The 102,016-nt window shown below is 43.0% G+C and overlaps 2 protein-coding genes and 1 long non-coding RNA gene across 4 annotated transcripts; 2 read left to right on the forward strand and 1 right to left on the reverse strand.

Annotated features, from left to right (window-relative positions):
* Nucleotides 1–3,177: 3,177 nt before the first annotated feature.
* Nucleotides 3,178–26,185, forward strand: LOC115462384 (anterior gradient protein 2 homolog). Of its 2 annotated transcripts, none has more exons than XM_030192393.1 (8): nt 3,178–3,262; nt 10,313–10,444; nt 10,799–10,862; nt 11,309–11,361; nt 14,427–14,500; nt 16,927–16,990; nt 18,360–18,443; nt 25,788–26,185. In XM_030192393.1, exons 2-8 carry the CDS (start codon nt 10,321–10,323, stop codon nt 25,835–25,837), a joined length of 513 nt encoding a protein of 170 aa, XP_030048253.1. In that variant the 5' UTR covers nt 3,178–3,262; nt 10,313–10,320; the 3' UTR covers nt 25,838–26,185. The 2 variants fall into 2 exon arrangements, with proteins under 2 accessions (XP_030048253.1, XP_030048252.1); XM_030192392.1 differs by lacking the exon at nt 3,178–3,262 and adding an exon at nt 3,294–3,394.
* Nucleotides 26,186–26,201: 16 nt separating this feature from the next.
* LOC115462386 lies at nt 26,202–26,527 on the forward strand. Its single transcript, XR_003940837.1, has 2 exons — nt 26,202–26,319; nt 26,416–26,527. It is a non-coding gene; the product is annotated as an uncharacterized LOC115462386 (long non-coding RNA).
* A 437-nt stretch (nt 26,528–26,964) lies between these two features.
* On the reverse strand, nt 26,965–99,348 carry LOC115461981 (taste receptor type 1 member 2-like). The gene is made up of 6 exons (XM_030192030.1): nt 98,943–99,348; nt 98,497–98,641; nt 88,601–88,892; nt 61,635–62,450; nt 43,013–43,136; nt 26,965–27,884 (listed from the first exon to the last, which is right to left on the reverse strand). Exons 1-6 carry the CDS (start codon nt 99,346–99,348, stop codon nt 26,965–26,967), a joined length of 2,703 nt encoding a protein of 900 aa, XP_030047890.1.
* Nucleotides 99,349–102,016: the final 2,668 nt, after the last annotated feature.

Consider the following 102,016-nt stretch of genomic DNA (forward strand, 5'->3'; position numbering starts at 1 on the left):
CCCATCCAATCTCAGCTCAGGTCCACCCGGTTTAAGTGCTGAAAAGTACATGCAGCCATAGCCTTTCTGGGTGCCGTCATGGCGGCAACCTGCTCAGCTACCTCCCACCTGCTTTTTGGCAGTCTTGGGTGGCACTGGCAGCTCTTCTGACTTCTGGTCCTGAGTCAGCCAGTGCTGCCCTGCCATCCCGCGCCACTCTCACTTCTTGTGCTAAAGTCTCAGCTGCTGCGCATGTGCCGCTTTGTTGGTATGTAAGAAGTAAGCAAGCTCAGTTGCACGTGCCACGCTGCGTGGTTTGCTCCCCGCAGTGCACATGAACAATGGCGTCGCACGCAGTGCCACATGAGAAAGGCTGCTTGGCTGGCCCGGCTGTGTCACAGGCATGGCTTCTCCACAGTACAGTCAACACTATGCCTGCCTGCCGGCTGGGTCTTAGTCTTGGTGTTGGTTCTCAAATCGATCACAATCATCATCACAGCAGCAGTAGAACTCCTCCGTGGCCCCACACAAAACAGGTACAGGAGCCAGGGTGCTCTGCACCACGTGTAACTGCAAGCAGCTGCCCAGCTGGTAACACATATTTAAAAATTGTTTTTTAACTTGTCATGTAATTTTGTACTTAAAATGCTGGCTGGTGATGGTGGGCTTCTGGGTGGAGTAAGCGCTTCACTGCCTAAGGCAAAAAAGGTACATTTAAATTTTAATGATTAAATATACCTTTTTTTGCCCTAGGCAGTGAAGAGCCCAAGCCGGGTCAAGTTTGATATGGCATAATGTAGCTATATTTTAAAATATTGTTTTTTTTCCCCATTAAGTATGTGTGTGGTTTATGTTGATGCAGGGCAGCTGTTGGGCAGACTGCTTAGAAATCCATCATCAAGTGCATTGTAAGGCATTATTTTGTAGTATCCCAAGAAACACTACTCATACATAGTGCCCACCCATATTAGCTCTGGGCCCACCCAAAATGTCAGGTCTGGCTACCCTACTGATTCCACAAAGTGGGGCCAACAACCCAGGCTTCTAATTCCCTCCACTCCCCAGCAAGCTTCAATGCACCTTGTTCTAGCTAATTCCCCTCCCATACAGACTTGCAAGCCCACCATTCGATGCTTCCTTTTTCTCGCTTTCTTCTGCAGGTGAGATTTCTTTTCATTGGCAGTCTTAACTCATCTCTCAATTTATGACTCCCTGTTTCCCACAGGCTTGGATCATTTTCCTTTTCTGTTCTCCCTGGCCCATCCCTGTTTTCTTTTTAAAAATTATTTATTTATATTATTTCAAAATATATTGCAAGTTAACCACTTGTTACAGCAAATTGGAGAACTATAAATCAATTAGGTAATACATCAAGAAAACTAAACTATGCTTCTTAGACCACAAAGGGGGGTAGTCTGTACAAGACCAGGAGGTCTATAAAATAGGAACATAATAATGAAAGGGCCATTAACGTAAAATAACCCCATCTACGTAATTCTTTTCTCTGAAATCTAACTAGGCGGCACAGTCACAATGTTCTTTAAATCTAAAAAGGCCCTCAACAGCTCTGGTTGAAAATAGACATACTTAACACCTAAATATTTTGTCAAGCATTTGCAAGGGTAGGCTAATAAGAAGGAAGCTCCCAAAGCTAACACCTCTTGTCTTAATGCCAAAAAGACTTTCCTACATTTTTGCGTCTGCTTTGTAACATCCAGATAAACTCAGACTGTTTTGCCACAGAAAAGGGCTAGAGAATTATGAAAATACAATTTCATAATAGCACTGTAATCTTGTTCAAAACCACATGATGCTATTAGTATTGCTCTCTCAGAGTTCTCATTTAAAGATGTTTCCAAAATAGCAGATATATTTAATTCTCCTTGTTCTATTCCTTGAACCCAAGTTTCCGGGCTGCCCCCTGATAATTTCACTGAAGGTATATAATACATTCCCACTGCAAAATTGCTTTCCTTATTATCTTTAATGGACCTAAACAATCCGAATGAACTGAATAATTCAGAGCTGGAAGACACACTAAATTGTTCAGGGTGAATGGCCTGAAGAACTGAGCTTTTAAGTATAATACAGGAGTTAGCCTTTTATGTATAATGTGAAACTGTACCTTTTCTGCTATCATCTGTTCATATACAGTAGGATATTAATCTGCTGTGAAGAAATCATCCTGGTTATTGGTTAACCATTGATATTCTCTACGATGATGGAAAGTGAGTGTGTTAAAGTCAAAGCACAGACAGCAACATCTGTCTTCTAGTGTTATGGGTGTTTTAACTGAAGCCTAGACGTTTTGACCATTGCACTCCTAAGATGTTATTAATTTATTTAATCTAAAAACAAACACACAGAGACATAATTTTAAAAATGTGGTCTGACTGCAGAGGAATTGTCAGGAAAGTGTCACTGCCTTCCTATTATCCAAGGAGCGGAAAGAGGAGAAATATGGCAAGAGAGACAAAAGTGGAGGGGGGTGGAGAAAGACAGGAGCAGGGCTTAGGATGGGAGCGAGGAGGCACCAATTCATGTGTCTGTCCTTAGTGCTAAAATCCCTAGTTGTCTTCATGAAATAGAAGTCCTTAGGTTTCATGTGCTGTTTCTGGAAGCTGCAATCAGCTCCTTCCCTCCAGGTGTGGGGTCCTTTCCCAACATGATACAGAAATGATATCACAGACACTGTACATATTAATCAGAGCCCCATTCTGTCTGAGAGGATTCTGTGATATCATTCTCCCTGAAGTCTCGGGGTAAATATATCAAGATGAAGAAGAAACGTTGTCAAGGTTAATATTGTTATTTTACACAAGACATTGGCATGTGAACTTTTCCTACCTCCCAAAGTGCATTGTGGGTGCAGGCCTCTGCTCGGTGACTGGCCAATTAGACTTCTGGGGCTGGGTGCAGGGGCCAATCAGGCTGTGACAGATCAGAGCTAAAGGGCAGATGGGAAAGTGTCTTGATTCTGCCTTATACCTTGACTTGAGAAGAACAGCCACAAAGGTTAACAAGATCTTTGTATGGTAATTCCTGGTGTAGCATTTGTCAGAGTGGTGCTTCATTCAGGCTACTTTGAAGCAGTTTAGTTCTCTTATTGGATCTAGGCCTTGTGGGTGGAGATTCAGGTGTATTTGTGTGCCTGTCAAAGAGGGTTATAAAGAAGGCTTCAGAGTGCATAGTTCTCCCCCTTGATCTGGTTATGCAGAGAACTATAACCAGGGACACAAAAGACAAGAGTGAAGGCTTTGCAGTTACTTATTTACCTGGTCAGGTGAGCTTTGCTCTCAGGGGAAGGGCTGTAAGGGAGCAGGGAACAATGAGGAAATCAGGCAAGAAAATTTTGATCTGGATATGAAAAGAAGTGCAAGTGAAATTGGGGAAAAGAGTAACAGATTTCTCAATTGTATGTATTTTTCCCTGCTCTTCTCCTTTTCTGTTTCTCACTTTGTCTCTTCCCTCCTTTCTCACTCTTTCTGCAGTACCTAGATGGGTAGAGACTATGGTATTAGATATTGATAGCTGCATATTGTAAATATACAAGAGATAGATACTTTAAAGAAAAATGGCCTAATCCCATAGACACAGATGTTTATATTGCAGATAACTCAAAGCTCTATGGAAAAGTACTGTTGATAAATAGATGAATTGATAGACGATAGATGTATACATTTTAATTTATTTCAGAATTTATAGAGTAATTTTCATCAAAGTGCTTTACAACAAATTATTCCAATTATAAGTCCTTGATACAAAGCAGGTACCAGAAGCAATGGAGTTAAAGCAGATAATTTTATACCAGGGAGCCTGTGTGGCAGAAACATATACAATAACTTATCTGTATTTTATCAAGGATATTTGTGTATATATCTGCCTTTCTAAATCATCCCTGTGAGGCATGCATGCACAGTTATATCTGTTTTGTGGCTCATGCAAATGTGCTGTACATTTTTACATACTTCTGTTCATAGTTTATAACACACGTGGATGAGTCACAGCTCCACTAAGAGGCTAAGCTGGCACATGCTTTTAGATGTGCGTAGCCCAGGCAATTATATAAACACCTATTTCTGCATATAAAATGCTATTTTAACACTCAGAAATGTGACTTAGGCAAGTTCATAAGCAATGACAGAGGGAGAAGCAGGATCTGAATCCATGCTTTTCAGTTCTCAACCCATTTCTCTAATCACTCTCTCTTCATATGGGCGCTCCCAGGTTTTGAACTGAAAACCTTTGGACCTCTAGGCAGTACCTCTTCCACAGATTAATTGGTACATGACGGATATAGGGAAGGGTAAATGCTGAATGGATTTTCAGATGATGAATGTACGGAAGGATGATTGATGAATGGATTGTTAGATGATGGATTTATAAATGGTAGCAGAATAAATGGGATTGCTGGATGTATAAATGATGCACTAATATATTTATGGATGGATGGATGAATGAATGATAAATTGTTTGGTAGACTGATTAAGGGTAAGCCAGCTCTAAGGGTAAGCCAGCTCAGATTTGTAGAAGATTATTAGTTAATGGACAACATAATAAATGATGGATGGATGGATAAATTACTGTTTTAATTTTGTTTTGAGTGCAGGAGTAGCTTAATGGTTAGTGCAGTGGGCTGAGAATCTGGTGGAACTGGGTTTAATTCTCACTGTGACTCCTTGTGGTCCTGGGTAAGCCACTTAACCCTACATTGCCCCAGGTACAACACTTAGATTGTGAGGTTACTAGGAACAGAGAAAGTACCTGCATATAATAATAATTAAAAAAGGAAACTGCTTTGATCATACCATTAAAAGGCAGTATATAAAATCCATTATCCTTTAAACACTACAGTATTCAATCTGGTTAGTTTTCAGTGGTGGCAGTGATTGATTTATTTTTAATATCTTTATTTTTTATTTTCATATATAACCCAACACCATAACACACAATTCCATATTTCCATAATTGTCTGGGTACTGCATAGACAATGCTAAAATAAAGGACTATCTATAGATCATAGGATCAGCAAATACTCCTTTTCAGTACAGGGCTATCTATAGGTCATAGGGTCAGCAAATACTTCTTTTCTATATAAGTACTAGTGCCTGGTGGTCTCCCTTACTCAGCTCTGGCAACCCCCAAGGCTAGTCTCAGAGTGTTGGACGACCTCAGGAGGGACTGTTGCTTTTTTGTTCAACACATCTTGTATAATAAAAGATTTGGCTTGGGAAGAGATAGGGAAAGATTTCAGTGGATGAGAGAAAATGGGCTGCTTAAGATTAGGGACTTTATAAAGAATGGCAGAATACTAACCAGGAATGAAATAGATAATCAGTGCCACCCACCTTCAAGAGTCTTTTCAGTACTTCAGGTGATCTATTACATATCATCTAGGAAAGGACAATATGCCAGAGAGCTAGCTACAGTAGAAGACTATCCTGCTTATAATCGAACGAGAAAAACGCCCAAGTTCCGACCTAAATCGGGAGATGGGCGTTTTTCTCACAAAAACAAATAAAGCGGTATAATCGAAAGCCGAACTTTGGACGCTTTCAACTGCACTCCGTCGCGGATGCGGACAAAGTTGACGGGGGCGTGTCGGAGGCGTGGTGAAGGCGGAACTGGGGCGTGGTTATCACCCGAACAGAGATGGGCGCCTTTCGCCGATAATGGATACGTTTGTAGCTAGAATTTAGGGCACTTTTCCTGGACCCTGTTTTTTCACGAATAAGGCCCCAAAAAGTGCCCTAAATGACCAGATGACCCCCAGAGGGAGTCGGGGATGACCTCCCCTGACTCCCCCAGTGGTCACTAACCCCCTCCCACCACAAAAAAATGATGTTTCACAACTTTTTACTTTCACCCTCAAATGTCATACCCTCCTCCCAAGCAGCAGTATGCAGGTCCCTGGAGCAGTTGTTAGGGGGTGCAGTGGACGTCAGGCAGGTGGACCCAGGCCCATCCCCCCCCTACCTGTTACAATTGTGCTGCTTAATGCTTAGTCGTCCAACCCCCCCAAACTCACTGTACCCACATGTAGGTGCCCCCCTTCACCTCTTAGGGCTATAGTAATGGTGTAAACTTGTGGGCAGTAGGTTTTGAGGGGGATTTGGGGGGCTCAACACCCAAGGGAAGGGTGCTATGCACCTGGGAGCTCTTTTACCTTTGTTTTTGTTTTTGTAAAAGTGCCCCCTAGGGTGCCCGGTTGGTGTCCTGGCATGTGAGGGGGACCAGTGCACTATGAATCCTGGCCCCTCCCACGAACAAATGCCTTGGATTTATTCGTTTTTGAGCTGGGCGATTTCATTTTCCATTATCGCTGAAAAGCAAAAACGCCCAGCTCACACCTTGGCGAATAACACATGGGCGTCTATTTTTTTTGAAAATACGGTTCACTCCGCCCCTTCACGGACCCGTTCTCGGAGATAAACGCCCATGGAGATAGGCGTTTCTGGTCGATTATGCCCCTCTTATATATACACTTGGCAGGGGGGAAGGGGGGTGATAGCGGGGTTATACAAGATACTTATAGAAACACAAATCAAACAAGGGGGGTGAACAAAGTGGAAAACAGAGTCAGGCTTAGTAGTGTCACAGCAGGGGTGACAAGAGATTTAGTCTACCCAATCCATGAGCTCACACTAGTCTACTACATTTAGATACACAATATGTTACCCTGACTGTTATACATGCATGCAATAACAATATGAATGATTTTTTTTTAAACACTGGCCACAGCTTTTAAAAAAGTATGTATAAACAGTGTGTCTATATATATGGATAGGTGATGGTGTGCTCTCTCTCTCTCTCTCTTTATATATATATATATGTGTGTGTGTGTGTGTGTGTGTGTGTGTGTGTGTATGTGTGTTTGTGTGTGTATATATATATATATAGATATATATATAGATAGATAGATATAAATTGAGCCACAGGACGGGCAGCCAAGCAGGACCAGTCAAGAGCAAAGAAGGGAAATGCCTGAGAGATTTTTAGGAGTGACCAAAAATGGGGATAAGATTGCTTGGAATGGAATTCGGGTGGGAGGGTATTCCAGAGAGAAGAAGCCACTGCAAAGAAAACCGAGTGATGGGTCAATTGTAAATGAGAGCAGAGGACAGGGGGTATGGGTAGTTGATAGGCTAAGGTGGTATGGTAATTCAATAAGGAGCCAGTGAGCATTAGAGGGCAAGAAGATGAATAAATAGCAGCATTCTAGTCATTTTCTTGGGTACATGTGTAAATGACCTCTCCTAGAATTCCAACTAGTGGAAAAGTGTGCACAGTGGTCTGCCGCGGGCATGCACATGGGCAGAGTGTAAATGCACATGCGTGCTTTATATAATATTATCATTTACACATGTTCATGTGTACATCTAGGTGCATTTACACTGGCTATAGAGCTGGTAAAGTGGTCGCACTTAGATGCCTATCCAGCTTATAATTGAAAAAGAAAAACGCCTATATTGCGACCCAAATCGGGAGATAGACGTTTATCTCACAAAAACGAATAAAGCGGTATAATCGAAAGCCGAATTTGGACGTTTTCAACTGCACTCTGTCGCGGATGCGGACAAAGTTGATGGGGGCGTGTCAAAGGCGTGGTGAAGGCGGAACTGGGGCGTGGTTATCGGCCGATCAGAGATAGGCGCCTTTCGCCGATAATGGAAAACAAAATATGCGTTTTTAGCGAGAATTTAGGGCACTTTTCCTGGACCCTGTTTTTCCACGAATAGGGCCCCACAAAGTGCCCTAAATGACCAGATGACCACTGGAGGGAGTCGGGGATGACCTCCCCTGACTCCCCCAGTGGTCACAAACCCCCTCCCACCACAAAATATGCCGTTTCACAACTTTTTATTTTCACCCTCAAATGTCATACCCACCTCCCTGGCAGCAGTATGCAGGTCACTGGAGCAGTTATTAGGGGGTGCAGTGGACTTCAGGCAGGTGGACCCAGGCCCATCCCCCCCCCCACCTGTTACACTTGTGCTGGTAAATGGGAGCCCTCCAAACCGCCCCCCAAACCCACTGTACCCACATGTAGGTGCCCCCCTTCACCCCTTAGGGCTATAGTAATGGTGTAGATTTGTGGGCAGTGGGTTTTGAGGGGGATTTGGGGGGCTCAACACACAAGGGAAGGGTGCTATGCACCTGGGAGCTCTTTTACCTTTTTTATTTGTTTTTGTAAAAGTGCCCCCTAGGGTGCCCGGTTGGTGTCCTGGCATGTGAGGGGGACCAGTGCACTACGACTCCTGGCCCCTCCCACGAACAAATGCCTTGGATTTATTCGTTTTTGAGCTGGGCGCTTTCATTTTCCATTATCGCTGAAAAACAAAAACGCCCAGCTCACAAATTGTCGAATAAAACATGGACGTCTATTTTTTTCGAATATATGGTTCGGTCCGCCCCTTCACGGACCCGTTCTCGGAGATAAACGCCCATGGAGATAGACGTCTTTGTTCAATTATGCCCCTCCATGCGTTCTCTGCTTCTTTCACTAGAATTTTATAAAGAAAAGTAGGCGCCTACTTGTCATTATAGAATAGGCTTAAAATAGGCCCCATAACCAGCACCTATAGTGATTGCCTGTAATAGAATTACAACTTTTATGCAGGCCTGAATTAAACAGGGCTTTTTTTGAGGGGGTACTTGGAGGTACTGAGTACCGGCACCTTTTCTGTTGTCTACTAAAATTGACCCATGGTCCTCAAGTTTTATTGAAAAAGCTCAGGCTCTACACACCAATTTTGCCTTGTCATAGATTCTGTGACTGGTTGCAGGGGGCTTAGCTATTGTGGGGTGGGTCCCTCAGTGATCACCGCACCCCTGAAGGGTGGCCTAGCATTTGAGTACTGGCACCTTTTTTGCTAGAAAAAACACACTGGAATTAAACCACTTAGCTGTATGGATGTGATTGAACATGGTCACTATGCATTTCGGTAGTCATTCAGCCCTTGCTTCAACCTAATTCCACCCTGGCACAATCCATTAGGGCCAAGGTGATTAGAGGGATTGTTGCCAGCATTGTGTGGATAGTTCTGTTGAAAATCCATAGATAGTGACTGCTAAACATACACGTCCTTTTGAATATTGGGCCCAATGTGTTTTGGATTTCCCAAAACGTCTCACACAAAAGGAGATGCAGATGCTCTTAACACCAGCAGCAAAAACAAAAGGGAACAGCACCAAGAATCTGGAGAACTAGAGGTAACTTGAACAAAGTTTATTCACTTTAGTAATTGTGCCTGACATAGCTACGACAGGTGCAATTGTTTAGTTCAACAAACATTGTTCAAGTTACTTCTAATTCTCCATATTCTTCATGCTGTTCCCCTTTGTTGTTGTTTTTTTCTCTCTAAAGTTGCCTCTGTCTTGGTACAGCTTGGATAATATGTAAACTCATCTTACCAAAATCTCTCATCTCTGTTGAATCTCTGATTACTGTTTCTTCCTCCTGTCCATCAGTCTAGAATATGTACCAGCCCACTAGCTGTTCACGCTGTTTGACTGATGCCCAAAGGTATAATGCAAGCAGTTTTCCAGTGTTGGATTAAAAAAAATCTGATGATGAAGCACATGCAACTTTGTGAACAGAAAAGATTTCAAAGTCCTTTTAGATTTTGCTTTAAATTTTGTGCATTTCCTCATAATTGCTATTGTTTGATCTTTCCTATGTTAGTCAATGGAAACATATGGCTTGATGATTGTTGCGGTTGTCTGGGTCTTGCCGCGTCTGAGTGAGTGGAACCGATGTTTCACCCATCGTGCTGTGACTTTCTTCAGGGTATACTGTGGGGTCTGCAGTTTGTTTATAATAGTACTACTACTACTTATCATTTCTATAGCGCTACTAGACGAACACAGTGCTGTACAGTGGACATAAAGAGACAGTCCCTGCTCGACAGAGCTTACAATCTAATTAGGACAGACAAACAGGACAAATAAGAGATAAGGGAATTACTAAGGTGGGAAAGATAAAAATGGGTACTGAACAAGTGAGAAAGGGTTAGGAGTTAAAAGCAGGTTCTCAAACCTGATTAGTTGGCGTTTGAGGTGCGGTTTCCTGCCAAAATTCAAATTTGTGACAAATGGACTTCCACTCACCTAAAACCCCAATCAAGTTTGAGAATCCGCTATGTAAAGACAAACTGTAGACCTCAGAATACCCTCTAGAAAGCCACAGCAGGATGGCTGAAATGTCAGCTCCACTTACTCGGTCATGGCAAGCCCCAGACAATTGCAACAATCATGATGCCGCTATGGAAGCCTAAGAGAACATGAAACTTATTGTATCTGTATTGCTTGCGATGTTGTGTCATGTCCTTAGCCACCATCATGAGAAAACCTGGCATGCCTTTGATCTTGCTTCTTGTGGGAGTCTCCTGTATCCTTGCTAGTGACTCTGTCCAAACAAATTCTTCAGAAAAAGAAGACAAGTTCCCCCTCACCCTTTCCAGAGGTAAGACAAACGTTTGTTTGGAAACCCAACACTAAAATGTGCGTGGATAACTCTGGCTCCTGATGAGAGCTAAATAGGAGGAATAGGTCTGTGCATAATAGCATCTTTATAAAAATGGGAGGGGAAGGGGTAGGGAGAGGGGCTATGCATGGTGGATCCTTGAGATAGCTAGATAGGGAAAGCATAAGAAGAGGCTGTGTAGGAGAAAGGTTGGATTTCAAATAGAAGATGCTTACACTCGATGCACTGCTGGTCTTTAGTCAACACAACCAATTCTAAGCTATCGAGCTGAATATAGCACTTTTATTGTATTATTTCCTATTATGCTAACTAATTTTTCACTTTTCCCTTTAGGATGGGGAGATGACCTATACTGGATCCAAACATATGAAGAAGCCTTATATAGGTCAAAAACCACGTAAGCATCCATTCCTGTTACCTCTGATCTAAGGTGCAAATGATGACCTTCTGAAAAATGTTGAGGAGGATAGTGCCAGGGCCCGAGTAGCACCATCTATAGCAAAATTTAGGGTCATTCAAAGGGGATACATGGATTACTGTTCTAAAGTAAGAAATACTTATCCCAGAATAAATTTCTCTTAAATCTGTACATGCAGCTGTATATATGTATAATTAGCACCTTTTTGAAAAAACTATTTCTCTGTTTAGCCAATGTACACAGGTAAATCCATGTGCAAATGGCACTCAAACCTTGTAAAACTGCCTCCTAGGTACTTTCAGTAAATGTAACTCTCATAGACTTTCAGCAACCCACTACCGGCTTTCACATCATGACTGGTTTCAGGAATCTCTGGTGCTTTAGAAAGAAACGATTCACATGCTTGTCTCTCATCTCTTTCCTAGTAACAAGCCACTGATGATTATTCACCACCTGGAAGACTGCCCGCACAGCCAGGGTAAGAGGGTTTCCCTTGTAGAACCTACAAAATAGGTATTTTAAATGTGAGGAGCACAGACTTTGATGAAGGAACCAAGGTGCATTAAACCTGAGACACAGGAGTTAATGTACTAAAGATTTAGATGGCCAGTTTTTAGCTGAGTAAATCTAACCAATTAAATACCTGGCCTTTCTGTCTACTTTTGTGCAGTTAAAATTGCAAACTACACAAATTTAGCTGTGCAAAAAGAGGCTGTCCAGAGGTGTTCACAGGTCAGGATTTTCATATTTATAGTTACGTGATATTAAGTGCTATCCTATATAATAATTCTCATCTCCAACGTTCTGACCTGCCTGGGACTGTGGCTCCCTCGGAGTTGGTCAGGAAGGCTCCGTAGATCAGACTGACATCACTGGCCGCATTATGACGTGACTCTAGCAGACCAACTCCAAGGGAGCCACGGTCCCAGGCAAGAAAGCACGTTGGAGGTGAGAATTACTGGTAGTGCTGCTGAAGGAGCTCCGTCGACGATAATGGTGCCGCAAACACCCGCCCCTCCCCCCTTCTGTCGTTTCAGGACCCCCCCTCCCACTCCACCCATCTCTGGCCCTCCCCTTCTTAAGAGCTGGCTGCTTAAAAGTTTTTACCTCCTGCACGCAGGGACGCCGCTTCCGTCAGCCTTTTCTTTCGCTTGTGTTTCAGCTGTTCCTGTGGTCCCGGACCACAGGAACAGCTGAAACACAAGCGAAAGAAAAAGCTGTCAGAAGCGGCATCCCTGCGTGCAGGAGGTAAAAACTTTTAAGCAGACAGCTCTTACGAAGGGGAGGGCCAGACAGGTGGGGAGTGGGAGGGGGGTCCTGAAACAAAAGGGGGGGGTCAAGAATGACATGGGGGGGTCCTGAAACGACAGAGGGGGGAAGGGGGTCCTGAAACAACATGGGGGGAGGGGATTACTGGAAATCCACTGGAAGGGGAGGGGCGGGTCCTGGAACTGGAAGGGGAGGGGGGTCCTGGATCAGTGGGTAGCGGGGGGAAGGGGGGTCCTGGAACTCGGAGAGGGGGGGGGAGAGGCGGAGCGTGAAGGGAAGAGGGGGGATGGGAAGAAGTGGAAGTGGGGTCCTGGAACTCGGATGGGAAGAAGTGGGAGGGGGTTCTGGAACTCGGACAGGGGGGAAGGGGGGAAGGGGAGGGGAAGAAGAGGGGGAGGGGGTTCTGCAAACTCTCGGTCTCATACACTCTCGGTCTCACAAAGAGTCTGTGTATCGCACACATACTCTCATACTCGCTCTCTCTCACACACATTCTCTCTTTCACACACACTGTATCTGTGTGAAACACACTCTCTCTCACACTCACTGTCTCACATACGCACTTTCACACACTGTCATTCTCACACACACACACTCTCTCTCACAGTCATACTCACACCCAGTCTCACTCTATCTCTGTCACACACACACACACACACTCTCTCTCACAGACATACTCACACCTAGTCTCTCTCTGTGTCACACACACACACACACACACTCACACAGTCGCTCTCTCTCACACAGCCACTGTCAAACACACACTCTCTAAAACATACACACTCCGAGGAAAACCTTGCTAGCGCCCGTTTCATTTGTGTCAGAAACGGGCCTTTTTTACTAGTTAGTTATAGTTACCCATATAAGCTCAGCTATAAAATGGCTGCTTTTCCTAGAGGAGCAATGGGAGTTCAACCTGTCCTATATGACCTGGAACGCTGGTAAATTTGATAATACGCTTCATACTGATGTAATCCCAGTCACTTGAATAATAGCTTCTCCGATTAACTGGATAGGTTGCTGTCATTACTGGCTTGCTCAGATTTGGTGAGATTGTGATCCAACAGGGTATTTTTGGAACCGAGTTTGATGTCCTGCAGGCATTTTTCATTTTCCTGTATCTTATCACAAATAATTAACTCAATATGCGTGATGTGAAGAAAAGTTGAACTTCTTGAATCATAGACCAGGGCTTCCTGCACCTGTCCTGGGACCACAGATCCAGTCAGGTTTTTAGACTATCCACAGTGACTATGCAGGAGATAAATCTGCATGCACTGGGGACTCAGCACTTCCAAATTTACCTCATGCATAGTCGTTGTGGATATCCTGAAAAACCAGTTGGCCATGGAGTCTCCAGCACAAGTTTGGGAAGTCCTGACCAACTATGCCAGTAGATTAAGACCTCCAGACCATAGGTCCATGTCCTTTTTCTCTACTGCAGTACTCCAGACCTTTTAGATCTCTTGCTTTGGCCCTTACTTTGCCATCATTCAGGTTCTTCTGTACCTGTTCCATGCTATACTCCTCACTCCCCCTATTACTGAGGATTCTCCACACCTAACTCATGACTAACCCCTCCCTCCTCTACCATTAAGGGTCCTCACTGGCTGTTCCGTGATTTAAAACAAATCAGAGAAAATATTTCTTCACTCAGTGTGCAATTAAACTCTGGAATTCGTTGCCAGATAATGTGGTAAAAGCGGTTAACTTAGCGGGGTTTAAAAAAAGGTTTGGATAGCTTCCTAAAAGAAAAGACCATAAGCCATTATTAAAATGGACAGGAAAATTCACTGCTTATTTCTAGGATAAGCAACATAAAATGTATTGTACTATTTTGGGATCTTGCCAGGTATTTGTGACCTGGATTGGCCACTGTTGGAAACAGGATTCTGGGCTTGATGGCCCTTTGATCTGTCCCAGTATGGCAATACTTATGTACTTTGTATTCTGCTGCTGCTGAGAATCCTCATCCCTTGCTTCTCCACCACAGAGCAATATGGTATCTGTATCTGCCAAGGCTTTACTCCTTGCTGTTTCACTGCTGAGGATCCTTATGCAATTCTATAGTGTTCTTGAATTCTGATACCACCTTTCCTTCAGCATCTGCACTGATATCTGTTCCATTACCAATTTAGTGAACGTAGGAAGCATTTAATCCATATACACAGCATGAGAGACACCCATTCATCACATTTTACCCTGTGTGATTTTGGCGTTAATATATTAAACTACATTTGAAAATGATATATCTCTTGATATTTTTTATTTCAGCTTTGAAGAAGGTATTTTCTGAAAACAATGAAATCCAGAAACTGGCAGAACAGTTTGTAATGATCAATTTTATAGTAAGTAGATCAGTATTAAATGCTTCCAACAGCTGAAATGTTGCTTCCAAAGACTCTGAATATAACTTCTTTCTCTTTTTGATTGTTGTGTGTTCCCCTCTACTGTAGGTAGATCTTTTGAATTAATGTTAAATTGTATGGGTTGCTCTATGAATTCTAATTTGTATTCGTTGTTACTTTGCTTTGAGCAGATGGGAAATAGAATGATTGATTTGTATATGGATAGATGGAGAGCTAGATGGACTGGGTAGAGATTTAGATATTTGGATATAATTATTCACCTTACCAATTCCAAGTTCAAAGTGAGTTACAAATTCAGGTATAATTGTTAGATCCATGTCCTGGGAGAAGTGGCTTACAATTTGCTAAGTTGCATTATAACAGTAGAACACGTTATTTGCTAATAAGACAGCTTAACATACAAATTTAGACCATAATGTATGTTAAATAATAATGACCAGTGGAGAATACAACTCATTTATTTATTTTCTACACTTCTAACCCACCTACAATTAAGTGGGAAACAATAAAAATCCTAATAAAAATATAGAAAATATACATCACTTACACACTACTGCACAGTACCATCAATAACGCTACCTTTGCATAAGGTATCATCAACCACCAGCAAAAGCCTGTACAAAAAAATGTCTTCAGAATCATTTATTTGCTCAGCAGAGTGAAATTTTTCACCTCCTGTGCCATGCTTCCTCTAAGGAGTGTCCTGGTGTGTGCAATTGTTTTTTCATGTGAGCAACAAGTTTAAAAAAAACAACAATTTTAGAGCACCAGTATTAGCAATGCATGTCTGTGTATAGCACAAAGAAAAGTTTTTGTGAGCAACCATGTAAAATCTGTGAACAACACTCCTAAAATGTATGAGCAATTGCTAATGTTCTCCGTTTAGAGGGAACATTACTCCTGTGGGGTTTATCCAGCTATTTGCTAGCTAGATCCTGCTGAAAACTGGCTGGATGGATGCTAGAAAATGGATGGAAAACTGGAAGCAAATTTATGGATAGATGAGTAGAGGGATAAATAGATAAATAATGGAAGGATGGATGGATAGGTGGAGAAATAGATGAATTGATGTATAGATGGACAGATTGATGCTGAATACATGAATGGATTGAAAGATGAATTGAAATTCAAGGACTAGTAGATGCCTGGATTGGTAGATAGTGGTTTTCTGAATGGATGGATCCTGTAAAATGTATTTATTATTCTGTAATTTACATTATTCAAGATTTGCATTGCCTGTCTTTGACTTGTTGTTTTAAACTTGCATTTCTAGAGAAAACTCAGGAGCTCCTTCTCATGTAAAACCCAGGAAGTCAATAAATTGAGCAACCTGGTTAGCACACATACTCTGACTGCTTCTTCAGTGCACACTATGGCTTACTGAGGATTGAATTATTGTGTAGTTACTGTTGGTGTGAAACACTGGTCACGTTGACATATTCTGCATGGTTTGCTGCTTTTGGTTCTCACATCAGATGAACTCATTGTTTTCCAGACAATGGTGGGTTCAGGCTTTGAAAGGCACTTAAGCTTGCTGTCAGTCAGCTCCCCTCACCTGCCTTCCCCAGATCCCTGATTCTGAAGAACATGAAACTGTAATGGAAAGCTTTCTTTCCTTTCTGCAAAGCCAGGTTGAGACATTTTAGTTAACAGAGTTAATGTCTTGCTTGTATATGATCCCCAGGACACTCAGGGGGAGATGCATCAACCAAACGTAAAAGAATCTAAAACGTAAAAGTCCTTAACGAATTTGAAAAAACGAAGAATGCACTAAAAAAACAAGTCACACATGTTCGGTGCGGAATTGTAAAGTAGAGTGCATTAAAGAATCATTAAACTGGTATAATCCCCGTCGATAATCAGCCCCTAAAGCATGCGCAGAGCACAAGCATTATGCTGTCTGCTGTGCGCATGCCACAAACGTCAAAACAACAACAAAAAAAAAACCAACACAAACACATTGCATTAAAATAAAAGGATTAAAAAAAAGGATCGGGAGGGGGCAAAGGCGCTCATCAGGAGCGTCCTGTATGGACAGCCTTGCCCCCCCCCCCCCGCCCGAGGTCCCCGCTGCTCCCCGCTTCCCCCTGCATGAAAAATCAAAATTTAAGCAGCCCTGGCCCCCCTCCCTTCCTCTCTTCCTTTCTCTCTACTCTTTCTCCCACAGCCCCGCCCCCCCGAGGTCGTCGCCGCCGCTCCCCCCCTCCACCGGGGCCCCCTCCGTCTTACCGGGCCCACGCAGCGCCTCTCACCTCTGTGTGAAGGCGCTGCACGGACAAGAAGAACAGCTGATGCCTCTTCGCCGAGTCTTCGCGTCTCTCCTTTCCTCCTGGGCCCGTCCCCGTCTGACGCGTTAGTTGATTTGTATTTGAAATAGCTTACTAATATAGACACTTTTGTTCTAGTATGAAACACCAGACAAGCACCTTTATCCTGATGGGCAGTATGTGCCAAGGATCCTGTTTGTGGGTGAGTGATTGGCCACTTTCAAGATTTACAGTAGGGAATCACCTCTGGGTCACTGATTTCAACAATTGAATTAGCTCATTGGATCAACACAGGGATACAGCACTTCTCACCACTGGGCTACTGGTTTCATGAGGCTGGAGACTGCACAAGGACACCCAGCCTTTCACCCTGAGGTAACTAGTTTTAGGGGGATGGATGGTTCAGGGGACTGACAGAGGGATGCCAGTCTTGACGGGGTTGATTATTCAAAGTGATTTAAATAGCCAGGAGAGGCTCCCAGCCATTTAAATCATTTGTTTGGGGCTAACCAGTATATTCAGTGACACTTAACCAGATAGTTCTGCTAACCACGGGTAGCGCCTAAGCTGAAACTGGCTATTTTGTGGGCGATACGGAAGCAGAATTGGCAATTATTTAGTTAAATGCCGACATTCAGCAGTTAACCAGATAAATAGGACCGCATGTGACACAGTCCTATCTTTATTCGGGTAATTTTTGAACACCGCACTTAACTGGATATGTTTATCCAGTTATGTATAACTGCATATTCCATGTCTGTACCCAGACATGGCTCTGTATTGACTATCCAGGGATACTGCCAGCGGCCAAAAAAACGCTGACCGCCACTCACTGAATGTTGACCCCGACACATCCAAGTAACTGATTTCTGTTGCACCTGAAAGGAAACACAAACTGTGTCTGTCCTGCTAATAGTACTACTACCATGGCTTTTAATTTCTAAAGCACTACTAGAGGGGCACAGCACTGTGCAGAGAGAGAGAGAGAGCCCAGTCATATGGAGCTTACAGTCTAGTTTATAGTTTTATTAAACTTGATATACCGCTCTAACTGATGAGCAGAGCAAAGCGGTGTACAGACTAGATAAAAAACAATAAAAGGAACTATGATACCAATAGGACAGCACACCAAGGGAAAGAAGCAAGGTTAGGATAGGTGGGTCAAACCTTATAAAAGGAGGAGAGCTGGACTGTTATTGAGACCCTAGTCTACCATCATCATAGGCCTGACTAAAGAGCCAGGCCTTTTATTCACTCTTAAACTTTATAAAAGAAGGATTACTACAGAGCGATAGGGGGAGCCCTTTCCAAACAAAAGGTGCAAGAAAAAAGAAAGCCGAGCGGCTGGCAGATTTGAGCTGAGCTGATCTAGGACCAGGGAGGAACCAAGCAATAGTCATTCAGTGTCCACAGAAGCCTAAATGGCAAATAGGGGATGGCGAGGCAAGATAAGTATTCGAGAGTGCCTAGCCGAAATGCTTTAAATGTGAGGGTTGCTAGCTTATGGGTTATTCGTTGATTGACCGATAACCAATGATGGACTTTTAATTGTTATATCTGTTGTCCTACAGACCCCTCTTTGACAGTGAGAGCTGATATTACTGGAAGATACTCCAACCGTCTCTACGCCTATGAGCCATCTGATATCAATCTGTGTAAGTATGATAGAGCCTCCACTTCTTCTCTTTCACTGCACACACAGCCCCTGGCTATCTGTTCCTAGAGCAAACACTGGAAGGGGGGAGGGGGCAATGGAGAACAAGTTATGTATTAAAAGGAAGTAAGCCAAAGTGATGCTTCTATACATCATGCACCCCCTAGAGCCCAGATCTGGGTTCCTTATAAAGTAGGTGCAACATTTCCAAAGGTCAGTATTCAGAAGCACTTTTGGGGTCACCATCAGGTGAAGATTAAATAAGCGTTTGCTTTTTCTTTTTAAATACATGCCTGAAACTGCATACATTTTGGGTAAACAAGTCAATGTCCATCTAAAATGTATCTATTTAGTAAAAACAGGAACAGGACCAAACTTTATCTCAATCAGGTAGTTTTAGAAAGCATTTTCACACATAAAACGGCATTTTCCATTCAGAAATGGCTATTTTAAAAAACAAATTCTCTAGTAACTTGTAAATTAATTTGACTAGGAGGAGGTGTTCCCAGAAGTGAGTTAGGAGTGGGATTTGATCTTACGTGTGCAATTTTATGTGCATAATATAAAACATAAAATTTGCACATTCCAAAAAAATGTGTTCATGAATTTTCTGTGGGGCAATATTCATAGAGTGTAAGTATACTTTCCCTGTGAAACGTGGTGTAACTTATGCACATACCCGCTGCACTATTAGGTGGCCTGGAATACAATTATCCTCTCTACGGTGCTATTCAACTGCTATCCAGACAAGTTTATCTGGCAGGGAAACCAAGTAAATAACCGGTGCGTTTTTTTCTTGTGAAAAAGGTGCCGGTACTCAAATGACAGGCCACCTTTCAGGGGTGGGGTGATCACTGAGAGACCCACCCCACAATTGCTAGGCCTCCTGCAACCAGTCGCAGAATCTATGACGAGGCAGAATTGGTGTGTAGAGCCTGAGCTCTTTCAGTAAATTTTGGGAACCATGGGTCAATTTTAGCAGACAATGGAAAAGGTGCCGGTACTCAGTACCTCCAAATACCTCCTCAAAAAAAGCCCTGCAAACAACAGCTCTAAGTTTAAACAGGTTGAACTTAGACTGCATATTAGGGACCAATGTGATCCCTGCATTTTAAGCCATGCACATAGAAATAGATTAGAGCTCATGCTGTAATCAAACATTTGCTCAAAAATGTATGCTAACATGGGAGAGCATTCTTGAAGCATACACACATAGACTTATGCTAGCAGCAATATCAATATACTGCCTAAACCTAAGTGGTTTTCTTATCAAGTACTGGCACTGTCCCTAATGGGCTCACAATCTAGTATTATAATGTACCCAGGGCAATGGAAGGCTAAGTGACTTACAGAGGGAATTGAACCTGGTTCCCCAGGCCCACAACCTGCTGCACTAACATAGTAAATGATGACGGATAAAGACCTGAACGGTCCACCGAGTCCGTCCAACAGTCACACTCATTATCAAGTCATGATTAAACCAACAATGAATGTGATGCAAAATACTTGATCATGGTCTCTCTTTGGCTTTTCTGGGACATAAACCGAAGAAGTCCGTCCAGCACTGTCCTTAGGTTCCAACCACTGAAACCCACTCCAGCCTATCCAAATCTGTCTTGTCATTTGTGGGACACAGACCATAAAAGTCTGCCTGGCACTGCCCTCACGTTCTAATTTAATGGAGTTGCTGTCAAAGTCCTCTCCAGCCCACCCTAAGCCGGACCCAGACCATACAAGCTTGCCCAGTACCGGCCTTGGTTATTCACAGCAAAAAATTGTATTGGCACTCAGAATTGTATGCACATGCATCATGCATATGTGCTGGAATCCTATTATATGCATGAATATTATTTTATCGGACTATATTATTTGAATGTTGGCAGTCCAGCACTTTATTCAGCCTCTTGTCTTGCTATTTTGTTTCCTTTTGATCCACCCCTTTCAACAAATCCAGAAAAAAAGTTGCAGATTCTTCATACTTGCAGTAAAGAGAAGAAACGGGTGTAAAATCCTCACTAACACCAGCCACAGAAGAATGAGCTAACCTTTTATTGTTTATTGTTCATTGAATGTGATATACCACTTTGTCTGACAGTGTACAATAACAGATTTCATTTAAGGAAAGGAATGCCAGCGTAGAAATAGGAAAATTCACAGGCACACAAGAGCAATTGTAGCTTCAATCAACATTCTCGTCAACTGATCAGACATTTAGGTGATCTTTCTCCGACTTGGCAGGACAGAGGTTGCCAGACTGGAGGAGAGACTTCTCTACTATGTTCAATGCAAATACTCTTCACACCGATAATACTGTAATGTGAAAAATAAACTTATATCAACATATGAACCAATGTTTTAAATAATACTCATCAATTTAACACATGGAAAAACCTTAGAGCCCTGTCCTGTGCATTTTAAAAACATATAGCAATGGACTTCAGGGCAGTTACTTCATAGTCTTAACACCAATGCTTCTAATAATACTCATCAATTTAACAAATGGAAGAAAAAAGCCTCAGAGCCCAGTCCTCAACATTTTAAAAACATATAGCAATGAATATGCCCTGAAGTCCATTGCTATATGTTTTTAAAATGTTGCTGACTGGGCTCTGAGGTTTTTTCCTTCCATTTGTTAAATTGATTATTATTTGAAGTATAGGTTAAGTTTATTTTCCACATTACAGTGTTATTGATGTGAAGATTATTTGGATTGTGCTGTATTTTCCTTTGACCTTTAGCTGTGCTCTACACTGATGCAAAGGAAAACTCTTACAACAATACCTTGAAAAGCTAATCTATGAAACTGTAGCAGAGATTTTAAATGCTAAACTATTCCCTAAACTACCATTGCTAAATCAACAGAGTAACAATATAAATGCACTAAGATTAACTATCAGGTACCGCATACAGTTCAAGCTTCTCCTACTAACCTACAAATGCACTCAATCTGCAGCCCCTCATTACCTCTCTACCCTCATCTCCCCTTACGCTCCTACCCGTAACCTCCGCTTACAGGACAAATCCCTCCTCTCAGTACCCTTCTCCACCACCGCCAACTCCAGACTCTGCCCTTTCTGCCTCGCCTCACCCTATGCTTGGAATAAACTCCCTGAGCCCATACGCCAAGCCCCCTCCCTGCCCATCTTCAAATCCTTGCTCAAAGCCCAGCTCTTCAATGTCGCTTTCGGCACCTAACCACTACACCTCTATTCAGGAAATCTTGACTGCCCCCAATTTGATTGACTGCACTTTTTTGTCCTTTAGATTGTAAGCTCCTTTGAGCAGGGACTGTCCTTCTTTGTTAGATTGTACAGCGCTGCATAACCCTGGTAGCGCTTTAGAAATGTTAAATAGTAGTAGTAGTAGTATTTAACTCTAAGTTGCTCATTTTCAAAGCAGATGAAGACCTCAAAATGTCCCCCCCAAAACACCCATCCATCTGCTAAAAATGTCCAAATCCTGATTTTGGAAAGTCAGTTTGGAAGTTTGGGGCATGTTTTGGGCAGGACTAGGGAGGACCCAAAAGTAGGACATCCAACAGCAATTTTCGAATGGGAAGAAGTGTCCATGTCTAAAAAGAAGGAATTTTTTTTTAATCTAGACCTGTTTTAGTAACGTCCAAGTTACGAAAAAGGTGCTGTGATTGAGCGGTTGATCACTAGATCGATTAAGGCATGACCCTTCCTTAATCTCCCAGTGGTTGCTGTCCCTCTCCCTCTCTCCTTAGAGCCTGGTTTTCCTTTCTGGTTTCACTTTATGTGGGCTGCAGGTATTATGGCCATTTTAAACAAAGCAGCTAGCAGGTCAGAGGGGTAGCCTAAGGGTTAGTGCAGTGGAATGCAGATTCAAATACCACTGTAACTCTGTTAATGTTTTTTTCTGGGGCTCCCTCTAGAAACAGAAAATTACTTACTGTTACTTGAAAATACAAGACACCTGCAAGCCTGAAGGCTATTGAAGTGGTGTACATTCAGTTATTGTAGGTGTTTTTCTGTTCCTGGAGGGATTACGTTCACAAAAACAAGAGTTACAGTGGAATTTGAACCAGTGTCCCTTGGTTTACAGTCCACTGCACTAACCACTAGGCTATTTCTCAATTCTTCAAGGATGCCGGTGTGGCTATTTTAATAAGAATGCTATTACAGACATCCCTGTGCTTTGTTTTCCCTGTTTATAATTTAAATATTTCAGTTTGTAAAATGGTTGTTCAGGATAAATGTGTACAGCATAAGGACGTCCTTCTCAAGTATTTTCAAACAGTTAATTTGAATGTCTTTTCTGTTAGAAAATTGCTGTGAGATGGATGTTTTTATGTTTCAAACGGTATCAAAAACCCCTTGCAGAATACTGGATGTAAATCAAAATATAGAACTGCAAGTAACCTTCCACATGTGTTGAAAGAATACCTTACTTGATAATCTAGTTTCTTTTGTTTAAGGAGGAAAAGGTCTCAAAAAACCCAGATGCCAAGACACATTGATAAGTCATAGGGCACACTGTAGGCTGAGCTCATCATAGACCTAAAAAACCTCCTGTTGTACTCCGATTATGGTAACATTATAGGCATGTTCCAAATGCACTCCAATTATGAATATACAATTTTTTAAATATAACAACGCATAAACATCCACATACATTTTTAAATCACACACATATTTTGCAAGGCTCCCATGTACCCATAGTTCAACCCTTATTACACCAATTCATTAACGATGGCTCACAGTCATTCAGCATGACCTGTTCAGTCGTTAATTATACCCAGCTGGTCTAATAATTGTCCGCAAGTTCAATCCACGGCGGGCCTTAACTCGCTATGTGATGATGTCCCAACTTGCAGAGACACTTGTGCTCAGTTTTTGTTGACTCAGATATTATTTGTCCTTTTACTGTCCAACTCGTATGAGTTGCAGGTCACTTTGGCGGGTACTGGAGCGCCACAAAACCAACAATCCGTGCTAAAGAGCAAGGATTTATTCAGTGCCGTTCCTCAATGCGAGACCACATTTCAGATATTCCTTCATCAGGAGGAACTATTTCTCCGAATCTAAAAATGAATGAAAGCATGTCCATATTCAACTCATTGTTATTACAACTTCAATTTCCATACACTTTACTTGTAATACGGCTTATGGCTGCTTACCTTCGAGAGTAGCGTCTAAGTCGGGTGTCCTTAGCACTGCCCTCTAACGTCACTACCACGTAACGTGCTTACACAGTTTAAATCCCCCACTCAGTTAATGATTCCACCAATCGCATCTTAGATCCATTCTACCTCAAGATTAAGCTTGGAGGAGAGGGGGGCATGGAACTCGGACGGCAGTTGAAGGAGGGAGAGGGGCATGGAACTTGGGGTGGTGGAACTTGGAGGAGAGGGTGGGCCGTGGGACGGGAGTGGAAGGAGGAAGGGAGGTAGGGGGTCATGGAACTCGGGGCCTGATTCTGTACTCACCTCCGGTGGCTGGTTCTGGCTTCCCTCCCCACTCACTTCCCATTGGTCCGCCCTGTGACGTCATCCCCAGGGCGGACCAATAAGAACTGTGTTACGAACCCAGGCATCCAGATGGAGGTGCAAATTATTATATAGGATTGTACACTTCCTTGAAAGGCCTCTCATTAGGCAGTATATTACGATTTTAATAAACTTGGAAATGTATTATACTGATCAGTAGGTGGTATGGCAGGCTGCATATTTATTTATTTATTTGCTACATTTGTACCCCACATTTTCCCACCTATTTGCAGGCTCAATGTGGCTTACATTATATTGCAAAAGATATAGTTATGAACAGAGTAAGAGGTTTGTTCTAAATTAACATATTACTATGTAAGAATTAAGGAAGATATGTCTGTGGAATAATTTACATAACACATAATAAAAAAAAAAAAATGATAATATACCAATTTCCAGTTGTCTCTTTCCATTGTTCCATTGTTCTTTTCCTTGACCTATTCCATAACGACACCTTGACTTTGTCTCGCTTAACTTCTCACAATGGAATCCATAACTGATTGTAACAAACTGCATTTCCATTATTTACAATGTATTGTAAGCCACACTGAGCCCGCAAATAGGTGGGAAAATGTGGGATACAAATGCAATAAAATAAATAAATAATATAATCAGTTTAGAGGGATTAGTAGGTGGTTGGTTTAGATACAGAATAATCAAGTTCTAAGGAGGATTCTTATTATAAGTTTTTTTTTTTTTTCAAACAAGTGTGTTTTCAGTAATTTCCTGAAGTTTGTTAAGTTAGTGTTATTTTTATAGTGTTTAGTGTTTGCATATAATATAGCTGTCATGCTGACACATTGACTAAGGTGTCCAGGGCACTGAGGTTGTGACCGTAAGAGTAATCTTTTCTCCACTCTGTCACTCAAGCCCTTTTAGTACAATGATTTCCTCTTGACTTTCTTACTCAGATTTATTCCTGATGTAGTGAAAAGTATCAGCACAGGAAATCAACATAAAACTACTGTGCTAAAGGGTTGTACAGTGGGCATGGAAAATGTATGCAAATTGCCAATTAAGAAATTGCTCCTGTTGCTTAAAAAAACATGTTAAAATCTAGCATGGTTTTTAAATTCTTTTTCTAATGCTGAATCTTTACTTCAAAATTGCCCAAGATTCCTAGTGGCCCAAGTGGGCCCTGGACTTTCCACTCCCTCCTTCCCCCCCACCAATGGAATCTCCGCCAAAATAATCCATGGGATTGTAGTGTAATCCCCCTCCTTGGACATCCTGGACTCCTCCCCCCCACACACCTTTAAATGCTGGAAGGGATGGAGTGATACCCACTTAATCCTACCTCCAGTGCTGCTATCTTCCAGTGTGGTGGCACCTGACCTTTACTGGTGCATTGCTTTACTAAATAAGGAAACACTTGTACTAAAACCACTAGGGATTATTTTTAGTAGTGAGGGTTGTCAGGGTGCTTGGTCCTACTAGACCACAAGGGGAATGTTGTGGATTTATGTAGGGATGAGGCAGGGAGTGCAGTCTGGCAGACTGTTTGTTTTTTCTTCTTCTTTATGTCTCCCTTCCGGTAATTACGAGTCAATCCCTGCTTTCATACTGACAAGAAGAGACATTTACTGTCACTGCAGCAAATGGATACGTATTACAGATGCAGTGTGTGTTGTTTCTTCTGCGAGTGCACGCTTTTTAATGCCAATGTATTTGCGTAATATTAGTTTACTGCATCAGGAGTAATAACAGTGTTCTAATATTACCCTCACTACATGGAGGCCTAAGGCTGTTATAGATCATGTTCTATCTAGGTAACTCCACTCCAGACTTATTAGTCCCCTTCTCAGCTCACAATTTCTCTCTCTCTTTTTTCTTCAGTGATCAGCAATATGAAGAAAGCTCTGAAGATGCTAAAGCCCGAACTGTAACCTCAGATACCCTCTGCTACCCGTTTTCCAAGAAACCCTTTTATCTTTTTTGTCTGGGAAACAGCTATATTTAAGAACTTTTGAAAATACTTAGAATTAGCTCAGTTGGCATTAGGTTGTAAATGTATTACCCAAATTTACTGTGTCTTCACCCGCTCCATCTGTGTGTTGCCGTTGGTGCTGTGGTCAACGATTTTTGCCATTTAGTTCCAGTGAATGTTGTTGTTGTTGCTGCTGCTGCAGTTAGGACTCCTTTCTCTTCAGTCCCACTAAGTATTATTGCAGCTGGAGTTCTTGCCTATTTAGTCTGAGTTTTTAGCCGTTTAGTTCCAGTGGGTATTACTGCACCTGGGGTTTTTTCCTGTTTGATCCCTCTGAGTGTTGCTATAGTTTATTTAGTTCCTCTACAGTCAGTACTGTGCGAAAATTGCTCCCAGCCCATCATCTCTTCTCATTGGCGGTGGTAAATAAGGCTGGGCAAGGTGAGTTACACAGGGTACAACAATACAGTACTGTGCGAAAATTGCTCCCAGCCCATCATCTCTTCTCATTGGCGGTGGTAAATAAGGCTGGGCAAGGTGAGTTACACAGGGTACAACAATACAGTAGCTCAGTGAGGTCCTGTATACAGTGCTATTTTCTTGATTAAATTACATGCTGTGTAGCTAATAAAATGACACTATCTCTGCACAGCTATCATGAAGGAATCATTATTGCAAAGACCTTTGTCATCAGAGGGAGCCAAATACCAGTACCAACACATTATAAGCCTTTTCATCCATTTCTCCTCTACAGTATCTTAGTGAGAAATTGATATACAATCAATAAATTTAGTTAGATTGAGCGTGGAGTTAGAGATTAAACACACACACATACACAGAAGCATCACCTGAAGGGACCATTGTTATTAAGTGGACAATTGAAGTTGCCTCAGCTCTTATCTACCCTCCACTTCCTTCATTATGGATCTTATTAGCTGTTTAATGATTGTTTCTACGGAACAGTTTACTGTGTTTTATTTTGTGAGGTAAGAGCTGGCAAACTCATCAGATAGTGGCTGGTAGAGACCAGAAATGCAAAAAAGACAATGCAATGATATAAATCCATTAGGTAGTGCAAAGGTCCTATCACAATTTCTTATTGGCCCTGGGGAACTTCTCATTTAATATTCTCACACTGCCAAATTCTCGTTTTAGCAGAATGATGTAACACTTGGGCAGGAATATACAGGCTAGGACACCAGTGCTGGAAGAGAGAATGGCAAATATCTCCACAGCGACCATCTTTTTCCCAAGAGTACTCAGGTAGGCTGGGAGGAAGGAGGTCCAGACACTAAGGAATACCATCATGCTGAAGACAATCCACTTGGACTCATTGTAACGATCTGGAAGCTTCCGGGCTTGGAATGCCACCAGGAAACTGATTCCAGCCAGCAGGGTCAGGAATCCCAGCATACAGTAGAAAGCAGTCCGTGAGTTCTCATTACACTCAAGGAGGATTTTGGTTGGTGAGTGTTTCCAGTTGAACTCTGGGAAAGGGGGATACATACTCACCCAGGAAATACAAATAATGGTTTGAACTGACACACAACTCACAATGATGATGGCTGGAGTTCTATGACCCAACCATCTGCGATATATGCTGTCTGGGGATAAGGCTCTGAAGGCCACCAAAACCATAGTGGTCTTGGTGAGAATACAGGCTACACAAAATGAAAAGACTAGGCCAAAGGCCGTTTGGCGCAGGATACAGTGGAGCTCAGTGGGCTTCCCAATGAAAATAAGGGAGCAGAGGCAACAGAGAATGAGGGAAATTAGGAGGATGTAGCTAAGGCCTCGATTGTTGGCCTTTACAATGGGGCTGTGCCTGTAATAGAAAAATATTACAAGGACTACAGAAACAGTCACTGAAAGGAAAATAGCAGCAGCTCCCATCCAGGCCCCCAAAGTGTCATCAAAAGAAAGGAACTCCACGACTCTTCTGATGCATTGATCTCGTCTCTGATTGCTCCAGTGATCCTGTGGACACTTGATACATGAGATGGCATCTGTAACATTATAAACATATTTAGTGTAGTTTCAAACAATGGTTTACTAAAATGCATTCAGGGATAGAAAAGGCCAAAAGCTGAAATAATCTGATACAATAATTCTATTCCAATAAGTAGAGAGATGTGGTAGCCGTGTTAGTCCACTTCTAAAGGCAATCAATAGAAAGAGAATAAAATAAAACATAGAAAAGAAAATAAGATGATACCTTTTTTATTGGACTAACAATACATTTTTGATTAGCTTTCGAAGGTAGCCCTTCTTTGTCAGATCAGAAAAAAAGCTAATTTTGATAAGTAACAGCATATATAAGTGAAACATCAAAGTATTTCAGGGACAGTCTGAAAGGATGAGGGAGGGGTGGACTAGGTGAGAAACAGAGAGGGCTTAGAGGATGAGGGACAGGGAGATATGCATGGTGATCAGAGGGTGACAAAGCAGTGAAATTTCATGGTTTATAATGGGCTAGAAACCCCAGATTTTTGTTAAGTCCTGTCTGGTGGGTTTTCTAGTCCATTATAAACCATGAAATTTCACTGCTTTGTCACCCTCTGATCACCATGCATATCTCCTGTCACTCATCCTCTCAGCCCTCTCTGTTTCTCACCTAGTCCACCCCTCCCTCATCCTTTCAGACTGTCCCTGAAATACTTTGATGTTTCACTTATATATGCTGTTACTTATCAAAATTAGCTTTTTTTCTGATCTGACGAAGAAGGGCTACCTTCGAAAGCTAATCAAAAAATGTATTGTTAGTCCAATAAAAAAGGTATCATCTTATTTTCTTTTCTATGTTTTATTTTATTCTATTTTTATTGATTCCAATAAGTGAAATCTGGTGGACCAATATTCAAAAAAAGCTGAACCCCAAAATTTATGCTTCTAAATTTGTGCCCTATTTTAAGCCAAATTTAGGAGTATAAATTGTCTGCTGAAAATTCATTGAGTCCGATATTCAAAGTGATTTAAGCAGATAGGAGAGCTTTCTGCCCCATTAAGGGGGTCCTTTTACGAAGCTGCAGCAAAAGGGGGACTGCGCTGGCATCGGCACATGTTTTGACTCGTGCCGAGGCCCCCTTTTACCACAACGAGTAAAAAGGAGGTCTTTGGGTTTTTTTCAAGAAATGGCCGTGCTGCAAGTGAAACACTTGTCGTGCGGCCATTTCAGGGGGAGCACTTACCGCCACCCAATGAGGTGGCGGTAAGGGCTCCCATGCTAACCCAGTGCTACAAAAATTGAAATATTTCTGCAGCTCCAGAAATGGCGCATGCTGGGGGAGGGAACTACCGCCGGACTGCTGCGGTAGCCTGGCGGTACTTCCCTTTTAGTGAGCAGTAAGCCTACAGGCTTACCGCCGCTTCGTAAAAAGGGCCCCTAAATCACTTGTGACTGCCTATCTACCAATATTTAGTAGCACTTAACCAGTACTGCTGAATATTATTTATTTATATATTAGGATTTATTTACTGCCTTTTTTTAAAGGAATTTACTCAAGGTGGTGTTAGTACTAATTACCCCATTCTGTCCAGCTAGTGTTGGGGAAATCTGTGGACGGAGCTTGTATGGAGTCAGTGTTTAACCGGTTAGTGGCCATATTCAGACTGCCAACCTATTTAGCAAACAGCTAAAGTTAGAACAGCGAAAAGGCTGTCAGCTTACACAGCAAGCTAGTCTGAATATCGGCTGGTGCCTGAGGGTTTCCTGGTGCTCCCTTTCTCTCCTGTTCCCAATCCTCTCTCCTCTGACCAGGCCCCCCCCCCCCCCACCCATTGTAGGTTCCCCAAAGCCTTTTTTTTTTTTTAGCTCTGGTGGTCTGTAGCTTCCTAAGGGTAGGAGTGGTGGCCACTTGATCTTGTTCTTCCAGATAATGGCCACCATAACCTCTAGTGGCTGTCAAGCAGTACTCGTTATTATAATGAGGATGCTGCTAGAGGTCTTGGTAGCTATTTTGAGGTCAGTGCAGTGACTGGCAGGAGTAAGTGGGCCTCACTTCTGCCCTTAGAACACACTAGACCACCAGCACTACCAAAGGGGGTGATGGGTTGGGGGCCTGATTAATGGCTACTTGTCCGAATGAAGGAGAAAGGGAGATCAGAATTATTTTTTTTTTTGGGGGGGGGGTGCGGGGGGGGGGGGGGGGGGAGAGTCAGTGGGTCAGAGGGCACCTTCTTCCCCTTATGAAGTATGTACCTACTTTCCTTTACAGAATAGGTGCCACATAGGCTCCCTCTAGGTGCTTAAATATTGGCACATTGTGATAGAATAACTCCCTTAAAGGGCAATTCTATAACTGAGCACCTTACATAAATACATAAGTAATGCCATACTGGGAAAAGACCAAAGGCCCATCGAGCCCAGCATCCTGTCCCTGACAGCGGCCAATCCAGGTCAAGGGCACCTGACAAGCTTCCCAAACGTACAAACATTCTATACATGTTATTCTCGAAATTGTGGATTTTTCCCAAGTCCATTTAGTAGCAGTCTGTGAACTTGTCCTTTAGGAAACCGTCCAACCCCTTTTTAAACTCTGCCAAGCTTACCGCCTTCACCACGTTCTCCGGCAACGAATTCCAGAGTTTAATTATGCGTTGGGTGAAGTAAAAATTTCTCCGATTTGTTTTAAATTTACTACACTGTAGTTTCATCACATGCTCCCTAGTCCTAGTATTTTTGGAAAGCGTGAACAGATGCTTCACATCCACCTGTTCCACTCCACTCATTATTGTATATACCTCTATCATGTCTCCCCTCGGCCGTCTCTTCTCCAAGCTGAAAAGCCCTAGCCTCCTTAGTCTTTCTTCATAGGGAAGTCGTCTCATCCCCGCTATCATTTTCGTTGCCCTTCACTGCACCTTTTCCAATTCCACTATATCTTTCTTGAGATATGGCGACCAGAATTGGACACAATACTCAAGGTGCGGTCGCACCATGGAGCGATACAACGGCATTATAACATCCTCACACCTGTTTTCTATACCTTTCCTAATAATACCCAACATTCTATTCACTTTCCTAGCCGCAGCAGCACACTGAGCAGAAGCTTTCAGAGTATTATCAACGACGACACCCAGATCCCTTTCTTGGTCCGTAACTCCTAACGTGGAACCTTGCATGACGTAGCTATAATTCGGGTTCTTTGTTCCCACATGCATCACCTTGCACTTGCTCACATTAAACGTCATCTGCCATTTAGCCGCCCAGTCTCCCAGTCTCGTAAGTTCCACTTCATTTAGGCACCTCAAAACCACAGGTTATAAGGCTAATCTATAATGGAACTGGCTGGTTTGCCTAACATTTAGGCACCCACAGTTACACCAGCCATAGACGTGCCTCAATATGACAAGAGATGTGCATAATGTAAATTATTCAGTAAGCTGTGCATAAAAGTGGGAGCTCCGCCTATGTCCTGCCCATATGTTTTCTCCGCTTGCAAATATATGATATGATACTTAAGTGGGTATTTGCAGAGCAACACTTAGTCCTGCTAGTACTTATGCAAGTAAGTATACACATACATATGTAAGTGCTAGTTTCCATCCATTTATGCATTATGTGACTGACTGAGGCAGTCAGCTGCCCTCGACAGGGAGGAAAAACGAGAGCATGCCTAAAGGTACCATTTTAAACCTGGTCTTAGAGAAGATAGTAAGACTGGGAACAAAGGAAAGCCTGGAGGCAGGAACCCTACATTTCCCCACTGCAAAGCCTACTAGGATAGGGTTTGTATATGCTGGGGAAAGGATGAAAGGAATCTTCAGTCAACTCAAGGGTCTCAGACCTAAGAGGGGAACCTGGGAGTTCAGAATACAAGAGATGTTAGAAAATGCAAAAGGTTGGACCAGGGTTTAGTAGCTGCTACTGACCAGTTGGATTAGACCAATAATGAAATAGGTAAACTGATGATGAAGGCCAGGATATCAGCGCAGATAAGGCTTGTCTCTGAAAAGAGCTGGCAAGAAAGGTGTGAAGCTGCAGCTGAAGTGATAAAAAGGGACCAGGATAGGGCTTATTGCCAGAAAGAAGTGAGTGATCAGCTCCTTAAGTCTTTGAGGGTTGAGTTAGTGGAGGAACAAGCCCTTATAAGAAAAAAGGAGGAAGAAGTGACCTTGTTAAACCAAACCCTTGAAAAGCTGGAGCACATGCAGGAGGAACAGGTCCAAGAACTGGGACTGGGGCAGATGACCCATGCCAGGGGGGGGGGGGGGGATAACCTTTTTGGAGAAAAGGTTGAGAAGGTCACTGACCAAATCAAGAAACACACTGATACCATCTCTCTCTCACCAGATGACTTCATCAGCCTCCTCATCTAGGAGGTCTTTTTTCAAGTCGAGGAGGGGTGTCTACTACTCCCAGAGATGTAGGTGCACCACCTCATCTCCCCAGCCTGCTCAGGCCCAACCCCAGCACACTTGTTCTCGTCAACAATGTGCGCCTAAGGCCCCTGATGCTCCCCAGTCAAAACAAAGGATGAGCTTTTGACTGGTTCCAGCAGAGCTCAACCCCAGCACACTTGTTCTCGTCAACAACATGCGCCTAAGGCCCCTGATGCTCCCCAGTCAAAGCAAAGGATGAGCTTTTGACTGGCTGCAGCAGAGCATAGCTGTATCAAAGTGTCCATCCTGGATGACTTGCTGGTCAGGGGGAGGCTGAAGTTTTTCCACGAAAGGTGGCCCCTTATAACCTCTGACCGGTGAGTTCTCCAAGTAGTCCATCTTGGATACGCCCTAAATTAGCTTCAGAAACCTCCAAATTGCCCAGCTAAAGCTCATTTATACAGCTCTCAGCATGATCAAGTACTTGCAGAAGAACTCTCTGCTCTTCTAATGAAACATGTGGTCGAGCTTCTTCCACCATGGGAAGAAGGGCAGGGATTCTATTCCAGTACTTCCTCATGCAAAAGAAAAGGGAGGGATGCATCCCATCCTAGACCTAAGAGCCCTGAACAAATTCCTGGTCAAAGAAAAGGTCAGGATGGTTTCCCTGGGCACCCTTCTCCCTATGATTCAGGAAAATGATTGGCTATGGTCTTTGGACTTAAAGGATGCATATAAAAATCACATCCCGATTCTTCCAGCCCACCAGAAGTATCTTCAGTTTCGAATGAGAACACACCACTTCCAGTAATGCGTGCTGCCTTTTGGCCTCGTGTCAGCTCCCAGGGTCTATACCAAATACCTAGTAGTAGTCGCAGCATCGCTATGCAGGCTGGGGGTGCATGTGTTCCCTTACCTCGATGATTGGCTAGTGAAGAGCACGTTGGACGGTTTTCGGAAGGTTCATGCAGAACACTTCAGGTGTTCAAGCTGCTGGGATTCATTTTAAACTACCCCAAATCCCATCTTCACCCTGCAGCAATTGGATTTCATTGGAGCCGTGCTCAATATGCAGGAGGTTCAAGCCTTTCTCCCAGTGCTAAGAGCAGATGTAGTCATGCTGACTTCTCAGGTTCGAGCCTCTCAGCAGATCATGGCCACACAGCCTCCACAGTTTATTTGACTCCCATGACATGCCTTCATATGAGATCAGCCCAATGGACTTTAGTCTCCCAATGGTGTCAAGCCACAGGAGGTCTGGAAGATGTCATCTGAGTGTCCCCAGAGCTTGTTCGCTCCCTGTTCTGGTGGACCATTTGATCCAGTTTGACTCTGGGACTGTCATTTCAAATTCCTCAGCTGCAAAAAGTACTGACGAAGGATACGTCTCTCCTAGGATGGGGAGCTCATGTGGATGGGCTTCACACACTCAAGGAACTTGGTCCGCTCAGGAAACATATCTCCAGATCAATCTCCTGGAGCTCCAGGTGATCTGGAATGCTCTAAAGGCTTTCATAGATCGGCTGTCTCACCAAATTGTATTCATTCAAATAAACAATCAGGTTGCCATATCTTACACCAACAAGCAAGGGGGCACTGGATCACACCCTCTGTCAGGAAACCATCTGGATGTGGCACTGGGCTCGCTGGCATGGCATGTTCCTTCGAGCCACTTATCTGGCGGGCAAAAACAACAGTCTGGCCAACAGGCTGAGCAGGGTTATGCAATCACATGACTGGTCTCTCCACATGGGCATTACCTGCAAGATTTTCCAAGCATGGAGCACCCCTTGGTGGATGTTTGCCACTCACGTGAATCACAAGGTCCCTCAGTTCTTTTCCAGGCTTCAGGCCCATGACAGACTAGCATTGGATGTCTTCCTCCTTCATTGGGGGACAGGCCTTCTGTATACATATCCTCCCATTCCTCTTGTGGGGAAGACTGCTGAAACTCAAGCAAGACCATGGGACCATGATCTTGATCACAATGTACTGGCCTTGGCAGATCTGGTTCCCTCTTCTTCTGCAGTTATCATGCAGATTGCTTCTGTATCCCAACCTTCAGTCTCTGGCCCTCACAGCCTGGATGTTGAGAGCCTAGAATTTGATTCCTTGGGTCTTTCAGAGGGTGTCTCCCAGGTCTTGCTGGCTTCCAGGAAAGATTCCACCAAGAGGTGTTACTCTTAAATGGAAGAGGTTTGCCATCTGGTGTGATGGCAAGGCCCTAGATCCCCTCTCTTGTCCTACACAGACCCTGTTTGAATACCTTCTACACCTTTCCGAGTCTTGTCTTAAAACCAACTTCATAAGGGTTCACCTCAGTGCAATTAGTGCTTAGCATCAATGTGTAGAGAGTAAGCCCATCTCTGGACAGCCTTTAGTTGTTCGCTTCATGAGAGGTTTGCTTTTGTCAAAGCCCACTTTCAAACCTACGCCTGTGTCATGGAACCTCAACTTCGTTCTCACCCAGCTGATGCATGCTCCTTTTGAGCCGCTGAATTCCTGCCATCTGAAGTACTTGACCTTGAAGATCATTTTCTAGGTGGTTGTTACTTCAGCTCATAGGGTCAGTGAGCTTCAGGCTGTAGTAGTGGATGCACCTTATACTAAGTTATCACAACAGAGTAATCCGCATGCACCCTAAGTTCCTGCCAAAGGTGGTGTCGGAGTTCCACTGAACCAGTCGATAGTCTTGCCAACATTCTTTCTCCAACCTCATGCCCATCCTGGCAAAAGCGCCTTGCACACCTTGGACTGCAAGCAAGCATTGGCCTACTATATGGAACAGACCAGGCCCCACAGACAGTCTGCTCAACTTTTTGTTTCTTTTGATAACAATAGGAGGGGGGTCGCCATCAGGAAACACACCATCTCTAATTGGCTAGCAAATAGCATTTCCTTCACTTATGCCCAGGCTGGGCTGACTCTGGAGGGTCATATCAAGGCTCACAATGTCAGAGCCATGGCTGCATTGGTAGCCTACTTGCAGTCAGCTTCTATTGAAGAAATTTGTAAGGCTGTGGCATGATCTTCAGTCCATATATTCACATCTCATTACTGCCTTGAACAGGATACCCGATGCGACAGTTCGGGCAGATAGTGTTGCAAAATCTATTTGGGGTCTAGAATCCAGCTCCACTTGGGCCATTTTATTCTGTTCCAGGCTGCACTCTTAGTTTGCGAGGCCCAATTGACCAACGTTTGTTGTTTTCATTGAGCCTTGATATCCCAATTGTGAGAATTATGGCTAGCTTGTCCTTGGAGAAAGTGAAGATTCTTACCTGTAGCTGGTATTCTCTGAGGACAACAGACCTTATATTCTCTCAAACCCACCTGCCTCCCTTTGGAGTTGTCTCCTATTTTTCCTTTTTTTATGCTGTAGTATCTAACTGCAGTAAGTGCGCTCTTGCGGCAGGCAGGAAGGCATTCATGCATGCACGGTGGAGTGGCTCTCATGCTCCACAAAGCTCTGTTTAAGCTTATTAGAAGCTCTGGACTGGGCAACGTGGGATTGCATTATCCAATTGTGAAAATATAAGGCCTGCTGTCCTCAGGGAATACCTGCCACAGGTAAATATCTTCGCTTCACCTGAGGAGTACCATGGTCTGGATGCTGAAGAGCCCATCACACTGCACAGGGCATGTAAAAGTGAGTGGCCAGTTTATAGAATCGACCTTTAAGTGTCATGATACACAATATTAGTCACATATATCAATATGTTATCAAATTGGTGTTCCTTACCCATAGTATCAATATCTTGCACAATGTCTTAGGATCATGCATCTCCAAGACTGTCTAAATGTTCTCTCTTCTTATGTTTCTCCCAGCTCCATACCATTTAGTTTTATTATTAAATTTGGTGGGAGAGATGTAAATTCCTTGTCCAGCTGTGTTGGTTACAAACTGTCTTCTTATTTACTGTTCAGTGACACATAGTAATACCTGATTTGGAGGTAAAAGATCAGATAGGCATTGGGAACATCGAATGAGGGGAACTGCCTTCCGTTTACATGTAATAGATATCCTATAGTCTTGCATTCATTCTCTCTCCACTTCTGAAAACCTATTCTTCCACCCCCCCATGGGAAATCTGGGTTTGCACAAATATTAATAAAGGGAGAAACCATATGAGAAGCCTGTATCAATCCTCTCCACCATCTCCGGGCTTTCCTAAAAGAGATCAGCAGGCCCTGTTGCCTCCTTTGTCTAGAGGCCAAAGGTGATTGTATCACAGAAAGGTGATATATCAAGTCCATGCCCTTTACCCTTTTTCATGTGGATCAACTTTGTGAAGAAAAATGAACAATGCAAATAATTGAGAATCCTATCTGGGGTGAACATACTGTACCATATACAATTTGCTGCATTCCTTCTGCAAAGACTTTCTGGAAACTAAGTCCTGGACTTTTTCCTCACCGTATAAACTTCCTAACCATATCCATAAATAACTTGTCTTGATTTCATACCAGAAAAGCATAATCTGCTATTCATAAAGTGCCTGATATTCAAAAGATTTGCACTCCTAACTTTGAGAGTTATATTCCTAAATTGATGATTTACGAGGGCTACATGCCTAAGTCTATACTCCAAATTTCTCTAAATTTCTAAATTAAGGAACATTAAAAGTGGGTAGCAACAGGAGTGGGTTTAGGAGTGGGAAAAAGTTAAGAGCTTAGTACTAATTTTCAGTACTAGGCTCAAAATCAGGCTTAGAAATATAATGAATGGCTGGTCTAAATTTATGAGCATAGGGGTCAATACTGAGCCCAGGGGAATAGCTGCCATTGAGTGAGCCAAATGCCCAGCACTGCCTACAGTTGTACCTTCCCTCCCTCCTCCCCCTCCCCAGGTTGGCATCACTCCAGCTCCTCCACTACTTGTCTTCCATAAGCAGCAGTAGTTTGTTGCAGAGACAGTGCTGCTAGCAGCCTTTCCTACGCTATGTTCTACTTCTCTGATGCAACTTCCTGTGGGTGGGACCTGTAGAGGAAAGGTTCCACAGCCAGAGAGGCAGCTTTCAGTGCACTCTAGGCTGTGACCGGCTGCAGCATGGGGAGAATCAGTGGGATGGAGGGGGGGGAGGAAGCTAGAGAGATGCTAAACTCACATGGCTATGGGGAGATGGAGAGAGGAGGGGGACAGGAAGGAAGGGAAAGATGCCATATCTGTGCAGGGGAGGAGGGTTGGAGAGATGCCAAACTGGCCAGTGGAGGGGGAGAAATGCTGGGGATAGAAGCAAAGGGAAAACAGAGAAAGAAAGAGAGAGACCTTAGCAAAGTAAAGGGAAAGAGAGTGGGAGAGATGCTGGACAGGAGCTGGGGGAGTGTAGGAAAGAAAGAGAATGAGAGAGAGAGACCTGGAGCAAAGGGGAGAGGGAAGAGAGGGGGCAGATGCTGGTGGGGACGAGTGGAGAGAAGAGATAGACTAGACCAGGGGAGACAGGAGGAAGGATAAGATGCTGGACCAACAGAGGGAGGGAGAGATGCCAAACCACGTAAGGTGGGGATGCAGGAGGAAGGGAAGACAAAAGAAAGAAGCTGAACATGGGGGGGGGGGGGGGGGGGCAGGAACACAAAGGAGAGCTGGTCATTGAGGAAACATAGGGACGGGGACATAGCAGGCCAATACTGGATACAAGCATGGGAACCAGCTCTTTGTCTTTATCTGTGTTCAGGAAAGGATAATTCCCATTGAGTTTAGCACCTTCAATCATTTTGAAAAGTTAGCTCCTATGGACAAGTGAAGGCATAGGGACATAGAGGGGGATGCTAGACAAAGAGACAAGAGAAAAGATACTGAATAGATACACAGAAGGGAAACACTAGACAGGATGGATAGGTACATACAGAAAAGAAAAATGCTGGAAATAGAGAGAGAAGACATGTCAAAAGGACAGGTGACTCTGGAGAAAGTTAAGGAAAAACAGAAATGTGCATCCTCTCCTACCTCCAGTCCCTATTACCTTGGGAGCCCATCTTAATTTTTCTGCTCAGGGACCATTCATTCCCAACTGTGCCACTGACTGACTCAGCAGCAATCAGCATTTTTTTTCAGTGCTGACTGTTGCTGACAAAATTAGACCCAGTATTTAATATCTAACTATAACTAGGCATTTGCTGGATGTTGACAGTTAACAGGTTCCAGCTGATATTCAGCCAGGACCCACATAACACAATTATGGAGATCCTGGCTGAATACTGGTCAGGACTCTCCCGCTTCCTGGTTCAGATCCTCCCTCCATGGTCCAATCCTCCCCTCATACCACCTCCTTGGCCTGATCTCTTCTTTATGGCTTCAAATTGCTCTTAAGTGGAAAGCTGACCCCTAGCGGTAATACCATGAGACTACCTCTGATTCAAGTAATCTCAGAGATCTCTAGGGGGTCGGGGGGGGGGGGGGAGGATCAGGGTATTGCAGCCACTGGGGAAGGGGCGGATATGACAACAGAGGAGTATCAGACAATGAAGGGTGTATGGAAGAGGACTGCACTTCAGAGGGGGGATCTGTGAGGATCAGACCAGGGAAAGAGATATGGGAGAGGATCACACCAGAGAAGGAGGCTGTGTGTGTGTATGTGGTGGTGGTGGGGAATTGGACCATGGAGGTATAGAATTATACCATAGCAGGTGGATCAGGGGAGGATTGGACAATGGAGGGAGTAGGTGGAGGAATCAGAGCATCAGAAAGGGAAAGGAGATGAGATTGATTTGATATACCACCTTTCTGTACAGCTTAGAGGAAACACTGATTTTCACCCCCCAAGATATGAGTGCATCTACTATGTTACTATGTAATTGCATGAAGTATGCGTATAGAAATGTAAGTGCACTGAAATTTCCATATACATTCTTTGTGATACGTATGCCTACATGCATGAGTGAGGACATCATCAAAATTACTTCTTATTTATTTATTTATTTATTTATTGCATTTGTATCCCACATTTTTCTACCTATTTGCGGGCTCAGTGTGGCTTACAATACATTGTGAATGATGGAAATACAATTTGTTACAGTACGATTATGGGTTACATTGTGAAGAGTTATGGGAAGACAAAGTCAAGTCAAAACATCATTAGGGGCATAGAAACTATGGAATGTAACAGTGGGGAAATGATAGGGCAATCGAACAATAGCAAGAGATCGTTAGGGTATAACAATTTTATCTGTGGGTAGATTTTTAAGTGTGGAGAAAATATGGGGGAAGAGACAAAGATACCATATTTTGGAGAGGCTGATAATCTCCTCGACTCAGCTGATGGTGAACTGGGAACAAAAACTGTTCCCCAACCAGGAGCACCATGGATACCTTGAGTCCATGAGCCAGGCGCAGATATAGCTATCTGACAGTAATGCACATGCATTTCATAGGGCACAGAGATAAGGACGTGCATTTAGAAGTCACAGGGTGGCCACAGAGAAGAGGAACATGGAGGGTAACTTGAAAAGCAATGCTGTATGGACTAGGATGTTGTGTTACTAAGGATCCAAATGAAATCGCTGCTCTAGATAAGTAGATATCTGTCAGATGAGCACATTCCACCTCTGACATCATTATAGTGCTGGGGTTCTCAACCCAGTCCTTGGGACATACCAAGCCAGACTGGTTTCCAAGATACCCACAACGCATATGCGTCAGATAGATTTGGATGTGATAGAAGTAATACATGCAAATTAATCTTATGCATATTCATTGTGAGTATCTTGAAAACTAGACTGACTTGGTGTGTCTCTAGGGTTGGGTTGCAAACTCCTGTTCCAGTGACTCAGTCACTGGGGATACAATACTACACCAGCCTGAAAGGGCAACAAAGACAATATCAGCATGGCAATATGTATGTTCTTAAATAGATCATATACAGAAAAAGATATAGAAATCTCTCTATATCTAATATTCTGTGGAATTTATGCAGGTAGGAGTGCTTCTGCCCCAGACAAGTCCCACTCACTGGGTCATACCAAGATTTTCAACAGCATTTATCTGGATTGTGCCACTGAAAATCTGGTCAAACTGCCTCATTAGAGTGTGCTGGGGTGGTCCAGGAGCAGAGTCTGGGTGGAACCACGAGCTACCTAGTTAACGGCAACATTCATTCCACTAACTCGGTTAGATTAGCAAAAAGGCTGTCCTAACTTTATCTGGATAGTTATCTGAAGAGAGGTCAGGAAGTTTTAAACTTAAAGTGTGTGTAAGAAAAATACCAAGGTCTCCATCCATAGTAGTTCAGATTATATTTTCAGTGACATCGTTGATTACTGAGGAAAGAGTAGTATTTTAGTGAACTCTCCATTTCAAGTTCCTTGGTGTTATCGGCACCAGAATACTTTCCTTTCTCCAAGTATTAAGTCTTGAAAACTCAGGAATTTTGAGTCCCCGAGCAAGGGAGAGATCACTAAAACTTGTATTAAATTTAATTCTACGTGTTGCTGTCACTTTCTAATTTACCAGGAAAGAGAGATAGAGGACATCATTGTTCTCATCGAGGATGAAAATAAAATAGGAAATGGAAGGTTTTTGTAAATACTGTTACATAGATAAACTCATTTACATGGTATGTGATAATTTATATGTATACCCGAGTTTGATTTGTCCTTGTCTTTCTCAGGGCACAGACCGTAGAAGTCTACCCAGCACTGTTCTTGTACTAAGTTCTGAAGCTAACGTTGAATCCCCTTAAAATTTACACTCCAGCCCATCCCCATCTATTCAGTCACAATCAGGGCATAGACCGTAGAAGTCTGCCCAGCTCCCATTTTGTTTTCCAATTACCGGTGTCGCCACCCAATCTCCGCTAAGAGTCCATGGAGCCATTCCTTCTAAACAGAATTCCTTTGTATTTTATCCCACGCATGTTTGAATTCCATTACCGTTTTCATCTCCACCACCTCCCGCGGGACGGCATTCCACATATCCACCACCTCTCCGTGAAAAAATACTTCCTGACATTATTCCTGAGTCTGCCCCCTTCAACCTCAATTCATGTCCTCTAGTTCTACTGCCTTCCCATCTCCGAAAAAGGTTCATTTGCAGATTAATACCTTTCAAATATTTGAACGTCTGTATCATGTTTCTCCTTTCCTCTAAGGTGTACATGTTCAGGTCAGCAAGTCTCTCCTTGTATGGTTTGCAACGCAAATCCCGTACCATTTTTGTAGCTTTTCTTTGCAGCGCTTCCAGTTTTTTACATCTTTAGCAAGGTACGGCCTCCAAAACTGAACACAATACTCCAAGTGGGGCCTCACCAACAACTTGTAGAGGGGCATCAACACCTCCTTTCTTCTTCTGGTTATGCCCCTCTCTATGCAGCCTAGCATCCTTCTGGCTAGGGCCTAGGCTGCGTAGAGAGGGGCATAACCAGCAGAAGAAAGGAGGTGTTGATACCCCTCTACAAGTCATTGGTGAGGCCCCACTTGGACTATTGTTAATAGTAAGCTTTCTCTTAAGAGGCTGCCTCTGCTGAAAGATTGTCCCATTACTTGATTCACCAAAGTTATTCAGAAAAGTGAGTTGATTCAAAGCATAATTATAGGTGTGCTCTGCATTATTGACTGAGAGAGTGAGAGACTAATGGTACGAGTGGTATAGCTAACAGTCTCCTGAAGTTATCCAGTCCTGGGATCCTGGTTCTAAAAATCCATAAATATTGTTATGTGCAGGGTGTTGCCCTGATCTTTGGTAATGACTAGGCAGCTGCCTGGGTGAACTCACAACAAATTATAGTACTCCAACTATCATATCCATTTGGGTACTAGTCTAAATATAAGTGCTGGTAGCTTCATTAAAAATGGAAATTCAGCACCGGTAACTAGATATGACCCAGCACCAAATACTCAGGTATGAAAAGACCATGAATGGCTGGTATCTAATAACATTCTGATCATCGTGGGTTGAATATTGACTCAGTAGATTATTCTTGATTTGCAGAGACTCCAGTTGTTTGCAAAACCAATATAGTTATGGAGAAATAAATGAAAGGGTAGAAATATTCAGTACAATTAATTAATATCATTAGCAATAATTACAGCAATAAGAAATGTTTTAATTTCAATCTCTCTGCCCTTCACCTTCTCTGTCTCTGCTTTTGTCCCACTATCTTTTTCCTTTTTCCACTCTTAGCACCTCTCTATCTCTGAGACTGGGCTAGTTTACTCCATACCAACTCTCCTTATAATATCGTAATTTGATGCTTTTTACATTTTCCTTCTGTTAGACAACTCAAATTTAAGTCCATATTTAATTCTTTACTTTATTATCAGTCTGTTGTATTGTGGAATTCTCTACCTTTGGGAATCCGAATTGACACTAGTTATTTGACATTTTGTAAAAACTTAAAAACTTAGCTATTTGGTAAATATTTTGTCTAATTAGTTCATTATTATTATTTTGGAATGCGTAATTTCCTGGATTTTGTTTGGCCAGTTCTTTTTTTTACTTGTAATCCGCATAGAACCGTTCGGGTATTTGCGGACTAGAAGTAATGTATAATATAACATAACTGTTGTTTTCTGCCGCAGCTTTTTATTCTCTTTTCCTCCTTCTCTTATCTCATACCCCCTCTCTAATCTTATTCTATATCTCTTTTACTTCACACTATATGCAGCAGAGAACTATTTACTGTATTTGGTTAATACACGGTAACTATAAAGGCAAAAACTCTTTCCACACTAAAGGATCTGGAGGTCCAGAGCAAGAGACTGCTAGTCACATCTCTTTGCTTTACATCACTGGTTTGGGAGTATTGCATGGTTTTGTGTCTCCCTCTTTCTCCCCCATTCTCACTTTTCTCAGTTTCATCACTGAAGTAGGTCTCACCAGTTTCATTAGAGATCTCTCCCTCAGGACAGGGGACACAGTGGAAGCAGCAGACAGGTCGTCCTTTCTGTGAAACCTTCCTGTACCCTGGAGGACAGTTGTTACTACACACGGAGCGTGGGACCTGGAGGAGAGGGAACAGATGGGGTCACTGGTGCTGGTTTATAGGAAAATCTCTAGTATGTTTTCAAATGTATCTGTGATAATTGTCAGGTTCTGAAATTTCTTCCTATTTACCGCCGTTTTGATGTATCTATTCTATCATTCAAAAGGGCATAAATACCAGAGGAAAGGAGGATGGCCAATGTAACACTAGTCTTTAGAAAGGGATCCAGAGGTGATTTGGTAAACAATAGACTGATGAGCCTGACTTCAATGTCAAGCACAATGTTTGAAGCTATATTACGTAATAACATAAGAACTTGAGGATAGCAAAACTGGGTCAGACCAATGGTGCATCTAACCCAGTATCCTGCTTCCAACAGTGGCCAATCCAGGTCACAAGCAGGGGCGTAGCCAGACCTTGAGGTGGGAGAGGGTCAGAGCCCAAAGTGGGGGGGGGGGGCATTTTGGTCTGCTGCCCCACAGCCACCTGCCCCCCACTGCCACCCATTGTCCCCAACCCTCGCCAGCTGAAACCTTCATCCAGTGCTGTTCTCCAGCACTGCTGCATTGTCTGCACAGCTGTCTCTTCCCCTCACATCCAGCATGCTTGGACCATGAAGGGAAGAGAGAGCAGGGCAGGTAATGCGGGGTGCTGGAGACCAGCGCTGGACGAAGGCTTCATCTGGTGGGGGTTGGGAACCCTCACCAGCCAAGCCAGAGGCCCAGAGCAAATTTAGAGGGGCCCAGGCTCCTGTGGCCCCCTGTAGCTACGCCACTGGTCACAAGTACCTGGCAGAAACACAGACAGTAGCAAGATTCCATGTTGCTAATCCCAGGGACAGCACTGGCTCCCCCCATGTTTATCTAAACAACAGATTATGGACTATCCCTCCAGGAACTTATCCAACCCATTAAACCTAGATATGCTGCTAATCGCTGTAACCATATCCTCAGGCATCAAGTTCCAGAACTTAACTGTTATATTAAAGTCCAAAAACAACAACAAAAACAAAATTACAGATCATATAAATAGACCTGGCTTAATAATAATGAAACATTATGGATTCATCACAGCTTAGTCTTTGCTTACCAGTTTATTAGCTGGTCAATATTTAGCCCACAGTGGTCAGCTGTTATATTTTGAAATGCTGGCTTTTTATTCCCAGATATTCGGCACCGCAGCTTACCTGGAAGACAGTGCTGAATATCCAGGTACGCCCGACTGCTGAGATTTATCTGGGTCCTGGCTGATATTCAAACCATACCCAGATAAGAACCTAGATAAAATGAGCCTTATGTTACTATGTTACTATATGTTTTAGTTGGCCTAAGTTAGCGGAATAAATATTGGCAATGAGTACATTGCAGCGTTGCCCCGACTCTACCCATGGACTGTTTCAGCACTACCTGGTGCAGTGACAGTCTGCCTGGATACTCATGTTGAGCAGCTTTCTGGGAAAGTGCCATTGAATATCCGGGTTTGCCATGATCAGCAAGATGTAACCTGGTAAAAGTCTTCCTACCTGGTTAAATCCCATTTGAATATTCCACTCTAGATTGTTTGACAGTAGAAACAAATAAGTGGCTAATGGTATATTTGGATTGTTTGATTTTCACAAGGTATTTGACACATGTCTCTTATAAAGGTCTCCTTAGGAAACTAAAGAATCATGGGATAGGAGTCAGTGCACTGTTGTGGATCGCAAACTAGCTAAAATACAGAATACAAGGGATAGAACTAAATGTTCAATTATTTACTGGAAAAGAATCGATAATGGAGAACCCCAAGGGTCTCTTCTAGAATCTGTGCTGCTTAAAATATTCATAAAAGATGAGGTAGCAAGTGAGGTGATCAAATCTGTGAATGACAGAAATTATTCAAGGTCATTAAATGTCAAAGGATTGGGAGATCTTGTGAGACTTTGCATGTAAATTGCCAATGGAATTTAATGTGATCAAGCGGAAAGTGATCACAGGTACAAAATGCTGGGTCCTGAGCTAGGAGTCACCATAGAAGAAAAAATCCTGTGGATGGTATATTGATATTTTTGGCACAGTGAGCTGCATCCCACCTCCCTTATAAAAAGAATCAAAACAGGTTAAGGTTCTTCAACTTGGAGATAAGATGACTGAGAGATGATATGATAGAAGTATACAAAATCATGAGGAGTAAACAAACATGTGGACAAAGGGGAGCCGGTTGATATTGTGTATCTGGATTTTCAAAAGGCGTTTGACAAAGTACCTCATGAAAGGCTACAGAGGAAATTGGAGGGTCATGGGAAAGGAGGAAATGTCCTATTGTGGATTAAAAACTGGTTGAAGGATAGGAAACATAGAGTGGGGTTAAATGGGCAGTATTCACAATGGAGAAGGGTAGTTAGTGGGGTTCCTTAGGGGTCTGTGCTAGGACCGCTGCTTTTTAATATATTTATACATGATTTAGAGATGGGAGTAACTAGCGAGGTAATTAAATTTGCTGATGAAATAAATTATTCAAAGTCGTTAACTCACGACAGGATTGTGAAAAATTACAGAAGGACCTTACGAGACTGGGAGACTGAGCGGCTAAATGGCAGATGATGTTTAATGTGAGCAAGTGCAAGGTGATGCATGTGGGAAAAAAGAACCCGAATTATAGCTATGTCATGCAAGGTTCCACGTTAGGAGTTACGGATCAAGAAAGGGATCTGGGTGTCGTCGTCGATAATACACTGAAACCTTCTGCTCAGTGTGCTGCTGCGGCTAGGAAAGCAAATAGAATGTTGGGTATTATTAGGAAAGGTATAGAAAACAGGTGTGAGGATGTTATAATGCCATTGTATCGCTCCATGGTGCGACCGCACCTTGAGTATTGTGTTCAATTCTGGTCGCCGCATCTCAAGAAAGATATAGTGGAATTGGAAAAGGTGCAGCGAAGGGCGACTAAAATGATAGCGGGGATGGGACGACTTCCCTATGAAGAAAGACTAAGGAGGCTAGGGCTTTTCAGCTTGGAGAAGAGATGGCTGAGGGGAGACATGATAGAGGTATATAAAATAATGAGTGGAGTGGAACAGGTGGATGTGAAGCGTCTGTTCACGCTTTCCAAAAATACTAGGACTAGGAGGCATGCGATGAAACTACAGTGTAGTAAATTTAAAACAAATCAGAAAAAATGTTTCTTCACCCAACGCATAATTAAACTCTGGAATTTGTTGCCGGAGAACGTGGTGAAGGCGGTTAGCTTGGCAGAGTTTCAAAAAGGGGTTAGACGGTTTCCTAAAGGACAAGTCCATAAACCGCTACTAAATGGACTTGAGAAAAATCCACAATTCCTGGAATAACATGTATAGAATGTTTGTATGTTTGGGAAGCTTGCCAGGTGCCCTTGGCCTGGATTGGCCGCTGTCGTGGACAGGATGCTGGGTTCGATGGACCCTTGGTCTTTTCCCAGTGTGGCATTACTTATGTACTTATGTTTAAACTGAAAAACTTCACAAGAGGATACACCATGAACTAATAACCAGCAGAATACTTTTGTTCTATGCAGCGCATAATTAAGCTGTGAAATCTGTTGCTGGAGGATGTGGTGATCAACATAATAAGATTGAAAAGAGGTTTGGACAAATTCCTGGATAAAAAGTCCACAAAATATTATAGTCTGGGTTGACTTTGGAGAGTAATTTTTACCTGGAAATGAGTTACATTTTGGAATCTGCTGGGAATTTGAAGTCAGGATGCTTTATCATGATTTTTAGGTTTCATCCCTTTATTAATTCTGTGTTTGTATCTATTTTAAGTTTGCACCTCCATAAATATAATTTGATCTTGAAGAGGATGTGTAGAAGGTTACCTCATGGTATCCCCCTCCCCACTGAATTAAGCTGTTGTTTATTTTCAGCCTGAAAAAAGTTGGGGTCAGGTGTTCATAGATGCCCACTGTCACATATCTGTTTGCACCGCTGGGGGAGAGTTGCCAGTTCACAATTTCAGTGACAGAAGGGGTGCTCCCTCGTTCATCGAAGTATACCTCCTCACCAACAGGGTTATGGAATTTAACTTGCTTCAACTGATGGAGAACCTGGATTTGAGTGAGATGGATAAAAACGAACAACTGAATACAATCAAGAACTGTCTAGTCCATCACTGACTCCTGCATGACCCTTACTGGCCTTGTCAAGAAATGTTTCACAATGAAATCATCACCCATTCAGATGTCCCCATTTCTTTTGGTGGGTATACTCTTCCTTTTTTTTTTTTTTTTTTAAATAAGTTCATCTCATATACATGGTATTGATCTCAGTCACTATCTGCAATGCTGAATACAATAGTGGATTGTTCTATCATAGTACCAAATATAGAACATAGAAATAATGGCACACAAAATCCATCAGACCAATTTAGTCTCATTCTTGCTTCTCTATCACATAGACCTTATCCTCCTATCCACTCTTCAGAGGATCCTCTGTGCTTAACCTATACTTTCTTGATTTTGTTTTGCTATTTTTCTTTCTGCCATATTCACTGGCTGCCATTCTATGCATTTACTACTCTTTCCGGGCCCCATATTATAAGGTGCAGCATCCTTAGCACACATATAGCTAGATTCTATATATGGCACCTGAAAAATCCACACAGAAAATAATTACGCCTAGGCGTATTCTCTTAAGTATGCCAAAACTTTATAGAATAGACTTAAATTTCTGTACAGTATATAGAATGTGTTGAGCGGCTCATCATGTGACTAAATTTGGTTGCATCCATTTAGGCCATGTTTTACTTGGTGTAAATCTGTATGCCTAAATTAGGCGCAGATCGTGTGTATTCTATAATAATGTGAATTGATTGTAGAAACCCCCCATGTCCCACCCATGGTCAAGCCCCCCTTTTCAACTATGTGACTTAGAATTTAGGCAGGCTACATTAGCGAGATTTGTGCGTAAATCTCAATTAATGTCAATTAGTGCTGATAATTGTTTAACATCCAATTAACAGCGTTGATTAGCTGGTTAACCAGTTAAGTTATGCGCATTGTTATAGAATACACCTCGGTTTCAGCATGGATTTTCAGGTGTCATATATAGAATCCAGCGGATAATGCCCACTGTAGTGTTCATTTTTTTTCTATGCTAAAATTACTACCAAATGTAGTAAGGCAGTTAGCAGAAAATATGAATGTTAAAACAGTACAATAATTTAAAATAATTTCCATGTAAATGTATGAAAAAAAGTATATATAAAATTATTTCTCAAACATGAAAATGCACTAAAATGATTGAACTTTATTACTTCATCTTTAGAGCTGATTTTCAATTGCTACCCTAGAGATAAAAGAGCCAATAATTAGTGAGACTTATTTGGATAATTATATAGTAGTTAGGCCCCACCCAGTGTATCATAGGATGCACTGTGCAGGGTGAGGTACTGATATTTTCAGGATGGTGGCCCAGAGAAGCAGGAGCGAGTGGGCTTTGCTCTGCTTCCAAATAAAGGTACCGGGGATGGGGGTGGGCCTCTGCTAGACCACCAGGGTGACTTGGAGAAGAGGGTTCGGGCCAGGCCTGGCTTGGCCTAGACAGGGGGAGGACCCTGGACCAACAAGGCATATAAATGGAGGGAGGGAAGGTGGGGGCTCGGGTGGCCACTGGATCACCGGGTCATATTTTTTTTATATAAGAGGAAAGGGGAAGGATCAAGTCAGGAGGACAATATTTTTGGTGAGTCAGTTAGTTGGAAGGACAGAAGGAGTGCTGCTAGACACCTCTTCTAACTACCAACCCTTCCAACGCTGCCCCAGACCTGGCAAAACGTTTACCATGCTAAATGTGCTTGGGAATATTTTACAGGAAGGGGGCATTGGTTCGGGGTGTATAATGTCTGCATTTAATTGCATTTAAATGTGGTCTGCACTAATGGTTTCAGCACTTGCACAGAAACCATTAGAGCATTCGGTGCACAATAACATGCATGCTAATCCAGCGCTAGACCCTTTTTAGTACCAGTGTTAATTTTGAGCTTCAGCCTCTGAGAGAACTGTCTGTTTAAATTTGATCACACAGAAGACAATGGAGACAGGAAATAGCTGAGCTTCCGAGCACTGGCGTAGCTAGGGGGCGCAGGGGGAGCGGCTCCCCTAAACGGATTCTTTAAAAAAATGGCGCCTATTGAGTTTTGAGCCGGGGTTCGGTGGGGCTGGCACATTAAAAAAAAATTGTACCTTTCTCCCACCCCACTGTACCATTCCACAGCACGCTTTTCTCTCCCCAAGTCCAACACCACTCTCTGTTCTCCCTCTTCCTCCCCCCCCCACCCAAATTGTCAAGTGTAACAGCTCCTGCAGCAACAACAAACTGCTTGATTGAGCCGGGCCGGTGTCAGATGTCAGATCCTTCGCTCTTCTTGCGTCATGAGTCCCACCCTCACGCAGACAGGAAGTGTCTGAGCTACAGCAAGATGTGGTAGAGGGAAGGATCTGACACTGGCTCTGGTAATGTGCTATCGTTGCAGGGGCTGTTAAACGAAGCAGGTTTGACGGTCCGGGGGGACACCAAAAGCAGTGCTGCACTCAGGGGGGACGGGGGGGGGGGGGGGGGGGGAACAAAGTGGTGCCAGACTTGGGGGGGGGGGGGGTAGAGAGGGGACAACAAAGTGGTGCTGGACTCAAGGGGGGGGAGAGAGAGAGAGGGGGTCAACAAAGTGGTGCTGGACTCAGGGGGAGAGAGGGAGAAACAAAGTAGTGCTGGACTCAGGGGGGTGGAGATAGAGAGGGGGAAACAGCAGTGCTGGACTCAGGGAGGAGAGAGAAGGGAAACGGAAAGTGGTGCTGGACTGAGGGAGGGGGGTTGAATGCAAGGAGGTTAGATAAAGCAGGAGACGGGGGAGGCAGGGTTAAAGGCAAGGAGGTTAGATAAAGTGGGAGACAGGGGAGGCTATTTAGACCTTTGACCCAAAACAATAGTAAATGCTATTGAAAACAATAGCCAAAAGATCATTAGAAATAAGGGACTGCCTATGTGTGGTCCACCTGTAAAAAGTCTAAAGCTGTTCTAGTTGGATAGGCAATGCCTTAAAAGGTGGAGGATAAAATGTTTTTCTTTTATAGCTTTTCAATTTATTTGAAAGCTTCCCATACGTAGATGTAAATAAAATGAAATAACAATTAAATATCACTAAAACAGCTTAAAAATTATTGTAGCTGGTAGAAACAGCACTAATAAACACTGTATTTTGTACTCATTTTTCTACACTGTTCTATATAATACAGATGGCCAAATTTCAGTGGGGATATCCTGTTTCTTGATGGGTTCAAGTTAACTGTTGTAATCTGAATTGGGAAGCCTGGTGTTATAAAGATGGAAAGTAGGAAGAGAGGAGGAAGATGGTGGACCATAGGATGAGGAGGAAAAGTGAGTAAGAGAAGGGGAGACATGCTGGACCCACAGATGCAGCTACAAAAACCCTGATGGCTTGCTCCTTCCTGGATCGTATACGCAGAAAACCACACTTAGCAGGCTTTCACTTCTGATGTGCAGTTTGCTGCCTATACCAACTGGAAGGCTCACGGCATTAGGGATTTGTGTAGCCATGTCTCCTGGCACAATAAGGAGGAAAGGGGGAGAAAGGCAACAGGGAATTGCTGAACCATAGGGGTGGAGGGGACAGGGAGAGGGGATAGGGAAATGCTGGACCATAGGAGAGAGAGGGGTTTGGGGAACATTGAGATGCTAGGCTACAAGGGTGTAAGGGAGAGGGAGGGGAGATATTGGCATGGTGGAACAATGTGGGGAAAGACAATGGTAGTTCTCAAGGAGACATGAGTGAGAGGAGGATGGTAAATAAAGAATTGTATAATGGGGAGTGGGTGAAAGAGAAGGGAATATGAGGCCAGGGAAGGAGTGATACAAGAGAGGTAGGGGTGAGAGGAGAAGATGGAAAGTTGATAGGTACTGGTAAGTGAAATATAGGTGGAGGACTGAAGAGTGAGAAGACAAAATCTGAGGGGGAGAGAAAAAACAAAGATAGAGGAAATGTGTCAGAGACTGATATATTGAGGGAATAGAAGAGGAAAGTGGAGAAAGGACAAATGGACCACACCCACTGGAGAGCAGAAGACAGGAAAACAAAAGAAGAAACTGGGACCAACACGCTTGAAAAAAATAAAATACCCAGATAACAAAGGTAGAAAAAAGTGTTTATTTTGAATTTATTTGTTGGAATATATTATCTTTGGGAAATGTGCAACACAGATGTCTTTGTAATTTTTTTTCAGTATAAGAGGAAATACATTTGTGTTTTTATTTCTCGATGTTGTGGAACATGCCTAGTTTGAATTCTTGGGGTTCTCAATTCAATTTTTATCTTTATATTTTTAATTTGTGATCCCTTGTTCTGTATTTGGTGTGTGACCAAGGTGTTGTACTCTGTGGGCAAGTAGTTTCTGCGTAGAACTCTGTAGCAGTCCCACTTATTCAGTTTTACCAGTAGTAGATGTATTGGTGTTCTAGGGCCCCATAAAATATTTGTAGTGTTGCTTATTAAGTAGGATTCTTGTTTAAATCAGTGCTACCGTTCTATAGCAGATTTGCTACATGTATGTCGAGTTAAGATTTTTTCAGGTTTTGTGTTATTTCACAATGTGCCTGATAGTGAAGGGATTTATTTCACTATTATTGAGATGATGTGATACCATATTTTTTTAAAAAGTTTTTGTATGGTAATTTGCATGGAGGAAATGTGCTAGTTATAATCTGCACCTGTTGTTGTGGGGGAGATAAGGTTTTTGTGGACACAGAACATGTTTACATTTAATATATAAGAACTGATGTACTGTATCAGACCAAGGTCCATGAGGATTGTGTGCGCAGTGTGTAATGGATGCAAGCATCATCCATCATGTGTGTCTTGACTGAAAAAAAGTTGAGAACCACTGGCCTAGGCATCACTACAGGGTCACACAGGGAGTTGCACAACTTGCAATCCAGCATTTCTCCCTCTTTCCCCTGTCCTGCATAGCCCTATCTCTCTTTTGGGCTTTCCTCCTTGGCAGACCTTCAGTGTTTCTATGCCTGCCAGCAACATAACCAAGTAAAGCAAACTGCCTCTGGCTAGCCATGCAAGCATTCCCTCTGCTGTGTCCCACCTACGCTGACACAGGAAGTTGTGTCAGAGGAAGTGAGACACAGCAGAAGAAACGCTTGAGGGGCCAGCCAGAGGCAGTTTGCTTTACTTGCTGATGCTGCTGTTAGCCATAGAAATACTGGAGGACTAGCGAGAAGGAGGAAGAAGAAAGGATGATAAATACCAGACCCGGGGGAAAGGAAGAGTAAAAGATGCCAGACTGTAAGGGAAGGGAGGATGAGAAATACCAGAATGCAGGGAAGGGAGAGACAGAGGAACAGAGGGGAGATGCTTTATAGGAAAGATAGGGACATAGAGGCAGTGCCGTAGCGAGGGCAGCTGACACCCGGGGCGGGTCGCCGCTGCGCACCCCCCCCCAGGTGCAGCACGGCACACCCTCCCCCTCCAGAGCGTACCCTCCTCTCTCTGGAGCGCACCCCCTTCCGGAGCGCGTACTTACGAGGGAAGGCGTCAGGTGACGAGGGAAAGCGGCGAGGGATGGGTGGGAGGGCCAAACCGCCCAGAGTGCATGTCGCTGGGAGCTGCGTCGGCTCCGCTGGTTCCCTGCTCTCTGTGCCCCGGAACAGGAAGTAACCTGTTACGGGGCAGAGAGAGCAGGGAACCAGCGGAGCTGACACCCCCCCAGCGGCGTGCACCCAGGGCGGACCACCCCACCGTCCCCTCCCCTTCCTACGCCACTGCATAGAGGGAATGATGGTGGACATGGAGTGAGAGAAAATGCCAACTGGAGAGGAGATCTAGAAACAGCAGAAGTTGAATGGCACTTAGGGGGGGAGGAGGTATAGAGTAGCAGATGGATGGCACTTGGGGACGGGGAGAAGAGGAACAGAGCTGAAGATGGGGTGGGGGGGGGCAGAATAGAGAAGATGATGAATGGAACTAGGGGGTGGGAAGAAAGGGAACAGAGCAGAAGATGGCTGGGACTTGGCAATCGAATGAGGGTTGAGGAACAGAACAGGAAATTATAGACAGAAAAGATGAAGTGAGACTTTTGAGGGGATAGTGAGTAGTTGGCAATTGGTAGTTATGAACAGGTATTTGTTAATGGGTTGGGAGAATGAGTGAGAGTGTGGAATGAGAGATAAGAGAAGAGGGGCAAGGAAAAGGGATGACGTTTGGGGAAAGGTTGAGACAAAATATGAATGACCTGGAAGACTGGAGAGGATGAGAGGCAATGAAAAGGGATGGGGATACTGGGGAGGGGTATGAGTCTCTGACATGGTTGAGTGAGGGTGGAAATGGGGATAAAAGATGGTGAAAGACAGGCAATAGGACATGGGGAATAGGGTAAGAGATAGAAGAATGGTCTGGTCTGGAGGCAAGGGAAGGAAAGAGAGATAGGGATGGTGCTGGTGAGGGGATAGGAGGCAGTGGAGGGTAGTTAAAATTTAGAGGGTGCGTACAGAGGATGGGGGGTGGGCAATGGGAATGTTGGAAAGAGAATGAGAAGAAGTTAGGAAAATCCAATAGGTAGATGAGAAGTGAAAAAGAGACTAGAGGGTGAGAGAAAGGGAGCCTAATTAGAAAAATAAAATTCCCAGACAACAAAGGTAGAAGATACATTTAATGTAATACTTTAAGGACTGAGATGTGCCTGCTTTGTAAAATGTACAATTTTTTCTATTTTTATTTTGCAAAGTACAGGGGACAATACGTTTCTGTTTCTCTTTTACCAATATTGCCCTTCTTATAGTCTGGATTTTTTGAGGGTAGGAGGGGTCTCCATTTCAGTTTTTGTCTACATGTTTCTTGTGGTCCCCTATCAGGTGAGGGTTTGTCCATATTCTACATGTGCAGCTGAGGTGAAGGATACTACTAGTGTGTGGTGTCTGTGTAAGAATCTGTAACAGTCCAGCTTGTTCCAGTTTCCCAGTAGCAGGTGCTTTAGGGCCCAGTGTAATATTTGTAGTACTAGCTTTTCATAGATGGATTAGGACTGCTATGGTGTGGTACACTGCTATGGTGTATACATTTTAGTGTCTTTTTGCAGGGTTTTGTGTTATTTCATAAACTGTCTGGCCCTATTTGAAAGTAGGCTCTGGGGCAAGGGCTACCTTTGGTGGCTCTTGTCACCAAAAATTAAAATGCTCAGGACTAATGGGCTCCACATCCTGTAGAGTCACCACACAAACAAAAGCCCATCTGATTTAAGCAAAGTTTCTACTGGTGAAAGGAGTATTCCTGAGGTGATGGTCACAATTTGAATAATTTTACTTGCAGTTAAGACAGGCTGCAAGGACCTCTGCTATCTCCTGCCTCCTGATGTAACTTCCAGTTTCCTTGTATGTGGGATGCAGCAGAGGCATCCTGTATTAATCATTGCCGGCCACAGTCACTGCACCTGAGCAACAATACCGGCACTGCCGCCTGTCGGACACTGACCAGCGCCTAATTTACAAAAGTCTGCTCCCCCTGACAGCAAAACCTGGCTACGCCTCTGCTTCAGAGTTGAGAACCTGTATAAGAAAGGTTCTAAGATTAAGGAAGACCTGAAATCTGAAAAGTTTGACAAAATTGAATTGTTTGTGTGAGCCACTGTACTGACCTGGTTTTATAGCCTGCCTCACTGACAAGGACTACCAATAATTACTGTGGATTCTTTTGGATTCGTATTAGGTAAATGAGACTTTTATTAGAAGTTCACTTCAAATGGAGAGTGTATAAGACATTATTGTCTAAGATACACAATGATTAAGATATATACACAATGATTAAGCTATATAACTTAAGAGAAACAATAATACCTATCTATAGTAGAAAAGAAACAATAATTACATCACTGGTCATGCATTACTACATTCAAGCAAAGCCAGGAGTCTCTTGACCAGGAGAAGAAGCAATAATAAACTATACATCATAATATACATGCATCACTGGTCACACATCACCCAGGCTTTTTACATCAGCTGAGAGAAGCCCCTTTTCAGTGAAGCCAGAGTCTCGTATATAAGTACATAAGCACATAAGTATTGCCATACTGGGACAGACCAAAGGTCCATCAAGCCCAGTATCCTATTTCCAACAGTGGCCAATCCAGGTCACAAATACCTGGCAAGAGCCCAAAAAAGTACAAAATATTTTATACTGCTTATCCCAGTAATAGTGGATGTTCCTCAAGTCCATTTAATAATGGTCTATGGACTTTTCCTTTAGGAAGCCATCCAAACCTTTTTTAAACTCCACTAAGCTAACTGCTTTTACCACATTCTCTGGCAACGAATTTCAGAGTTTAATTATATGAGTGAATAAAATTTTCTCCGATTTGTCTTAAATTTACTACATTGTAGCTTCATCGCATGCCCCCTAGTCCTAGTATTTTTGGAAAGCGTAAACAGACGCTTCACGTCTACCCGTTCCACTCCACTCATTCTTTTATAGACCTCTTTCATATCTCCCCTCAGCCGCCTTTTCTCCAAGCTGAAGAGCCCTAGCCACTTAGTCTTTCCTCATAGGGAAGTCATCCCATCCCCTTTATCATTTTTGTTGCCCTTCTCTGTACCTTTTTTAATTCCACTATATCTTTTTTTAGATGCGGCAACCAGAATTGAACACAATATTCGAGGTGTGGTCGCACCATGGAGCGATACAAAGGCATTATAACATCCTCATTTTTGTTTTCCATTCCTTTCCTAATAATACCTAACATTCTATTTGCTCTCTTAGCCGCAGCAGCACACTGAGCAGAAGGTTTCAACATATCGACGACAGCTAGATCCGTTTCTTGGTGTGTGACTGCTAAAGTGGAACCTTGCCTGATGTAGCTATAATTCGGGTTCCTCTTTCCCACATGCATCACTTTGTACTTGCTCACATTAATGTCATCTTCCATTTAGACGCCCAGTCTCCCAGTCTTGTAAGGTCCTCTTGTAATTTTTCACAATCCTCCTGCGATTTAATGACTTTGAATAACTTTATGTCATCAGCAAATTTAATTACCTCACTAGTTACTCTCATCTCTACGTCATTTATAAATATGTTAAAAAGCAGTGGTCCCAGCACAGACCCTGGGGACCATTGAGAATATTGACCATTTAATCCTACTCTCTGTTTTCTATCCTTTAACTAGTTTTTAATCCACAATAGAACACTACCTCCTATCCCTTGACTCTCCAATGCTTTTGAATATGCTCTGTAATTTTGTTCCTTATAAAAGTCTCTACCATTTTGTCCTGCACCGAAGTCAGGCTCATTGGTCTATAGTTTCCCGGATCACCTTTGGAACCTTTTTAAAAAAATCGTTTTTACAATGGCCACTCTCCAATCTTCCTGTACCATACTTGATTTTAAAGATAAATTACATATTACTAACAATAGTTCTGCAAGTTCATTTTTCAATTCTATCAATACTCTGGGATGTATACTATCCAGTCCAGGCAATTTGCTACTCTTCAGTTTGTTAAATTGCTCCATTACATCTTCCATGTTTATAGAGATTTGTTTCAGCTTCTCCAACTCGTCAGCATTGAATACCATTTCTGGCACCAGTATTTGTCCAACATCTTCCTCGGTGAAGATAGAAGCAAAGAATTCATTTAATCTCTACGCTATGGCCTTGATTTCCTTGATTGCCCCTTTTATTCCTTGCCCATCTAGCAGTCCAACTGATTCTTTTTCCAGCTTCTTGCTTCTAACATACCTAAAACAGTTATTATTCTATGTTTTTGCCTCCAACACAATCTTCTTTTCAAAGTCTCTCTGTGCCTTCCTTATCAATGCTTTGCATTTGACTTGCCATTCCTTATGCTGTTTCCCATTACTTTCAGTTGGATCCTTCTTCCATTTCCTGAAGCATTTTCTTTTAGCTCTAATAGCTTCCTTCAACTCACTTTTTAGCCATGCCAGTTATCGTTTGTTCTTCTTTCCTCCTTTTGTAATACATGGAATACGTCTTGTCTGGACTTCCAGGATGGTATTTTTGAACAGCATCCATATCTGATGTAAATGTTTGACCTTTGCAGCTGCTCCTCAAAATTTTTTTGCCTTTCTTTTCATTTTATCATAGTCTCCTTGCTGAAAGTTAAATGCTAATGTATTGGATTTCTTGTGTGTGCTTACTCCAGAGCCAATATCAAACCTGATCTTATTATGATCACTGTTATCAAGCAGCCCCAGCAATATTACCTCCTGCACCAGATCATGCACTCCACTAAGAACTAGGTCTAAAATCCCCCCCTCCCTTGTTGATTCCTGAACCAGCTGCTCCATAAAGTAGTTATTGATTTCACCAAGGAATTTTACCTCCCTAGCATACCCTGATGTTACATTTACCCAGTTAATAACAGGGTAATTGAAATCACCTATTACTATTATGTTGCCCAGTTTGTTAGCCTCCCTAATTTCTGATAACATTTCTACATCAGTCTGTTCATCCTGGCCAGGTGGAAGGTAGTTCACTCCTATCACTATCCTTATCCCCTTTACACATGGAATTTCTATGATATGCATTCTAAGATGCGTTTTGTATCCTGCAGAAATTTTAGTCTATTTGATTCAAGGCCCTCTTTAATAAGGGGTTACTGAGAAGACGGCCTCAAGGAAAGCGAGAGCAGCCCCGGAGAGAGATTAAGAGACATTTGCAAATCCCTTATAGATGAGGAACGCGCCCTCTGGTGGTCAAGAGACAGATTAGAATAAGGGATGAGCCTAGGAACCACGATTCCCACAATGCACCTGACCCAATACAGGACTTAAAGGAAGTGGAGGGGGAGGAGCAGGATTGGGAGATGGACTCTAATCTGGGTGATGAAGAGCAGCTGAGGGAGCCCTGTGGGGAGGTAGAAGAGATGGAATGGGATAAAAGGGAGGAGAATGAGGAGGAGAGGATGGAGGTGGCTGCATTTGCACAGACTGCTGGTGCTAAGGTGAGGAGTTTCTTGGCTAAGGTATTTCCTCAACTGTCTGGAAGGGGGAAGACAGAATTGATGCAGCTGGGAAGAAACCTGTGGCAGCAAGTAATTAAGAAGGTTAAGGGTACGAGAAGTTAAATACTGTGTGTTGTAAGGGACTGATGTTTAACCTGATAATTAGTGACTAACTGAGAAGAAGAAGAAGATGGTATTAGAGGTCATTGGACTAAGCTCAGCACATTAACATGAAATCTCTGTCTGGCATTGTGAACGTGAAACTTGTCAAAGAGTTTAAAGTGAGATCGTTGTACTGTGTTGCTGAAGTCACTACAACTGAACTGATGTAAATAAAAGTGAACCCCTTTATTATAAGACTGCTGGAGTTTCTGTCCGTTTGTTGGGGTTATCATTAAATGGCAAGCTAAAGGAGCAGTCACTCGAGGAAGCTGTGGCTGAAGGGGCAGAAAACTGGAATTAACTGGTGTTGTGAGGGAGAAAGATCAGCATTGAAGCATATCTGCTAAGCAGGGTCAACCTGAGCCAAAGTACGGAAGGGGGACCTGCTGACACCCTCTACCAATTTGATACACCCTATCACTGCAATATAATTGTACCATGGTCCCACTGATTATCTTCCTTCCACCAGGTCTCAGAGATGCCTATTATATCTATTTTTTAATTTAATGCAATATATTCTAACTCTCCATCTTATTTCTTAGGCTTCTGGCATTAACATTTCGAACAATGTTTGTTGTTCCTATTCACAACTTGCTCAGCAGTTGACAGTGTTAATTTGCAATCTTGAAAATCTGTCTGCTCTTTATTTAAGAGAAAGGGAATGGGACTTGACATACCGCCTTTCTGTGGTTTTTTTGCAACCCCTAAACCAACCTCTTCTCTTCCCCCATTCTCTATTTCTGTGGATAATACTCTCATCCTTCCTGTCTCATCAGCTCATAACCTTGGGGTCATCTTCGACTCCTCCCTCTCCTTCTCTGCACATATTCAGCAGACTGCTAAAACCTGTCATTTCTTTCTCTATAATATCACCAAAATTCGCCCTTTCCTTTCTAAGCACACTACCAGAACCCTCATCCACACTCTTATCACCTCTCCCTTAGACTATTGCAATTTGCTTCTCACAGGTTTCCCACTTAGCCATCTCTCTCCTCTTCCATCTGTTCAAAATTCTGCTGCACGACTAATATTCCGCCAGTGTCGCTATGCTCATATTAGCCCTCTCCTCAAATCACTTCACTGGCTCCCTATCCGTTCCCGCATACAGTTCAAACTCCTCTTATTGACTTATAAGTGCATTCACTCTGCAGCTCCTCAGTACCTCTCCACTCTCATCTCTCCCTACACTCCTCCCTGGGAACTCCGTTCACTGGGTAAATCTCTCTTATCTGCACCCTTCTCCTCCACCGCAAACTCCAGACTCTGTTCTTTTTATTTTGCTGCACCATATGCCTGGAATAGACTTCCTGAGCTGGTACGTCAAGCTCCATCTCTGGCCGTCTTCAAATCTAAGCTAAAAGCCCACCTTTTTGATGCTGCTTTTAACTCCTAACCCTTATTCACTTGTTCAGAACCCTTATTTTATCATCCTCACTTTTAATATTCTCTTATCTCTTAATTTGTCCTGTTTGTCTGTCCTAATTAGATTGTAAGCTCTGTCGAGCAGGGACTGTCTTTTCATGTTCAAGTGTACAGCGCTGCGTACGTCTAGTAGCACTATAGAAATGATAAGTAGTAGTAGTAGTAACTACATTCAAAGTGGTTTACATAGTATATACAGGTACCTTTTGTACCTGAGGCAATGGAGGGTTAAGTGGGAATTGAACCCAATTTCCAAGGATCAAAGTCCACTACACTAACCAGTAGGCTACTCCAAAAGACAAATTTGCTGTTCCCTAGTCAGCAGGGTTTGAACCTTTGCAGGGAGACCCCAATGGATTTTAAGTCTATTGCCTTAACCACTTGGCCATGACTAAAGGCACCTGATCTACTATGGCTTCAATTGCAACCTCAATATCGGGATGCCCTATGTTCCCTGTTATGGTGATATCTTCTAAAAATGCCTTGTTCCAAACCATGCACTTTTGAGTGACTTTCGGCCTTCCCCCAATTTCTAGTTTAAAAGCTGCTCTATCTCTTTTTAAATGTTGATGGCAGCAGCCTGGTTCCATCCTGGTTAAGGTGGAGCCTATCCTACCCCAGAATGTTTCCCAGTTTCTAAGAAATCTAAATCCCTCATCCCTGCACCATCATCTCAACTGTGCATTGAGACTTCGGAGCTCTGCGTGCCTCTTGGGTCCTGAGCATAGAACGGAGAGCATTTCTGAAAATGCTACCCTGGAGAATCTGAATTTCAGCTTTCTACCTAGGAGCCTAAATTTGGCTTCCAGAACCTCCCTACCACATTTTCCTATGGTACCCACATGTACCAAGTCAGCTGGCTCCTTCCCAGCACTTTCTAAAATCCTATCTAGGTGAGGCATGAGGTCCACCACCTTTGCACCAGGCAGGCAAGTGACCAGGTGATCATCATGTTCACCAGCCACCCAGCTGTTTACATGCCTAATAATTGAATCACCAACTACAGCTTGAATCACCAACTACAGCAGCTGTCCTAACCCTTTCCTCCTGGACAGAAGCTCCTGGAGACACATCCTCGGTGTGAGTGGATATTGCATCCCCTGGTAGGCTGGTCCTGGCTACATGATTACTTCCATCTTCTCCTGGGGGATGCTCTCCTTAAAGGAAACCTCCTTCTTCCAAGGCAGCACAGGGGCTGCCAGACTGGAGGTGGAACTTCTCTACAATGTCCCTGTAGGCCTCCTCTGTGTACCTCTCTGTCTCAATCAGCTCCTCCAAGACTGCTACTCTAGCCTCAAGAGAACGGACTCATTCTCTGAGAGCTGGGAGCTCCTTGCATGGAGCACACACATATAAGCTCTCACCAACTGGGAGATAATCATACGTGTGACACTCAAAGCAAAAGACTGAATAGCACCCCTCTCTCTGCTGGACTGCAGTCTGCATCTTAGTGTTATAGAGTTGTTTAAAATAAAACTTCTTAAGGTACTGGGGTATTAAATGAGTATTAAGAGCTTTAAGATTATATGACATAATATGTAATTTATTTAGTGCTTGCTTCTCAGAAACTAATTAAATGTAATTAGAACTCTAATGAAAACGCTCCTCTTTTTATCCTAATTAGAACAATTGACTATAAATGAAAAGAATTGGGGAGGGGGGTGGGAATGAAGATTGAGCTAGGCCCTGCTGTTCCTTCTAGAGGCTATCTGTTAATGCTATGTGACAGAAAGTTCAAGTTCTAAATCTATGAGGAAAAGGGTATGGAGACTAGATAATAAAGTTTGTTTTTTTTCTGTCTTTTTCAATAACCTACAATTCCTGTTTTAAGTCCCAATATTTAAGTTACCAAAGCACAGAGCAAAATGATGTTCACTTACCAGAGAAATGTCCTCTTCTCTCAGAACTTCTCAGAAAGAGAGGCAGAGGTAGGTTACTGTTACAGTACTCACCTGCCAAGGTTGAACATCAGCAAAGCTGGAGCAGTTTCCTCTGTCAGAGTCACAGGACAACAGGTCATGCAATGCATGGGCAAGGGCATAGACAGCATTGTAGGTGCAGTAACTGATCCGCATGTTCTGAAAGTCATAGGTGGAGATTGGCAGGGACTCCAATCTCTCTGAGCCCAAGCAGGGCTTTCTGCCCCCACTTTGAAACTCATCAGTTTTATGAGGACCCTCTTTCCACTCACAGTCAAACACATGTTCCCAGAAAGGCCTGAGGAAAATGTCAGGAGAAGAGTCTGTGGGATGGTTCTTATACTGAAATTCCCTGAAGGAAGGAATGTCCAAGTTGGGGATTGTGAACCCGATGGTGCCATTCAGCATCTCCCATAATCTTCTGTTGAAAAACAGTGATGATCCAGTGATAGCAGGGCCAAAGATCCAGACTTTTCTTGCTTTTGCCTGTACCATTTCTTCTAAGACTGGACCAATCTCCATTGGGTAGCCATGCACAATGATAACCACAGCACTTGATGTCCTTATGATATTAACTAGATACTGGATCCTTATTGGGCTATCATTTTGGCTAAGAGTTTCAAAGAAGGCTACACAAAACTTCAAGCTGGCTAGTTCAGTCTTCAGAGCCTGGGCTGCATCTACGCCGTAGTCAGTGGAGGAGAAAAGGATGCCCACCCATGTCCAACCAAAATGAGACAATAGATCAGCCAGTTTGGAGGGTACGGACTCAATGCTGCCCACTGTCCTCAGGAAGGAGGGGAACTGGAGTTTGTCCCCCAGGACTAGAAGCGATGAGGCATAGCTGATCTGTACAACAATGAGAACAAAAGCTGAAATGTTGTCTTCCATTGATTTCAAAGAGGAAACCAGAAGAAAACAAAGTGTGTAGATAGTTGTGAAAATGTCTAAAAGCAAGAAGTGGACCAAAGAGTGTATGGAGCACATTAACCCAGACCTGAAGTCAAATACAGTGAGACACATTTAAAACTTCTGGGTTTATGGAACAAAATGAGTACTTTTATGTCATTACACACCCTTGTGCATGTGTTTTTCTTTCTCCACTGTCTGACTTTGTTTACAAAATGAGCATTCACAGGTTAAGCATAGTAGTACAAAGATCCTCTTATTCATAATGGGCCTGATATTCAAAAGACTCTGGGCAAGTCACTTAACCTTCCATTGCTCCGGGTACAAAATAAGTACCTGTATATATGTAAACTGAAAGGCGGTATATCAAACCCCATTCCCTTTTCCTTTCCTAACGTTGAGAGTTATGCTCATAAATTGGCCTCTTTGAAAATTTACTAGGGCTGAGTGCATACATCAGAACGCTTATTGTTTGAAACGAGGTATCAATCCAAAATCCATTGCCAATATCTCTGAAACTTGTTGCATAAGAATCTTAAAAATCAAACAAACAACTTTGAAATGGACCCTATACTCAGGTAACCAATGAAAGATTTTCAAAATTGGTGTAATATCCACAAACCTAGCAGTTCCTGTCAAGACCCTGGCCACAGAAGTTTGTGCTGTTTGTAAAGCTTTAATTTGAGTCCTCTGATGCCCCAATCATTTGCTTAATCAACACATGAAGTAATTAAACTCTGCACAACCACTCTAAAACTTTGAGGATTCAACAGATTCTTCCACCTTCGCACTGCTTTCTGGAAGGAGTCAAAATTTAGGGGTCCTTATAATAAGGTGCACTGAAAAATGGCCTGCGGTGGTGTGAACACGTGTATTGGATGCGCACAGGTCCATTTTTCAGCAGACCTGCAAAAAAGGCCTTTTTTTTTTTGCTGAAAATGAATGTGTGGCAAAATAAAATCAGTGCATCCATTTTGGGCCTGAGACCTTACCGTCATCCATTGACTTAGCAGTAAGGTCTCATGCATTAACTGGACAGTAATCGTCAGCACGTATACACTGCCAATTACTGGCCAGTTAGTGCCACGCAGTGGAAAATAAAAAATATTTCCTGCCGCGCATATTGGACACATGTAAAAAATGGAATTACCGCTTCGGGGTGCGGTAGCCTGGCAGTAGTTCCAAATTGACGTGCATTGGACACGTGTAGGCACCTATCTGCCTTATTTTCGAAAGAGAAAGACGCCTATATTTTGACCTAAATCGGGAGATGGGCGTCTTTCTCCCATGGGCGCCCAAATCAGTATAATCGAAAGCCGATTTTGTGCGTCTTCAACTGCAATCTGTCTTGGAAACGGCCAAAGTTGACAGGGGCGTATCGGAGGTGTGGTGAAGGCGGGACTTGGGCGTGTTTATTGGCCGAGGAGAGATGGGCGCCTTTGGCCGATGATCGAAAAAAGAAAGGTGTTTTTAGCGCGAATTTGGGTCATTTTTTGGACCCTTTTTTGTCACAAACAAGTCCCCAAAAAGTCCCCTAAATGACCAGATGACCACCGGAGGGAATCGGGGATGAACACCCCTGACTCCCCCAGTAGTCACTAACCCCCTCCCACCAAACAAAAAAGAACTTTAAAAACTTTTTTGGCAGCCTGTATGCCAGCCTCAAATATCATACCCAGCTCCATCACAGCAGTATGCAGGTCCCTGGAGCAGTTGTTAGTGGGTGCAGTGGACTTCAGGCAGGTGGACCCAGGCCCATCCCCCCCCCTACCTGTTACACTTGTGGTGGTAAATGGGAGCCCTCCAAACCGCCCCCAAAACCCACTGTACCCACATGTAGGTGCCCCCCTTCAGCCATAAGGGCTATGGTAATGGTGTAGACTTGTGGGCAGTGGGTTTTGGGGGGATTTGAGGGGCTCAGCAACCAAGGGATGGGAGCTATGGACTTGGGAGGTACGTAACTTTTTTTTTAATTGTTACAAGTGCCCCCTAGGGTGCCCAGTTGGTGTCCTGGCATGTGAGGGGGACCAGTGCACTATGAATCCTGGCCCCTCCCACGACCCAATGCCTTGGATTTGTTCATTTTTGAGCTGGGCGCCTTCGGTTTCCATTATCGCTGAAAAACGAAACCGCCCAGCTCAAATCTGCACAAATCCGATGCATTTGGCTGGCACAAACCGTATTATCGGAAAAAAGATGGACGCCCATTTTTTTCGAAAATACGGTTTGTCCCGCCCCTTCACGTACCCATTCTCGGAGATAGACGCCCATGGAGATGGGCATTCGCGTTCGATTATGCCCCTCCACGCGTCTTAGTAAAAGGGCCCCTTAGGTTGTTATTTAGATTGAGAGGGCATTTGGGATTTATGTCCCCGCTTGCCTTGGATGCAAGTGTTAGGGTGTAGTCCGTTGGTGTGGAGGAGCATAGGGGTGTAACAGCACTTAGATATATAGTAGTTGGAACATCAACATTTTCCTTGAAATCTTCTAGTAGAGGAAGAAGCAGTAGTAGTTTGAGGCCTAGATATTTATAATATCTGTATGTTTTTTTAAATTAGGTCGGACACCTCCTCAACTTTGTCCCTAAACAAGTTTTCTCTATGACAAGGGACATCTGCCCCTTGAGATTTGGACACACTGCAGATGAACAGCATAGAAAAATGTCTGAAAAATAGGTTTTGAAAATACTGATTTGGACATTTTTGTGAGAAAAACATTCAAATGCTGCTTTATGCCACTTTTTAGACACTTTTGTGTGGAAATGTTGGGGGGGGGGGGCAGAGCAGGGCATTATGGATGGGAGAGATGATAGGAATTTTGAGGGAATAGTGAGGACTTGACAATTGGTAGATATGAATAGGGGTGTTTTGATGGTTTGGGAGAATGAGTGAAGGTGTGAAATAGGGGGTAAGAGAAGGGGGGTAAAGTAGGGAGACAGGATACGATAAGGAGAGTACTGGAGCAAGAGAGTAGCATGATCAACAAGACTCTTCCAAAAACCCAAGGAGACGAGATGGAAATGTTTACACTTTATCCTTTATCCTTCGTCTAAGCATTGTTGATGCCTAGAAACAAGCTATCCCATAATTGTATTAAGAGTTTTGCAGTAGTTTGCTTGATTCTGTCCATTATACCACATGTTACTGAATTTGTCAGAATTTTTCTGTCAGGGGGCATGGCATGAATAGAGAGTGGGCATAGAAATTTTAGACTTACTGCCCAATAACTGGCTAACACAGTTAAAAGGGAGCACTTAGCACCTGCTAGATAGGAGGCGATAGGTGATTCCGCTTTAAGGGGTCCTTTTACTAAGGTGCACTGAAAAATGGCCTGCACTAGTGTAAACGTGTGTTTTGGACACTTGCAGATCCATTTTTCAGCGCACCTGTAAAAAAACGCCTTTTTGTTTTGGACGAAAATGGACGTGCGGCAAAATGAAAATTGGCATGCTTCCATTTTGGGTCTGGGACCTTACTACCACCCGTTGACTTAGCGGTAATGTCTCGTATGTCAACTAAGCGGTAATGGTCTATGCACGTAAAATGCCTTTTACTGACTGGTTAGCGCAGTGTCGGAAAATAATTATTTTCTGGCGCGCGTAGTGGACGCGCATAAAAAATGAAATTACTGCACAGGCCATGCGGTAGCCGGGCGGTAATTCGAAATTGATACACGTTGGGCGCACATAGTTGCCTATACGGCTTAGTAAAAGGGCTCTTAAGGGCCCTGTTTACTAAGGTGTGTTAGCGTTTTTAACATGCCTACAATTAGCAGCACGCATGTTAACCTGTAGGCGCCTATAGGGATATTGTAGACACGTATATGGTTAACGCTCATTAAAGATGCTAACGCACCTATAACGCTGCTTAGGAAACAGGGTCCTAACTGTGGTCAGGAACTGTGCACCAACTGCAATTTTATTGGGGAACTAGTGTTAGAAAATTCTTGTTGCACCCCCGCTGGATGCTGTGTAACATTTTCAGGTACAATCCAGTATATTCCCATATTAAACCACCGTTACTACAAATTTTACCACAGTTTTGTAAAAGTCATTTTAGGGTTCTATATATATGGGACTAAAACAGCTATTTAAAAAGTAGGGTCTCCTAAATTTTGGCTTCTGTTCAGTCATCTATTTTGAGGCTCCTAAATTCCGAGTTCCTAAATTCCCCACTCACCTTTTAGGTGCCTACATTTACGAACCTCATATAAACGGGTTCCAAAATTTAGGTACCCAGGAAGAGGAAGTTTTTGCTTAGGTTTAGGTGCCCAGCTCCTTAGTTAGGCATCTAAAATAAGTACAGAAGTACATAAGTATTGCTATACTGTGACAGACCAAAGGTCCATCAAGCCCAGCATCCTGTTTCCAACAGTGGCCAATCCAGGTCACAAAAACCTGGCAAGGTCCCCAAAAAGTACAAAGCATTTTATGCTGCTTATCCCAGAAATAGCTGATTTTTCCCAAGTCCAATAATTGTCTATGGGCTTTTCCTTTAGGAAGCCGTCCAGACAGTTTTTAAACCCCGCTAAGCTATCCGCCTTTACTACGTTCTCTGACAACGAATTCTACAATTTAATTACACGTTGAGTGAAGAAAACTTTTCTCCAATTCGTATTAAATTTACTACTTTGTAGTTTCATCACATGCCCTCTAGTGCTAGTATTTTTGGAAAGAGTAAACAAACGATTCACGTCTACTCGTTCCACTCCACTCATTATTTTATAGACCTCTATCATATCTCCCGTCAGCCGTCTCTTCTCCAAGCTGAAGAGCCCTAGACACTTCAGCCTTTCCTGATAGGGAAGTCGTCCCATCCCCTTTATCATTTTCGTCGCCCTTTTCTGTACCTTGTCTAATTCCACTATATCTTTTTTTTAGATGCAGCCACCAGAATTGAACACAATATTCAAGGTGCGGTCACACCATGGACCGATACAAAGGCATTATAACGTCCTCACTTTTGTTTTCCATTCCTTTCCTAATAATAGCTTACATTCTATTTGCTTTCTTAGCCGCCGCAGCACACTGAGCTAGGAACCTAGCTTTGGCAGAAAAATTACCTAAATCTAGGAGCGCAAAATGCAGCTTAGCATTTGTACCTGACCCTATCCTCTCCCTCAAAGATGAGGTGCCCTCCTTTCCTCCCTCCCTCCTTCATTTCCTTCCTCCTGCTTGATCCTTGATGCTTAAAATCCTCCCCCACCCTCTGATCTATGATTCTCTCTCCCCCAAAGCCTGTGATCTCTCACCTACATTAGTCAATATACTAAATGGCATAGTTGCATTTTCTGTCTCGAAACCTGCACCATGAAGATCACGCCCTGCTACCCCCACTGGATTGTGAGCCCCCTGGTGGTGAAGCAAGGTATTACACTATAAATAGAACAAAGTTAATTTTTGTTATGGTGTTTCCCCAGATAAACTTCTCACCAACCAGGGAGTTTAACAATAAAAATATATTTTATTTGAAAACATTTAAGCAAATTATTAGCAGTTTTCATCAGTCTTTACCTTTACAGAGCTCTCAGAATATACCAACAACATATCATTCGAGGACATTCAAACAATTTCAACATTTCAGGAACCAGATAAGTATTTTATTTTTTCCCTCTATAAAACTAGACAAACTAGACTAAACTTCTAGACTATTTTTCCTACTTGGAACTGATACTTTGTGCTAAAATTATATTTTTTTCAGGTTCATTGAATTCCACAGGAGGATAACCCTGGAACCAGGTAAGTACAAGTTTTAAACTACCTATCTCTCTATCCCAGCAGCTCTTTTCTATATTATCCCTCTGTTTCAATCTTTATGTTGTTGTCACTTAGTTTACTTCCAGCTCTCTTATTAATCTTCTCTTGTCTTCTTTCATTGTGTTGAGTACCAGCGCTTTTCATTGGCACATCCCAGAGTTCTTGAGTACCTACTGACTGACTTTACATAAATAGAAGAGAGAAACTTACATCACTACCTATGGTGTTTGGGGACCAGGGATTTGGGAATGACCTTAGGTAGTTCCCTGACTAGCTTCCCAAAATAAAGGTTACTTTAATGACCCTAAGCTAACCCTCCCACATCAGCTCAGGAAAGAACTTTTTTCAGTCACACAACACTCAGTTGTCAAGCATAAACACAATCATTGCAGCCCATCAGAGAGACAGCTTTAATCATCCCTCTAAGTGAAAAACTGCAGTGTAAAAGAGACCAAGTTTGCAATTTTTTTTAATGATTAAGAGTTGTCAACCTTTGTAGAAAGAATCCCTTTTCACTATCGGTCCTTATTTTCTGGTAGCTCTCTGAGGTAAGAAGTAAAATGCCTCAGACTTGGATCGGAGAACCAAAAGCAGTTCAGTCATGCTCTGACTACACCTACAGGCACCAATGGCGTTCCTTGGTCAGCTGCCACCCGGGGCAAATCGCTGCTGCACCCCACCCCCCCGGGTGCAGAGTGGTCCGTCCCCACTGGGTGCAGCATGACACCCTCTCCCTCCCCGAGTTCAACGACACCCCCCCCCCCCGGGTGCAGCATCCCCCTCAGCACATCACCATCCCCCCCACCCCGGGTGCATTCTTCTTACCTGCTGGGTTGCTGGGAGCAGCCATGCAGCTGTCGGCTCCATTGGTTCTCTGCTCCCTCTGCCCCGGAACAGGAAGTAACAGCAGAGGGAGCAGGGAACCAGCGGAGCCGACAGCCATGAGGCTGCTCCCTGCACCCCTCCTGCAGCTTGCACCCGGGGTGGACTGCCCCCACCACCCCGCCCTCGGTACGCCACTTGCAGATATTAGGAGAAACTCAAATTAATAAATTTTCAGCAATAGAATGTGTATTTTATTTCCCCTTCTCACTCACACACACATTCAGCCTTGAGCAAAAAACCCGCAGAGATCCATACTTTAACTAGTTCATTTACCTATACATACGCACACCATTCCAGTGCCAATTTACTAAAAACAATTATTTTACAGCAAAGACATTGAAATAAAAAACAAGACCAGCCAGAACACTCTAATACATCCACCCTGCTTCAAATTTCCCTCCCAACTCACACTGATTAGCAATGGCAGCAATTAGAATGTTTACCCTAGTAACCAGGGCAGGGGCGTAGACAGACTTTGGCGGGAGGGGGGTCCAGAGCCCGAGGTGAGGGGGCACATTTTAGCCCCCCCCCCGGCACCGCCAACCCCCCGCCATTGCTGAACCCCCCACCACCACCAACCCACCCAACCTCCCCTCCCGCCGCCAACCTGCCATCGCCTACCTTTGCTGGTGGGGGACCCCAACCCTTGCCAGCCGAGCGGAGGTCCTCTTCTTCCCAATCCCGTGCAAGGCTTCGTTCTAGTCTGACGTGCAGGACGTTAGACTCATAGAAACAGAATGAAGCCTTGCAAGATGGCTTCGTTCTGTTTCTGTGAGTCTGACGTCCTCCACGTACAACGTGCAGGACGTCAGACTAGAACGAAGCCTTGCGCGGGATTGGGAAGAAGAGGACCTCGGCTTGGCTGGCGGGGATTGGGGTCCCCCGCCAGCAAAGGTAGGTGACGGCGGGCTGGCGGCGGGAGGGGAGGTTGGGCGGGTCGGCGGCAGGGGGGTCCAGGGGCAAATCCAGCCCCATACTGGCTACGCCACTGAACCAGGGCAACCAGCAGGCACATGCATGCTTGTCCCAGCACAGTGCTACTGCACAATCAAAACTATTCCAAAGTTAAGTAAAATTAAAGCATTTTTTCTCAGCTTTTCTAAAACTGTAAATTCTTTTAAATATTTTTAACCCAAGGGGTTACAGGAGTATACACATACAATTTAATGGGATCTTTGATTTTCAAGACCCTCCTATTTGTGTCACTAATACTGGATGATGCCACCTAATAAAGAGTGATACAGTGCAATGTCAGTGAAGTCAGGAGACTGCATCCCTCCTGCTTCTGAAGAGTGAGACCGCAGAACTGTAAGTGCAGATTTCAGAGGTATTAGGGAGGGCCTGGAACATCACAGTGGAAATGGGGTTGGGGTGCAAGAGGTTCCACAACTATTTAGCACAGTGATGTCAAACTCACTTTCATGGGCCCACCTCTGATGGTATTAGTTGATTGTGCAGAAGCCCCACCAATGATGGGGGCATCAATTTACTGTTACATAAGAACATAAGAATAGCCATACTGGGTCAGACCAATGGTCCATCTAGCCCAGTATCCTGTTTCCAGCAGTGGCCAATCCAGGTTACAAGTACCTGGCAAAAACAAAAATAGTGGCAACATTCCATGCTACTGATCCCAGAGAAAGCAGTGATTTTACCATGTCTGTCTCATTAGCAGACTATGGACTTTTCCTCCAGGAACTTGTCCAAACCTTTTTAAACCCAGATATGCTAACTGCTATTACTATATCTTCTGGCAAAGAGTTCCAGAGCTTAACTATTTGTTGCATGAAAAAACATTTCCTCCTGTTTATTTTAAAAGTATTTTCATGTAACTTCATTGAGTGTCCCCTAGTCTTTGTAATTTTTGAGAAAGTAAAAAAATCATAAGTACATAAGTAATGCCACACTGGGAAAAGACCAAGGGTCCATCGAGCCCAGCATCCTGTCCACGACAGCGGCCAATCCAGGCCAAGGGCACCTGGCAAGCTTCCCAAACGTACAAACATTCTATACATGTTATTCCTGGAATTTTGGATTTTTCCAAGTCCGTTTAGTAGCGGTTTATGGACTTGTCCTTTAGGAAACCGTCCAACCCCTTTTTAAACTCTGCTAAGCTAACCGCCTTCACCACTTTCTCCGGCAACGAATTCCAGAGTTTAATTACACGTTGGGTGAAGAAAAATTTTCTCCGATTTGTTTTAAATTTACTACACTGTAGTTTCATTGCATGCCCCCTAGTCCTAGTATTTTTGGACAGCGTGAACAGACGCTTCACATCCACCTGTTCCACTCCACTCATTATTTTATATACCTCTATCATGTCTCCCCTCAGCCGTCTCTTCTCCAAGCTGTATAGCCCTAGCCTCCTTAGTCTTTCTTCATAGGGAAGTCGTCCCATCTCCGCTATCATTTTAGTCGCCCTTCGCTGCACCTTTTCCAATTCTACTATATCTTTCTTGAGATGCGGCGACCAGAATTGAACACAATACTCAAGGTGCGGTCGCACCATGGAGCGATACAACGGCATTATAACATCCTCACACCTGTTTTCCATACCTTTCCTAATAATACCCAACATTCTATTTGCTTTCTTAGCCGCAGCAGCACACTGAGCAGAAGGTTTCAGTGTGTTATCGACGACGACACCCAGATCCCTTTCTTGGTCTGTAACTCCTAACGTGGAACCTTGCATGACGTAGCTATAATTCGGGTTCTTTTTTCCCACATGCATCACCTTGCACTTGCTCACATTAAACATCATCTGCCATTTAGCCGCCCAGTCTCCCAGTCTCGTAAGGTCCTCTTGTAATTTTTCACAATCCTGTCGCGATTTAACGACTTTGAATAACTTTGTGTCATCAGCAAATTTAATTACCTCGCTAGTTACTCCCATCTCTAAATCATTTATAAATATATTAAAAAGCAGCGGTCCTAGCACAGACCCCTGAGAAACCCCACTAACTACCCTTCTCCATTGTGAATACTGCCCATTTAACCCCACTCTCTGTTTCCTATCCTTCAACCAGTTTTTAATCCACAATAGGACATTTCCTCCTATCCCATGACCCTCCAATTTCCTCTGTAGCCTTTCATGAGGTACCTTGTCAAACGCCTTTTGAAAATCCAGATACACAATATCAACCGACTCCCCTTTGTCCACATGTTTGTTCACTTCTTCAAAGAATTGAAGTAAATTGGTCAGGCAAGATTTCCCCACACAAAAGCCATGCTGACTTGGTCTCAGTAATCCATGTCCTCGGATGTGCTCTGTAATTTTGTTTTTAATAATAGCCTCTACCATTTTCCCAGGCACCGACGTCAGACTCACCGGTCTATAATTTCCCGGATCTCCCCTGGAGCCTTTTTTAAAAATGGGCGTTACATTGGCCACCCTCCAATCTTCCGGAACCACGCTTGATTTTAAGGATAAGTTGCCTATCACTAGCAGTAGCTCCGCAAGCTCGTTTTTCAGTTCTATCAGTACTCTAGGATGAATACCATCCGGTCCAGGAGATTTGCTACTCTTCAGTTTGCCGAACTGCCCCATTACGTCCTCCAGGTTTACCGTGAAGTCAGTAAGTTTCTCCGACTCGTCCGCTTGAAATACCATTTCCGACACCGGTATCCCACCCAAATCTTCCTCGGTGAAGACCGAAGCAAAGAATTCATTCAGTCTCTCCGCTATGTCTTTGTCTTCCTTGATCGCCCCTTTTACCCCTCAGTCATCCAGCGGCCCAACCAATTCTTTTGCCGGCTTCCTGCTTTTAATATAGTGAAAAAAATTTTTACTATGTTTTTTTGCCTCTAATGCTATCTTTTTTTCATACTCCCTCTTGGCCTTCTTAATCTGCGCCTTGCATTTGCTTTGACACACCTTATGCTGTTTCTTGTTATTTTCAGACGGTTCCTTCTTCCATTTTCTGAAGGCGTTTCTTTTAGCCCTAATAGCTTCCTTCACCTCACTTTTCAACCAGGCCGGGAGTCTTTTGGACTTCCGTCTTTCTTTTCTAATTTGCGGAATATGTATGGCCTGGGCCTCCAGGATGGTATTTTTGAACAGCGTCCACGCCTGTTGTACAGTTTTTACTCTCTCAGTTGCCCCCCTAAGTTTTTTTTTTACCGTTCTTCTCATTTTATCATAACCTCCTTTTTTAAAGTTAAACGCTAACGTATTTGACTTTCTGTGTACAGTTACTTCAAGGTCGATGTCAAAACTGATCATATTATGGTCACTGTTATCAAGCGGCCCCAGTACCATAACGTCCCTCACCAGATCATGCGCTCCACTAAGGACCAAGTCTAGAATTTTTCCTTCTCTCGTCGGCTCCTGCACCAGTTGCTCCATAAAGCTGTCCTTGATTTCATCAAGGAATTGTATCTCTGTAGCGTGTCCCGATGTTACATTTACCCAGTCTATATTTGGATAATTGAAGTCACCCATTATTATCACATTGCCCATTTTGTTCGCGTCTCTGATTTCTTTTATCATTTCTGTGTCTACCTGCTCATCCTGGCGAGGTGGACGGTAGTACACTCCTATCACCATTTTTTTCCCTTTTATACATGGAATTTCAACCCACAGTGATTCAAAGATGTGATTTGTGTCCTCCTGAATTTGTAATCTATCTGAGTCAAGGCTCTCGTTAATATACAATGCTACCCCTCCACCAGTCCGGTCCACCCTATCATTACGATATACTTTGTACCCCGGTATGACAGTGTCCCACTGGTTATCCTCCTTCCACCAGGTCTCAGTAATGCCTATTATATCCAATTTTTCATTTAGTGCAATATATTCCAACTCTCCCATCTTATTTCTTAGACTCCTAACATTTGCATATAGACATTTTGTAGACCTCAATTATATATCCCCTCAGCCATCTGTTTTCCAAGCTGAAGAGCCATAACCTCTTTAGCCTTTTCTCATATGAGAAGAGTTAATTCCCTTTATCATTTTGGTCGCTCTTCTTTGAACCTTTTCTAATTCTGCTATACCTTTTGTTAAATATGGTGCCAGAACTGAACACAATGCTCTAGGTGAGGCTACACCATGGAGCGATACAGAGGCATTATGGTATTTTCAGTCTTATTTACCATCACTTTCATAATAATTCCTAGCATCTTTGTTAGCTTTTTTGGCCGCCACCACACATTAGGCTGACTTCCAAGGTACATCCTAGCATCAGGTAATTATGATTTGGATTGTTCTTCTCAATGTGCATCACTTTGCATTGGTGCACATTAAATTTCATCTGCCATTTTGATGCCCAGCCTTCCAATTTGCTAAGGTCTTCCTTTTCACAGTCCGCATGTGTTTTAACAACCTTGAATAGTTTTGTGTCATCTGCAAATTTAATCACCTCACTCATCATTCAGATTCCTAGATCATTTATAAATATATTAAATAGCACTGGTCCCAGTACAAATCTCTGTGGCACTCCACTATTCACCCTCCCCCATTGAGAGAAATGAACATTTAACCCTACCCTCTGTTTTCTGTCCAATAACCAATTCCTAATCCACAACAGAACATTACCTCCTATCCCATAACTTTTTAATTTTCTCAGGAGTCTCTCATGAGGAACTTTGTCAAAAGCTTTCTGAAAGTCTAGTTATACTATATCAACCGGTACACCTTTATCAACATGTTTATTCACGTCTTCAAGAAATGAAACAAATTGGTGAGGCAAGACTTTCCATGGCTAAAACCATGCTGACTCTGTCCCTTTAAACCTTGTATCTATGTGTTATGTAATTTTGTTCTTTATAATAATTTCCACTATTTTACCAGACACTGACATCAGGCTTACCGGTCTGTAATTTCCTGGATCACCCCTGGAACCATTTTAAAAATTGACATTACATGGGCCACCCTACAATCTTCATGATAGGAGGGTGACCAATGAATTTAATGACAGGTTACAGATTATTTTAATGACAGGTCACAGATTATTAACAGCAGATCAGCAATTTCATGTTTGAGTTCTTTCAGTACCCTTGGATGCATGCCATCCAGTCCAGGTGATTTACAACTCTTTGATTTGTCAATTTTGCTCAGTAAGTTTTTCAGGTTCACCGAGATTTCTTTCAGTTCCAGTTCCTCCACATCATCACCCTTGAAAACCATCTCTGGTACAGGTAGATCTCTTACATTTTCTTCTGTAAAGACCGAAGCAAAGAATTCATTCAATCTCTCTGTTATGGCCTTGTCCTCTCTGAGTACCCATTTTGCTCCTTCATGATCTAACGGTCCCATGCATTCTCTTGCAGACTTTCTGCTTCTGATGTACCTGAAATAATTGCTGCTGTGAATTTTTGTCTTGCGGCAAGTTTCTCTTCATATTCTCTTTTAGTCTTCTTTATCAATGCTTTGCATCTAACTTCCCAGTGCTTATGTTGCTTCTTATTTTCTTTGAGTCCTTTTTCCATTCTTTGAAGGTCATTCTTATGGCTCTAATTGCCTCTTTTATTTCACCTTTTAACCATGCTGACTGTTGTTTTCTCTTTGGAGTAGAGGAGTACCCTAGTAGTTAGTGCAGCAGACCGGGAAACTGGATTCAATTCCTACTGCAGCTCCTTGTGATTCTGGGCAAGTCACTTAACCCTCCATTGCCCCAGGTACAAATAAGTACCTATATATACTATCAGGCTTATTTTCGAAAGAGAAGGGCGCCCATCTTTCGACACAAATCGCAAGATGGGTGTCCTTTTCACAGGGTCGCCCAAATCGGCATAATCGAAAGTCGATTTTGGGCGTCATCAACTGCTTTCCGTCGCTGGGATGACTAAAGTTCACAGGGGCGTGTCGGAGGCATAGCCAAGGCAGGATGGGGCGTGCCTAACACATGGGTGTCCTCGACTGATAATGGAAAAAAGAAGGGTATCCCTGACGAACACTTGGACGACTTTACCTGGTCCTTGTTTTCTTACGACCAAGCCACTAAAATCTGCCCTAAATGACCAGATGACCACCGGAGGGAATCGGGGATGACCTCCCCTTACTCCCCCAGTGGTCACTAACCCCCTCCCACCCTCAAAAAAATTAAAAATATTTTTTACAGCCTCTATGCCAGCCTCAGATATCAAACCCAGCTCCATGACAGCAGTATGCAGGTCCCTGGAGCAGTTTTAGTGGGTGCAGTGAACTTCAGGCAGGCGGACCCAGGCCCATCCCCCCTACCTGTTACACTTGTGGTGGTAAATGTGAGCCCTTCAAAACCTACCACAAACCCACTGTACCCACATGTAGGTGCCCCCCTTCACCCTTAAGGGCTATGGTAGTGGTGTGCAGTTGTGGGTAGTGGGTTTTGGGGGGGGGGGGTTGGGGGGCTCAGCACACAATGTAAGGGAGCTATGCACCTGGGAGCAATTTCTGAAGTCCACTGTAGTGCCCCCTAGGGTGCCCAGTTGGTGTCTTGGCATGTGAGGGGGACCAGTGCACTACGAATGCTGGCTCCTCCCATGACCAAAGGGCTTGGAGTTGGTCATTTCTGAGATGGGCGTCCTCGGTCTCCATTATCGCCGAAAATCGGGGAAGACCATCTCTAAGGATGGCCATCTCTAAGGTCGACCTAAATTTCGTGATTTGGTTTCCCCAACCGTATTATCGAAATGAAAGATGGACGACCATCTTGTTTCAATAATACAGGTTTTCCCACCCCTTTGCTGGGACATCCTGTGAGGATGTCCTCAGGAAAACTTGGGCACCCCTTTTGATTATGCCCCTCCACGTAAACCACTTTGAATGTAGTTGCAAAAAAACACAGAAAGGCGGTATATTAAGTCCCATTCCCTTTCTTTCCACTTTTGTAAATACATGGAATGCATCTGGTCTGGGCTTCCAAGATGGTATTTTTAAACAACGTCCATGCCTGGTTTAATGTCCTAACCTTTGCAGCTGATTCTTTTAGCTTCTTTAAAACCCTTTTCCTCATTTTATCACAGTCACCCTTTCAAAACTTAAATGCTGCTACTGTAGATTTCCTTTGTGGCTTCACTCCAGATAGTAGCTCAAACTTGATTATGTTATGATCACTGTTTCCCAGCAGATCCAACACTGTTACCTCTCATATTATGCCCTATATTCCACTAAGGACTAGATCTAAAATGGCTCCCTCTCTTGTTGGTTCCTGTACCAGATGGTCCAAGAAGCAGTCATTTATTACATCTAGGAATTTTATCTCCCTGGTGCTCCCTGATGTAACATTTATTCAATCTGAAATCACCTATTAATATACTGTTGTCCAATTTGTCAGCTTTCCTAATTTCTGTAAACATTTCTTCATCTGTCTGTTCATTCTGTCCTGATTGCCTGTACAGCCATACAAGAATACTCCTTCCCTTCACACATGAAATTTCTATCCATAAGGATTCCACACTGCTATCTGTTTCATGTAGAATGTTTACTGTCGTGTTTAATATATTTATTTATTTCTGCATTTGTACTCCACATTTTCCAATTAGGTAGTTGGTTCAATGTGACTTACAAGTTACTTCAGTTATACATGTTACAAAATAGTTATAATTACTTTGTCTTTTTCAGTTTCTGTGCATGATCTGACATCATCGTGCGTCGTGAGTCAGTTTGATTATGTGACTTCATCGAAGGATTGTTTAAAGAAGTGGGCTTTCATATATTTTTGGAACATTAAGTAGTTGTTCATGTATTTGAGGGCTTTTGGTAATGTGTTCCATATCTTGGGACAAATGAATGTGAAGTTGGTTGAGTACAAAGATTTGTATATTATGCCTTGACATTTGGGGAAGTGAAGGGCGAGATAGGTTCTAGTGCCTCTGATTGCGTTGCATATAGGTAGTTCTATTAGATTTGTCATTTATTCTGGTGCAAATCCAAAGATTATTCTGTAGACAAGAGAGCATATCTTGAAGGATATCCATGCTTTGACTGGTAGCCAATGTAGGTTTTGGAGTAATGGTCTTGCGCTTTCAAATCAATTTTTTTTTCCAAAGATTAGTCTTGGTGCTGTGTTTTGTGCTGTTTGTAATTTTTTTAGTGATTGTTCCCTGCATCTGGCATAAATTCTGTTGCAATAGTCAGCATGGGTGAGAACCATGAATTGCACTAGTGTGCAGAATACATCTCTTGGGAAGTAGTTTTTAATGTGTTTCAGTTTCCACATGGTATGGAACATTTTCTTTGTAGTGTTTAAGATTTGTGTGTCGAGGGTCAGGCTGTGGTCTATGGCGACTCCTAGGATTTTTAGATTGTCAGATATTGGGAAGGATGTGCCTATGTCAGAGAAATTTGGGAAGTGGACGGTGTTGTGTGGCGATGTGATTATCAGGCATTGTGTTTTGTCCTTGTTCATTATAAGCTTAAATGTTGATGCCCAGGATTCCATTAAGTTTATGCCATCTGCCATCTGTGATTTCTTGCAGATTCTTTTTATTTTTTTATTAATAACTTTTTACAATTATAATCAAGCAAAGCTTGTTTTGAAAAGCAATACATTTCACATATTAATTTAACAAGAATATAATAGTCATAAAGCAACAATTTGAAATTTCTCGCTCAAGTCCACATAATTGAAGCAAGATGTTAAGAAATGGAATATATTTTTAAGCAAAAAGTTGTCAAAGAAATAAAGCAAACAAAAATTTAACAGGATAACATTACTCAGTGTTGAGTTACACAATTAAGGGAGGAATAACATTTTAAGCCCCCATATTTTGCCTTGATGCTAGAAACGCTGTTAATTGAACCGGGTCAAAGAAAACATATTTAATCGATTGATATCTCACTACACATTTACATGGATAGCTCAAATAAAATGTAGCACCCAGCTGTGTGACCCCTGGTTTCATTAAAAGAAATTGCTTTCGACGCTTTTGCATTTCTCTAGAGATATCAGGAAATAATTGTATTGTTTGACCAAGAAACAGTTTGTCTTTATTTTTAAAGTACGTGGAGGGGCATAATTGAACGAAAACGTCTATCTCCATGGGCATTTATCTCCGAGAACGGGTCCGTGAAGGGGCGGACCGAACTGTATTTTCGAAAAAAAATAGACGTCCATGTTTTATTCGACAATTTGTGAGCTGGGCGTTTTTGTTTTTCAGTGATAATGGAAAATGAAAGCGCCCAGCTCAAAAATGAATAAATCCAAGGCATTTGTTCGTGGGAGGGGCCAGGAGTCGTAGTGCACTGGTCCCCCTCACATGCCAGGACACCAACCGGGCACCCTAGGGGGCACTTTTACAAAAACAAAAAAATAAAGATAAAAGAGCTCCCAGGTGCATAGCACCCTTCCCTTGTGTGTTGAGCCCCCCAAATCCCCTTCAAAACCCACTGCCCACAAGTCTACACCATTACTATAGCCCTAAGGGGTGAAGGGGGGACCTACATGTGGGTACAGTGGGTTTGGGGGGGGGGGTTGGATGACTAAGCATTAAGCAGCACAATTGTAAGGTAGGGGGGGATGGGCCTGGGTCCACCTGCCTGAAGTCCACTGCACCCCCTAACAACTGCTCCAGGGACCTGCATACTGCTGCCAGGGAGGTGGGTATGACATTTGAGGGTGAAAATAAAAAGTTGTGAAACATCATTTTTTGTGGTGGGAGGGGGTTAGTGACCACTGGGGGAGTCAGGGGAGGTCATCCCCGATTCCCTCTGGTGGTAATCTGGTCATTTAGGGCACTTTTTGGGGCCTTATTCGTGAAAAAACAGGGTCCAGGAAAAGTGCCCTAAATTCTAGCTACAAACGCATACTTTTTTTCCATTATCGGCGAAAGGCGCCCATCTCTCCTCGGCCGATAACCACGCCCCAGTTCCACCTTCACCACGCCCCCGTCAACTTTGTACGCTTCCGCGATGGAGTGCAGTTGAAAACGTCCAAAATCGGCTTTCCATTATACCAATTTATTCGTTTTTGTGAGATAAACGTCTATCTCCCGATTTGGGTCGAAATCTAGGCGTTTTTCTCTTTTAATTATAAGGTGGATAGTCATTAACCAGGACTTATCCGGCGCTAGTGCAACTGTTGCAATTAGAGTAGTTGGAGTAACAGGTTCAAGATCTGTAGATTCAAGTATATCTGTAACATTCAAAACTTGATCTTGTTCTTGTTTCTTCTGATCCACCTGTTCTCTGGAAGGTAGGTAATAAACCTGGGTGAAAGGAGGAATAATTTCTTCCTTAACACCAAAAATCTCAATTAAGTATTTTTTTAACATTTCCCTAGGAGATTTAGTAATTTGCTTGGGAAAATTTAAAAAACGAAGGTTGTTACTTCTAAGAGAATTCTCAAGAGATTCAGTCTTTCTTCTTAATGAGGTCAAATCTTTAACCATAATCTCCTGTTGGGTTTGCATTTTTTTTCATTTCCAAATCCTTTTTAAGGTCTAATTGCTCCAGTTTTTCAACTTTTAAATCCAAAGATTTTATATTTTGTTCTTGTGTTATCATTTCTTGATTCAATTTCTGAATCAGAGGTGACAAGGATTTCCCTAGATCCACTATTAAAGTCCATAAGGAATCTAGGGTAACTTCAGTTGGTTTTTTAATTTCAAAAGAAAAATGTGAAGGGAGTACCTCTTTCTCCGTCGCCATCGCCAGGTTCGCAGTAGCGTCTCCCACCTTCATTGGTGTTGTCGTTCCCATCAAGGATTCCAGACTTCCAGCAGGTTGATTTTCTTCCTCCCGACACTGCTCGTTCTCACCACTTCCAGGGGGAATGCTCAGAGTTGCCTCTGCTGGTGTACTGCTGCCAACAGGCTGAGGGGGCGGTTCCCTTGTGTCGGGGCTGAGCGTCAGCTCTAGCCCTGGAGACGCTTCCGTGCCTCCATTCGCACTGGAGCGTGTCAATGGGCCGCCTTCCGACATTGCCAACACCGGCGTTGCTGGAATTACCACAGTTTGGAACAAAGTCCGAATATCCTGCAAAGGAAGAGCCTGTCAAGGAGGGGCATTGGAGGCTGATTTGCCCCGTCTCTTCGGCATCTCTATGTGTCAGAAATTTTTGAGAGCAGTAAGAGAATATGCTACCTGCTAACAGTTTCGCTCGGCAGCCATCTTGCAGATTTTTTTTAAAAGGAGCGTATACGAGTGGGTTAAATCCTTGTTTGGATAGTGTTCGAGCAAAGGGGCCATAATTAAGTTGAATACCATTGGTGAGATCGTACAGCCCTGTGGGACTCCATATACAGCTTTCCATGTGTGGGAGAGGGAGGAATTCATCTTTACTTGGTAGCCTGGTGGTTAGGAATCCTAGGAGTCATTTGAGCACCTTCCCTCCTATGCCAATTTTGTTGAGGATTCTTATGAGGATTTGATGGTCAACCATGTGAAATGCACTTGACATGTCGAACTGTAATAGGGCAATGTTTCTTTCATATGCTATTTGTTTTTTGAAGTTAGCTAATTGTGTGATCAGCACTGTTTCGATGCAGTGGTGAGATCTAAAGCTTGATTGAGATTCACATAGTATGGAGGCAGGGGCAATATACTGAAGTTCACACAAGATTGAGGGAAAGAGATCATCTGAAAACTAAAACTGGGACTGAATACCCAAGTTAAGTGGAAAAAAACAACCATTCCTTTTTGAAACAGTGTTTTATGGCGTAGCACAGCATACCGTTCACTCTCACTCCAGGGCTGCAAGCTGTTTAGCTGCATTGAAATGAGGTGTTCCCAGATGACATGCTTATATTAGCAAAGAAAAAGTATTTGCATAGATTGTATTTTAAAATTTTGTTGGGGTAATTTCATTTATTTGCAAAGTGCAAAAAGTTCCCATATGCCTTTATAAAATAGACTCTAAAGTCAGCCTCAATAGTGCACAATTGTTGACCAGTACACAAATTTTCACCTGTTCTGAAGCTGTAAATTTGTTCATGGACTTAATGCATGTACATGTGTATTTTATAATTTACATTCATGCATCACAACTCTACTTCTGCTTCATCCCCGGGAATATCTAAATGCAGTGTTTTTTGTAGGAAAAAAGTTGCTAGTACTCATACAGGCCTAACCATAGGGGGCAGAGTGACTATCCATGGCTCCACCCCCATAGTAGCCACACCCACTGTTACCTGCCACAGAGGATATAAAAAAGTGCATTGCAAATATTACACCAGTCCCTGGAACACCAACACCCCTCTTATTGGGAAAATAGAGAATACAGTATTCTCTGCACAGAAACTATATATCAGCAGAATACCTCACCTTGGTAACATACAGGCAGAATATGGATGCAGCCTCATCATGGACAAAATAAGTGACTTCTAACTACAAATCAAAATGCATGGTGAAAAACTGAACTGGAAACACCAAGAAATCAGACTTTAGAGCAAGTAACACTAGCAAAATGTCATACCTCAGACACAAAAGCAAAACACAGACAACCCCTCATCAAATACAGAATGAGGCACCATAAATTTAAACTAGAAATATATAGATGTAACCCTCCTGCTGTATGAGGTTCCTGAGAGGATAGATCCCTGGTAGAAAGCAGAGCCGTAGCGAGGGGAGCTGACACCTGGAGCGGGTCGCCGCTGTGCACCCCCCCTCCGGGTGCAGCACGGCGCACCCTCCTCCCGCTGGAGCGCACCCCACCCCCTGGAGCGCATACCTCCCCCCCCCCCCCCGGAGCGCATACCTTTGGCGAGGGACGGGCGGGAGGGCCGATCCGCCCTGACTGCACGTTGCTGGGGTGTGTCGGCTCTGTGCTGGTTCACTGCTCTCTTTGTCCCGGAACAGGAAGTAACCTGTGTTCTAAATGTGTTCTAAATGTGGGATACAAATGCAATAAATAAATAATTGCCAACTTGCATCCCACAGAGAGCTTGAGCCCAAGACTGAGCTCCTGGGAGGAGAAGAGGGTCTTTGAACCCACTAACTCCACTTCTTTTTCCCAAGTAGATGAACCATGCGTCAACCCATGAAGTGCAAGGGTCCGAAGGAGTCTGTCCATTGAGGAGGCTCCCTGCCTGCTCAGACTCTGGACCTGAGGAAGTGACAGGAAGGGGGCATTTCACAGACAAAAATTTTACTGAAACCCCCAATAAGTCACTGCAGGCAGTGCAACACTGGAGAAGCAAAATACAACATCAGAGATGCACATTTCCCAAAGCTGACATATTCCAATTAATAAATTAAAAATAAAATACGTTCTGCCTTTGTTGTCTTGGAATTTATTTTTTCCAATCATGTCAGTCACGGTCTCTTTTCTGATTTTATGTTCTCTCCTTATTCCAGGGTCTGCTGTCCATTTGTCATTGCTCCTCTCTCTTCCATTCTTTGTCTATGCCTCCCTTACGTCTGTCTTTGATCTCAATCTTTCTGTTTCATCTCTTTCCACCAATTTTCTTTTCTGCCTATCCACTCCTTGCCAGGTCTCCCCCCACCCTTCCACATGGTTCCACCATGCTCACCATCACCTTTTTATTTCTCGCTCCCTTCCACTCCTGCAGTCCAGCATCTCATTTCTAACAGTCTAATATCGCCTCTCCTTCCCCCCAATAGTCCAACACCTCCCCATTCTCCTCTCTCCCTACCTCCCATCCCCTCAGTAGTCAAGCATCTCCCCTCTCCCCACCTCAGCAATGGTCCAGCATCTCTCCATTCTCTCCTATCCCCACTGTTCTGTCCTCCGACAGCCTTACACTAGTAGAAGGGGTGGCAAAAATTTCTTCAGGTATATTAGTGAAAGAAGAATGACCAAAAAAGGAATTGTGAGACTAAAAGATACTGCGAACCGCTATGTGGATAATGATGAAGAAAAAGCAAATTTGCTAAATAGATACTTCTGTTCTATTTTCACAGAAGAAAATCCTGGAGAAGGACAGCGATGGACTGGAAAAAGTACAAATCAGATTGAAGTGGATAGAGCACCGTTCACGGAAGAGAGTATGTATGAACAACTTGAAAAGCTAAAAGTGGACAAAGCCATGGGACCAGATGGGATCCACCCCAGGATATTGAGGGAGCTCAGAGAGGTTCTGGCGGGTCCTCTTAAAGATTTGTTTAATATATCCTTGCAGACGGGAGAGGTTCCGAGGGGTTGGAGAACGGCGGATGTGGTCCCTCTTCACAAAAGTGGTGATAGGGAAGAAGCTGGAAACTACAGGCCAGTAAGCCTCACTTCGGTTATTGGAAAAGTAATGGAAGCAATGCTGAAGGATAGGATAGTAAATTTCCTGGAAGCCAATAAGTTGCAAGATCCGAGACAACATGGTTTTACCAAAGGGAAATCGTGCCAAATGAATCTTATTGAATTCTTTGATTGGGTGACAGGAGAATTGAATCAGGGACGAGCTATGGACATAATCTACTTAAGATTTCAGCAAAGCTTTTGACACGGTTCCCCACAGGAGGCTCTTAAATAAACTGGATGGGCTGAAGATAGGACCCGAAGTGGTGAACTGGATTAGGAACTGGTTGACGGACAGACGCCAGAGGGTGGTGGTGAATGGAATTCGCTCGGAGGAGGGAAAGGTGAGTAGTGGAGTGCCTCAAGGATCGGTGCTGGGACCGATTCTGTTCAATATATTTGTGAGTGACATTGCCGAAGGGTTAGAAGGTAAAGTTTGCCTATTTGCGGATGATACTAAGATCTGTAACAGAGTGGACACCCGGGAGGGAGTGGAAAACATGAAAAAGGACCTACGGAAGCTAGAAGAATGGTCTAAGGTTTGGCAATTAAAATTCAATGCCAAGAAATGCAAAGTGATGCACTTAGGGAATGGAAATCCACAGGAGACGTATATGTTAGGCGGGGAGTCTGATAAGTACAGACGGGGAGAGGGATCTTGGGGTGATAGTATCTGAGGATTTGAAGGCAACGAAACAGTGTGACAAGGCGGTGGCCGTAGCTAGAAGGTTGTTAGGCTGTATAGAGAGAGGTGTGACCAGCAGAAGAAAGGGGGTGTTGATGCCCCTGTATAAATCGTTGGTGAGGCCCCACCTAGAGTATTGTGTTCAGTTTTGGAGGCCGTATCTTGCTAAGAATGTAAAAAGAATTGAAGCAGTGCAAAGAAAAGCGACGAGAATGGTATGGGATTTGCATTACAAGACGTATAAGGAGAGACTTGCTGACCTGAACATGTATACTCTGGAGGAAAGCAGAAACAGGGGTGATATGATACAGACGTTCAAATATTTGAAAGGTATTAATCCGCAAACGAACCTTTTCTGGAGATGCAAAGGTGGTAGAACGAGAGGACATGAAATGAGATTGAAGGGGGGCAAACTCAAGAAAAATGTCAGAAAGTATTTTTTTCACGGAGAGAGTAGTGGATGCTTGAAATGCCCTCCCGCGGGAGGTGGTGGAAATGAAAACGGTAAAGGAATTCAAACATGCGTGGGATAAACATAAAGGAATCCTGTTCAGAAGGCATGGATCCTAAGGAGCTTAGCCGAGATTGGGTGGCAGATCCTGTGGCGGGAGGCGGGGATGGTGCTGGGCAGACTTATACGGTCTGTGCCAGAGCCGGTGGTGGGAGGCGGGACTGGTGGTTGGGAGGCAGGGATAGTGCTGGGCAGACTTATATGGTCTGTGCCAAAACCGGTGGTGGGGTTGGTGGTTGGGAGGCAGGGATAGTGCTGGGCAGACTTATACGGTCTGTGCCCTGAAAAGGACAGGTACAAATCAAGGTAAGGTATACACAAAAAGTAGCACATATGAGTTTATCTTGTTGGGCAGACTGGATGGACCATGCAGGTCTTTTTCTGCCGTCATCTACTATGTTACTATCCAGCTTATAATCGAAAGTGATCGCCGGCTATCTTCCAACACAAATCGGGAGATGGCCAGCGATTTCTTAAAAGCGGCGAAATTGGTATAATCGAAAACGGCATTTTAGACAGCATCACTGCTTTCCCGTTGCTTCGCCGGCGAAAATTCAAGGGGGCGTGTCGGTAGATTAGCGAAGGCGGGACATGGGCGGGCATGGGCGTGGCTACCAGATGGCTGGCTTTCGCCGATAATGGAAAAAAAAAAGCAGCGTTAAGCAGTATTCCACCGGGTTTACTTGGTCCTTTTATTTTCACGACCAAGCCTCAAAAAGGTGCCCCAAATGACCAGATGACCACTGGAGGGAATGGGGGATGACCTCCCCATACTCCCCCAGTGGTCACCAACCCCCTTCCATACTAAAAAAATAAAACTAAAAACCTTTTTTTCCAGCCTGTTAGGTGCCCTGCAGAGTCACATTAGCAATGCATTGTGGTGGGTGTAGGGTACTGGGCTCTACTCCCATGGTGCTTTCCCCCCCTGCTAACTGGGTCAGAGTGTGCCCTGTTTTGTTTCCTGTTGTAGTCCATGCGGTAGTGGCCATTTTTGTAAGCCAGTTTTAGTTCCCTTTCCTGTGTTACCCACGTTAGAGAACATAGTTCTTACCTTGAATGGTGCTGAAAGAGGGCATTGTACACCATTGTGCCAGCTCTGACCTACTGCTAATCTTAGTACCAGGGGACTCTTTGCCAGTGGGGCACAACCTTTGATCTGCAGTTAACTGTGAGTAAACGTGCTTATTTCAAGAAAGGACTTTTTCAGAGAGATTAGTCTTCAGGTGTGAACTGGTGTGCCAAAGTTATACAGCAGCAATAAGTCTGTATGCAGGTCCCTGGAGCAGTTTTAGTGGGTGCAGTACATTTGCGGGTAGGGGGTTTTGGTGGGGGGTTGGGGGGCTCAGCTCCCAAAGTAAGGGAGCTATGCACGTGGGAGCTTTTCTGAAGTCCACTGCAGTGACCCCTAGGGTGGCTGGTTGGTGTCCTGGCATGTCAGGGGGTCAGTGCACTAAAAATGCTGGCTCCTCCCACGGCCAAATGCCTTGAATTTGGCCGGGGTTTGAGATGGCCGACATAACTTTCCATTATCGCTGAAAAACAATGGTGAAAAGTCCACAAATAAGACTAAATTCTGTAAATCCTACTTAAAAAATCAGCGCTGAAAAAAATAGTGCTTAGTGCTATTCAGTAAATTTCACTTAAAGTTAGGTTCTGTTTATAGAATGACACTTAGTGCCGGGAACCACGACTACATTTAGGCAAGACCATTTACACCAATGAAACCTTGGTGTGAATTCCTGTGCCTAAATTAGGTGCAGATCGCTGTTATTCTAGAACAATGTGCATAAATTATGTCCCCTTTTTGGACTCACGTGTAAAATTTACGCATGTACATTTTAATTAAATCCAATTAGTACCAATAATTGCTTGTTAGGAATCCAATAATTAGTGTTAATTGGCTTATTATACAATTAAATTGCATGCAGAAATTTGGCGATCATACAATTTTTATTGACTTTTATAGAATTTGGAGGATAAAGTGTAATCTGTCCATAGACCATCTATGGGAGCATTTTGAAAATTTTCATAAGAAATGCAGTATCTCATTTCACCTCCATTTCAGCCTGAACAGACAGCAACAAATCACAAAAGAAAATCTATATATCTAACTATATAAATAAGCCATATATTGAATATGTGAAACTTTCTGTCCTTGAAGCATCCAGCTGTCTATCTAATTTACCTATTTCTATGTATCTCCATAATATCTGTACCCCTATATTTCTAAGGTAACAGTCTTTAAGCTATCAATCTGTACCTTATATTATTTAACATTATAATATTTCTCCTTTGATATTGTTCATTTTCAACTTTTCTTTCAAATAACATTTATTTGTTTATTTGTTACATTTATACCCCACATTTTCCCACCTATTTGCAGGCTCAATGTGGCTTACAAAGTACCGTAAAGGCGTTTGCCATTTCGGTTGATAACAAATACAAAATTGTGTTGTGGTCAAATGAGGTAGGAGTGAATCAGGCATCATGGGGTTAAGGGGAAAGAGGATAGTAAATTGTCCAGTACAATCATTGATTATGTTGTGTTGTTGGGTGTGGGGATTTATGTTGGATCGGTGGGATACGCTTTTTTGAAGAGGTGGGTTTTTAATGATTTCCTGAAGTTTAGGTGGTCATGTACTGTTTTTGCTGCATACGGGAGTCCATTCCATAGTTGTGCGCTTATGTAGGAGAAGCTAGAAGCTAGAAGTGTAATCTGTCCATAGACCATCTATGGGAGCATTTTGAAAATTTTCCATAAGAAATGCAGTATCTCATTTCACCTCCATTTCAGCCTGAACAGACAGCAACAAATCACAAAAGAAATCTATCTATCTAACTATAATAAATAAGCCATATACTGAATATGTGAAACTTTCTGTCCTTGAAGCATCCAGCTGTCTATCTAATTTACCTATTTCTATGGATCTCCATAATATCTGTACCCCTATATTTCTAAGGTAACAGTCTTTAAACTATCAATCTGTACCTTATATTATTTAACATTATAATATTTCTCCTTTGACCATGTTCATTTTCAACTTTTTTTTCAAATAATATCTATGTATACCAATCCCTACAGTAAGTATCTCTTTCTGTATCTGTCATTCTATCTCTCTCAATCTCTGTTTTTATATTCATTACCTGAGGAATCCTCTGTAGCCCCAGAATCCTCGCCACTTGAATGGAAACAGAAGAAGGTTGATCTCCCACAATAGCTGCCATCTTGGTTGCAGGTTGACATCTATAATTGGGGATGATGGCTTTGTCTCCTGACAGCATCCATATGACCCCTTGAGTAGCCATAGCTTCTGTGTGACAGGAATCAAAGATCCTGAAGCCCAAGGTCACATTAGGTAATATCTTTGGATTTTGGTTGATCTCTTCCGTGGCAAAGACCATAGCAAGGGCACACTGATACCCATTTGTTTGGAATCTGGGAAAAGAATTGATTAGTTGTGAAAGAGTTGATAAATCAACCCATAGAAGTCACTGAAAGAATTGTCTAATACAATAAGACATTTTTCTTGCAGTACAGGTCTATTTGTGTAATCAGCAAATGGTTCTGTCACAGTGACCTCTATATAAAAACTGTAATAAGAAATTGTTGCATTTTTTCAAAAATAAAATTTAACACCTCCCCATTTACCTGGTTTTCTGTGTGACATGTAATATATGTGAAATCACTAATGATTTACATGTTTCTCAGTGCATAGCGATGCCAAGAAGTGCATAGTGATGCACTTGGGGTGCAGAAACCCGAAAGAGAGATACAGAATAGGAGGGGAGAGATTAGTAAGCTCGACTCAGAAGAGAGACCTTGGGGTGTTGGTGTCAGAGGACATGAAGGTGAAGAAACAATGTGACAAGGCGATGGCTGTGGCCAGAAGGATGCTAGGCTCCACAGAGAGGGATATAACCAGCAGAAGAAAGGAGGTGTTGATGCCCCTCTACAAGTCGTTGGTGAGGCCCCACTTGGAGTATTGTGTTCTGTTTTGGATGCCTTATCTTGCTAAAGATGTAAAAAGACTGGAAGTAGTGCAAAGAAAAGCTACAAAAATGGTATGGGATTTGCGTTGCAAAACGTACGAGGAGAGACTTGCCGACCTGAACAAGTATACCTTGGAGGAAAGGCAAAGCAGGGGTGACATGATACAGACGTTCAAATACTTGAAAGGTATTAATCTGCAAACAAACCTTTTCAGAGACAGGAAGGTGGAAGAACTAGAGGACATGAATTGAGGTTGAAGGGGGGCAAACTGAGGAGTAATGTTAGGAAGCATTTTTTCACAGAAAGGGTGGTAGATATGTGGAATGTCCTCCCCCAGGAGGTGGTGGAAGTGAAAACAGTAATGGAATTCAAACATGTATGGGATAAACACAAAGGAATCCTGTTTAGAAGGAATGGATGTATGGAATCTTAGCGGAGATTGGGTGGCAATGCCGGTAATTGGGTAGCGAAACCAGTGCTGTGCAGACTTCTATGGTCTATGTCTTGATCGTAACTGGATAGGGATGGGCTGGAGTGTAAATTTTAAGGGGCTTTCATTTTAGCTTCAGAACTTTTAGTACAAGAACAGTGCTGGGCAGACTTCTATGGTCTGTACCCTGAGAATAGAAAGCACAAATCAAACAAATCAACACGAATGTACCTAAATCTGCACTACCCAAGCTGCAAAGGACTCAAATACAAATCAACTTACGCATCCAGTCTCTCCTACATAAGCACACAACTGTGGAACGCACTACCAAAAGCCTTGAAAACTACGTACGACCACCTAAACTTCTGGAAAAAACTAAAAACTAACCTGTTTAAAAAGGCATACCCTACCAAGCCAACATAAATGCCTGATCTCTGCAACACAACAAAACTAAAGTAAGTAATGGACATAGCACAACTCTTCCGTTGTACAATTCCCTAATGTGGCTGTGCCACATGAACTTTATCTTACCACATCACTTTGTATTTGTTTACACCGGAGTCTCCAAACGCCTCTCCAGTACTATGTAAGCCACATTGAGCCTACAATTAGGTGGGAAAATGTGGGATACAAATGTAACAAATAAATAATAAACTCGGGTATACATATAAAGTATCACATACCATGTAAAATTAGTTTATCTTGTTGGGCAGACTGGATGGACCGTTCAGGTCTTTAACTGTTGTCATTTACTATTGTCACCCGCCTGTCCTGCAAACAACACACAGTTCAATTATCCCTCTGATATGTAGTCGCGTGAGCCAAGGTTTACTGTGTGCAGCTCACAAAAAGGCAAAGTGAACATAAACAAACATCATCCTGAGAAAGATGTTACCGGATGAATGCATTAAAAATAAGTATTAATTTCTATGAATAGAATCAATTTGATTTACATCAAATTCAAAACCACACACTTTAGTAAAGAAAAAATATATTATTTATTTTAGTGCAAATTAAGGAGTATATTGCACTTGTTAATTTATAACCATTAGTAAATGTTAAATAGTATAAATGTTATCAATGTTTCAGTATCCTATTGGATCCAGTTATCACACTCTAAACTATTTTTCTTTTCAGTAAGAATAAACAGAATTATTTCTAATCACAAATAAGTATTACCCAACTACTGACACATTTTGCATAAATTTTCCTAATATAACTATTTTAGACTTTTTCCTTCCTCAGATTCTCAGTCCCTTAAGATAAGTATGTAAATGCAGTGCCAATGCAAAGTGTCTCTCTCTCTGTCCAGAGTCCAGTTATCCTTTATTTTTCCTGTAGTACTTAGCTGGATTCCTGCTTTCTTGACCTTGGGATCAATTCTTCTTTCTTGGTTGACTTTACTTTGGTCTTCTTCCTAAACCTAAACCTTAAGAAATAAAAGGAAAGATTCTGCCTCCCTGCAGTGTATGTAATATTAGCCTGCCTGCAACAGGAACCTAAACTGTATTCTAATATAAGCAAAATAAATTAAAATAAAATCTCTGAATCTGATCTCCTAACTTAACCTAATACACATTTATTTCTTTTCCCTGACTAGGAAAGAGCAGTTGCTGAAATTGCAGTTCATCACTGACCATGTCATTCACACACACACAGTCAAACTGAATTCACTCAGCTCTAAGAGGTTCTATTTCAGTTAAGCCTTTACTTTTACCCTTCTACATCCAATGTTTTTCTACTTGGCAGAATAAAATATCTTTAAATAGGATTCCAACTATCTTTCAGCTTAAATAATACCAATATCCCAATTAAAGCCTATGAAGCAGCAGCTTTCCTTTTTTAAAGAACTAAATCAAAACTGCTTAACTCACAGTACAAACCTCTTATACATTTAGTACATTCCCAGTCAGTCTTTTATTAATTACTCTTAATGTTTGTCAGCTATTCCTTCCTCACAGACCTCTCACACACAGACACACTTAAGCAGGTCTTCTCTCATGGAAATCTTCTGTTGCTCTCCTTAACTGTCACCAAGCACAAACCCTAACAGGTGTAGTGCAGCCAATCAGGAATCTCTATTTGAGACCATATTTCCATACAGAAATTCCATTTTACATTTCTCATCAAAAATACCATATTATAAACCTTTGGTTTTAAACCATACAACTCAGGTCAGAGCCATACCCTAACATTTACCCTGTAAAAATTTCTATAAAATTTTACTTCCAAATACCCAAACTGGAATCTTCCAAAACAGACTAATTTGCATAGCATCTAAGCAAATATAGCATTATGGCCAGCCAAAACAAGCTCTCACTTCCTGAATTCTATCATTTAATTACATGCAATTCCTTTTAAAACTTAGTTTTAATACTTTTTAACTTCTCAGGTGTCAATGCAGGTCTCCATTGACACTACTGCGCATGCGTCCCAGAGCCTCCCTCAGCTCCCAGATGCCAGGTACTAAATTTAAAAAAAAAATCTTCCACTGGTTACACTATGTTACTGTATATATTAGCATTTTTGCGACTAGACTTGAAAAAGAAAAACTGTGCAGAAAATCTCCAATAGTACACAATATTGTTTCTTTAATATAATAATGGATAAAGGACCTGTGAAAATTTCAATTAATATGTGGACAATGTGTTATCAGTTATATCTACCACCAGGACCCCCCTCCCCAGCCATAGGGTCAGGGTCTCCCACTTTGCCTTGGTAACCCTCCAACACCTTTCGGGACTGCCCATGATGGGACACAGGGAAGACGTATCGGTAAGATGCAAGCTGTTTTAATTAATCCAAATTAAACAGCATATAATATAGGCTTCTTCATAAAGTTATACTCCATCCATCTCTCAGTATACTCCCCCCTCTTAGGTTCTTAAGTGATTTCATGTAGCAATTTACTGATTTATACAGAAGAGGTTTTTTACTAACATAGCTGTTAAAAAAGTATCCTATTCAACACATCAGTCTGAGGAAGGAAAACAATCTTTCTTACCTGTGACAAACTCTGGGAGGGGGTGATTTAATAAAGTCGTGAGATGGAGCTGACAACTCCAAATGCACTGGGAACAACCCTCCAAAAACAATATCCCCTTCCTTGGAATAATCCTGGAAGTGTGAATTGGAGAGAGAGCATCCAGCTTGACTGGAGAGGAGAAGAGGCACCTCAACAAGCAGAAACAAGATGAAAGAGATCATGCGAAGTCTAGTCGCTCTGCTAGAATCTATGGATGATCCAGCCAGGCAGTAGAATTTGATAAATACCAGGGATGTACTGATTTCTGCATTCTTCATAGAAGCTAATAAGGGCATGGTTTCTGGTATTGGTCTCCTGTAGAACAGGCATTTGTAGATCCTAGTCTGTAAATATTGGTTATTCCTCTGGAGGATTTAAAAACTCAGCTGTAGACTTGGGAAGATGAAACACAAACTGTGTAATTATCCATGCCCCATAAAGATATACTGTTGATTAGGTAATCATTAGCTAGAGTAGAGATAACTGTAATAATGATGGCCTATGCAAAATAGAATATTTGGAAAACTGTAATTAGGAAAAGCACTAGTGAGGAACTCAGGAGGGTTCTTAATCCTCAAGGGTTCACCTAGAGTCTACAAGAATTAAATGTCAACTTTCAGGACACTGCTACACACAACCCTGGATAAAAATCATAGGATATACGCTGAAAAAATATTGAATAATATGTAATTTTTACATAAGTACTTAATAATATAAAAACAGCAATATTGAATTAGTCCAAGGTCCATTGAGACCTATATCCTGTCTCCAACAGTAGCCAAGTGTCATCTTCTCACTGTATCTATATCTTATGAAGGGCATTATTCTTTGCTCCTCAATTCTGTCAGCATCAATGGAATCTTACTCTTGTCCCAGGCAACTAAGAGCTAAAACGCCACAGATAACTACCTGGTCAAAACCTATGATGGAGTTTTGACAAGATCTGGGAAATAACCAAAATCTAGTATCAATGCTAGAGAAATTCCAGGTAGGAGGAAGAGTGAGGTTTTACATAAAACCATTGTCCCAGTATAACCTTGGACACATGGGTTCTCAGTATCATTTGACCAGACTAAGATTATTGGGTAGCCCACCAAATTACCCACTGAGAGTTCAAGGCAAAACTCTCAATATCAGGAAATTCTTTCAAAGGAAGTCTCCATTTTAAGGATCAATATAATCAACCCTATTCCACCAGAAGAAAGTGGATGGGGATTTTATTCCAAGCACTTCCTGACCCCAAAGAAAACAGGGGACTCCTTCCAATCCTAGAACTAAGGGCCTACAACAAACTTTCCTAATAGAAAAGTTCAAGATGCTTCCCTGGATACTAAAATTCCCTTTCTGCAAATAGGACATTGTTGGACTTCTTAGATATAAAGGAAGTCTACACTCATATAGAGTATCTCTCATTTGTAATAGTGAAACATGATCTCCAGTGTCACGCCCTGCCCTTTGGACTAGCGTAAGCACCTCAAGTCTTGGATGCCTAGCCATGGTAGCAGCATACCTATGCAAACTGGAGGAGAATGTATTTTTCTTAACTGAACAACTGGTTAATCAAGAGCACATCTCAGAAAGGTGCTATGGAAATCACTACACATAACCATTCAGGTGCTGCAGTGACTAATGTTCATCATCTATTATCAGAAGTCCCATATGAATCAGTTGCCTCAACTGGAATTCATACAATTTCTGCTAGACTCAATTCCAGCAAAAGCATTTCTTTTACAGGAAAAGATCACCAATGTAGTGCCCTATGTGAAAGAAGTATACCAGATTAGCAGATATTTGCATGGCATATGTTGAGATTGCTAGGCCATATGACCTCGTCATTGTATGTAGCTTCATTGGCCTTAATGTACATGAGTCAGCTCCAATGGACCTTGCATTTTCAGTGGAGTCGATCAACTTAAGAGTTTACAGGATGCCATTGAAGTTACCCATTGATTCAGGGGCTTTCTGTTCGGAACCTAAACAATTTAAATTTGGTTAAGGGTTTCCCATTCTAGATTCCTCAAATGCAAATTATCCTGATCAAATATACATCCAAACTGGCCTGAAGAGTTATTTGTGGGATCCACATCCAGAGCCTTTGGTCATTCTGGAAAAGCATCACAAGATAAACTCCCCACAGATAACACTAAGGGTCCCTTTTACTAAACTGCACTAGTGATTCCTGGCATGGCAAATGTGACTCAGAAGGTGAGTCTCTTTCAAATGAAGGAAAACTATGTAATGAGAGGGCATAAAATGAAGTTAAGAAGTTATAGGCTCAGGAGTAATCTAAGGAAGTACTTTTTTCATGGAAAGGGTGGTGGATGCATGGAATCACCTCCCAATGGACATGGTGGAGACGAGGACTGTGTCTGAATTTAAGAGAGCAAGGGACAGGCACATGGGTCAGAGAGAGGAGGAAATAGTGGTTGCTGTGGATGGGCAGACTGGATGGGCCATTTGGCATTTATTTGCCATCATGTTTCTATGTTTCTACAATAGTTCAAACAAGACAGTAGTATAGCATAAAGAAGAGTCATTTGTGAGTTTTTATCTAGGTAAGGATGAACAGCATGGAATTGTCTCAAAACGATAAAACAAGACCTGATCAGAGTTGCAATCTGTGGGGCAAACAAAAGTTCCCGATCAAGAATAATACCCAAATATTTAAAGTGTGTGACCAATTTAAAAAGATTGATTAATATTGTTTTTCAGTTTTCCATGTTTCCTTACCTCTTGTTTATTGTTCTATCTCATGCATATTCAATGTGGAAGAAGGGAGATGCTGGCCTGCTGGGTGGGTGGGGGGACAGAGTGCAAGAGAAGTTGGGCTCGGGGTAAGGAGGCTAGACAAACCAGGAGACAAGTTGAGCCTATCTACCCCATAATCTTTCTACTATTGTTTTCAATAGCATTTGCTATTGTTTTGGGTGAACCAGTGTGGTGGCAATTTCCACATATACTGGATTCAGCCCATATAGTGGTGGGATGATGGAGGAAGATGTGATGGTAAGCTCTTTGAGCAGGGACTGTCTTTCTTCTATGTTTGTGCAGCGCTGCGTACGCCTTGCAGCACTATAGAAATGCTAAATAGTAGTAGTAGTGATGGGCCTGGGAACAGGAGAGGAGGAGAGAGAGAGATAGCAATGGGGTGGAGGGAAGGGAGAGGGAAAGATATTGGACTCAGGAGTGGTGGGGAGGGAAAGGAAATGGGACTTGATATACCGGCTTTCTGAGGTTTTTGCAACTACATTTAAAGCGGTTTACATATATTCAGGTACTTATTTTGTACCAGGGGCAGTGGAGAGTTAAGTGACTTGCCCAGAGTCAGAAGGAGCTGCAGTGGGAATTGAACTCAGTTCCCCAGGATCAAAGTCCACTGCACTAACCACTAGGGAGAGATGCTAGATGGGAGGTGTAGGGTAGCTTATATACAAGAGGTACTGAGGTAACAGAACATTACAAACTAGCAATCATTCTGGACTCGTGTCTAGGGGGCGTACCTCTTTATCCCAATGACAAGCTAGCTGTTGGAAAAGAAACAATGCCACAGGTGGAATATATTATATTTATTAGGTAAAGAAAATATATATAAATAGTTCAGCAGCAAAATTCCAAGCAAAGTACAAAATAACTTGCTATAAAAATAGATTCTCACCAAATATAGATAATACAATATGATTATCCTAATGGACTAACTAAATGAATGATTATACAACCAATCACAACTGATATCCTAATGATTAGCATTAGAGGTTACACCACACGTCTTATGCAAAATAAGGTTAGCAGCTGAATACACAGACCAGAAGTCCTGACATAAACCTATCTGCCTCAGACAAAAACTAAGGACTAATTATCCCTGTGACCATAGGTAATATATCCTGTTATCTCACCTTGCCATCTGTCACAGACTCCCAATGGTAGAGAAGCGGATTTCCTTAGAGTCTCAAGCTGGAAACCTCAGCGAGCCTCCCAGTCCAGGAATAGGTCCAAAATTTGTATATCTGAATGTAGATTACACAGTCTTCAGTAGGGCCTTGTGTTAGCTGAGCTAACCTTGAATTTGTTACAAGGCATGCAGTTCACTGTTTAGGAAAAACAGTCTTTTACTCTTTTGAGTGTTCTGTTCACCTGCAAATCCACTGGCATTTCTCTCTTCTGGTGTTCTCTCTCCAACTAAACTTTCTTCAGTACAAACTTTTGGTATCCAAGGGTCAGATGATACCTGTGGACCAATCACAGACGGTGACATAATGTCCGGCCAGCTTCATGGTCAAGAAGTGAGCCTTTGTTCAATGGCATGCAAACTCTGAGGCCATACTCCTGGAGCCGTGTCTCTCTCTCCTCCATTCTTCCCAGGAGATAACTGGGCTAGTTTGCAACAAAGAATATGTCCTTGGATGAAGTAATCTTGCAAGGCTCAGAAGTAATTTTCCTTTGCAAGAAAGCTGGATTCTGATGGTTACAGGTGTATTCAGGTCACAGGCTGTAGAATCCATATTGTTATAAGAATGGTTCAGGCTTGTATAGGCCAAGACCAGCAAAGGTGAGATCTCAGGTAAATACCCCTACAGAGGGCAGTTGGGAAGAAAGAAAAAGATGTTGGACTCAGGGAAGGAGAGGAAGGTGTTGAACAATGGGACGGGAGGAGGTAGGGACAGATGTTGGCTTAAGTGGGATAGGGTGGGAGGGGAACAACAGTAGTAGGAAAGAGAGAGGGAGCAATGTTGGACCATGGAGGGGAGAGAGAGGAAGAGAGATGATTGACTATGGGGGAGGGGCGGGCAGGAGGGTACAGAGATGGGGCAGGAAGATGAAAGGGGTGTGGAGAAAAAGGAACAGGGAGGTGTTAGGCCATGGTGGGGGGGGGGGGGGGGGGGTAGGAAGAGGAAATATTAGGCAACAGTGGAGGGAGGGAGAGGGAGAGGAAATAGTGTAACCATGTGGGACAGTCCAAGAATGGATGGCAAGATAATTAGTGAGAGGAGGATAGTGAATACAGAGCTTGAAAAGTAGTAATGGAGGGTAGATAAAAGATGAAGGGAATAGCAGGCTGGGGAAGGACTGATGGGAAATGGGACAGCTAAAGAATGAGAGAAGAATATGGAAAGTTAATAGGTAGCTGAAAAGTTAAAATAAGAAGGGTGAGAAAGAAGATGAAGTTTGAGTGGATAGAGAGGCTGAAAAGAAAACAAAGGAGATAAGACATAAAAAGGAAGGATCAATATGTCAGAGACAGGTGTAGTGAAGGAATAAAACAAGACACGAGAGAGAAGAAAAGACAAATGGACAAAAGTCACGGGAAAGAGAATTAGCAGAAGACAGAGAAACTAGGACCAACATGACGGAAAAATAAAATGTCCAGACAACAAAGGTAGAAAAAAGTGTTTTACTTTCAATTTACTAACTGGAATTTAACTTTGTGATTTGTGTATCACAAATGACTTTGTATTATGTTTATTAGCATAGCTAGATGGTTGATTGGGGGGGGGGGGGGGCAAGGCTGAACTAAAGTGAGTGGGCACCAAATTCTCTCCCTGTCGCCTGCCTCTTGCCCCCTCCCCCCCCCCCACCTGAATGCAAAATATAAATACCTGAGCTGGCAGGGATTTCCAGGTGAAGATTTCCTCTTCCTTTGCTGGGCCGACAGCCAAAACGCTTCCAAGCTCTGCAGCCAGTGACTGTGTCCCTGAGGTGCTGCCACCACTGTTGACCCATGCCCGTGAATGCTTGGTTTTTCTGCATACATGAAAACTGAGCATGCATGGGGGGGAGGGGCAGCAATGGCAGCAGTAGCAGCTTGAGGACACAGCCATCAGCTGCAGAGCTCAGAGAGCTCTGGCTGTCATACTAGAGACGGTGATCTTCAACTGACACAGCTTGGGGATATCACTTTAGCTCTACTTATTTATTTTAGTCTGTTGGGAATGATCAATTGTAGAGGGTGCCAAATCTGGAAAGATAATATGAATGATTTATTATGAAAATGTTCCCTTTAAAATTCATTAGGTAGTGCAAAGATCCTATCATAGTTTCTTACTGGCCCTGAGGAACTTCTCATTTAATGTTCTCACATTGCCAGATTCTCGTGTTAGCAGAACGATGTAACACTTGGGCAGGAAGATACAGGCTAGGACACCAGTGCTGGAAGACAGAATGGCAAATATCTCCACAGCGACCATGTTTTTCCCACGAGTACTCAGGTAGGCTGGGAGGAAGGAGGTCCAGACGCTAAGGAATACCATCATGCTGAAGACAATCCACTTGGACTCATTGTAGCGGTCTGGAAGCTTCCGGGCTTTGAATGCCACCAGGAAACTGATGCCAGCCAGCAGTGTCAGGAATCCCAGCATGCAGTAGAAGGAAGTCTGTGAGTTCTCATTACACTCAAGGAAGATTTTGATTGGTGAGACTATCCAGTTGAACTCTGGGAAAGGGGGATACATACTCACCTAGGAAATGCAAATAATGGTTTGAACTGACACACAACTCACAATGATGATGGCTGGGGTTCTATGACCCAACCATCTGCGGTACATGCTGTCTGGGGATCTGGCTTTGAAGGCCACCAAAACCACAGCTGTCCTGGTGAGAATACAGGCTAAACAAAATGAAAAGACTAGTCCGAAGGCTGTTTGACGCAGGGCACAGTGGAGCTCAGCAGGCTTCCCAATGAAAATAAGGGAGCAGAGGCAACAGAGAATGAGGGAAATTAGCTGAGGCCTCGATTGTTGGCCTTTACAATATGGTTGTGTCTATAATGGTAAAATATTACCAGGATTATAGCAACAGTCACTGAAAAGAAAATAGCAGTAGCTCCCATCGAGACCCCCAAAGTGTCATCAAAAGAAAAGAACTCCACCACTCTTCTGATGCATTGATCTCGTCTCTGATTGCTCCAATGATCCTCTGGACACTTGATACATGAGATGGCATCTGTAACATTATAAACATAATTGGTGCTGTTTCAAACAATGAATTTCTAAAATGCATCCATGGATAAAAAAGGTCAAAAGCAGAAAGAATCTGACACAATAATATTATTCCAATAAGTGAAATCTTGTGGACCAATATTCAAAAGAAGCTGAGCTCCAAAATTTATGCTCCTAAGTTTGTGCCCTATTTTCAGCGAAACTTAGGCGTATATATTTTCAGCTCAAAATTCATTGAGCCCAGTATTCAAGTGATTTAACCAGACAGGAAAGCTTCCTGCCTCGTTAAATCACTTGTGCCTGCCTATCCATTGATATTTTGTGGTATTTATTTATTTATTAGGATTTATTTACCACTTTTTTTTAAGGAATTTACTCAGGGCAGTGTTAGCACTATTTGCCCTGTACTGTCCAATTAAGTGTTGGGGCAGTCTGTGGACAGAGCTTGGATGAAGTTGGTATTTAACTGGTTAATGACCATATTCTGACTGCTAACTTTAGAACAGTGAAAAGGCTGTACTAACCTTAGACAGCAAGATAGTCTGAATATCAACTGGTGCCTGATTAACTTCTGGGTAGCGGCCTGAGAGTTTCCTGGTGCTCCCTTTCTCTCCCATCCCTCTCTTCCCTGACCCCCCTGTGGCAGAGTTTCATCCACTGAATACTTCAAATTCCTCTTTCTTTATCCTGAGACTTCCCCTTCAGTACTTGGGTCTCGGTAGGGGTGAGCAACCAAAGATCACGTTTTCACAAAACCAAAATCTGTTATTAACTCCTGGCCCTGCCCAGTAGGGTTGGCTCCTCCTGTGTTCACTCACCAGGCTGGCAATCCCAGCCCTTGATGTCTGAGTGACACCCAGAAGATCCTCCCCCCTCCAGCCTCATGCTAGAGGACTTCTTCTTGGGGTCACACAAATCATTGAGAACGCTATCTGGGTTAAACTTACTGTACCTGTATACAATTTGTTGCATTCCTTCTGCAAAGACTGTTTCTGAAAACTAATTTCTGCACTTTTTCCTCACCAAATAAACTTCCTAACCATTTCCTTAAATAACTTGTCTTGATTTCATACCCAGAAAAGCATCATCTGCAATTCATAGGATGCTTGATATTCAAAAGATTTACTCTCCTAACTTCCAGAGTTATCCTCCTAAATTGGTCTCACTGGTGATTTACAAGGGCTAAGTGCCTATGTTTTTAGTCCAAATTTCTCTAAAGTTCTAAATTAAGGAGCACAAAAAGTGGGTAGCAACAGGAGTGGGTTTAGGGCGGGGAAAATAGTTAGGAGCTTGGCATTGATTTTCAGCACTAGGCTCAGAAATCTAAGCAAATGAAAAGTAGGTCTAAATTTATAAGCACAGGGGGTCAGTACTGAGCCCATGGGTATATATACCATTGAGTGAGCAAATTTCCAAGGGCTGCTCAATGATAGGGGTTGTAATCCGTTGGGTTGGTCGTGAGCCCTTGGGCCCTGGCCGAGGCCAGCAGGGCGCCGACCCAGGCCAAGGGGAGACCGACCCACCACCGCACACCCCAGCTACACAATACCCCCTAAGCTACCCCTCCCCACAGTCCCTCAGGAAGAAGGGAAATAGGCATACAGGTGGGCCTCGCGGCCGAACTGGAACCCATGCAGACAGAGCCACTCGTGCGAGCCTCACGGCTGAACTGGAACCCAATCACACACAGGGAGGGGTGAAAGAACCCAGAGGGCCCCAAGAGGCCAGACACGCGCTGAACACCAGCAATAGGGCAGAGGGGGAAACAGAGCGGGCCACGCCCACGCAGGGGACTAGCGCAGGACAGGGAAACTAACACAGCAACCCCCCCCCCCCCCACCAGGGTAGGAGCCCCAGGCAGAAGCCAGAGGAACCAAACACAAAAGGAAGGCAGAAAGCCTTTGCCTCAACCCCACTGTAGACAGAGGCACCCAGAACACAAAGGGTTAAGCTTGTAGAGCCAGCAGAGAGAGAGTGCCATAAATCAACAAACAATCAGAGAGAACGCTTCCCCTCCGGAGAGGGAGTGGGGCCCATCCAAACAAACACACTGGCAGAGGCAGGAATACAATACACACAGTGCACAAAGGGTTAAACTCACTGAGCCAGCAGGCCCAGGACACTGGGAAGAGAAATCCTTAAAACAAACAAACAAAGGAGAAGCTCTCACTCAGCCCAGAGC

The sequence above is a fragment of the Microcaecilia unicolor genome, chromosome 2 (genome assembly GCF_901765095.1).
Source record: "Microcaecilia unicolor chromosome 2, aMicUni1.1, whole genome shotgun sequence".
Classification (NCBI taxonomy): domain Eukaryota; kingdom Metazoa; phylum Chordata; class Amphibia; order Gymnophiona; family Siphonopidae; genus Microcaecilia; species Microcaecilia unicolor.

What these genes read in the sequence shown, in the direction of transcription:
- LOC115462384 (XM_030192392.1), top strand. Translation starts at nt 3,343, where the DNA reads ATGAAAAGAAGTGCAAGTGAAATTGGGGAAAAGAGTAACAGATTTCTC. An exon ending in TTATATAGGTCAAAAACCAC is followed by an intron (nt 10,863 to 11,308) that starts GTAAGCATCCAT and finishes TCTCTTTCCTAG; the next exon opens with TAACAAGCCACTGATGATTA. An exon ending in TTGTAATGATCAATTTTATA is followed by an intron (nt 14,501 to 16,926) that starts GTAAGTAGATCA and finishes CTTTTGTTCTAG; the next exon opens with TATGAAACACCAGACAAGCA.
- LOC115461981 (XM_030192030.1), bottom strand. Translation starts at nt 99,348, where the DNA reads ATGTATCCCCCTTTCCCAGAGTTCAACTGGATAGTCTCACCAATCAAA. An exon ending in TGAGAAGTTCCTCAGGGCCA is followed by an intron (nt 98,642 to 98,942) that starts GTAAGAAACTAT and finishes TCATGTATGCAG; the next exon opens with AAAAACCAAGCATTCACGGG. An exon ending in GGCTACAGAGGATTCCTCAG is followed by an intron (nt 62,451 to 88,600) that starts GTAATGAATATA and finishes ATTGTTGTACAG; the next exon opens with ATCAGCTATGCCTCATCGCT.